This window comes from Saccopteryx leptura, chromosome 9, assembly GCF_036850995.1.
Source record: "Saccopteryx leptura isolate mSacLep1 chromosome 9, mSacLep1_pri_phased_curated, whole genome shotgun sequence".
Taxonomy (NCBI): domain Eukaryota; kingdom Metazoa; phylum Chordata; class Mammalia; order Chiroptera; family Emballonuridae; genus Saccopteryx; species Saccopteryx leptura.
Genome location: NC_089511.1, coordinates 47,654,494 through 47,776,389, shown reverse-complemented (window position 1 = coordinate 47,776,389; position 121,896 = coordinate 47,654,494). Strand labels below are relative to the sequence as shown.

At 44.0% G+C, this 121,896-nt stretch overlaps 2 protein-coding genes and 4 pseudogenes across 6 annotated transcripts; all 6 read right to left on the bottom strand.

Moving 5' to 3' along the window:
• Positions 1-541: 541 nt before the first annotated feature.
• On the bottom strand, positions 542-26,222 carry LOC136381352 (DNA damage-induced apoptosis suppressor protein-like). 5 transcript variants are annotated; one of them, XM_066349971.1, is made up of 7 exons: positions 25,951-26,222; positions 25,144-25,383; positions 24,909-25,007; positions 17,442-17,567; positions 6,639-6,800; positions 5,637-5,754; positions 542-3,321 (listed from the first exon to the last, which is right to left on the bottom strand). In XM_066349971.1, exons 3-7 carry the CDS (start codon positions 24,926-24,928, stop codon positions 730-732), a joined length of 3,018 nt encoding a protein of 1,005 aa, XP_066206068.1. In that variant the 5' UTR covers positions 24,929-25,007; positions 25,144-25,383; positions 25,951-26,222; the 3' UTR covers positions 542-729. The 5 variants fall into 5 exon arrangements, with proteins under 5 accessions (XP_066206068.1, XP_066206066.1, XP_066206069.1 ...); XM_066349969.1 differs by having other exon boundaries at positions 25,144-25,379; XM_066349972.1 differs by lacking the exon at positions 24,909-25,007 and having other exon boundaries at positions 25,144-25,379.
• Positions 26,223-38,830: 12,608 nt separating this feature from the next.
• Positions 38,831-39,767, bottom strand: LOC136380660 (U2 small nuclear ribonucleoprotein B'' pseudogene; annotated as a pseudogene).
• A 26,010-nt stretch (positions 39,768-65,777) lies between these two features.
• On the bottom strand, positions 65,778-66,112 carry LOC136381497 (adapter SH3BGRL pseudogene; annotated as a pseudogene).
• Positions 66,113-84,434: 18,322 nt separating this feature from the next.
• Positions 84,435-85,470, bottom strand: LOC136381496 (AN1-type zinc finger protein 3 pseudogene; annotated as a pseudogene).
• A 20,552-nt stretch (positions 85,471-106,022) lies between these two features.
• On the bottom strand, positions 106,023-108,816 carry LOC136381255 (U3 small nucleolar RNA-associated protein 15 homolog; annotated as a pseudogene).
• A 974-nt stretch (positions 108,817-109,790) lies between these two features.
• Positions 109,791-116,872, bottom strand: LOC136380773 (carcinoembryonic antigen-related cell adhesion molecule 21-like). The gene is made up of 3 exons (XM_066348895.1): positions 116,675-116,872; positions 115,436-115,789; positions 109,791-110,198 (listed from the first exon to the last, which is right to left on the bottom strand). The coding sequence occupies exons 1-3, from the start codon at positions 116,736-116,738 to the stop codon at positions 109,918-109,920; spliced, it is 699 nt and encodes a 232-aa protein (XP_066204992.1). The 5' UTR covers positions 116,739-116,872; the 3' UTR covers positions 109,791-109,917.
• Positions 116,873-121,896: the final 5,024 nt, after the last annotated feature.

The window sequence follows — 121,896 nt, the reverse complement described above, 5'->3', positions numbered from 1 at the left end:
AATCCCATAACATACGTGTGTGCAGTACCCACTGAAAACCTCTTTCACTGCACTTGCTGCATTGAAGTGAAATGTCGGTCTCACCCAGTAGAACAAAATCTTTTGAGATCAGTGACTGGTATCACAAATTCAACAGAGTGGTTGGCCTAAAACACTACAGGCTTTTTCTGAGCTGAGCTGAACAATGATTTTAGGTTTTGCTTTGCAAGGGCTTTACTTTTAATGTACATGTGAGTTTAATAAAGTTTTTTTTTAATTTTTTAAAACTTTATTCATTTTTAGAGAGGAGAGAGGGGGGGGAGAGAGAGGAGAGAGAGACAGAGAGAGAGAGAGAAGGGGGGAGGAGCTGGAAGCATCAACTCCCATATGTGCTTTGACCAAGCAAGCCCAGGGTTTTGAACCGGCGACCTCAGCATTTCCAGGTCGACGCTTTATCCACTGCGCCACCACAGGTCAGGCTGAGTTTAATAAAGTTTTAACAAGCAAAAATAACAATATTACTAAAAAACAATTAATATCGTAATATACTGTGCCAATTTGAGTATTCTGAATAAAACACAGAAAAACCAATTGCTCTACAAACATTTATAAAGGCACACCACCACCTCTTTCCTATTTGTATCTCTTCGAAGTGTTCAAAATGTCAAGAATGCTTTCCATGCCAGTGGAAGCAGAAGTTTCCAAACAGACTTACTTGTATAAGTTCAGACACTGGGTTTAGGTGAATATTCATGAAAACAATTCAGGAGACCAAGCGCTTTTACTTTCAGGCACTGGCGGTGGCCAGCTTTCTGAAAATGAAAGGCAGCCTGTGACTTCCGAACGAGAACTGAGTCCCCAAACTGACTCTTTGGAAATCCAGCTTGAGTGTGTACTGTTATAATGAGGAGTTTCTCGGTTTGTAACTACTGCTGTAAGTGTATTCTTTAAATTTAAGTCTTTCTTAGTTAAATGTTCATTGGTTCTTTTTCTTTGTTTGACCTGTTTCAGTTTCTTTCTTGGTAACATGTTTTGATCAGGAGAATTACAGGCAGTAGGGCATTTTCTTAGACCCATGGCTTGGAATCCAAGCATATCTGAAAAAAATGCTTTCTTGGTGGTAGGAGGGACGCATTCATCAATGTCAGATTCAAGGCACTCAGCAATAGGACTGTTGTTGAAAACCTCTAGTTGTGTAATATCAGATACAACAGGGCTTCTGGATTTCTGGCTGGGTGTTTTTATATTTTTTGGATAGCTGGGAGTGGCTTGCTGTACCTCCTTTTCAGAAGAAATTGTTTTCCTATAGTTAGCACCAAGATCTGAATGAAAGGCAGGTAATTTCTTGAAAGCCCCCTTCACCCCACGGATTCTTACTTGGTGGAATCCTGCAACAGGAGTTGACTGTGAACATGGAACAAAATCTTGGCTGTCTTCAAACTCACTTTCTGAATCTGATGGGAAATGTGGTGAACAGTGTGTTTTGGGATACATGAAGGCAGACATGTTTAGTAAGGATAATTTCTGTGAAGGCTGCCTGGAGTTTTCAGAAGGTGATCTCAGTGAAAAATCAGATTCTATATGATGACTTTCTGCCAAAGACTTTCTCCACTGTAACAAAACATCCTGTGATTTCTTGGTCATTTCTGTTGTGATGTCCATTTCTTTAGCACTATCATCAAAGAGATCAGCAGAAGCATTGTAGTTACATTCAGGGCCAGTGAAATCATTTTGTGTTGAATTATTATCAATATGTCCATAAGGCATTCCTTTCAATGTATTTGTACTTCTCTTTGGACTACCGCACAGAGCTTCTAAGGGATATGTAAGTTTCCTGCAAATTGTAAGACTGTCACCTTGGTTCTTTGGCCACCTACTATATTGTTTATTTTCTGAGTTGCAAAGGTCAGAAACAGCATTATCCCTCCTGGAACACAAAGCTGTCAAGTTTTCACTCATTTCCAAAGGTGATTTTTCTCCCCATTCATTAAAATATTTGATACTAAGACAATGGTCACTCTCTGAAGCACTGTGCTTAAGTGAAATTGTAGTTCTATGTGGTGAAATTCTGGTAGACTTCCCAAGAGTAGAGGTTATTCCTAAACCTTCTGAAGATGGAAACAGAGCTGAGAGATAAGCGTTCAGTAGACAATGTTCAGAAATATCTCTGTCATTTCTACTTACATAGACAGCCTCTGATGCGTTCTGTGGTTGTGACTCTTCTTGAACACTAGCATTTGGATATGCTTCACAGTTGGAAAGGGAGTTATCTTTGCAAGAGTTTGCTGTGACTGCTGTTTGTGATGATCTTAAACCTACGGGTGTTGTGCGCAGGGCTCCAGTGGTTCTCTGGGGAGTCACAGAGAAACTGCCGTGGTCTGCATGCAATTTATCAATGCCATTATCCAGATGATGCTTCCCACTGCTGGTATCTCTCTGGGTTATAGAAATCTCATTTTCTATAACTTCTAGAAATTTGTTTAAGCTTTCAGAGAATGGAAGATCGTCCCATATCTTGGGGTCATAATCCTGGGAACCACCAGCTATCTCTTCAAGTCTGAATGACCAAGGTGGACAATACATAGTTATTTCCTGAAGGCTCGGGGGGGTACTGACATCATGATGCTGGTGACATGTTACCAGCCTATTTTTAATTTCCACTGCACTGTGGAAGGATTTTGTATTACTTGGCTTATGGTGCTCTGGCATTTTCAAAGGCAGTACATTCGAACCAGTAACTCCAGGATCACGAGGACTGCTGTGGACTGCACTTGGCTGCTTAGCCTGTAAGGCAAGTTCTTCACCCAACCTCTGTGCTGTCCTCTCTCGGTCCATACATGAAACAAAACTCCATGGACACTGAGCGGCCCCATGGTGACTGCTGAAACCAATGGCCTCCACCAAGGAAATGTTCTGTCTGTTTGGTGGAAGAGCATCAGTGGCCTGGCTTTGTTCTGAAGCTGGGAAATGATCATCATCTGTCAGTTGTGAAACAATGGAAGCGAGTTCAAGTGATGGCTGCCAGAATATTAAAACATCGTCCCTGCTGCCGGACTCAGAGGAAGAACTGCTGTCCAGGCAGCACAGGCTGCTGAGATCACCACCTGAGTGCTCTAAAGCAAGTGAGTGGCTATCAGGTGTCTGGGAGCCACCATGGCACTTCCTGAAATCAGAAAGACGCAAAAGCTGCCGGAAATAGTCAATGACAGTGAAACCAGCAACACCCGGGTCTGGGAGGACCACCTGGCACGCCACTAGCGCCTTAACTCCTCTCTTGCCACCAAGGCACTGCTCTAAGAAGTTACAGGGACCTGAACCTAGTCCACGTTGCTTTTCAAAATTCTGTAAAAAAAAAATTTGAATGAGAATTGTCTTCCTTGACTACAATGTAAAACAGACACTTAAAATAATTTCAATTTCTCTAGTACAGTGGTTCTCAACCTTTCTAATGCAATGACCTCGCAGTACAGTTCCTCATGTTGCGATGACCCCAAACCAAAAAATAATTTTGCTACAGTTATGATTCGGAATGTAAATACCTGATATGCATTATGTATTTTCCGATAGCTTTAGGCGACCCCACTGGGGTCGCAACCCACAGGTTGAGAACCGCTGCTCTAGTACTACAGGCACAGAAGCATAAGAGAAGTAAACCTTGAAGGAGACTTATACTCAAATCCTAGTCCTAACATTTACTAGTGTTGTAACTTTGAACAATTTATTTAACCTTTCTGAGCCTGAGTATTCTCATTTATAAAATAATGACTTAAAATGAAAAAGTATTGTATTTGCAATAACATATGGAAGCATACAGTGGCAAGCAAATAGTAGTTGCTCAATAAATGGCAACTATTATATTTCTCATTAGCTCCCATAAACTTTGAACACTTATGGGAAATGTTCTCACCTGTTTAAAAAAAAAAAAAAAGATACCCTGGCTGATTGGCTAGTGGATAGAGCGTCAGCCCAGTATTTGATGTCCCAAGTTCAATTCCTGCTCAGGACACACAGGAGAAACGACCATCTGCTTCTCTCCCCCTTGTCTCTCTCTTCCCCTCTTGCAATTGGTCCAAGCGCCAACCTCAGGCACTGAGGGGTAGCTCGGTTGATTTAAGCAGCGGCCCCAGGAGGGGGTTGCCAGGTGGAACCCAGTCAAGGCACATGTGGGGGAGTCTTTCTATCTCCCCTCCTCTTACTTTAAAAAAAATAAAGATAAGATTTTAACAAAGAAAATCTCTGTAGCTCCTGACTTCACCTCCCCTTTGGGCCTTTCTCACCATTCAGTTAGAGTGCTCTCTTCCTGTTTTTAAAACCCTGATTCCAATATGGATAAAATGTCCATGTGTTCCCTTTAGCATAGATGAAGACAGAAAATGCTTACTCCTTCAGAGTCACTATATTCTTTTTAATTTCCTTTTCTTTTAAAATTTAATTTATTGATTTTTTTAGAAAGAGGAGAAAGAGAAAGAAAGAGGGAGGAGAAGCGGGAAGCATCAACTCATATTAGTTGCTTCCTGTATGTGCCTTGACAAGGCAAGCCCAGGGTTTTGAACAGGAAACCTCAGCGTTCCAGGTCAATGCTCTATCCACTGCGCCACCACAGGTCAAGCTTTTTAATTTTTCTATAGTCACTTTTATACTTGTTTAAGGCGATCCTTCCTAGTCTATGCTTAGAGTTACCAATGCAAAAGGACCTCGGGATATGCACAGTTCTGTTCCTACAACAGTGACATTACCTGAATTTTGGTGGAAGTCAAAACACACCCTAGCCTAAGTCACTTACCTATCCTAACACAGTTGTAAAATCATAATCTAGTACATAAAAGTACAACCAAGCCAGAGAAAAAGGGACATAAATACACAGTACTGTAACAGAAAAAAATGACAAAAGACCCTAATGGCATAAGCCAAAACACTCACATCTCAACTTTTTCAAGTTTTATTTTACTTTTTTATTTTAGTATATTTCTTAAGTGAGAAGCAGAGAGGGAAAGGGATAGACTCCCGCATGCGCCCAAGTGGGATCTACCTGGCAAGCCCATTAGGGGGCAATGCTCTGTCTAGCTGGGCCATTGCAACCAGAGCCATTCTAGCACCTGAGGCAGAAGCCATGGAGCCATCCTCAGCACCTGGGTCAATGTGCTCCAATGGAGCCTTGGCTGTGGGAGTGGAAGAGAGAGATAGAAGGGATAGGGGAAGGATGGAGAAGCAGGTGGTTGCTTCTCCTGTGTGCCCTGACCGATAATCGAACCCAGGACATATGCACACCAGGCTGACTACCACTGAGCCAACCAACCAAGGCCTCAATTTTTTCAAGTTTTTATGGGAGAGTCGTAAACTTGAAACATTGTATGTTGAGATTGTCGTAACCTGAGGACCCCCTGTACGCAGATAAACAAATACCTTACACTTCTGAACTTATATAAAGTTAGAGTTTTAAAGTTCTGAAGGCATTTAAACTAGGCTCTTCTAACTTTTGAAAAAGGAAGTTGTCACACATGGTGTTTTAACAAATCACCTAAAGCCCACTTTTATACAGTCAGAAGTGCTTCTACAGGTTCTCACATTTATGACTCCTAAACACTAAAGACTTGAAATTATTTCATTACAATGGAAATGTTAACAGAATACAGAAAAAGAAAATTATTCTCAATTACCTTCACTCCAAAAATAAAGGTCTGTCCAACAAAGCAAGTTTCCACTGCTTTGGTTAATAGGTTCAGAGTGGCATCACTATCCAGTGTTCTTGGAATTTCATTAGAATCCTGAATGTATCTTGATTGGAAAGAAAATTTTAAATGTGAAGAGATAACCTTTGAAAATTTTACTTGCCATAAATTCAGAAGACACAAACAGTTTGAAAATGCATCATGAATCTTTTGAGTTACATAGAAAGAAAAATGACTTTAAGAGCTAGGCATTTTGTTCCCTCTAGTTTCCCACAACCAGGAAGACAAAAACAATGGATCAGTTGTGAATCAAGTAGATGCCTGCCTAGTCATCGGGCCCAGCAGTTTTTCTATAAGCAGCAGTGGAAGCAGCGGTGGGATCTCTAGCCCTTCCCCTCAGAGCAGAGGGCAGGCTTTCCTCGGCCCTGGCAATGCTGGCTGTGCGCCCTCCGCTGGTTCTTTCTTCAAATGAGTTTCTTCTGTCAAGTGGTTAGGGGAGGAGGGTAGAAGACTGAGGAGGAAAAGCTTCAGGTACTTATATATGTCCTGTATTCTCAGGACAATGTCATAATAGGTCATACTTATGCAGGTGAAGTTGAAATGCAAGTGAGAGAAATGACAAGCTTTCATTTCTGTTATGCAAACATTCCCATAAATAGCTTCTTCTGCCTCAAGAAACTTGAGATCCTTGAGTATTAATCTCAATTTGGATAATTCTTCAATTTAAAACAATTTTATTTTATGTTCTCTAATTTGCATTAGTTTTGCAATTTAACATTCTAATTACAGTTTAGCTGGTTTAAATAAAAGGATCCTGGTTTAACATTATCATAATATGTATTTAGGAAATAAAAATCTATTTCTTGATGATCTGTTAAAGGCACTGACGATTTGGAGTTGAGTGGTCTTTTTACCTAATGCCTCTTCTTCAAACTCTACTAATATACCAAGGGAGCAGCTAGGAAAAAGAATGCTTTAAATAATTAATACCTGTGCAAATCAGTCGCTGTAAGACCAAAGAATGCATCTAAGCAGCTTCCAAAAACAGTAATGCTAAATAATTTGTTTGATTCTTCAACTTTTATGGAAAGTTTGTATCTGTAACTGGCACTTTCGGCTTCACCAGTAGAACCACATTTTGGACAATGAAACCTGGAAAAATGGAAGAAAAAAGTATAGAAATGTTCAGGGACTTTTTCATATGATGAAAAATTAATCTGGAAAAGTAAAATTAAAATAGTATTTTGTGTACAAATGTTTCTAGAAAACATATCTTCTTAAACCATATATTTCAGATCAATCTCTTGAATTTCTGTATAATAGCTGCTTTCACTAGTTTAAACTGAGTAGCACCACGCTGACAGAAAAGGGAAGGAAAAGGCTGTGGGGGGATATGGTGGGGAGAGGGAGATGTACTTATGTTCTTACTGGGTAGCTAAATCATGAGGCATATTAGTTAAGTCTGGGGTTGGGTAGGGGTGCCAACTAAATGGAATGAAGTAAACACACCAACAGAAGACCTAACGTCTATCTTCTACTAAAACAATAAAGAGGCCCTGGCTTGGTGGCTCAGTGGATAAAGCATCTACCCGGTGCACCAAATTTCATGGGTTTCACCCCCAATCAGGGCACATATGAGAAGCAATAAGGGCAAACCTACATGGAACTAAGTGGAAAAAGTTGATGCTTCTCTCTCTCTCTCTCCTCCCTACTTCCCTTCCCTCTCTCAAATCAATGGAATTTTTTTTTTTTTTACAGGGGCAGAGTCAGAGGGATAGATAGGGACAGACAGACAGGAACGGAGAGAGATGAGAAGCATCAATCATCAGTTTCTCATTGCGACACCTTAATTGTTTATTGATTGCTTTCTCATATGTGCCTTGACTGCGGGCCTTCAGCAGACCGAGAGTCCCCTTGCTTGAGCCAACGACCTTGGGTGCAAGCTGGTGAGCTTTTTTTTTTTGCTCAAGCCAGATGAGCCCGCGCTCAAGCTGGCGACCTCGGGGTCTCGAACCTGGGTCCTCAGCATCCCAGTTCGATGTTCTATCCACTGCGCCACCGCCTGGTCAGGCAAATCAATGGAATTTTTATTTTTAAATAATGAGTAATCCTGAAACAGTTAATACTGGTAAGTATTTATATAGAGTGGGGGTTGAGAACCTATGGCTTGTGAGCCAAATGTAGCTCTTTTGATGGCTCATTTGGCTTGCAGACAAATCTTTAAATAAAAAAAATAATAATGTTAAAAATATAAAACATTCTCATGTATTACAATCCATTCATTTCCTACCGCTCATGTTCATGGTTGTGGGTGGCTAGAGCCAATCACAGCTGTCCTCCGGGACAACACCAAATTTTTATTGGATAATGAGTAACGTACACGGGTCATTGTATGGCTTTCACAAAATTATATTTTAAAACGTGGTGTTCATGGCTCTCTCAGCCAAAAAGATTCCCGACCCCTGATATAGAGTAACCCAGTCATTTTTCTCACCATTATAATTTTACTTTCTTTAATTCATTGGAATATGCTAAGAATTTATCAAATTACAAAAAGTTAAGTACAAAACATCTTACTTGTTTTAAAGGCAATGTGTAATTATAGCCCATATCTCTCTGGTCAAAAACTATGTATCAAGTGTAACTCTACTGTACTAAATGTAATCTTGGGATAGTTCTATACCCCTTTACCTTGATTTCTTCATCAGTAAAATTCAGGGTTGAAGGATAAAAGGAGACAAAGTAAAAGAAAAGATCTTTTGCAGGTCTTGCCAATTAATAAATGTTAGTCTGCTTCTCTCTCAATTATATTAAATATTATGATTACTATGTACTGTTTCCCTTCTTTCTAGTAGTTTGCCATAATGTCTTATAATTTATTCTTAATTTAATAAACTAATTACAACATCTTACTGTACTGGTTAATCTTAGGACTTTTTTTTCTTTGTGATGCTCATAATCTAGTTCAGCAATATACAAACAATTCCATCTCCTGGCATACATAAACTAAATATCAAAATTCTGTGGCACACCAGAAAATCGATTTTTTTGCTGATCTGACAAAAAATAAGTGTAATTTTGATTCATTCACATGGGACGGCTATTGCACTGTCTTTTATCATTTATTTGACACTCTAAGAAAAAAGAGGTCAGTGCCCTTGACTAAATAGTCAGGTATTAACATATTTTACAAGTTCCTGCAGCACACCAATTGAAAATCGCTGATCTAGCTTTAAAAAGTGGCAAATGCAAACAGATAATAGTAATTGTGAAAATTGATTGCTGCCAGCTAGCCACTAGGGGGAGCCTAAACTTGAGCTACCAACTTGACTATTTTGAACAAAGGTTAACCCTTCATATAAGAAGGTACTGATTCATCATTAGATCTGTGCTATTTACTATTATTATCTTTTGCAACACTGAGGATGAATCTGTGCTAATCCATCTATATAACCTTACCCAAATCTGCTCGAATTCGTGCTGTAGTTTGGCCATGAATATAGCTCCTCTAGAAGCTGTATATTAATAATATATTTAAGTCTCATGTAAAATTTCTTAGCAAGCCTTAGAATAGTTAATAGGTATCATCAACATTTTGCAATTTATAGATATTTGCAACATACCTTATTTCATTCTGAGAAGTAAACAAGGCCATTTTACATATGGGGCAATTAGGGTGAATTCTTAAATGTTTATTTTATTGACTTTATAGAGAGTGGGAGAGAACAGGAGAGAGACAGGAACATCTTTTCCTATATGTGCCTTGACTGGGGATGGAACCAGCAACCACTGTGCTTCGGGACAACACTTGAACCAAATGAGCTATCTGGCCAGGACAATTGGGGTAAATTTTTACTAAAGGTAATAAAGTTGGTGAATTTCAAATTGACTTAAGGAAATGAGACAAACTTTTGGGTGATGGGAAAGGGGGGGAAGGGATAGAACAGAAGACAGATAGTCTCTGAGCTCTGCTTCACATTTTAAGACAGGAAAAAAAGTTCTAAGCAGCAGAGACAGATTTCTAGACTAAGGAAACTATGAGTCCCATTAAGTAATCTAGAAGGGCAAGTCCACTGCTTGGGCTGGGTGGGAAGCTTATCTGGATAAATCAATCCCCTCTGATAGGGCTGTAGGCGGGGGCCATGACCCCCTCCTCCTTTAAGTAGACGAAGGGACATTAAAAAACTAGACATTCCAGATCACCTCTTCGCAGACATCCGGACTGACTCACCCTGGTGTGGAAGGTCCCCTAGCTTACTTATGGTTAACCCTTTTTACCCCCACGTAACGACTACCAGCCCCCACCCTCAAATCCCCTCTTTATTTTTTTTTTTTTTTTTTTTTTTTTTTTTTTTGTATATAGTTTTATTTTTTTAATGGGGTGACATCAATAAATCAGGATACATATATTCAAAGATAACAAGTCCAGGTTATCTTGTCGTTCAATTATGTTGCATACCCACCACCCAAAGTCAGATTGTCCTCTGTCACCTTCTATCTTGTTTTCTTTGTGCCCCTCCCCTCCCCCTATCCCTCTCCCATTCCCCCCTCCCCCCCCGTAACCACCACACTCTTATAAATGTCTCTTAGTTTCACTATTATGTCCCACCTACGTATGGAATAATACCGTTCCTGGTTTTTTCTGATTTACTTATTTCGCTTCGTATCATGTTATCAAGATCCCACCATTTTGCTGTAAATGTTCCGATGTCATCATTTCTTATGGCTGAGTAGTATTCCATAGTGTATATGTGCCACATCTTCTTTATCCAGTCATCTATTGATGGGCTTTTTGGTTGTTTCCATGTCCTGGCCACTGTGAACAATGCTGCAATAAACATGGGGCTGCATGTGTCTTTACGTATCAATGTTTCTGAGTTTTTGGGATATATACCCAGTAGAGGGATTGCTGGGTCATAAGGTAGTTCTATTTTCAGTTTTTTGAGGAACCACCATACTTTCTTCCATAATGGTTGTACTACTTTACATTCCCACCAACAGTGTATGAGGGTTCCTTTTTCTCCACAGCCTCTCCAACATTTGCTGTTACCTGACTTGCTAATAACAGCTAATCGAACAGGTGTGAGGTGGTATCTCATTGCCGTTTTGATTTGCATTTCTCTAATAACTAAAGAAGATGAGCATCTTTTCATATATCTGTTGGCCATTTGTATTTCTTCCTGGGAGAAGTGTCTATTCATATCCTCTTCCCATTTTTTTATTGGATTGTTTGTTTGTTTGTTGTTGAGTTTTATGAGTTCTTTGTATATTTTGGATATTAGGCCCTTATCTGAGCTGTCGTTTGAAAAAATCATTTCCCATTTAGTTGGCTTTCTGTTTATTTTGTTATCAGTTTCTCTTGCTGAGCAAAAACTTCTTAGTCTGATGTAGTCCCATTCATTAATTTTTGCCTTCACTTCTCTTGCCTGTGGAGTCAAATTCATAAAATGCTCTTTAAAACCCAGGTCCCTGAGTTGAGTACCTATGTCTTCTTCTATGTACTTAATTGTTTCAGGTCTTATGTTTAGATCTTTGATCCATTTTGAGTTAATTTTTGTACAGGGGGAGAGACTGTAGTCCAGTTTCATTCTTTTGCATGTGGCTTTCCAGTTCTCCCAGCACCATTTATTGAAGAGGCTTTCTTTTCTCCATTGTGTGTTGTTGGCCCCTTTATCAAAAATTATTTGACTATATATATGTGGTTTTATTTCTGGACTTTCTATTCTGTTCCATTGGTCTGAGTGTCTATTTTTCTGCCAATACCATGCTGTTTTGATTGTCGTGGCCCTATAATAGAGTTTGAAGTCAGGTATTGAAATGCCCCCAGCTTCATTCTTTTTCTTTAGGATTGCTTTGGCTATTCGGGGTTTTTTATAGTTCCATATAAATCTGATGATTTTTTGCTCTATTTCTTTAAAAAATGTCATTGGAAGTTTGATGGGAATTGCATTAAATTTGTATATTGCTTTGGGTAATATAGCCATCTTGATTATATTTATTCTTCCTAGCCAAGAACAAGGTATATTCTTCCATCTCATTATATCTTTTTCGATTTCCCTTAACAATGGTTTATAGTTTTCACTATATAAGTCCTTTACATTCTTTGTTATGTTTATTCCTAAGTATTTTATTTTTTTTGTTGCAATCGTGAAGGGGATTGTTCTTTTGAGTTCCTTCTCAGTTGTTTCATTGTTGGCATATAGAAAGGCTATTGACTTCTGTATGTTAATTTTGTATCCTGCGACCTTACTGTATTGGCTTATTGTTTCTAGTAGTCTTTTTGTGGATTCTTTGGGGTTTTCGATGTATAGTATCATATCATCTGCAAAAAGTGATACCTTTACTTCTTCTTTTCCGATATGGATGCCTTTTATTTCTTTGTCTTGTCTGATTGCTCTGGCTAGAACCTCTAGTACCACATTAAATAACAGTGGAGAGAGTGGACAACCCTGTCTTGTTCCTGATTTAAGGGGGAAAGCCTTCAGTTTAGTGCCATTTAATATGATGTTAGCTGATGGTTTATCATATATGGCCTTTATCATGTTAAGATATTTTCCTTCTATACCCATTTTGTTGAGAGTCTTAAACATAAAATTGTGTTGTATTTTATCGAAAGCCTTTTCTGCGTCTATTGATAAGATCATGTGGTTTTTGTTCTTTGTTTTGTTGATATGGTGTATTACATTAACCGTTTTACGTATGTTGAACCATCCTTGAGATTCTGGGATGAATCCCACTTGATCATGATGTATTATTTTTTTAATATGTTGTTGTATTCGATTTGCTAGTATTTTGTTTAGTATTTTAGCATCTGTATTCATTAGAGATATTGGTCTGTAGTTTTCTTTTTTTGTGCCATCCTTGCCTGGTTTTGGTATGAGGGTTATGTTGGCTTCGTAAAATGTGTTTGGAAGTATTGCTTCTTCTTCAATTTTTTGGAAGACTTTGAGTAGAATAGGAACCAAGTCTTCTTTGAATGTTTGATAAAATTCGCTGGTATAGCCGTCAGGGCCTGGACTTTTATTTTTGGGGAGGTTTTTAATGGTTTTTTCTATTTCTTCTCTACTGATAGGTCTGTTTAGGCTTTCTGCTTCTTCTTGACTCAGTCTAGGAAGGTTGTATTGTTCTAGGAATTTATCCATTTCTTCTAGGTTGTTGAATTTAGTAGCATAAAGTTTTTCATAGTATTCTACAATAATTCTTTGTATATCTACAGTGTCCGTGGTGATTTCTCCTCTTTCATTTTGGATTTTGTTTATATGAGTTCTTTCTCTTTTTTCCTTGGTAAGTCTTGCCAAGGGTTTGTCAATTTTGTTGATCTTTTCAAAGAACCAGCTCCTTGTTCTATTAATTTTTTCTATAGTTTTTCTGTTCTCTAATTCATTTATTTCTGCTCTGATTTTTATTATCTCCTTTCTTCGGCTGGTTTTGGGTTGTCTTTGTTCTTCTTTTTCTAGTTCCTTAAGGTGGGAAGTCAAGTGGTTCACTTGGGCTCTCTCTTGTTTGTTCATATATGCCTGAAGTGATATGAACTTCCCTCTTATCACTGCTTTTGCTGCATCCCATAGATTCTGATATGTCGTATTGTCATTTTCATTAGTCTGTATATATCTTTTGATCTCTGCACTTATTTCTTCTTTGACCCATTCATTTTTTAAAAGTATGTTGTTTAGTTTCCACATTTTTGTGGGATTTTTTTCCTCTTTTTTGCAGTTGAATTCTAGTTTCAAGGCTTTATGATCAGAAAATATGCTTGGTACAACTTCAATTTTTCTGAATTTGCTGATGTTGTTTTTGTGGCCCAACATATGGTCAATTCTTGAGAATGATCCATGTACACTGGAGAAAAATGTATACTCAGTCACTTTGGGATGAAATGTCCTGTAGATGTCTATCATATCCAGGTGCTCTAGTGTTTTGTTTAAGGCCACTATGTCTTTGTTGATTCTCTGTTTGGATGACCGATCTAGAGCCGTCAGCGGTGTATTGAGGTCTCCAAGTATGATTGTGTTTTTGTCAGTTTTTGTTTTAAGATCAATAAGTAGCTGTCTTATATATTTTGGTGCTCCTTGGTTTGGTGCATATATATTAAGAATTGTTATGTCTTCTTGATTCAGTGTCCCCTTAGCCATTATGAAATGGCCATTTTTGTCTCTGAGTACTTTTCCTGTCTTGTAGTCAGCATTATCCGATATGAGTATTGCTACACCTGCTTTTTTTTGGATGTTATTTGCTTGGAGTATTGTTTTCCAGCCTTTCACTTTGAATTTGTTTTTATCCTTGTTACTTAGATGAGTTTCCTGTAGGCAGCATACAGTTGGATTTTCTTTTTTAATCCATTCTGCTACTCTGTGCCTTTTTATTGGTGAGTTTAATCCGTTTACATTTAGTGTAATTATTGATACTTGTGGGTTCCCTATTGCCATTTTATATCTTGCTTTCTGTTAGTTTTGTGTCTTGTTTGATCCTTCTCTTTTGTTTTTCTATCTTTTGTTTTTATTTGGTTGTATTCCATACATCTTTCCACTGTTGCTATCTTTTTTATCTCATGTGCTTCTGTGGTGGTTTTTTCAATGGTGGTTACCTTTGAATAATGAAAAGGGTCCCTACCCTGTTCATTGTAGCGAACTATTTTGTGAGTACTTTTGCACTCCATCGTCCTTTGCTACTGTTAATCTCCATCTTCTCCCCCTCTTTCTTTTTGTTGTTGTCACAGTTTAAATTTGGTTTTATTGTGTTCTTCTTGGAGCTTTTACTTGTGGCTCTGTTTTTTTTTGTTCTTTGTATCTGATTGGAGAACCCCCTTTAGTAATTCCTGGAGTGGGGGTTTTCTGATGATAAATTCCCTCATCTTTTCTGTATCTGTGAATGTTTTTATTTCTCCTTCATATTTGAAGGATAGCTTTGATGGGTATAGTATTCGTGGCTGAAAGTTCCTCTCTTTCAGGACTTTAAATATTGGGGTCCACTCTCTTCTAGCTTGTAGAGTTTCTGCTGAGAAATCTGATGATAATCTAATGGGCCTTCCTTTATATGTTGTATTCTTCTTTTCCCTGGCTGCCTTGAGAATTTTTTCTTTGCTGTTGGTTTGTGTCAATTTCATTATGATATGCCTTGGAGTAGGTTTGTTGGGGTTAAGAAAACTTGGAGTTCTGTTTGCTTCTTGAACTTGAGGCTTTAGTTCTTTCCACAGGCTTGGGAAGTTCTCATCTATTATTTGTTTGAGTATGTTCTCCATTCCATTTTCTCTCTCTTCTCCCTCTGATATACCTATTATTCTTATGTTATTCTTTTTGATGGAGTCAGATAATTCTTGTAGGGCTATCTCATTTTTTTTAATTTTTGAGTCTCTTTCTTCTTCTCTCTGTTGTGCCTCAAGTTGCTTGTCTTCTATTTCACTAATCCTCTCTTCTATCTGACCTGTTCTATTAGCTAAGCTTGTTACTTCGTTTTTCAGCTCGTGAATTGAGTTTTTCATCTCTGTTTGATTTGTTTTTATAGTTTCAATTTCCTTGGACATATATTCTTTGTGTTCATTGAGTTGTTTTCTGAGCTCCCTAAATTGCCTTTCTGTGTTTTCTTGTATATCTCGGAGGATTTTTAGGATTTCTATCTTGAATTCTCTGTCATTTAGCTCCAAGGTTTCCAATATATTAAATTTTTTCTCCATAGATTTTTCCTCATCTAGCTGTGTTACCTCTCTTTCTTTTGTATCCATGATATTCGATTTTCTCTTCCTTAATGGCATCTGAAGGTGGTTTTGTTGATAGTATTAATGAGATTTAATAAAGAATAAAAAGTTTAAAATAATAATAAAAAATAAATCGAAAAAAGTTGTTTTTTTTTTAAAAAATTAATAATGTAATAAAGAAAAATAAAATAAAATAAAAATTTAAAAAAAAAAAAAAAAAAAAAAAAAAGGAAATTATTCCCCCCCTCCTTTTTTCCTCTCCTCTCCTCTCCCCTCTTTCTTGATAAAATCTTGTGGTGGACTGTGAATTATAACAAACAATGCCTGTGATGGAGGGCCTGAATTGGAAATCCCCTCTTTAACTCTACCTGTTAGAGAACTGGTTGCTCACCCCTGCCTTAGGAGTCAGCCGGCAGATGACGCCTTAAACTTTTCTTGCCTGAACTCGGGTGTCCTCCTTCGGCCAACCTTACACCCTCCCTTGCTCATAATTTTTGGAAGAGTAGACACACACACACATAAAAGCTAATTTGGTCCTCCTTATGAAAATAATTACCATGTTCACAGATATAAGTATATACACACGTATGTGAATATGATAATTACATGAACAATCAAAAACTTTCTAAACTGCTTTTTATATTTTTATGTCTGTGTGCCTACATCTTTACATACATCATGGAACCTTTTCAAATGAAGTCTTGGAACACTAACACAGGGATGAGAATGGGTGTGGAAAACAGGCTGCAAGCGGAGAGTCCATGCAGTTTAGACGTGTGGGGGACAGAGGTGTGGGGACTGGCAGTAAGCTGACAGGGTCCTTGCTGCCCATCCCCCCACCTCACTTGATTAAGTTGCTACAGGTAATTTGCATGCTCTTCTTCTCATCCTTTGTGTTGGGAAGTTGCTGGTTAAAATGTTATGCACGGTGGAGGGTTTTTTGGGCTCCTGGAAGAATTCTTGGTTTGCCTCGGAAACGTGACTTTGTATCTGAGTTCTCTTTGCTTTGCAAAATAGCTTTGCACCTGACCAGGCGATGGGACTGAGGATAGAGCATCAGACTGGGATGCGGAGGACCGAGGTTCAGAACCCTGAGGTCACCAGCTTGAGCGTGAGATCCTCTGGTTTCAGCAAAGCTCACCAGCTTGAGCCCAAGGTCACTGGCTTGAGCAAGAGGTCCCTTGGTCTGCTGTAGATCCCTGGTTAAGGCACACATGAGAAAGCAATCAATGAGTAACTAAAATGTCGCAACAAAGAATTGATGCTTCTCATCTCTCTCCCTTCCTGTCTGTCTGTTCCCTCACTCTGACTTTCTTTGTGTCTCTCTCCAAAAAAGAAAAAAAAAAAAGCTTTGCTCTCTGTACTATGAAATACAGCTTTTTTGGAGGTGCTTTCGCTCTTGTAGGATCAGCCTACAGAAATCTCCCGATCCCGTTCTTTTTCTCTGTGTTTATTTCCTAATCTTGCACCGTTCCCACTCAAGACCTGCACAATTATGATAGTGCTGGTTCATGGCAAATGGGGCTCTTGTTGAAACTCACATGAGGGCCGGAGCCCATCCTCCCAGTCAGCCCTCTCCATTCTTCCTTCCCTAACCCCTTCTCCCTCTAGGCATGATGGAGTCTTAAAGCTCTGCATACTGTCATTTGAAAACCACCACTGCTCTAAAATTTGTTCTGTGGACTTTTTTTTTTTTTATTTATTCATTTTTAGAGAGGAGAGAGAGACAGAGAGAGAGAAGGGGGGAGGAGCTGGAAGTATCAACTCCCATATGTGCCTTGACCAGGTAAGCCCACGGTTTTGAACCAGCGACCTCAGCATTTCCAGGTCAACACTTTATCCACTGCACCACCACAGGTCAGGCTAAAATTTGAAGGCTGAAAAATACAAAGTTAACCCCATAAAATAGGAAAGAGCTCTCATGTTTGTTATCACTAAGGTGTCTCTGAAATCTGTTGCCAAGGCAAGTGCGGACTTCCTCTGTCGTAAACTTGCTATGCTGTGGCAGAGGGGGACAGAGGGGGAAGAGGCATTTCTGTGTCCTGCACTGGTTTGCAACTGACTTGTACCTCCTCTCTCGGGCTCACAAGCTTTCCTTGTACCTTGTGGAGGCTAGGATTATCCGGGAGAAGCACTTCTGACAGGAAGGATATATAAAACTCGAATTTTGGAGAGCAAGAACCGAGGCAAGAAGAAATTTTCTTCTATTCATGTGTTCACGCTGTGGCCTGCAAAACAAAATAGTCAACAGGGGTGAATGGCAATCTTCCACTGTAGGCGCGAAATTCACTTCTGAGGAAGACCTCAACCTCTGAGGCAAAGCCAACAGGTGTCTTTTCTAGTAAATGTGTATGCACTGAAAAACTAATTGACTGTCATGCTTAATTAAAAGCATTAATAGAAAGAAAAGAAGATTGAAAACAAAACAGTTCAAACAAACATTCTGTTTCTAACTACTCTGTCTCAGTAATTCAGGAAAAAATTCATTGGTGTTAAGCCTAATTCGGAGGGACCCAAAACATTGAAGACAGGAACAAGGTCCTTCGGTTACACACCAAAGCTTTATTGTCTAGCTTGGCCAAGTGGCGGCAAACTCCGACAGAATTCTGAAGGAAAGCGCGCACCGGCCCTTTGTTCTACTTAGTTTTTATAGTTTTGTAAGTGGGAAGTACAGAAGCAAAAATTGCAATTAGGAGCCCCTTATCACTATTGGTTATAGTCATATGTCCTTTAACATGATAGGACCACGTTCAATTTGCAAGCCATACATTATTTTGGGGAAAACAAAGTTTACAAGCCAACACAATGGCAGAAAGATGTCTCATTACATATTAAAAGGCATTCCTATATTATCTAGTGTTCATCTGCTATCTCTCTGTCCTGAGTCACACCTGTTAACCACATGCATTTACATAGGAGAGGTAGTTTCCGTGGGGACAAATGCCCACAAATGGCTCATTGCTATGAGAAAAGGTTTATTTTGGCTTTTCTCTCTCTGTACCTGGCTAGCCATTCACCCTTTTCCCCACAGGCGTGGTGGAATGCCTGGGGATCCATGTTTTCCTCCCTTTTGCATTTACAATACAATGCCAAGGACCATCCTGACTATGCCAATCACACAGTACAGAGACTATTCTCACAATTTCTCTGCACATCTTTTTTTTTTTTTTTTTTTTTTTTTTGTATTTTTTTCTGAAGCTGGAAACAGGGAGAGACAGACAGACTCCCGCATGCGCCCCAGGGGGCGATGCTCTGCCCCTCCGGGGCATCGCTCTGCCGAGACCAGAGCCACTCTAGCGCCTGGGGCAGAGAGGCCAAGGAGCCATCCCCAGCGCCCGGGCCATCTTTGCTCCAATGGAGCCTTGGCTGCGGGAGGGGAAGAAAGAGACAGAGAGGAAGGGGCGGGGGGGGGGGGTGGAGAAGCAAATGGGCGCTTCTCCAATGTGCCCTGGCCAGGAATTGAACCTGGGTCCCCCGCACGCCAGGCCGACACTCTACCGCTGAGCCAACCGGCCAGGGCCTCTCTACACATCTTAACCCAAATCAACAAAATGTTTCTCAAACCTCCCAAAATATTAATATTAATTCTGTAGCTTTTGGTACTTTACAACACCTGCGGGTGAAGTGGCTCAGTGGCTCCTCAATTGGGCGGGCTTCTTTCACCGTTTTCAGAAGAAAAGCTACACAGAACTTGCTTTTAGCATAAATAAATAGGAAGGAACTTAGATGAATTTAGAGTACTTTTTTTAAGACCCTAAATTGTTGGGAAATGGTCCCTCTTAGCTCAAGAAAATGACTTTATTGGATCTCAGTGGGCACATTTTTACAGAGCTTAAAGAGAAAAAAAATTCATATTCTGCAAATAGGAAAGGCAAAATGTTATGTGATAAGAGTTCAAAGTGCTTTAATCATTGTATAAAACATATCAGAGAAGTGAAACAGTAAAACAGCAATGTTTTATTCTTTTATACTTTAAAAAATTTCAGACGTTGGTTTACCAACATTTAAAGCTGACTAGCGTCAGAGAAATGGCAGCATGAGAGACACTCTCAATCTCTCCCCTTGAAATTTCAAGAAATTCAACAACCATACGCAGAGAAGGAACCCCAGATGTACCTGAGATATCCACACGCCACATAGACAAAGGTCTGACTGTGTGAGAATGCTGGCCTTCACTGTTTTGCCATCCCACAAACCCCTTCTCGTCTGGCAACCATCAAAGTGTTCCATGTATCTATGAGTCTTTCTACTCTGCTTGTTCATTTATTTTGTTTTTTAGATTAAATTGTTGATAGACATATGTTTATTGCCATTTTGTTGTTTATATTTGTTATCTTTTTTTTCTTCTCAGAGAAGAGGCTTTAACATTTTATGAAATAGTGGTTTGGTGGTGATTAACTCCTTATATATCCTTCGAGTCTACAAGATAACTTTGCTGGGCAGAGTAATTTGGTTTTACATCCTTGCTAACAGCTAAAATATTTTTTTAAGTGACAGGAGGGGAGACAGAGAGGGAGACTCCCACATGTGACCCAACCGAGATCCACCTGGCAAAGCCATCAGGGGCGGATGCTCAAATCAACCAAGCTATCCTCAGTGTCCGGGACAGAAGCTCAAATCAACCAAGCCACTGGGTCCTGACTTGAGATCAAATCCAGGATTTCCGTAAACCGGGCTGACCTCCATTAACTGTGCTAACTAGTCAGGGCAAACAACTAAATTTTAAAAATAAACTTGAATAGTCCCATCTTTAGAAAAGAAATACAAATGGTAAACAAGCACAGTTCAACGTCATTAGTCATAATGTAAATGCAAATTAAAATCACAAAACAATACCCCCTTCACAGACACCAAAATGGCTGTAATTGAGAAAACTCAAAATAATAAATGCTGATAATGCTATAGAGAAATTGGGCCCCTTAAACATTGCTTGTGCATATGTAAATAGTGCAGCCATCAGCATTTCCTCCAAAAATTACCATAGGGTTCAGCAATCCCACTTCTAAATATGTATATACCCTGAGAAATTGAAAATTTGTGTTCAAATAAACTTATTCATGCATATTCACAGTAGCATTGTTCACTTAAAGGTAGATATTATTCATCAACAGGTAAATGAATAAACAAAAAGTGCTCAGTCCATAAACAGAATTACTATACTGTCATAGAAAGAAATAAAGTAAAATTGTGCAGCTGCTGTGGAAAACAGTATGGAGGTTACTTAAAAAATAAAAACAATGAACAACTAGGGTTCGCAATAAAAAACTGATTGATGCTTCTCAACTCTCTCCGTTCCTTTCTGTCTGTCCATATCTATCCCTCTCTCTGACTCTCTCTCTGACTCTGAATTTAAATAAATAAATAGGTTTCACGTATAATCCAGGAATTCCACTTCAGGGAACAAACCCAAAACATTTCAAAGCAGAATAAAAAGGTGTCTGTACACGCATATTCATAGTAGCATGATTCAGAATAACCAAAAGAAACCCAAGTGTCCACTGATGAGTGTATGAAAAAAAGGTAATATATACACAGTTGAATATTATTCAGTCTTAAGAATTGAGGATATCTGCCAGGCTACAACATGGATAAACCTTGGTGTCATTATGCTAAGAGAAATATATGATTCCACTTATATGAGCCATCTATAGAAATCAAAAGCAGACAGGACGTTGTATGTGGTTGCCAGGGGACGGGGAGTTTGTGTTTAATGAACAGTTTCCCTTGAAGGAAATAAAGTTCTGAAGCTGCATGGTGTTGGCCTTATTTACACAACAATGTAATTGCTGATAATGACACAGAATTGTATACTTCAAATGGTCTGAGTGGTAAATGTTATGTTGCCCGTGATTAATCACAAAGAAATACGCAAAAGTACTGATACATGTTACAACATGGATAAGTATTGAAAACCTTGTAAGTGAATGAAAGAAGCTGGGCAAAAAGCCACCCAGAGTGGAGTCATTTGTGCACTTTAAAACCATCACAGTTGTGAAAATGAGGGCAAGTCTCAAACACAGTAGTCTAGAGACATAAAATAAGATCTGAAAGGAAAAGACATTTCACATGGTTGGTACAGGTGCTGAAAGCTGACCTGGGACTGTGGACCGGATCATAATGTGGAAACTGTAATGATTTCCACACTGGTGTGTTACCTGGTGATTCCCTGGGACAATGCACCTGTTTGGGACAAAACACACCAGTTCTATATGTCAAATGCAGTCAGGCGATGACAGCTGCGGATTCTGAATACAGAAAACAGTATCTGTACTGCCATGAAAAGTTTTCTGGACTTTTGAAATTACTGTCAAGTAAATCACTATTGAAACAACCATGCCAACACCAGGTGGAAGAGCAGGGAAGACACCCAGAATCATTACAGAGACCAAGCCCTGTGCCTAGTTCACCAAACGTGGTGAAGCAGTCCACTGGTCATTGAATGCCAGGTGGCAAGACTATGTTAACAGCCACTATGCCTTGGGAGTAGAGACATCGTGGGATTCTTTCATTCCAATTTTCCACATCATAATAACCGTATCACTAAAAAACTATCATGATCAAAAGAAGCTTGTACTGGCATAAAAATAGACACAGATCAAGGGAGCAGAATGGAGAACCCAAAAGTGAACCCGCATAAATGACACAGATAACGCTGGACCGGCACAGGCAGATGACACTAAAAACAAACTGAAAACCCAACAATTATTCATGCAGACCCTTCCTGAGCTGGGTCCCTGGAGGACTGATAGCCCCTGGCCCCAGCCCTCCACAGTCCTTGTACACAGGAAGCTTCTGCTCCCCTTTATCCCTGAGGCAGTGTCTTAGAAGGTGGGGGTAACACGAGGGAAACAGCACAGATACGGATCCACGTCTGCCCCAAAGCTACAGCAGACACTCAGGGGAACCAAGTTTCCTCAGAACAGATGTGACCACAAGTCCTGAAGCAGCGTGACAGTTGTCACTCACTGCACTAATTCTTACATAAACTGGGATGGGAACTAATACACTCCTGAACCCAGTCCGAAGCATTGAAGCATGCGTTCACAAAGAGTGGTTGCACAGGAAGTGCTCATTTAAACTGGCCAAACCTGACCAGGCGGTGGTGCACTGGATAGAGCGTCAGACTGGGATGTGGAGGACCCAGGTTCGAGACCCCGAGGTCGCCAGCTTGAGCGCGGGCTCATCTGGTCTGAGCAAAAGCTCACCAGCTTGGACCCAAGATCGCTGGCTCGAGCAAGGGGTTACTCAGTCTGCTCAAGGCCCGCAGTCAAGGCACATATGAGAAAGCAATAAATGAACAGCTAAGGTGCCGCAATGAAGAAATGATGCTTCTCATCTCTCCCTTCCTGTCTGTCCATCCCTCTCTGTCCCTCTCTCTGTCTCTGTCACAAAAATAAATAAATAAGCCAAAAATAACTCTGGGCGAACCTGTCTGGGTGAAGTGCTCGTGACAATTGCTACACCAGAACTGCTCACTTAAATTGGGCAACGAGGACATGGGCCCCCGGTCTAGAAGGAACGCTCAGGCGAACGTGCCTGGACGAAGGGTCACAGCACACCAGCTGGCTGAACTGCACCTCTTACCCCAGAGACCTCTCTGCTCATCAAACAATGGCTAACACTGGAATAGAGCCTTTGCATGCACGTCTCCCCACAACCCTCAGCCAAGGACCAGCCAGTGGTGCAAAACCAAGGGCCAGGTCACGGAATTCAGATCAAGGTCCCTCCCGGCCAGTGACCCCAAGACCTGCTCTGTTCTTTATACCCACGGTGGAGCCAGGAGAAGTCACCTCCAGGTTTCTCCTTGCCTATTTACCCCCCACACCCTCTGCCTCTTACAAGCTGTATTGGAAGGGAATGAACAATGATTTCCAGGTCTCTCCTGGCCACTTGCCCCCTGAAGACCCCCTTTGCCCCTCACACACTGGCTGAAGCAGAAATGGAGAATTCACCGCCAGCTATCTCCTCCCACCTTACGCAAAGCCCAGCTCTGCCCCTCACACCCCGGACTTTTGCCCCCAGGACTCTGATGCCTTGTTCTGCAGGCATCCCCTCTGCTCCTCAACAGCTGGCTGGAGCTGGGGTAGAAAATCCACCTCCAGGTCTCCTCTAAGCCCTTCCCCCAGGACACCCTGTCAACTCACATGCCAAACAGCTGTCCTGGGAAAAAAAGATACCTAAAGGAGGGCTCCTGGTGGATAACTGGGCTTAAATTTTTACAAAAAGACCCTAACCCTCAATTCTACACAGAAACTTCTCATACAAACCTCACTGCAGGGAGAAGTTGGCACTGACCAGCAAACTTCCTCCTGCACTGAACGGACTGATGAAGATGTCTAGACCAGGGGCCCCCAAACTACGGCCCACGGGCCACATGCAGCCCCCTGAGGCCATTTATCTGGCCCCCACCGCACTTCTGGAAGGGGCACCTCTTTCATTGGTGGTCAGAAGAGCATAGTTCCCATTGAAATACTGGTCAGTTTGTTGATTTAAATTTACTTGTTTGTTATTTTAAATATTCTATTTCTTCCTGTTTTGTTTTTTTTACTTTAAAATAAGATATGTGCAGTGTGCATAGGGATTTGTTCATAGTTTTTTTTTATAGTCCGGCCCTCCAACGGTCTGAGGGACGGTGAACTGGCCCCCTGTGTAAAAAGTTTGGGGACCCCTGGTCTAGACAAAAACCAGAGCAAAGAAGAAATGACAAAACCAGACCAGAACTCGGGGGTGAAACACAGCAAAGTACAGCTGAGCTGTGTGCCTGGGAGAGAATCCGTCCTAGCACTGCCCAGCCCAGGTCTCCCAGTCCTGATGCTTCATAACTGACAAGTGGCACTATTGAGCTGTTCATGCCGTGCTGCTTCATAATTCACCTGGAACAATGCTGAGCTTCTCAGCAGCGTAGCTGTTCTCACAGCCGTGCGGTGAAATAACTGATCTATTTGCTCTGCATAAAGTTTCCTACCTTCCCCGCACCCTAATCCGGGGAATCCTATAGGCAGTGAATTAGAGGCAATAACCATTGATTGACAGACACCAGAGGCCAGAGCCAGACTCAGGATCCCAGACACAGACTCAGAACCAAAAGGTATATCCCAGACCTCGGTCCCCAAACACAAAACTGTTTCCTAAACCAAAAGCCAGACCTGGACCAAGACGCCATAAACAAACCCTGGAACCAGAGCTGCACATGGGCCCCCCACACAAAACAGGACACAAAGCCATACCACCAAAAGTGACCCTAGACCGCAGACACAGAGCTGAATACAGATTTGACCCCAGACACGAAACCCAGATCTAATAACTAAGATAGCTTAAGCAGACAACATCAGAGCTGGACACCAGAGCACAACTGCCCGACGCAGAAGCTGAACCAGACCCTTACAATGTTAGCAGACCCACGACTCAATAAAAACCTATGACTCTCTAAGTCCAAGGAGCTAGCTTCACAGATATTGTCTCATGACAATGTAATGTAGAAGACAGGAAAATAACTCACAGCACTTCTAAATTCCACCAAACTGAAACTGACCAGGAAGGCTGACAGAGTGAACAATAATAATGCTCACCTTTCCCCGCAGATGTTCATGATCTCTCAGCTGCAGCAGTTTCCGTTAGCCATTTCCCACCAGTTAATTTCACATGGCAGCTGATCAATACCATGGGGGCTAATAATCAAATTAACAGAAGATATTGCAAGTGTAATACATAAAAAGGAGAATTCACATACATATGAATAGCAAAGACAATGAGTTAATATTCGGTACAGGGAACATTTTGGGTATTGGGGGAACAAGGTCTTACACTTTGAAGGTGAAATGGATGATAGGCAGGTAAATCCCAGTCTGACCAGGCGGTGGCGCAGTGGATAGAGCGTTGACCTTGGATGCTGAGGACCCAGGTTAGAAAGTCCAAGTTCCAGGCTTGAGCAATGGGTCACTGACTCCGCTGGTAGGTGCTGCCCCCACCGTCGATGCACATATGAGGAAGCAACTATGAGTTGATGCTTCCCATCTCGTTCCTTCCTCTCTACCCTGTCTCTGTCTCAAAAAAAAACAAAAATCAAAACTGCATACCCAGCAAATTACTTTTTGTTAGGCAGCCCCAAAATCAACAGGACATGTGGGATAAGGTAAAGGGGTCTACAAACTCCTTGGAGTCTGAATTTCTAAAGCTAAGGTAAAAATGCTAAAGTTCTCTCCCTAATCCAGGTTTATCCAATTAAAGATCTTAAGAAGAAAATCATAGATCCTTTCTAAGTCGTTTCTTCAAAACATGTCAAGCACAAAACTTTGGCTTTCTTCATTCCCACCTTTAAAATTTTAAGTTTTACATCCACAAGCTAAATTAGTAGATTGTTCCATATTTTGTTGATATAATTATTCAGTCCTGAGAATAAGTTAATTTAGTTAAGTTGTGAAATTTTTCTCCAGGAAATAATGCCATTGATGTACTCCCATAATTTACCTCCTATTAAATATGATTACTTGCTTACATGGAAAAAAAAAAAAGAAATCTTACCTCTAACCTTAAGGGTCTATTGCCTAAAATATATTTGAGGCAAATTAACAACAAAAAGTAACCAAATTTTAGACACACATATGGCCTTACCTGTGATGGCACAGAGGATAAAGCGTCCACCTGGAATGCTGAGGTCGCGGGTTGGAAACCCTGAGTCAAGGCACATACCTGCTCCTCCCCCTACCTCTCTCCACTCTCTAAAATTAATAAATGTATATTTTAAAATAAGTAAAAAAAAATGATTGACCTTTTCGTTCCCAGCCCTCACTATGATCGCCCATATAGAAAAGGCTAACTGCTGCAAAAATAACATAGCATGTTCCGACACACCTCGCGCCACCAGCGCACCCGGCCCTGCCCGGGCAACGCTCAGTAACGGCAGGGAAGAGGGCGCAGACAGAATCCAACGTCCTCCAATCGAATCTCCCGCGTCCCCTTCCGCCGGAAGTGACGCATGGGTGTGTTTCCCCAAAAGCCAATCAGAAGAAGGCGCCCGAGGGTGGAGCTTAAGCAGGATGTACAGTTTAGCTTGGGGGTCCACCGTTTTCGTCAAATACGTAGTGTGTAGAGAGATGTTCGGGGCAAGTTTCCCCCCGACATGTTGAGCAGGACAGTCTGTAAAGTTGGTTTTGGGGCAGCGCGGAGCTAGAAGGGCGTCGGGGTGCCCGGGGAGGGGTGGGAGCGCCCCTCCGACTCGAGTTCGGCGGGGTGACAGGAGGGAGGATGAAAGCTGGTGACGGGGCCGGCGGAGCGGTGAAGACGAAAGAAGGTTCAGCTCTCGGACATGCCACCGCCCGGGACAGAAAGGGAGTGGCAGCAGGAGGCGGAGCGAGACCGAGCCTGAAGCGTCTGCGAGAAAAAGAGGGGCGGAACTGTGAAAAGTGGCCAGGACCGAGCGGGATTGGGGTCCCTGTGAGCCTCGGGCGACCTCTTGGTATGGGTTGTGTGGGCGACACGGAGGCTTGGGTCCACCCGCGGACAGAGTAGCAGAGGAGGCGGTTAGACTTACATGATGGAGGAGGACCCAGGAGCCAGACTGAGCAGTCTGAGAAGCCGTGCTCCTCTTGAGTGACCCAGTGCAAGCGCCCGCACCTGTCCGAACCTCAGTTTCCTTTTGTGTAAATGAGAATAACAATCATACACCCGCACGACATTTCTGTGATGGTTGACTTAGATGAGATGGTGATGTGTGCGCCCAGTGATATAGTGACATATAATGAACAATCAATTTTTCACAGTAGCTATTCTTACTATCATTATATGGAATTTGCGAAGAGCAAGCGGTGTGGCAATGGAAGTAAGGCGGACAGGGTAGGGTTTGGTAGTGAAAAAAGACGAGAATACAGGGTGATCAGGTGGAAAGTGTTGCAATATAGTTAATGTGATTCTCGGTCAGTAGCAGGCGCCCTGGAATGATGAGGGCAGGATTTTTGACTGTGACCAAAATAAAGGTGGGACTCTTAAGTGGGGATGGTACCAGCCGTAAATGAAATGTGGCGGCTCTGGAACGGGGGTTGGGGGCGGTGTGCATTGAGTGACCTGGGTTTAGGCAACGTTGCTAAGGGGCCAGGTGTCTGGGTTTACACACACACACGCGCGCGAGCGCGCGAGCGAAGGAGCCTGTCTGAGGCAAGCGGAGCTCTGTAGTGGTAGAGTACTCCATTCATGTGAAGGACAATCTAAACTGACAAAGTCATTGCAGCCCTCCCCCACATTCCTTGCTTGATTGGATTGCTAAAGGCAAATCTATATTCCCTTCCTCTTACCCTTTGTTGGAGGAACTGCTAGATGAAGGGAGAAGAATGCAGGAACTTCCTGGCTTGCAAGGACAGCTGGGCCATCTAATCATAGTTTAACTATAGTTCTCTAGAAGGACTGAGGCCACTACTTGCTAGACAACAAGGAAGATAAAACTTATCTGGAAACTCCCTCTTCCCCTTCCTTATTTAATTAAGATATGTAAACATTGTCTCCTAAAGAATCTTAAGGAAGGAGATAATGTTTACATATCTTAATTAAAAATTCCTCCACTGATTCCAACTATTCATCCCTTCCTGGAGTCCTGAGAGTGACGTTTACCTGTAGACCAGGGGTTGTCAACCTTTTTATACCTACTGCCCACTTTTGTATCTCTGTTAGTGGTAAAATTTTCTAACCGCCCACCGGTTCCACAGTAATGGTGATTTATAAAGTAGGGAAGTAACTTTATAAAATTTATAAAGCAGAATTACAGCAAGTTAGAGCATATAATAATAATTACTTACCAAGTACTTTATGTCAGATTTCGCTAAGTTTGGCAAATAAATCTTTATAAAACAACTTACTATAATTAAATCTATCTTTTTATTTATATTAATACTTTGGTTGCTCTGCTACCGCCCACCATGAAAGCTGGAACCATGGAACCAGGTTGACTGTGATCGGAAGACTAATCCCCTTGCTTGAAAAATCTGCATATTTTATATGCTTGCTTTTTTTTTTTTTTTTTTTTTTACAGAGACAGAGAGAGAGAGTCAGAGAGAGGGATAGACATCAATCAGTTTTTTGTTGCGCATTGCAACACCTTAGTTGTTCATTGGTTGCTTTCTCATATGTGCCTTCAGCAGACTGAGTGTAAAGCCAGAAGCCAGGGCCACCATCACAGCAGCCCGGCCCATGCAGGTTCGCATTGGATTCAAACAATGGTAAAGAAACAACGGAGCCGGCCCTGGCTGGTTGGCTCAGCGGTAGAGCGTCGGCCTGGCGTGCGGGGGACCCTGGTTCGATTCCCGGCCAGGGCACATAGGAGAAGCGCCCATTTGCTTTTCCACCCCCCCTCCTTCCTCTCTGTCTCTCTCTTCCCCTCCTGCAGCCAAGGCTCCATTGGAGCAAAGATGGCCCGGGCGCTGGGGATGGCTCCTTGGCCTCTGCCCCAGGCGCTAGAGTGGCTCTGGTCTCGGCAGAGCGATGCTCGGAGGGGCAGAGCATCGCCCCCTGGTGGGCAGAGCGTCGCCCTGGTGGGCGTGCCGGGTGGATCCCGGTCGGGCACATGCGGGAGTCTGTCTGACTGTCTCTCCCCGTTTCCAGCTTCAGAAAAATACAAAAAAAAAAAGAAAAAGAAAAAAAAGAAACAACGGAGCCAAAAACTGATGGCCCATAGTCTTTAATCCTAGCTTGCACCTGGCGGGCAAGCAAAAAACACGCACTGGACTCCAAAACCCACTCACATTCAGTGCTTACAGAGCTACTGACTTATCCGAGTTTCCTAGAATCAAAGGTTTCTAGCTCACCAGACTTATTCACCTCTGTTCCCCATCTCCTTCCTTCTCCCTTCACAAACTCTGCACTAACTGGCTTCTCACTCAACACTCCGCCATCTTGGCTGCCTCTCCTGGCCTCCTCCACGTGGCCTTTCTCTGCTCTCCTCTCTGCTCTCTCCTCTAATCTCAGGAACCAAGAGAGCAAGATCTCATTCTGCCCCCATTTTATAATGTAGAAATCCAGACCTTTAATCTAATATATAAAATAGGGAAGTCTCTAATACAGTTGTTGACTGAGGACGCACCAACAGAATTCTAGACTCAGAGTAAAACAAAGAAAAGTTTATTACACTCACGAGCGGGCCCAAGGCAAGGAAATGGCCAAGAGCCCCGAGCCACTTCAGCAGGCAAGTTTTATACCTATTTTCAGGGAGAGGAGTTGTAACAGTTCTCAGGATAATTGATGGGCAAACATCTGCTTAATTTCAAGGAGGGGAGTTGTAACAGTTCTCAGGGTGATTGATGTGACATAATCTATTCCCGGTCCTTGAGGTAAGGAAGGTGTTAGACTCCCAGGATGGCTAGGAATAGATGAGTCCTTGAGATAGGAAAGTCGTAAAACTCCCGGGATAATTAGTGCAACCCAATCCTGGAGGATAGATAGGGACTTTTCCAGCTGGGGGCTTTCAACTGTATGACTGGTTACTAAGTGTAAAGCCAGTAGCCGTGGCCAGGGCCACCATCAAAGCAGCCCGGCCCATGCAGGTTCGCATTGGATTCGGACAGTCGGTAAAGAAACAGCGGAGCCAAAAACTGGTGGGCCATAGCCTTTAATCCTACCTTGCACCCGGCGGGCAAGTAAAAATACACACTGGGCTCCAAAACCCAGTCACACTCAGTGCTCACAAAGCCACTGACTTATCCGAGTTTCCTAGAATCAAAGGTTTCTAGCTCACCAGCCTTCTTCTCCTCAGTTCCCCATCTCCTTCCTTATCCCAGATACAAACTCTACACAAACTGGCATCTCACTCAGCACTCCGCCATCTTGGCTGCTTCTCCTGGCCTCCTCCACGTGGCCTCCTTTAGCTGCTGGCTCTACTCTCTCCGCTCTCTCATGCTAACCTCAGGAACCAAGAGCCGAGTCCCGTTCTGCCTCCCTTTTATAGTGTAGAAATCCAAACCCTTAATCCAATATACATAATAGGGAAGTCTCTTAATACAAAGTCACTTCTCTGAGGCATGATAGGATTGTACCACCCTACACCAAAAAGGGTAGGAAAGGCTTAATCCCAAAACCAAGCCCCAGGCTACAATGATCCTGCCTGCCCCCAACACACATTAATATCACCTGGGCGATGGCATCTTTAACAAAGTGAGCATAATACATTTTATCCGCCCAACAATCCACCCCTATGCTCACTTTACTACCCACAATCTATACCACCGGCATCCCTGTGTAAGGAGATTAGAACATTACACAAATTACAACAGCACAAATCATACAGTTTCAACAATCACAAAGGTACACTTCACCAGTCTCTGAGCACTTTGCCCAAAGCGCAAAATGTCCTCGGTCTTCTTCCTAGCCATGGGAAAAGCTTCCCAGGGCAGGGGAGTGCTTCCAGCAAAGCCACCCCCCACCCCCATCAGGGTATTTCACATTGTCCAAAATCCGTAATCCGTAAATCCATCCAACAAAGGAGCCAATGCCCACTCCGGTCATAGTCCAGGAAATCAGTCCACGAATATGGGGCATCAGCCACCCCCCTCATTCCTGCCGTCCTGGCAGGTCTTACACTGTCTCAAAGAGGAGCACATGGCAATGGCAGGCAGCATTTCCATCTCTGCTCCGGCAAGCTTGTCCAGCCCTATGTCCCAAAATCGCAGACCTACCAGGGCTGCAGTAGGTGCTCCTTCCAGCTGGGCTCCCATCTTATGGAGACTGCGGATTGCAACTCCAGCTCGACTCTTCTCATCTTCCAAAGAGGAACTGAAAACACCAGCTCGCACTGCCGGGCTCGAGCCTTCGTCCGCTGCTGCCTTCTGCTCCGCAGACCTTGCAGCTCCGGACCCGGCCTCAGCTTCAGCCTCAGCCCTGGCCTCCCGCCGCTGCTGGCTCTCCGCAACATCCAGGGCAAGCTGCAACTCATGAACTTGTGAATCCTCCTCCAGCGTTTGCTCCATTTCCAGGCGAATCTCGAACACCTGGTTGGCCTCCTCCTCCAGCATTTCCTCCAGCTCCAGGGTCAGCATCGGTTTCTCCTGCGTTTGCTCCATCTCCTTCCACTGCTTGGTAGGCAGGTCCTGGGCAGCCTCTTCCACAGAGCTCTCAGTTTCCTCATGCATGGCTGTAAAAGTCAGCCAGCCTACGATCCCCAAAAGGACAGCCATGGGGAACCCTAACACTAGCCAGTCCTCTACTCCACTGCTCAAAGGCTCCTTGCCGATCTGTATCGAATCCTGCCACAGACTACGCCAAATGTAAAGCCAGTAGCCGTGGCCAGGGCCACCATCAGAGCAGCCCGGCCCATGCAGGTTCGCATTGGATTCGGACAGTCGGTAAAGAAACAGCGGAGCCAAAAACTGGTGGGCCATAGCCTTTAATCCTACCTTGCACCCGGCGGGCAAGTAAAAATACACACTGGGCTCCAAAACCCAGTCACACTCAGTGCTCACAAAGCCACTGACTTATCCGAGTTTCCTAGAATCAACGGTTTCTAGCTCACCAGCCTTCTTCTCCTCAGTTCCCCATCTCCTTCCTTATCCCAGATACAAACTCTACACAAACTGGCATCTCACTCAGCACTCCGCCATCTTGGCTGCTTCTCCTGGCCTCCTCCACGTGGCCTCCTTTAGCTGCTGGCTCTACTCTCTCCGCTCTCTCATGCTAACCTCAGGAACCAAGAGCCGAGTCCCGTTCTGCCTCCCTTTTTTTTTTTTTTTTTTTTTTTTTTTTTTTTCATTTTTCTGAAGCTGGAAACGGGGAGAGACAGTCAGACAGACTCCCGCATGCGCCCGACCGGGATCCACCCGGCACGCCCACCATGGGGCGACGCTCTGCCCACCAGGGGGCAATGCTCTGCCCATCCTGGGCGTCGCCATATTGCGACCAGAGCCACTCTAGCGCCTGGGGCAGAGGCCACAGAGCCATCCCCAGCGCCCGGGCCATCTTTGCTCCCATGGAGCCTTGGCTGCGGGAGGGGAAGAGAGAGACAGAGAGGAAAGTGCGGCGGAGGGGTGGAGAAGCAAATGAGCGCTTCTCCTGTGTGCCCTGGCCGGGAATCGAACCCGGGTCCTCCGCACGCTAGGCCGACGCTCTACCGCTGAGCCAACCGGCCAGGGCTCTGCCTCCCTTTTATAGTGTAGAAATCCAAACCCTTAATCCAATATACATAATAGGGAAGTCTCTTAATACAAAGTCACTTCTCTGAGGCATGATAGGATTGTACCACCCTACACCAAAAAGGGTAGGAAAGGCTTAATCCCAAAACCAAGCCCCAGGCTACAATAATCCTGCCTGCCCCCAACACACATTAATATCACCTGGGCGATGGCATCTTTAACAAAGTGAGCATAATACATTTTATCCGCCCAACACTAAGGCACATCTGACTAAAATTTAATTTGGGGGAGCCAAGTGCTAAACACAAAATTCACTTCTGTATGAACCGCTTGCTTGCTACGCTATAAAAACCCCTAAATTGTAGGTGCTCGGTGTGACTGGTGACCGTCACCTGAGCTCACTTTTTTATAAAACTTTGTTTAAACTCTCTAAACGTCTCCAGCGTCTATTTTACCCGGCGAATGCAACAATTGATTGCCTCAGATGCTTGCGGCCTTGCCTTTCCGATAAGCCCCTAATCAAACACCGGATGCCTGCGGCTTCTTCAAGGAGCCTGGGCAAACATCTAGGGGCCGGGTGGGCCAGTTATTGTTTTACAAGCCAAGATGAGTTAAGCAAAAATCAGACGAAAAAGATCAGACGGAATCCACTGTTACACAGTCACTTTCTGAGGCATGATGGGATTGTACCACCCCACATCAAAAGGGGTGTAAAAGGCTTAATCCCAAAACCAAGCCTCAGGCTACAAGGATCCTGCCTGCCCACAGCCCACCCCCAACACACATTAATATCACCTGGGCAACGGCTTCCATGTGGGCAGCACCATTTTTAACAAAATGAGCATAATACATTTTATCCGCCCAACACTGAGTAACCACTTGCTCGAGCCAGCGACCTTGGGTCCAAGCTGGTGAGCTTTTGCTCAAACCATATGAGCCCTCGCTCAAGCTGGCGACCTCGGGGTCTCGAACCTGGGTCCTCGGCATCCCAGTCCGACTCTCTATCCACTGCGTCACCGCCTGGTCAGGCTTATATGCTTTCTAATAATCAGCTTATTAGGTTTCCTAATAAGCTGGCCCCAATACTTTTAGCAAAGGTATTTCCATTTAGCCTCTCTCCTTATCCTAAGATAACCATTTCGCTGTGGCAACAGGGATGGGTAGACACTAGAAGATTTGAGAATGTCTTTGCTGGCATGTAAAACAATTGTCACTACTGTTATCTCGTGGTGTAGTAATGCTTTTTCCCTTTGTTGGGCAGATAAAATGTATTATGCTCACTTTGTTAAAGATAACACGAGGAAGCCATCGCCCAGGTGATATTAATGTGTGTTGGGGTGGGCTAAAGGCAGGCGGAATCCTTGTAGCCTGGGGCTTGGTTTTGGGATTAAGCCTTTCCTACCCTTTTTGATGTGGGGTGGTGCAATCCAATCATGCCTCAGAAGGTGACTTTGGGTTGGAGACTTCCCTACTTTGTATATTGGATTAAAGGTTGTGAAGCTACACTATAAAATGGGGGCAAAACGGGACTTGGCTCTTGGTTCCTGAGGTTAGCATGAGAGAGTGGAGAGAGTAGAGCCAGCAGCTAAAGGAGGCCACGTGGAGGAGGCCAGGAGAAGCAGCCAAGATGGCGGAGTGCTGAGTGAGATGGGGAACTGAGGAGAATAAGGCTGGTGAGCTAGAAACCTTTGATTCTAGGAAACTCGGATAAGTCAGTGGCTTTGTGAGCACTGAGTGTGACTGGGTTTTGGAGCCCAGTGTGTATTTTTACTTGCCCGCCGGGTGCAAGCTAGATTAAAGGCTATGGCCCACCAGTTTTTGGCTCCATGGTTTCTTTACCGACTGTCCGAATCCAATGCGAACCTGCAAGGGCCGGGCTGCTGTGATAGTGGCTCTGGCCGTGACTTCTGGCTTTACACCCTTTTAATAGATCCTATAGATAGATGTTGTAAGCTTGTTAGTAATTGACTATTATACCATGCTCCCTCCTTACCCACCCAACCAGTACTTGATTTTGTATAAAAGAAGGTCTAAAACGGTAGGAGGGCCTACATGATTTGGGACTGTGCCCCATGTAGCTAGCCGGCTAATTAATAAACTCCTCAAATTTCTTCTGTAACCTGCCTGGTGTCTCTATGTAACCCATGGATTGCAGTACTTTATAACATTTCCACCCGGTCACCCTGTATTCTCATTTTTATCTTCATCTCCAAACCCTACCCTGTCCACCTTACTTCTGTTGCCACACCCCTTCCCCTCTGCAAATCCCACATAATGGTAAAAATAGCTACCATGACGATTTATTGATTGTTCATTATATGTCACTGTATCACTGGGCACACACATCATCTTGTGGTAAAGTGCCAGAGAACTGTAAAACTTAGTATTGGCAACACCATTTTAAAAGGAAAAGTCAGGCTTTCTGTCCCATCCTTTCTTTGGAAAATGGAAAGAGAAGGATTTGGAAATTTCCTGATTTACAAGGGCGACTGGGTCATTTAGTTTTAGTTCTCTGAAAGGATTAAGGTTAGCTGAAGAACTTCCTTTCCCTTTCAATAAGAGACAGAATTTACATACCACCCTACCCTGATTTTAGCTCTCCCTCCCTTCCTGGAATCTGAGATTAACGTGAACCTCTAGGCAAAGGAGGAGAGATAGACACTAAAAGGTTTATGAATGTATTTTAATATGTAAAATGACATCACCATTGTATTACCTTGAAAGTTTTAACTTTGAGTCAGAGAGAGGGATAGATAGGGACAGACAGACAGGAACGGAGAGAGATGATGTTGGGCAGATAAAATATATTATGCTCACTTTGTTAAAGATGGCGCTGCCCCATATGGAAGCCCGTCGCCCAGGTGATATTAATGTGTGTTGGAGGTGGGCTGTGGGCAGGCAAGATGCTTGTAGCCTGGGGCTTGGTTTTAGGACTAAGCCTTTTCCACCCTTTTTGATGTGGGGTGGTGCAATTCCATTATGCCCCAGATAAGTGACTTTGTATTAGAGACTTTCCTATTTTGTATATTGGATTAAATGTTTTGATTTCTACACTATAAAATGGGGGCAGAACAGGAGCTTGCTCTCTCAGTTCCTGAGATTAGCATTAGAGGGCAGAGCAGAGAAAGGCCACGTGGAAGAGGCCAGATGTAGCCAAGATGGTGGAGTGCTGATGGAGAAGCCAGTTTGTGCAGGGAGAAGGAAGGAGATAGGGAACAGAGGTGAATAAGTCTGGTGAGCTAGAAACTTTTGATTCTAGGAAACTCAGATAAGTCAGTAGCTCTGTGAGCACTGAATGAGTGGGTTTTGGAGCCCAGTGTGTGTTTTTGCTTGCCCACTGGGTGCAAGCTAGGATTAAAGATGATGGCCCATCAGCTTTTGGCTCCATTGTTTCTTTACCATTGTTTGAATCCAATGCGAACCTGCATGGGCCAGGCTGCTGTGATGGTGGCCGTGCCTACTGGCTTCACAGATGAGAAGCATCAATTCTTCATTGTGGCATCTTAGTTGATCATTGATTGCTTTCTCGTATGTGCCTTGACCGGGGGACTACAGCAGACCAACTGACCCCTTGTTCAAGCCAGTGACCTTGGTCTCAAGCTGGTGAGCCTTGCTCAAACCAGCTGAGCCCGCACTCAAGCTGGTGACCTCGGGGTCTTGAACCTGGGTCCTCCGCGTCCCAGTTCAGTGCTCTATCCACTGCGTCACCGCCTGGTCAAGCTTGATGAAGAAAGATTTTATAATATCTTTGATATGTATGTTCAAGCTGTGAGCAGTTAGAAGATAGTCCAAGTTTAGACAGCTCAACACTGATTGTTTTTGTTTACTGTACCTTCGATTTTGCAGTCTGACACCTGGAGGAGTGGGAAGAAACTGAGTCCGCATTGGAATATAGAACAATGTGTTGTTTTTCGAACTTCGACCCTCAGGGCTGAGTCACAAATACAATAATCCTACATTACCCTGAGTTTCAAAAATTGAAATAGCTAATGCAGATGCAAACACGAGTTAACTTGTGAGTGGTCAACAATGTGTAAGAGAGATAGTGGCTGAGCAGCCATTTTATCTATCAGTTTTGTCTCTTGGTTTTCTGTTTAATTTTCTTTCTCCTGCTTGCCTTTCTCTTCCCTTTCTAGAATTTTCACTTAAGGTTAGTAAATCACTTCCCAGGGACTTGTTATACCTGCCTGTAGAAAAATTAGATAAAGTATGTGCTTTTGAAGGAAACCATTTGATAACAACTTAATTCCTATTTGTATTCCATAGTTTAGGTATTTATTCTATAAGACATTTTTATGTAATTTCTCTCCTCTGATCACCTTTGAAAACAGTTGTAAATCATTACTTGTAAAGTTATCAGACCTTTTACTCTCTTAGGTTTGACGCTACCCCACTATCACAGGGCCCAGAGCTGATGTGAGTGGACCCCCCTGCTCTCTCAGGGAAAGAACCCTTCCCATACACATACGAACCAAGGTGATGTGATATAACCCCCAAATCTCTTAGCAATAAACCTTGCCTCATACTCACAGTACACTCGACTTTTACTAGGCGAGACCCCTCGCAACACTTAGAAGACCAGGAGCTGTAGTGACTAGACAGTCGCTCTCTTAGGTATAATCCTCTCCATACTCACAGGACTCAAGGCTGACATCACAGTACCCCTCCTTTTTCAGGTTGGTCTCCTCCCCACACTCCCAGGATCCAGAGATGGCGTCAAAGTATCCATACTCTTTCTGGTGGGTCCACATTCCACACTAAAGAAATCCAAAGATGATATGAAAGGACCCCCAATTCTCTCATGAGGGAACTCCCCCCACGGTCAGAGGACAGAGCTGACATAACAGGACCTTCTACACTCAGAGAGAATCCAGAGCTGATGTGACAGGGCCCTCTACGCTCTGAGTGGAAGACTTCCACACACTGCTGCACACAGCCAGGAAATGCTCTTTTCTGCTGCCATCTAGTGTACTTCTTGGGAATAGCACCTATTTACTAAGGACTCGCTCTTACCATTTTGCAAGGATCCTATGAATCCCTATCTCAGGATGTCTTATGTATGTATAGTGATAGGACCCACTACTGTCTTAGGTGGGATATTTCTCCAAACAGGACTAGACATGCAGGAACATTTCCCCACAGTGAGAAAACCCAGAGCCTATTGTCTATGGTCCCACCATCAAGGACATGCAGCCAATGTGACAGAACCTCCTATTGTCAGATGAGAACTTCACCCAGGCTCACAGGACCCAGAGCTGAAGTCTTGTGACCCCTTACTATCAAGTTGGACTCCTCCCACAGTCACAGGACCCAGAAGTAATATATCAGGATACCCTAATTTTACAGACAGAGACACCTTTTAACACTGACAGGACCCAGCGCTGTAGTGACAGGACACCCCAGTCTCTCATCTCTGGTCCTCTCCACACTCACAGTACCCAGACCTGATGTCACAGGACCTGTCCCCTTGCTCAGAAGACCCAAATCTGACATGACACAACCCCCTTCTCTCTCTGATGAGACCCTAAGACTTATGTTGCAGGACTCCATAAACTCTCAGGTAATCCAAGTACCCAGACCTGATGTGAGTTGACCCTCTCTCAGAGTGGGACCCCTTTCAACACTCTGATACACACTGCTATGTAACAGAACAACACCTGAGGCCACCAGGAAATGCTTTTTTGCTGCCATGTAGTGTATATATTGGGAATAGCAACTTTTTCCTAAGCATCTGCTCTTATCATTTTGTCAGGACACTTAGAAGACACCTTATGTCATCCCTAGCTCAGAGCATCTTATATATCCATCTTGTGTTTCTATCTCTGATTCTCTTCTGCATGTGGGGTGTCTGGCTCATGTATGTGAGATTCCCATACATGTGTATGTCTTTTAATTTTTTTTTAAAGATTTTATTTATTGAGTGAGGAGAAAGAGAGAGAGAAGGGGTGTGTTGGTGTGTGCGGGAGGGGGGACAGAAAGCATCAACTCATAGTAGTTGCTCCTCATATGTGCCTTGTTCAGGCAAGCCCAGGGTTTTATTTATTTATTTATTTTTTAAATTTATTTTATTTTTTTAATTTATTCATTTTTAGAGAGGAGAGAGAGGGGGAGAGAGAGAGACAGAGAGGGAGAGAGGAGAGAGAGACAGAGAAAGAGAAGGGGGGAGGAGCTGGTAGCATCAACTCCCATATGTGCCTTGACCAGGCAATCCCAGGGTTTCGAACAGGCGACCTCAGCATTCCAGGTCGACGCTTTATCCACTGCGGCACCACAGGTCAGGCAAGCCCAGGGCTTTAAAGCAGCGATCTCAGCATTCCAGCTCAACATTTCAACATTTTATTCTCTATGCCACTATAGGTCAGGCCATAGGTATGTCTTTTTTTTTAGAATACAAATAAAAGTTTATTGTACAAAATTAAGGCCTTCACATTTCATAGTTCACTAAGGCTAAAGAAAGACAAGGAAATTTTTAAAAACCTAAACAAAAATTTCACTTTCACTTCCTCCTACCCCAACTATTAAAATCACCTGACCAAATTTTATCAAAACAAATGTTATAAATAACACCGAGTCCTTTAGAGACAACTATGCCAGACGTTATTTCTTGGCGTAGGTGATCTTCATGGCATGGGACGGTGTGATCTTAAATCCCTGTAAAGCATCCCTGGTGGCTCCAGCCTGCCCGTCATTTTCAAATTCAACAAACACAATGTCATGCCTTCCAGGTACCAAACGTACTTCCTTGAAACCAGAGAACTGATTAAACAGCATAGATAACATCATCTCATTAGTCTCTTCTGGTAAATTATTAAAGAATAAAATATAGTTTGGAGGGTAATCAGGGACCTGAGGATTTGGTGTTGCATTTCCTTGGGTATTAGCTGAATTTGGTACTCCCTGACCAGGCTTTTTATTAGCAGTCATTGCTGCCTGTTCCACAGTTTTAGCTTTTTTCTTTTCTTATTTCTTTTCTTTGTCAGCAAAGGTGCACGCATTTTAGATATTATATCAGAATCTGTTTTTGCATACTGGATTCGCATTGGTTTACCATAAAATGGAAATCCTTGTAACTATCTCAAGGCATTTGTGGACGAGTCCAGTTCTTTAAATATAACAAAGGCTTGTCCCCTCATCTTCATGGTCTTTAAAGCCACAATATCTACCACATGGCCAAACTGAGAGAACAGGGCATACAGGGATCTCTTCAATTCTTCTTTTTTAATTTTGTCATTCATATTGTTGATATAAATTGTATGGTTTGGTCTGATATCCATCTTTTGGGTTAAACTGTTCAAATAGCCTGAACTCGGCGCGGTGTCCTGTAAGAACCAACGGTATGTCTTAAATTTGGTTATTTTCTCTGTCTAATCTGCCTCATATATATTTGTTTATTAGACCAGGCAATAGAATCTTGAGGTTAGAGGGAAGTCTGGTTTTTTCCATGTAAGCAGGTAATCATATTTCAATTTTTTTTTACATTTTTTAAAATTTATTCATTATTTTAGAGAGAGGAGACACAGAGAGAGAAAGAGACAGAGAGAGTAAAGAGATAGAAAGACCAGGGGAAGGAGCAGGAAACATCAACTCCCATATGTGCCTTGACCAGGCAAGCCTGGGGTTTTGAACTGGCAACCTCAGCGTTCCAGGTCAACACTTTTACCCACTGCGCCACCACAGGTCAGGCAGGTAATCATATTTAATATGAGGTAAATTATTGGAGTACATCAACATCATGGGGTTTCCTGAAAAAAAATTTTTTTTTTACAATTTAATTTGTTCTCAGGACTGAATAATTACATCAACAAAATATGAAACAATCTACTAATTTAGCTTGTGGATGTAAAACTTGTATTTAAAGTTTCAAAGGTGGGAATAAAGAGGACCAAGATTTTGTGTTTGACATGTTGTTTTTAAGCTGGTTCTTAAGAAAAAAGACCAAGAAAGAACCTATGATTCATTCTCACCTCATTTCTTCCTAAGATATTCAGTTGGGAAAACCTGGTTTAGGAAGAGAATTTTAGCATTATTACCTTAGTTTTAGAAATTCAGACTCCAAGCAGGAGTTGTAGACCCCTTCACCTTACCTCACATGTCCTGTTGATTTGAGGCTGCCTAACAAAAAGTAACCTGCCACGTATGCTGCACTTTTTAAAATTTACCTGCATATCATCCGTTTCACCTCTGAAGTATAAGACCCTGTTCCCCCATTGCCCAAAATGTCCTCTACCCATTATTACCTCATTGTCTTTGCTATTCATTCATATGTGAGTTTCCCTTCCCATGTATTAAACTTGAATATCTTCTGTAATTCTGATTATGTTAATTTGATTATTAGCCCCCATGGTATTAATCAGCTGCCATGTGAAATTACTGGGTGGGAAACTGTTAACTAATGGAAATTGCTGCAGCTGAGAGATCATGAACATCTGTGGGGAAAGGTGAGCATTATTATTGTTCACTCTGTCAGCCTTCCTGGTCAGTTTCAGTTTGGTGGAATTTAGAAGTGCTGTGAGTTATTTTCCCGTCTTCTACATTTACATTGTCATGAGACAATATCCGTGAAGCTAGCTCCTTGGACTTAGAGAGTCATGCGTTTTCTTTATTGAGTCGTGGGTCTGTTAACATTGTAAGGGTCTGGTTCAGCTTCTGCGTCTGGCAGCTGTGCTCCGGTGTCCAGCTCCGACGTCATCTGGCTAAGAAGTCTTAGTTATAGATCTGGGTTTCATCTCTGGGGTCAAATCTCTACTCCACTGTGTGTCCGGGTCTCTTTCTGTGGTGTGGCTTTGTTTTGTGTGTGGGATCCACGTGCAGCTCCGTGTCCAGGGTCTGGTGTATGGAAGTTAGTGTCTGAGTCAGTGTCAGTGCCTGGTGCCTGGCATTCTGGGTCAAGGTCTGGCTTTTGGATCCAGGAACAGTTTTGCGTTTGGAGACCGAGGTCTGGGGTACAGCTTTTGGTTCTGAGTCTGTGTCTGGGATCCTGAGTCTGGCTCTGGCCTCTGGTGTCTGTCAATCAATGGTTATTGCCTCTAATTCACTGCCTATAGGAGTCGCCAGGTTAGGGTGCGGGGAAGGTAGGAAACTTTATGCCGAGCAAATAGATCAGTTATTTCACCGCACGGCTGTGAGAACAGCAACGCTGCTGAGAAGCTCAGCATTGTTCCAGGTGAATTATGAAGCAGCACGGCATGGACAGCTCAATAGTGCCACTTGTCAGTTATGAAGCATCATGACTGGGAGGCCTGGGCTGGGCAGTGCTAGGACGGATTCTCTCCCAGGCACACAGCTCAGCTGTACTTTGCTGTGTTTCACCCCCGAGTTCTGGTCTGGTTTTGCCATTTTTTCTTTGCTGTGTTTTGTCTAGACATCTTCATCAGTCCGTTCAGTGCAGGAGGAAGTTTGTTGGTCAGTGCCTCCCTGCAGTGAGGTTTGTATGAGAAGTTTCTGTGTAGAATTGGCTGTTAGGGTCTTTTTGTAAAAAATTAAGTCCAGTTATATACCAGGATCCTTTTTTTTTATTTAAGATTTTATTTATTCATTCTAGAGAGGGAAGAGAGAGAGAGAGAGAGAGAGAGAAGGGGGGAGGAGCAGGAAGCATCAACTCCCATATGTGCCTTGACCAGGCAAGCCCAGGGTTTCAAACCAGCAACCTCAGCATTCCAGGCTAACACTCTATCCACTGCGCCACCACAGGTCAGGCCAGGAGCCCTTCTTCAGGTAATTTTTTCTCAGGACAGCTGTTGTCTGGTATGTGAGTTGCACAGGGCATCCTGGGTTAGGCACTGGAGGAGACCTGAGGTGGGTCCGCTGCGGCTTGGGGCAAACATGGATCCGCATCTGTGCTGTTTCCCTCGTGTTACCCCCACCCTAAGGCGCTGCGAAGGGGTAAAGGGGAGCAGAAGCTTCCTGTGTACAAGGACTGTGGAGGGCTGGGGCCAGGGGCTGTTGGTCCTCTGGGGACCCAGCTCAGGAAGGGTCTGCGTGAATAATTGTTGGGTTTTCAGTTTGTTTTTAGTGTCATCTGCCTGTGCCGGTCCAGCATTATCTGTGTCATTTATACGGTTCACTTTTGGGTTCTCCATTCTGCTCCCTTGATCTGTGTCTTTTTTTATGCCAGTACCAGCCTATTTTAATCATGATAGTTTTTTAGTGATACGGTTATTATGATGTGGAAAATTGGAATGAAAGAATCCCACGATGTCTCTACTCCAAGGCATAGTGGCTGTTAACATAGTCTTGCCACCCGGCATTTAATGACCAGTGGACTGCTTCACCACGTTTGGTGAACTAGGCACAGGGCTTGGTCTCTGTAATGATTCTGGGTGTCTTCCCTGCTCTTCCACCTGGTGTTGGCATGGTTGTTTCAATAGTGATTTACTTGACAGTAATTTCAAAACTCCAGAAAACTTTTCGTGGCAATACAGATACTGTTTTTCTGTATTCAGAATCCGCAGCTGTCATCGCCTGACTGCATTTGACATGTAGAACTCGTGTGTTTTGTCCCAAACAGGTGCACTGTCCCAGGGAATCACCAGTGTGGAAATCATTACGGTTTCCACATTATGATCTGGTCCACAGTCCCAGGTCAGCTTTCAGCACCTGTACCAACCATGTGAAATGTCTTTTCCTTTCAGATCGTACTTTATGTCTCTAGACTACTGTGTTTGAGACTTGCCCTCATTTTCACAACTGTGATGGTTTTAAAGTGCACAAATGACTTCACTCTGTGTGGCCTTTTGCCCGGCTTCTTTCATGCATTACAAGGTTTTCAATGCTTATCCATGTTGTAACATGCATCAACACTTCATTTGCTTATTTCTTTGTGATTAAATCTCAGGCAACATAACATTTACCACTCAGACCATTTGAAGTATACAGTTCTGTGGCATTAACTGCATTTACATTGTTGTGTAAATATCTTCAACACCATGCAGCTTCAGAACTCTATTTCCTTCAAGGGAAACTATTCATTAAACACAAACTCCCCATCCCCTGGCAACCGCATTCAACTTCCTGTCTCTAATTTTGATTTCTATAGATGGCTCATATAAGTGAACTCATATAATATTTGTCTTTTGCAAACTTACACTGCTCACAAAAATTTGGGAATATTTTATTGCTTCATATTCATTTTGAAATATCCCCGAATTTTTGTGAGCAGCATATTTTACTTAGCATAATGACTTCAAGATTTATCCATTTTGTAGCCTGTCAGATTTCCTCAGTTTTTAAGGCTAATATTCAACTGTGCATATATTATGTTTTGTTTATCCACTCATCAGTGGACATTTGGGTTTCTTTTGGTTATAGTGAATCATGCTACGATGAATAAGGGTGTGCAGATAACTGTTCAGGTTTTGCTTTGAAATGTTTTGGGTGTGTACCCTCAATTGGAATCGCTGGATTGTACGTGAAATCTTTGTTTTGTCAGTACCTCCATGCTGTTTTCTGCTGTGGCTGCGCCTTTTTACTTTCTTCCTTTCTATGGCAGAATTGTAGTTCATTTTATGGACTGACCACTCTTTGTTTATCCATTCACCTGTTTACAGACATTGGAATACTTTCTACCTTTGAGTGAACAATGCTCCTGTGAATATTCATGGATAATTTTATCTGAACACAAGTTTTCAATTTCTTTTTTTTTATTTTTTTTATTTTTATTTATTCTTTTTTTTTTTTTTTTTTTTTTTTTTTTTTTTTTTTTAGAGAGGAGAGAGAGACAGAGAGGGAGAGAGAGGAGAAAGAGACAGAGAGAGAGAAGCGGGGAGGAGCTGGAAGCATCAACTCCCATATGTGCCTTGACCTAAGCAAGCCCAGGGTTTCGAACTGGCGACCTCTGATTTTCCAGGTCGACGCTTTATCCACTGCACCACCACAGGTCAGGCTTTTTTTTTTTTTTTCAGGAGTTAAGATGTTACTTTATTGGCCAGTTTAACCTGCGCAGGGGCGAACTCCCGAGATGTCCGGAGACACCTTGCCCACAAGGAGCTGCAAATGGGAGCTGCCTCAATTTCTTAAAGTATGTACATATTTGGAAGTAGGATTGCTGAACCGTATGGTAATTTTTAGAGGAAATGCCGAAGGCTGCACCATTTTACATTTGCACAAGCAATGTTTAAGGGTTCCAATGTCTCTATAGCATTGTCTACATTGGTTATTTGAGTTTTCTCAATTACAGTCATTTTGATATCTGTGAAGGGGGTATTATTTTTTTATTTTAATTTGCATTTACATCATGACTAATAACATTGGAACTGCCTGCTTACCATTTGTATTTCTTCTCTGGAATTAGTAAAAAAAAGAGGGGTTAAAAAATTTAAAAATGACAAAAAAGTTATCTTTTTATATAGAGAGATACATTCTTAGTAAGACTTAGTAAATTCAGCAGGTCCTGGCGCAAATGTGTTGTTTTTTCATTCTTGTGTTTATGAGAAACATGATCCTGAAATGTCCTAGCGATTTCTTCAAGTGTTTAGGCATATATTTGAAAGGGAAACTCTCATTTCCTCGTCAATACATTGAAGAATTCCTCTCTTTTTACTCTTGTGTTGAGGGTAGAAAATCCTAATTCACATAAATAGGATGTTGAAAATTGTAGTAAAATATTCAAAGCTTTTTTTTAGATATTGCCACATATTCTTCCTTTATAGAAATCCAAAAGGAAAAAAAAAAAAAAAAGAAATCCAAAAGGCTTCAAGAGACAATTCCTTATGTTTAATCATCAATCCAAAACCCCCACCATACATATCATCTTAACTTTACACCAAACAAAGGATAGAAGAAACTTGCCTCCAGTCTTTCTGGGGAACATGGAGGGTAGTGTAAACAATCCAGCACCACAGTTTAACAGCCTTTTGCAACCTAATCAGGCAAGTGAGGTGGGGGGTTGGGCAGACTGTCAGCTTATAGCCAATTCCCCACACTTCTGTCCCCCAAAAATCTAAACTCCAAAAACCCTATTGGTCTTTTGGTCCCCAACAGGCACATATATCTCTAGAATACCAGAGGGCGCACCTGGAAATCTTCTAGCATGCACACTTTGAGAACCGCTGAACTAGGGAATTAAAGAAAATCCACATGGAGATCGAAAGCAGGGGCAGAGACACAGAGAGGGCTTGTCCCACACCCAAGTGTAGTGGATAAAACTCCGGAGGGATATGAAGGTGCTTTTCCGTTCACAGGGCCTTGCTGTTTGCTTGTATTGGGGTTTATAATTAATCAGTTGGAAGATGGAAAGAGAATAGTTGGAAATACACTAATTAATATAACAATAGGGAGTCCTATTATTTTAAGGGTAATGAGAGAGGTGAATAAATTTTCATTCATTTTGTTTCTCAAGGAGCTTGGTGTTTTAGTGATTTGGTGATCATAGGTTCGGGAGCTGAGTAATAATAGTGTTTAGAGACTTTTAGTTGTATAATAATAAATAATGTAAGAATCATTGATAAAATTGTAATAAATCATGTTGATGTATCTAACTGGGGCATATCATTAAGAAGAGATTTAGACTCTCAGTCTTTAACTTAAAAGATTAATGCTCGTTAGACTCTTAATGAGGTTATGGTATGGATGAAGATCATTTGTCAAGTGTTTTATTTATTTTATTTTTTAATTTACAGAGACAGAGAAAGAGTCAGAGAGAGGGAAAGAGTCAGAGATAGGGACAGACAGACAGGAACAGAGAGAGACAAGAAGCATCAATCATTAGTTTTTCGTTGCAACACCTTAGTTGTTCATTGATTGCTTTCTCATATGTGCCTTGACCATGGGGTCACAGCAGACCGAGCAACCCCCTGCTCAAGCCAGCGACTTTGGGTCCAAGCTAGTGAGCTCTGCTCAAACCAGATGAGCCTGCGCTCAAGCTGGTGACCTCGGGGTCTTGAACCTGGGTCCTCCGCATCCCAGTCTGATGCTGTATCCACTGCGCTACCGCCTGGTCAGGCATTGTCAAGTGTTTTAATGGAGTCATTTCAAGGACAATTGGCATAAAGCTGTGATTAGATCCACAGATCTCAGGACATCATTTACAACAGCTGAAAGGAAGAAATAGCCCAAAAGTTCATACATGGATGAATGATAATCAAAATATAATGTATACATATATACAAGGGGATATTATTCAACCCTAAAAAAAAGGATTGAAATTCTGATATATGCTACAAATGGATGAATCTTGAAGTCTTTATGATAAGTGAAATAGCCAGACACAAAAAGAAAAATAGCATATGATTCCACTTATATAAGATACTTAGGAATAGTCAAATTATAGAGACAGAGGCCCTGGCTGGTTGGCTCAGCGGTAGAGCGTTGGCCTAGCGTGCAGAGGACCGGGGTTCAATTCCCGGCCAGGGCACATAGGAGAAGCGCCCATTTGCTTCTCCACCCCTCCCTGTCTCCTTCTTCTCTGTCTCTCTCTTCCCCTCCTGCAGCCAAGGCTCCATTGGAGTAAAGATGGCCCGGGCGCTGGGGATGGCTCCTTGGCCTCTGCCCCAGGCGCTAGAGTGGCTCTGGTCGCAACATGGCGACGCCCAGAATGGGCAGAGCATCCCCCCTGGTGGGCAGAGCGTCGCCCCATGGTGGGCGTGCCGGGTGGATCCCGGTCGAGCGCATGCGGGAGTCTGTCTGACTGTCTCTCCCTGTTTCCAGCTTCAGAAAAATGCAAAAAAAAAATTATAGAGACAGAAAGTAAAATAGTGGTACCAGGGTTTGGAGCCAGGGAAGAGACATTATTGCTTGGTGGATACCGAGTTTTAGTATGGTAAGATGAAAAAGTTTTGAAAGTGGATAGTGGTTATTGTTGTACAACCATTAATATAAATGTACTAATGTCACTGAACTGTATAAAATAGTTAAAATGGTAAATTTTATGTATATCACATTAAAAATGATAACAAAAGCCTGACCTGTGATGGCGCAGTGGATAAAGCGTCAACCTGGAAATGCTGAGGTTGCCGGTTCAAAACCCTGGGCTTGCCTGGTCAAGGCACATATGGGAGTTGATGCTTCCTGCTCCTCCCCCCCTTCTCTATAATAAATAAATAAAATCTTTTTAAAAAAATGATAACAAAAGAACCCTTGTGCAAGGTCACATGAATGCCAGACCCAGGATCAGAAACTAAATATACGTAATTCAGAGACTGAACTCCTAACTACTTTGCCTTTCTGTTTACTGTAATGCTCTCCTGATTGACATTCTGCCCCCTCTGACTTCTGTCCATTTCGCACAACACTGGTAAGAGCAATCTTCCCAGGAAGGTGTGGATGGAGCAAGGGGTCACTTACATTGCACACCCAGCCCGAGAGGCCACTTTTGCTGAAACGGATGGGGTTGGAGACCTCACACCGATAACCCCCAGCGTCCTCCCCTCTGACGGGGTCAGTGATGAGGGTGCTGCTGTCCCAGGACAGCGTCATTGTCTCTGTTAACAGGAGACTCTGGTTATTGAAGAACCACCAGGTGGAGATTCCACTGTCATTTGTGAGACAGGCCAGGATCACGGCAACCTTGTGTTCTGTGACTATGACTTTGCTGGCTCTGGTAGAGGGTTTTCCCGATGGGTCTGTGGAGACACAGAGGAGGTGGCTGACTGAGACTGGGCTCCTTCCTCAGAGACCTCAGCCACTCACAGGTCCACAGGGAACTCTGGAATTGTCACCAGAAAAGGGCCCTGACCTCTGCAGAGTGACAAGTGTCTTTGTTCAGGTAACAGTCTCTAAGGAGAGGGTTGAATGCCCCAACCTCATATCACCCCAGGATGACCCCGGACCTGCCTCCCTGGATCTCGGTGGTATCAGCACCAGGAACCCCTTCTCAGCCCGTGTGTCCAGCATCTTCATCATCAGGTGGGATTTTCACCCACTGACTTTTTTTTTTTTTACAGAGAGAGGAACAGACAGGAAGACAGGAAGGGAGAGGGATGAGAAGCAACAATTTTTCATTGCAGCACTTTAGTTGTTCATTGATTGCTGTCTCATATGTGCCTTGATCCGGGGGCTACAACAGAGCGAGTGACCCTTTGCTCAAACCAGATGAACCCATGGCTCAAGCTGGCGACCTCAAGGTTTAGAACCTGGGTCCTCCATGTCCCAGTCCAACACTCTATCCACTGTGCCACCACCTGGTCAATCCCCACTGACTTTTGTGTGACTATTTCCTATAGTTTTCTGTGATTTCTTAAAAAATATCAGACCTCCTTTCTAGTAAGGTGGCTTTACATAAAGAAGGGAAGTAGTTTCCTTTTTGTTAAATAATTTATTAAAGAATGAGTATAGCCCAGCCAGTCTTCATGACATTAAGAGCTCACAAAATTCCAATCTAAAAGATTCTCAATCAGAATAGAACTTTCACTTCCTGGCTTTTGGACTGAATATCACAGAGAAGAAAGGCAATCTCTAGAGAGAAATACATAGTCACAGTTTTAACAAAAGGTTGGCACTCTTGGCCTTCTCTGTAATTATAAACTTTGTGGCACTGCTCCTTCTGTCACATGAAGGGACTTCATGGGTGAATCTACTTATTTGTCAAGCGTGTACCATTGCTCACTGCCGTCCTTTGGAATATCATATATACGTCGGTGTCACACAGTGTTGTGCAGCTGGTGGCTTCAGAGCCAGGACACAGCTCAGAGGATTTATCCTGTGGTTTGCTCTCTTCCCATTTCCTGGTCTGAGAGAGGCTCTTGTGTCAGTGGTGTCCAGATTAAGGACAGACCACCCATGCAGCTTCTCTATGGGCCACTGTCCCAGCACAGATGGCAGCAGAGCAGAGTCAGTCACCGGGTGAGCCTGGAGGAGAGCAGAGAGCAGCGTCTGTCTGTCCTGCTCACCCCACCTCAGAGGTGCTTTCATCCTTTTGTTTGGGGAAAAAAGAGGTGAGTTTGATTCAAAGCCACGTATGTTCCTGTATCATGTGGAGTAGGTAACAGAAAAGAAAGAGGTGGCAGAAGATACGTGTTAGAGACAGAAGAAGCAACTTGACCTTGAGGACTCTTTCTTCCCCTCTGAGAAGCCCCCTCTGCCATACAGGGCTAAGGTTAGAGAAATCTTTTTTCACTTTCTAAGTCTGGAGCCCAGCATTGCCATGAGAAACCAGATGAGTAAGGAAAGGAAAGAGTCTACAGAGATGCGGGAGAGGCTTCAGGGCGAGAATCTGTGAATGGCTGGTGTCCGTGGCCACAGGACGGGAGGTGACATCCAGGCTCTTTTCTGACTTCCAGACAGACTGTTACCATAGACAGTCCAGGAGCCCCAGGGAGCCTCCCCTCACCGACCAACATGGCTGCAGGGAGAGGTTCTTACACTGAGCACGCCTAAAGCTACAGACATGAGTAAATAAGGCCAGACCATGGCAGAAGCTAGCCAGACAACTGGGTAGAAAAAAATTCTTTCCCTTCCTTAACTCTATAAGAACTGTGGGCTTGAGCAGGAAGGGGAGATGATTTTTGAGATGCGAGTCCACCCTTCTCTCAGGTGTCAGCACCTGAATAAACCTCTTTCTTTTTGCACCAGCACCTGCCTCACGATTTTGATTTTTGTTGCATCAGGCAGTTGAAAGCATTTGCCTTTTTAGGTTACAAGACCCCCACCCAGAGCTTGGTGCTGATGGTCCAGGAGGCATTTACCAGAAACTGTGATTTTTTGTTGTTGTTGTTGTGATGATAAGTTTATTTATTTGTTTTTTAAATCATTTTTTATTTTTGAATTACTATTGACATACAATATCATATTAGGTTCAGGAGTACACCCCAGTAATTAGACTTCATAACTTAAGTGATCATCTTGTACCCATGTGTTCCCATATGTAGTTATTAGAATATTATTAACGACATTCCCTACGCTGTACTTTACACTCCCATGACTATTCTGTAACATCCAATTTGTACTTTTTAACCCCATCACCTTTTCCACCCATCCTCCTACCCCTCTCCCATCTGGCAACTGTCTAAATGTTCTCTGTATCTATGAGTCTGTTTATGTTCTGCTTGCTAGTTTATTTTGTTTTTTAAGAACAGTGACCTTAGCCAACACTTTTGTCTGGCAGAAAGCTGTCCTTAGCTCTTCTCTTAATGCCAGACAATTCAGTTCTTTCCCATAGGTCCCTGATTTTTCTTTCTTTCTTTCTTTTTTTTTTTTTTTTTTTGTATTTTTCTGAAGTTGGAAACGGGGAGGCAGTCAGACAGACTCCCGCATGAGCCCGACCGAGATCCACCTGGCATGCTCACCAGGGGGCAATGCTCTGCCCATCTGAGGCACCGCTCTGTTGCAACCAGGGCCATTCTGGTGCCTGGGGCAGAGGCCATAGAGCCGCCCTCAGCGCCCGGGCCAACCTTGTTCCAATGGAGCCTTGGCTGCGGGAGGGGAAGAGAGAGACAGAGAGGAAGGAGAGGGGGAGGGGTGGAGAAGCAGATGGGCGCTTCTCCTGTGTGCCCTGGCCGGGAATCGAACCCGGGACTCCTGCACGCCAGGCCGACACTCTACCACTGAGCCAACCAGCCAGGGCCAGGTCCCTGATTTTTTTTAAGTTCCTGCCCAGCACTGGAGCTCAGAGGGAGTGAGTTTGAGTAAGTCTGTGTGTGGGCCCTTTATAGGCACTGCCTGGGACTCCAGCAGCCTTCCATCTCACTCAGCCACAATCCACACTAGTTTTAGTAGTCAGAAGTTATGAGGGCTTCTCTTCCTGGCACTAGAATCCTGGTCTGGAGGGCTTGGTATGGGGCTGGGACCCCTTGCTCTTCAGGGGGGACCTCCACAGCTAGAGCTAGCCCTTCTGATTTTTATCCACCACAGGTGGGTATGGGACCAGCCCATTCTGCATCTCTGCTCCTCCTACTAGAGACTAATATTCTTGTCTGTGGTCCTATTCAGGCCAGTGACAGAGTTATAAGGCAAGACCAGTATAGGATCCACTACCATTTGCCGTAATGTTGAGGAGAAAGAGTTCCTGTGTGGTTTGCTGGGACCTCTTAGTAATAAACCAAGAATACTGTGTGGGCCGGTTAAAGGCCATACAGCAAGAGAGGCTAAAGTATGCCCCTGGTAGGTAATGGAAGTTTGGCTGGGAATGGTGGGTGTGTCCGGGCCATCTAGGACAAAGAGAACACACCCACACATGATATAATCAGAGGCAGGTAGAGATTTCTTGTCTGAGTAAGAGCCACAGTGTTTTTCTGAGCTAAGTCACAACCTTATTTTTAAAAGTCCCAAATATAAAACCCACATGTTCCCTGAGCCTGAGTCTGAGACATTAAAACCTGTGTGTCCCATGTCAGATTGTTAACCCTGTGCCTCTCTAGACAGAAGCCTCTCGTCCCCTTCTAGTCTTGACTCAAGACCAGGCCTGCCCAGATTTGCCTGGGACAAGAAGTCACGACCATCATGGGTTTTGGAGTGAGGGTCTGTGTATTCAGGTCTGAGAGAGATGTAGTCTGGTCTCTGGCCGTGTGGGTTTGGGCAGACGCCTGAGCCAGGTAGGGACAGAAGTTATTCACAGAGAACATGCAGGGTAAATGGCCAGCACTCACTGGGTACCAGGTTTCACACTCATAGGGTCCCGTGTCATTCCTTATGACATGAAGTAAAGTGACAGTCCTGGCTCTGTCTGGAAGACTCTGACTGTTGTTGATCAAGCACAGTATGAGGTTTACATGTTAACAGGACAGGGCCCATGTGCTCCTCGGGGTTGGAGTTGTTGCTTGTGATGTTGGGTGTGGGTAACTTCACTGTGAAGATAACAGAGAAAACATTGCTCTGTGTTGTACCTTGGATTCCTTCAAAGACATCTTCACCCAGAGTTTGTGTCTCTATCACAAGACAACAAACGCATGAGGGTCTGAACATCAGCGACCTTAAGCCCTCCGGCTCTATGTCTGGGGGAAAGCACAGATTTTCCTGATGTTGATTAAATATCAGGATTTCACCATGAAAAGACATAGGACTGAGGTCAGAGCCCACTCGGTACCTGTCCTGGCTCTTCACTGACCAGCTGAGTGACCTTGGGGTCTCACCTGGAATGCACGGTGCTGAGTCCCTTTGCAACACGAACCTGTACTGCCGAATCGGGATGTGTTTTCACCGAGGCCTCACATTCTAGGGTCATCCTAGAGATGAGCAATGATGGGCCATCCCAGAGTCCTCACACCCCGAGGAGACCGGGCAGTGCGGCCTGGAACTGGTTGAGCAAAACAATACATGGGGAGACCAGAAGCAAGTCTGATGGTCCGTCAGTTTTCAGGCTGCAGGGCCACGAGTTGGCGCAGTCTTCCCAGGAGCTCACTGGTGACTGACCTGAGACAGTGACCCCAGAAAGGCTAGAGCAGAGTTCAGGAGTGATTCAGAAAAGAGTGAGGGATCGTGGGAGCTGGCTGGCTTCGGCATCAGGACCCTGCTCTCTGCCCTTGATCTTTAATATGCTGTCTCCCACCACAGAGGGCAGGGGTCCTTGTCAAATACTCAGATACAGAAGGGTTGTCATGTGGCCCTCATGGACCATTTGTGTTTGGCAGTTATTAAGTAGAAATTTGAGTTAGGTTGTGGAAGAATAAGTGAAAATCATTATTCATACCACAGAGATCTAAGACCAGTTTTTAGAAGGATCTCTGTTTAGAGAACCCCGAAGGGCATAGACCAGGTTCTGAAGTCCAACCAGGGTCACGCTGTGACTGAAGGAAGATGCTACTGCAGGTGTGAAATAGTGACTCCTGGGGGTAGAGGATGTCAGTCCTGCTAAGAGAAGGAAGAGACCACAGGGCAAGTATAGGTGTGTCTGTCGTATAAGGGAGGGAGGATACCAGACTGGTCAAAGGGATGTGTTATGTTAGTGAATTTAGGAAGATGGTTCCTGTCACCAGTTTCTATGGTCAGGCAGGCAAATGGGGAGGAGCCCCCACACAGGCATGTGGCATGTGTTCTTCCTTTTCCTTCCAACGCAGGAAACAGAGCTGGAGTGTGATCAAATGCATTGGGCAAATAATTGAGCAGCCAGTCAGAGAAAGACAGAGGCTGGTAGAGCTCACCGTCTGACAGGTTCCCTCCCTATGGTAAAAGTGTCATCATGAGGACACTCGTATGTTAAACGGACAGTAAACCAGTCAGATGGTGCAGGGTCACCAGCCCCATCTTGGGAAAGTTTGGGAGCTACTGGGAGGAATGGGAGCCTCACACCAGGATGAGGATGTGACTCATGAGTCAGGGGTGAAGAGAGCCTGTGAGCTTTTGGAGACTGAAGGGCTGTCCTGCCTTGGACTCCCTGGTTGAGTCATAGAGAGAAGATCAGTGGTTCACCCGTCCTGGTCATGTGCCCTGTTCCTCTTGTTGGTATCAGGGAGGGAAGGCGCTCTAGATGGTGGCATAGTGGAAGCTCTTTCTTCTGGTGATCTGGAAAACTGGCCAATATATGGAGCCATGGGCTGCTGCTGCAACTGATTAGTGTCCTTTTTTTATTTCCCTTGAGGATTGGTCTGGACACAGGTATTAGCGGGAGATCTGAGGAGACTGCAGGGTGGAGTAAGCAGAGCAGAGCGGGGCAGCATGGCTGAAGATGAGGGACTTGGAAGGAGTAGAGAGAGAGCCAGAAATGTCCTTGGTGGTGAGCAGTGGAGGTTACAGGTGACTTCAAAGATCCCAGGAACCAAGAGCCTATGGCTGCCCCAGGGCAGGACCAGTGCAACCCGGAAAGTCCTCCCTTGGCCAAATAGCCCCACAGTCACCCTGAGACTTGGCTACTGGAGGGGCTTTAGGGGCAGGTGGTCAGAGGGATAGAACGTGGGCCTCAGCCCTTGGAGTAACAGGGAACAGGTGTGCCCTAAACCTCCGAGCACCCTGCATCCAGGTTCCAGTCTCTGTACAGGTTATGAATCATTCATTCACTATTCACTTCTTCTCTCTTACATGAAAGAGCACTTGTGTGTTGGTCCGTGCGCTGGTTGCAGGTGGAGAGCAGGGAGTGAGAAGCAACATTTTTTCCCTTATGTCAAGTGGGAGTGACACCCACAGGTCAGGAAACAAAGAAGTGATTCAAGTCCAGGACAGGGAGATGTGAAACAGCCCCCTGAGGGGGGTGCCTGAGCATTCCCAGCCTTGATTCTGATTGTTACTGCCGGTAATTTAGAGTGTGTGTGTGTGTGTGTGTGTGTGTGTGTGTGTGTGTGTGTGTGTGAGAGAGAGAGAGAGAGAGAGAGAGAGAGAGACAGAGACAGATAGGGACAGACAGACAGGAAGGGAGAGAGATGAGAAGCCTCAATTCTGTGTTGCAGCTCCTTAGTTGTTCATTGATTGCTTTCTCATATGTGCCCTGACTGAGGCACTACAGCTTGCTGAGTGACCCCCTGTTCAAACCAGCAACCTTGGGCTCAAGCTGGTGAGCCTTCTCAAACCAGATGAGCCTACACTCAAGCTGGCGACCTCAGGGTCTCGAACCTGGGTTCTCCATGTCCCAGTCTGACATTCTATCCACTGTTCTATCCACCGCCTGGTCAGGTGTAATTTGGTTCTTGAGGTAAAACATTAATCTCCATTTGCTTTCACTCCCCAGACCAGAAAATCCACCTTGAGCTGGGGATGCCTAAGTGGAAAGAACCTGGACCAACTTTTGGTCTTGGGGTCCACAGACGTAAGACCCCGGGATAAAGAAGAGGATGGAACTGTGGCTATGTCTGATCTATTGCTCATGGTCTGTGTGACCCTGGTTGATGATTCACACTGTGACTCAGTTTCCCCTGAATAAAAATCAAATAAATGGACTCTGGGTTGCCATGTCTGTGAATTAACCTTAAAACATCCCTGAAATACGTGACCTGAAGCTCAGTATGGAGAGGCTGCCCAGATAAATGGTAACTATCATATCTGTCTGTGACAGAGAATCCCCTGGGCTGATCGCTGGTGGACAGGAGCTGCCAGGAGCATCGTCTCTCCTCTGTTTCTTCTGTGGAGCTCACTGTTCCCTGGAGTCCCCTAAGTCCCCTAGGGCAGGCAGCTAATGGCCTGGGGACCTTGTCCATCTATTGTCTCCACACACAACACTGTGAGGTGAAGGACCAGGCCCCACCCCAGTCCTGACACAGTTCTTGGGGCTGAGTCCTAGCTGGTGACCAGCTCAGGAAACTTGGGACTCGGGGACCTGGAGTTGAGAGTCCAGAGTTTGTGCCAGGTCAGGTCTCTGTGAGAAGAGAAAGCCCACAGGCTGCTGTCCAGCACCCTCAGGACAGGAGATGTCACTCTCAAGGTGGGGAGGGGTGTCTGTTTTCTGGGAGTGAAGGGAGATCTGTCCAGCACCCTCACTGTTAGGAAACCCTGTCCTCTCTCCTGAGTGTACGAGGCATCAAGACTCATCCCTGGGACAGCCGCCAGCACTCGCTCGCCTCTTCCATGCTGACACCAGGCCCTGGTCTACAGGGAACAGATCTGACCCCAGGAATCACAAGGGATAGGATTGTTGTGTGGTTTCTCTCATCTATTTAACGCCTGTTTATCAAGCATCTGTGAGGGTGCAGACAGGTGGAACTGGATATCCCGCCTGGATTCTGTCTCATCCTCACAGGCACTATCGCTGGCGAAACGCTTCTGTTCAGAGTCCCTGCCTGGACACAAGGACTGGACCTCCCATCTGTCATTGATTTCACACTCCTGGGCCCTGGCTCCGCCTTCTGCTCTCACTGTAGATTCCTGGTCAACCTCCTACTGCGTCCTTGCCCTGCCCAGGTCTCCGCACAGCCTCTCTGGCACAGGGTCCCGGCACTCAAGGTGCCAAGTGACCAAGCCGCGCGCCTCACATAACCCTCCTGGCGTCGGAGGGAAAAGCCCTGTGATGGAATCAGGGTCACCTGTTGGGAAAGGGCTTCCAGGTCTCAGTAGGTCCAGTCCAAGGGCATCACGGTGGGTGCTCGCGGTGTCCGGGTGCACCCAGGAGCTGCTGTGAGAACTGAGTGTGGTGTCAGTGCTTTCCTATAGGGACTCGGTTTCCATAGCTTCCCCCTGTCTGTGGACTGAGCTGATGGTCGGGACTGAGCCACAAAGAGCGCGCTTCCAGCCGCCTACCTACCCTCCAGTCAACGCAGCGCAAACCCGGCCATTGGGCGCGGGGACAACACGCCCCGCCCCGAGACCAGGGGAGCTTGGGACTCAGCTGGTCCTGCCGCTGGTGGGAGGCGGGGGTGGGGGTGGGGGTGGGGGTGGGGATCTGGATCAGGGCCCGAAGCCACCTTCAGCTTTGTATTTACAATTTAAGGGGGGATAGGGGAATAATTTTTACCACGTAGCCAATTGTCAAAAGGGAACTCTATCATTGTACAATGAAAGATTCTTTTAAGGAAAAAATCCTTAAAATAATGCACTAGAATGTTCTTTTAAGGAAAGCAACCATTTTAAATTTATCAGCTACTGTGATGCATGTTTTATTTTTCTAGTTCATCGGTAATGAGGAGCCACTGAGCCACTTCACCCGCAGGTGTTGCAAAGTACCAAAAACTACAGAATTAATATTAATATTTTAAGAGGCTTGGAGAACATTTTATTAATTTGGGTTAAGATGTGCAGAGAAATTGAGAATAGTCTCTGTACTGTGTGGTTGGCATAACCAGGATGGCCCTTGGCATTGTATTGTAAATGCAAAGGGGAGGAAAACATGGATCCCCAGACATTCCACCACACCTGTGGGGAAAGGGGTGAATGGCTAGCCAGGTGCAGGGAGAGAGAAGCCAAAATAAACCTTTTCTTATAACTATGAGCCATTTGTGGGCATTTGTCCCCACAGAAACTACCTCTCCTATGTAAATGTATGTAGTTAACACGTGTGACTCTGGACAGAGAGATGGCGGATGAACACTAGATAATATGGGGATGCCTTTTAATATGTAAAGAGACATCTTTCTACCATTGTGTTGACTTGTAAATTTTGTTTTCTCCAAAATAATGTATGGCTTGCAAATTGAACGTGGTCCTATCATGTTAAAGGACATATGACTGTAACCAATAGTGGTAAGGGGCTCCTAATTACAATTTTTGCTTCTGTACTTCCCACTTACAAAACTATAAAAACTAGGTAGAACAAAGGGCCGGCGCGCTCTCCTTCAGATTTCTGTCGGAGTTGCTGCCACTTGGCCAAGCTAGACAATAAAGCTTTGATGTGTAATGGACGGACTTTGTTCGTGTCTTCAATGTTCTGGGTCCCTCTGGATTAGGATTAACAGGTAATATCACTCTTTTGTAGTTTTAGATATTAGGAAATGGTGAACGCCACCCATGACCTGTGTTTTAGCTCAGGGATGTAGATTTTAGGTGGACACTCCTACGATTTTAAGCTTCTATGTATATCATCGTCTCTCTGTCCTCTCGGTTACCCATCACAACACACAGGGTCGCGTTCCCCAGAGCTGGAGAGCAAGTGACCACCATGAAAACAAAGGTGTCCTGAGGCTGCTGGGCACTGCCAGCGGCACTCGTGGTGGTCTGCTCAGGTGGGAAAGGGGGTTCTCCCAGGGCCTGAGCGAGCAGGTGGTGTCCTGGCTTCATCATTAACTCCACGTCAGGACCCAGGACATGGGGGTGTGAGGTCCTGCCTGACCCCCTCTCAGGACACCATTGCTGGGTTGTCTGTGGGGAACTCAGTCTCCTCGGTCCCTCCCTACAGTGCAGGAAAGGAACCCAGAGCCCGTTCGTGTAGAGTTGGACCATAAATGAGCACAGGTGAGGCAAGGCAGGTGGACATGTGGAGAGACCCTTATTCCTGGAGGACGGAGCTGTGAGATGATGGGCGGCAGGGGGCGCACAGCCGCTTTTAAGCTGCTGCAGCTGAGTCAGAGGCCAGAGCGTTTCTTCTGGAGAATCTGGCCTCCCCTCATCCCCACCACAAACATTCTAGAACTTCCCACTTCAGTACTTCCAACGGAGGCCCCTCAGTCCTGCTCCCCGACTCAGTTCCACATCACCTATTTGTGCTCCTCACACTTGGGCACCTCTGACTACCCAATGGCCCAGCACCCCCAGGTCTGCAGAATGGTCCTTGCTGCCCCTGCCCCACCAGTCTGGAGGCCCAGGCCTGCCTTCCCGTCAGCTGTGGGAGCAGGCTCTCAGGCTCCCTGTGCTGCATGCCAATCATCTGCTAGGAGGCAGCGGCAGCTGAACAAAGGAGAGATGCAGGGACAGTTGTTAGCTCCTGTGTCTGCAAGTGGACCTGGGAGAAGAACCCGGGGAACGACTGAACTCCCTGCTGACTAGATGTCTGTAGTGTGCTAGTGTCTGTAGTGTGCTAGTTATGCCTTGGGAATTTAATAGAGAATAACTGGATAGTTTCTTACTTTGGACAATAGGCTTTTGAGTTTGGAATGACAGGTTTTCCTTGGTTGTCACCCTCAACTTCAATCCCATGCACTTGGGTCACAGACTGTAAATTCTGCACCCCGGTGCAGGGCTGGCACTGGGGCAAGGCACTAGCAGCCCGGCCCGGGGCCCCTCTGTATTTGTAGATCTGCAGAGACGAGTTTTGTGCTGGAAACAGTGCTCCTTCCTGGACAGACCCCTGGTGCTCTCCCCACTCCTGCAGGCCCTGCCCCTCCGCCAGCCCCAGCTCAGCAGATTCTGAGCTGACTTGTCCCAGGGGCAGCCTGTGGGTCATTCACTCTCTATGCTCTGCTGCTGTTGCCTGCCTGGCTGTCCATTACCATGGAGGTTCTGTGTGTGTGTGTGTGTGTGTGTGTGTGTGTGTGTGTGTGTGTGTGAAGGACTCTGCACATATATGAATCTCAAGGTAAGGAAATTTGAGAGACATTTAACAAATATTTACATAAATGCAAGGATTCATGGTTAGGTCTTCTACATCAAGTTAACAAAGTTTGATGTTGTAGATGAATCACTCTTCTTAACCCCCCTACCCTCCTGACATAAGGATGACACACCCACCCCTCTGCTGGCCTACAGCTCCCCCCACGAGCAGGCAGCGCATCCCCACCCCAGCCCGTTAACCTCAGGCTTGGCCATAAGACCATGGGGTCCAGGGGTCTCCATATCAAGAATCAGCTCAGGTAATTCTCAGGAACAATGAGAATTTGAGAAGGATTTCCCTAAATAGTATAATTTACAAGTTCTACCAGTAGGACAGATGTTGCCACATTTGGGGCAAGAATCAATTGCAACTTCCATGATTTGTGCTTGATGGGAAGACCTTTAATGGAATGAGATGTACGCAGAGGAGCCTGTGTGGAGACCAGAGATAAACTTTAAAACTGTGCAGTGAAGATGATGAAGAGTAAACAGTGTAGCTGGGTAAACACAATCCCAGCTTAGATGAGAAGCCAGAGAAGAGAGGTGGGTACAGCCCAACCAGAGTGACGTGGCTCTTACATGTTGACCTGAGCCTTGAGGTCTTCAGACATACAGGATGGGATGAATTTGATGGGCACTGGGACAGCGAACAGAACTCAGCCAGCACCTTTCTGGGCTGCAGCCCATAGTGCTGTTTTGTGGGTGCCCTGCTGGTGGCAGCACTGTCCTGTATGTCACACCATTTAACGAGTCGCTGGGCAGGTGATTACTAACTAGTTGCATCCCCCATCTTCCTTATCTTCTGTGTTACTTTGTAATCAGTTGTATGTATGGACTTTACTGACCAAAGTGGATTAAAAATAATTCAAACTGCATTTTTTCCCGAGTAGCCTTTGTTTCTTTTTCTCATGCAACTTGACTATACACAGAATCACAGATACACACACACACACACACACACACACACACACACACACAATTCTACTGTCACTAATGTGCAGGCAGAAGCAAACACCGCTTTACTCAAAAGACATATTCTCCCTTCGCCCTCAGACACTATTTCTTCCCACACAGTCATGAAAAGGAATAACACGGAAGGTTAATATATGTACTGGGGTCAGGCCAAGCAGCAGTGCTAGAGTGAAAGGACTAGTTATAACTGGGGCTCATCAGCTCTCAACTGAACCGCTCTTTTAAAAACAAGATACATTTTAAAAATATGTACTGAGGTGTTTCTTGAATGCCTAAGACTCCATAACTCACATCATGCACGCTCATGGAGCTGACAGCCGTCTCTCCTTGAAGCCCCATGACCAATCGTGTCCTAGGGACCCTCAGTCTCAATGTGAAGGTCCTGTGCTGACCTAAAGGGAAAAAAATGACAGGGATGTCAGTTTTGTTAGGGTTGCCATGGCCTAAAGAACATTCTCTAATTTTCTAGTGACCAACATCCCAGAAAAACTTGTTGGATTAGATTACTGACTGATGGGGTGCCTACCCAACTTTGTCACTATTTGAGATCACAAGTTTAAAAAGTCCTTCCAGGTACATATAATTTACTATAGGTTTCCGATGGCATCATTGGCTTGTATAATCACATGCTTTTAGCAGAGATTTTTAAAAGTCTAGAAATATCAGCTGGACAAGAGGCATTTTGGTCATGGAAACCGGTCTTTCTTATTTCCTTATTTGTAAATCTCTCAGTTTGTCGGTATGAAGTGAACTTTGGGGGGGGGGGGGTAGTGAACACACAATATGGTGTACAGAGATGTGTTGTAGAATTGGGCACCTGAAACCTACATAATTATGTTAACCAGTGCCACTTCAATAAATTTAAATTTTAAAAAAAAGAACAAAAAAGAAAAAATGTTTTGATTTTCTTATCAATTAAATACCAACTACTTGGTGTTTAACATCATACAAGTTTATTAAGTATCCTATTTCTAAGTAACACCACTGGGAAATATGAGTAAAATTCACTGTACTTTTGCATCCAAAACTCTCACTTTTTATTAAAATAATTGTTTCTCCTATGCACCTAATATAGGAGCACCTAAATATATAAAGCAGACGTTGATGGATATAAAGGGCGAGATCAACAGCAATACTATAATAGTAGGGGATTTCAACACCCCACTAACATCACTAGATAGATTCTCAAGAAAGAAAACTAACAAAGAAACAGCAGACTTAAAGGACATACTAGATCAACTAGATTTAATAGATATCTTCAGAACCTTTCACCCTAAAGCAGCAGAATATACATTCTTTTCAAGTGCTCATGGTACATTCTCTAGGATAGACCACATATTAGGGCAAAAAAGGGGTCTCAACAAATTTAAGAAGATTGAAATCATATCAAGCATTTCCTCTGATCACAATGGCATGAAACTAGAAATCAACCACAACAGAAAAGCTCAAAAATTCTCAAACACATGGAAACTAAATAGCAGGTTGTTAAATAACGAATGGATTAACAATGAGATCAAAGAAGAAATTTAAAAAATTCCTAGAAATGAATGATAATGAGCATACAACAACTCAAAATTTATGGGACACAGCAAAAGCAATACTGAGAGGGAAGTTCATAGCACTACAGGCATACGTTAAGAAGCTAGAAAAAGCTCAAATAAACAACTTGACTCTGCATCTAAAAGAACTAGGAAAAAAACAGCAAGTAAAGCGCAGAGGTAGTAGAAGGAAGGAAATAATAAAGAGCAGAGCGGAAATAAATGACATAGAGGCTAAAGAAACAATACAGAGGATCAATGAAACCAGGAGGTGGTTCTTTGAAAAGGTAAACAAGATAGATGAACCATTAACTAGACTCACCAAGAAAAAAAAAGAGAGGACTCAAATAAATAAAATTAGAAATGAGAGTGGAGAAATAACAACTGGCACAACAGAAATACAAAATACTGTAAGAAAATACTATAAAGAACTGTATGCCAAAAAACTAGACAACCTAGATAAAATGGACAAATTCCTTGAATCATACAATCTTCCAAAAATCAATTTGGAAGAATCAGAAAACCAAAACAGACCAATTACAGCAAAAGAGATCAAAACAATTATCAAAAACTCCCAACAAAAAAAGTCCTGGGCCTGATGGCTTCACAAGTGAATTCTACCAAATATTCAAAGAACTAGCTCCTATCCTCCTCAAGCTATTTCAAAAAATTCAAGAGGAAGGAAGACTTCCAAGATTCTTTTATGAGGCGAGCATAATTATGATTCCAAAACTAGGCAAAGACAACACAAAGAAAGAAAATTATAGGCCAATATCCCTGATGCTAAAATCCTCAACAAAATATTAGCAAACTGGATCCAGCAATATATGAAAAAAATCATACACCATGATCAAGTGGGATTTATTCTGGGGAGGCAAGGCTGGTACAATATTCTCAAATTAACCAATGTGAGTCATCACATAAACAAAAGGAAGGAGAAAAACCACATGATAATTTCAATACATGCAGAAAAAGCATTTGATAAAATCCAGCACCCATTCGTGATCAAAACTCTCAACATAGTGGGAATACAGGGAACATACCTCAACATGATAAAGGCCTTCTATGATAAACCCACAGCCAACATCATACTCAATGGGCAAAAATTAAAAGCAATGCCCTTAAGATCAGGAAAAGGCCCTGGCCGGTTGACTCAGTGGTAGAGCGTCGGCCTGGCGTGCAGGAGTCCCGGGTTTGATTCCTGGCCAGGGCACACAGGAGAAGCGCCCATCTTCTTCTCTACCCCTCCCCCTTTCCTCTCTGTCTCTCCCTTCCCCTCCCGCAGCCAAGGCTCCATTGGAGCAAAGTTGTCCCGGGCGCTGAAGATGGCTCCATGGCCTCTGCCTCAGGCGCTAGAATGGCTCTGGTTGCAACAGAGCAATGCCCCAGATGAGCAGAGCATCACCCTCTGGTGGGCATGCCGGGTGGATCCCGGTCCGGCGCATGTGGGAGTCTGTCTGACTGCCTCCCCATTTCCAGCTTTAGAAAAATACAAAAAAAAAAAAAGATCAGGAACAAGGCAGGGGTGCCCCCTTTCACTACTCTTATTTAACATAGTCCTGGAAGTCCTAACCACAGCAATCAGACAAGAAGAAGAAATAAAAGGCATCCAAATTGGAAAAGAAGAAGTAAAACTATCATTATTTGCAGATAATATAATATTGTATATAGAAAACCCTAAAGTCTCAGTCAAAAAACTACTGGAACTGATAAATGAATTCAGCAAGGTGGCAGGATATAAAATTAATACTCAAAAATCAGAGGCATTTTTATACACCAACAATGAACAGTCAGAAAGAGAAATTAAGGAAACAATCCCCTTCACTATTGCAACCAAAAAAATAAAATACCTAGGAATAAATTTAACCAAGGAGATTAAAGACTTGTACTTTGAAAATTATAAAACATTGATAAAAGAAATCAAATAAGATACAAACAAGTGGAAGCATATGCCATGCTCATGGTTAGGAAGAATAAACTTCATTAAAATGTCTATATTACCCAAAGCAATTTATAAATTCAATGCAATACCAATTAAAGTACCAATGACATACTTCAAAGATATAGAACACATATTCTAAAAATTTATATGGAACCAAAAAAGAACACAAATAGCCTCAGCAATCTTGAAAAGGAAGAATAAAGCGTGAGGTATCACACTTCCCGATATCAAGTTATACTACAAGGCCATTGTACTCAAAACAGCCTGATACTGGAATAAGAACAGGCACATAGATCAATGGAACAGAATGGAGAACCCAGAAATAAACCCACAGCTCTATGGACAACTGATATTTGACAAAGGAGGTAAGAGCATACAATGGAGTAAAGACAGCCTCTTTAGTAAATGGTGTTGGGAAAATTGGACAGCTACCTGCAAAACAATGAAACTAGACCACCAACTTACACCATTCACAAAAACAAACTCAAAATGGATAAAAGACTTAAATGTAGGCCATGAAACCATAAGCATCTTAGAAGAAAACATGGGCAGTAAGCTCTCTGACATCTCTCGCAGCAATATATAAAATATTTGCTGATTTATCTCCATGGGCAAGTGAAATAAAAGACAGGATAAACAAATGGGACTATATCAAACTAAAAAGCTTTTGCACAGCTAAAGACAATAAGAACAGAATAAAAGGACAAACTGCACAATGAGAGAACATATTCGACAATAGATCTGATAAGAGGTTAATAACCAAAATTTATAAAGAACTTGTAAAACTCAACACCAGGAAGACAAGCAATCCAATCAAAAATGGGCAAAAGAAATGAATAGACACTTCTCCAAAGAGGACATACAGATGGCCAATAGGCATATGAAAAATACTCAACATCATTAATCATTAGAGATATGCAAATTAAAACCACAATGAGATATCACCTCATACCAGTCAGAATGGCGCTTATCAACAAAACAACACAGAATAAGTGCTGGCGAGGATGTGGAGAAAAGGGAACCCTTCTGCACTGTTGGTGGGAATGCAGACTGGTGCAGCCACTATGGAAAACAGTATGGAGATTCCTCAAAAAATTAAAATCGAACTGCCTTTTGACCCAGCTATCCCACTTTTAGGAATATACCCTAAGAACACCATAGAACTGTTCCAAAAGGAGAAATGCACCCCCATGTTTATGGCAGCATTGTTCACAATAGTGAAGATCTGGAAACAACCCAAGTGTCCGTCAGTGGATGAGTGGATTAAAAAGCTCTGGTACATATATACTATGGAATGCTACTCAGCCATAAGAAATGATGACATCAGATCATTTACAATAACATGGACGGACCTTGATAACATTATACTGAGTGAAATAAATCAGAAAAAATTAAGAACTATATGATTCCATACATAGATGGAACATAAAAATGAGACTCAGAGACATGGACAAAAATGTGATGGTAACTGGGGGGGGGGGTAGAAAGGAGAAGGAGAGGGTTAGGGGAAGGGTGGAGCACAAAGAAAACCAGATAGAAGGTGACAGAAGACAATTTGACTTTGGATGAGGGGTATGCAACATAATCAAATGTCAAAATAATCTGGAGATGTTTTCTCTGAACATATGTACCCTGATTTATCAATGTCACCTCATTAAAATTAATTTAAAAAGAATTAAATGATATAATTCACCAAAAAAATTTAATACCAATAAAGGAATATTTTTTTTTAAAAGTACATGTTTTTGTTCACTAAAATTAATGAGTTAATTTGGGAACAAAAGAAAGATTCTCTTTTTTAAATTCCTCCATGTAGAACTATAGATCAACTTAAGCTGCAATAATAATACCAACAAAGCACAGAAGTGTTGGCTTTGTACAATCCCTGAAGCACATAAAATGCCTCAGTAGATAACAGAACTATTTCATGACATCTAGATAAAACTTCACATTCCTCTCCCAGTCTCCTCATCCCAACATTCACATTTAATTATGTATTCATTTTGATTGTTTGCATGGGTAAACACAAACTAATCTATTATTTCAACGCTAAGCCTATTTCTTTTGAAGCCAAGATAATTTTGCTATTTTATAAAAACAATGGAGACCTTTTCCAGGAAGCTTGAGGCAGAATGTTTAAAGTTTATGCTTCTGCTGTGCCTGAGCTTCTGCTCCCTTTGAACCAAGTAGGCTGTCAAAACTAAAAATGCACACACTGCATATGTTCTCTGGTTTCAAAGAAAGCATCATAGTACCACGGAACTGGTTTTCATAAAAAAAATCAGAGGTGGTAGGGGGCACCCTGTGGCTGGACGACTGTTTTCAAGTGCATTTTCTCTCATCCATTTTCTTCATTGGCAGCAATAGTTTTTTCTTCAAATTCTATTTTGTTAGCTCTTAAAAACCAATCATATATCCTGCTGTTCTTTCTTAATTGTCATAGAGCCAGAGGAAGATGCAATATACACGAGTCACCATCGTGGGAACAGTGGCTGTGGTCGTTTGGGTCCTGCAAACAGCTATAGTACAGCTGCAATAAAGGTTCAGCTTTAATCCATTTTGAGTTTATTCTTTTGTGTTGTGTAAGAAGGTGGTCTAGTTTCATTTTTTCCAAGTATTTGTCCAATATTCCCAACACCATTTATTGAATAGACTGTCTTTACCTCCATTATTTATTCTTGTCTTTTTTCTCATATATTAATTGACCATATGGATGTGGGTTTGTTTCTGGGCTCTCTATCCTGTTCTATTGATCTATGTGCCTATTTTTATGCCATAACTATGCTGTCTTGATTACTATAGCCTTGTATAGTATTTTCCCATATTATTTTTTAAATTGGATATAGTAGGGTGATACTAGTTAACATGGTTATACAGGTTTCAGGTGCCCAATGCTACAACACATCTCTGTACACTGTATTACGTGTTCACCCCCACCAAGTCAAGTCTCTGCCCATTACCATTTATATACCCGTATCCTCTCTCCTTCACCTACCCCTCCCAGCAATCACCACACTGTAGTCCATGTTCATGAGATTCTTTTGTCTTTTATTGCTCTATCTCTACCTCCCTTGCCCAACCTCCTCACTTCCCTGCCCCCCCCCCATAGCTGTCAGCCTCCTCTATGTATGAGTCTGTCTCTATTTTGCTTGCTTGTTCATTTTGTTCATTAGATTCCACATATGAGTGAAATCATGGTACTTGCCTTACTCTGACTAGCTTATTTCACTTAGAAAAATAGGGCCTGACCTGTGGTGGTGCAGTGGATCAAGCATCGACCTGGAAATGCTGAGGTCGCCGGTTCGAAACCCTGGGCTTGCCTGGTCAAGGCACATATGGGAGCTGATGCTTCCAGCTCCTCCCCCCTTCTCTCTCTCTGTCTCTCCCCCCCACCCTCTCTCCCTCCCTCTCCTCTCTAAAATGAATAAATAAAAAATTTAAAAAATTAAAAAAAAAAGAAAACTAATCTGCAATTCCATCCATGCTGCTACAATAGGTAAAATTTCCTTTTTATGATTGCATAGTATTCCATTGTGTAAATGTATCACAGCTTTTTTTATCCACTCACCTACTGGTGGGCACGTGAGCTGCTTCCAGATCTTGGTTTTTGTAAATAAAGCTGGAATGAACATAGAGGGGCATATATTCTTTTGAATTAGTGTTTCAAGTTTCTTAGGATATATTTCTAGAAGGGGGATTTGCTGGGTCAAAAGGCAGTTCTGTTTTTAGTTTTTTGAGATAACTCCATAGTACTTTCACCTTGTAATATAGTTTGATATCAGGTGGCACAATACTTCTAAAATTGTTCTTTTTTTCTCAACAATGCTATGGCTATTTGGAGTCTTTTGTGGTTCCATGTAAATTTTTGAATTATTTATTCTAGTTCTTTGATAAATGCCATTGGTATTTTGATAAGAATTACATTTCTTTCTTTAGTATCTTATAGTTTATTTTTTTGTTTTTCTTTTTGTTTTTTACAAAGTCAGAGAGAGGGATAGATAGGAACAGACAGACAGGAACGGAAAGAGATAAGAAGCATCAATCATCAGTTTTTCGTTGCAACACCTTAGTTGTTCGTTGATTGCTTTCTCATATGTGCCTTGACCGTGGGGCCACAACAGACCGAGTAACCCCTTGCTCAAGCCAGTGACCTTGGGTCCAAGCTGATAAGCTTTTGCTCAAGCCAGATCAGCCCGCGCTCAAGCTGGCGACCTCAGGGTCTCGAACCTGGGTCCTCCGCATCCCAGTTCGACACTATCCACTGCGCCACTGCCTGGTCATGCTCTTATAGTTTTTTGAATACAGTTCTTTTATTTCTTTGGTTAAATTGATTCCTAGATATTTTATTTTATTCAATGCAATTGTAAATAGGAATTTTGCTTCATTTCCCTTTCTGACAGTTCATTACTGGTATATAAAAACACAACTGATTTCTGAATATTTATTTTTGTATATTGATACTTTACTGAGTTTATCAGTTTTAGTAGTTTTCTGGTGAAATCTTCAGTGTTCTCTACATACAGTATCATGTCGTCAGCAAATAAAGACGGTTTTAGTTATTCTTTTCCAATTTGGATGCCTTTTATTCCTTCTTCATGTCTGATTACTGTGGCTAGAACTTCCAATACTATGTTAAATAAGAGTAAACATCTCTGTCTCACTACTGATCTTCGGGAAACCCTTTTAGTTTTGTCCCGTTGAGTATGATGTTAGCTGTGGGTTTGTTATATATGGCCTTTATTATGTTCAGGCATGTTTCCTCCATCCTACTTTGCTGAGAATTTTTATTAACGAGTACTGGATTTTCTCAAACATTTTTAAATGTATCTATTGATATGGTCACATGATTTTTGTCCTTCATTTTTTTATGTTATATCATGTTTATTGATTTGTGGATATTATACCAACCTAGCAACCCAGGAATAAATTTCATTTGATCCTGGTGTATGATCTTTTTAATGTATTGCTGAATTCATTTTGCTAATATTTTGAGGATTTTTGCACTATGTTCATCAGGGATATTGACCTATAATTTTCTTTCTTTGTGTGTTTTTATCTGGTTTTGAGATTAGGATGATGCTGACCTCATAAAAGGAGCTTGTGTGTCTTTCCTCCAGTTGAATTTTTTAGAATGGTTTGAAGATGAGTGTTAGTTCTTCTTTAAATGTTTGGTAAAATTCGGCCCTGGCCGGTTGGTTCAGCGGTAGAGCGTTGGCCTGGCGTGCAGGAGTCCCGGGTTCGATTCCCGGCCAGGGCACACAGGAGAGGCGCCCATTTGCTTCTCCACCCCTCCCCATCTCCTTCCTCTCTGTCTCTCTCTTCCCCTCCCGCAGCGAGGCTCCATTGGAGCAAAGATGGCCTGGGCGCTGGGGATGGCTCCTTGGCCTCTGCCCCAGGCGCTAGAGTGGCTCTGGTCGCAACAAAGCGATGCCCTCTGGAGGGCGTGCCAGGTGGATCCCGGTGGGGCGCATGTGGGAGTCTGTCTGACTGCCTTCCCGTTTCCAGCTTCGGAAAAATGTAAAAAAAAATGTTTAGTAAAATTCACCTGTGCAGCCATCGGCTCAGGACTTTTGTTTGTTGGGAGCTTCTGATTACTGCTTTGATTTCGTTGGTTGTAATTGGTCTGGTCATATTACCTGTTTCTTCTTGATTTAATCTTAGAAAATTATATATTTCTAAGAATTTATTTCTTCCAGATTGTTCAAATTTGTTGTCATATAGTGGTTAATAATATTTTCTTATAATTATTTATATTTCTAAGGTAGCTGTTATTACTTCTCTTCTTTCATTTCTTATTTTATTTATTTGGGTTTTGTCTCATTTTTCCTGATGAGTCTGGTTAAAGGATTTTCAATTTTGTTTATTTATTTTTCATCAAACTAGCTCTTGGTTTTATTAATCATTTTTATTTTTTTAGACTCTACTTTGTTTATTACTTCTTTAATCTTAATTATTTCCTTCCTTCTGCCCACTTTAGGTTTTGTTTGTTGTTCTTTTTCTAGTTCCTATAGGTGTGAGGTAAAATTGTTTATTTGAGATTTTTCTTGGTTCTTGAGGTAGGCCTGTATTGCTCTGAATTTCCCTCTTAGAACTGCTTTTGTAATATTTCATAAATTTGAGATTGTTGTGTTTTCATTTTCATTTGTCTCAAGGTATATTTTGATTTATTTTTAAAAAATATTTTCCAGGCCCTGGCCGGTTGGCTCAGCGGGTAGAGCGTCAGCCTGGCGTGCAGGGGACCCGGGTTTGATTCCCGGCCAGGGCACATAGGAGAAGCGTCCATTTGCTTCTCCACCCCCACCCCCTCCTTCCTCTCTGTCTCTCTCTTCCCCTCCCGCAGCCAAGGCTCCATTGGAGCAAAGATGGCCCGGGCGCTGGGGATGGCTCATTGGCCTCTGCCCCAGGCGCTAGAGTGGCTCTGGTCGCGGCAGAGCGACGCCCCGGAGGGGCAGAGCATCGCCCCCTGGTGGGCAGAGCATCGCCCCTGGTGGGCGTGCCGGGTGGATCCCGGTCGGGCGCATGCGGGAGTCTGTCTGACTGTCTCTCCCCGCTTCCAGCTTCAGAAAAAAACAGAAAAAAAAATATTTTCCATTGCTTTGAGAGAGAGGTTGAAAGAGAGAGAGAGAGAAGCATCAACTCATTGCTCCACTTAGTTGTTCCATTGATTGCTCTTCCTATGTACCTTGACTGGGAATAGAACCCACAACCTCAGTTGCTGGAAAGATGTTTTATCCAGTGAGCCACCCAGCTAGGACTATCTTTTGATTTCTTTATCGATCTCCCTGTTAACCCATTCACTGTTTAGTAACATGTGATTTAGCTTCTATGTCCTTGTGTGTTTTTCATTTTTCTTCTTGTAATTGATTTCTAGCTTTATTCTATTGTGGTCAGAGAAGATGCTGATATTATTTATTCCAAGCTTCTTAAATTTATTGAGACTTGTTTTTTATCCTAGCATGCATTCTATCCTGGAAAATGTTACATGTGCACTTGAAAAAAATGTATATTCTGCTGCTTTGAGGCTCTGAAAATGCCATTAAATCCATCTGTTTCAGTGTGCCATTTAAGGCTGCTGTTTCCTTGTTGATATTCTGCCAGAAACCTGACCTTTAACAGTGTCAACAAGGGCAGCCTGCACTTTGTAGTCAGGTGGATGTGTACTCACATTCTGTCACCAGTGCTTCTAACCTTCCTGGAAGCAGACAAGCTGTAAGCCTTCATGATCCTTTATTTTCTAATGCCTTTCTTAGGGCTCTGTAACTGGAAGTAGCTGTGTGCAGAAGAGGCAGGAAACCCGTGTCAAGCTGATTGGTTTCCCTTTTGTTCCTTTAAGCTGAAGCTTTCTAACAGTGGAATTAGATTGCTGTCCATTAGTTTTCCTTAGCTCCTCACCTCTACTACCTACAAGGTCCCTTTCCCCAATGACTATCGCATAGAACTCACATGTCCTCTACTGAGTGTGCAGAGCACTCTCCGGGGTCCCCCCAGTGAATTCAAACGTGCCATCTGCCAGCCCCAAGCAACATCACTGCTCCATCCAGGTGGGATTCTGCTCTGCCCACTTGACTCCAACTCTACGGACCACACCAAATTCAATCCAGGCATTACCTCGCGCTGCTCTCATTACCGGAAATGTTCTCATTTCTCTTGGAGGGTTCAAATTCTAAATGTCCACCAGCTGAAGCTCATTACCATAACCGGTTACCACGTGCTTAGGATTCAAGCCCAAGTAACACTCAGTCTCTGCCCTCCAGGGATTTAGAATCTAGTCAAGAAAAACAGACACATTGTAAATATATAAATAACTTATAGAACTGTGGGTTTTATGGACTCACACTAGAACACAATTACCTTTGAATCTCTACTGTCTCCCTCATTTGCTGTGGGCCCTTCATCAAATTAGCTCCCACCCTAAGAATGGCTAAGAATGGAAATAGCAGTAGTATAACTTCATAGGGTTGTGGTAAGAACAGAATAAGATCATGTGTAGAGGGAGTTTAGCACAGTGCCTGCAACTCATGAAGAAAAGTGAGTACTCAAAAAATGGTAGCAGCAACGTGTAGCGCCCACTTTACTCATACTCTCACCAACAGAACGTGGCCAACTCTGGCTGAGACCTTAGAAACTCTGAGAGATCAGAGGTATGTGACTGACAAGTGGGAAGAGCCCAGGAAGGAGAATGCACCAAGATTGTCCCAAACTGTAGGTCAGACAATGGCGCTCTCCTCACGGCTCCCACTGCTCTGTGAACAAGACCAGAGCTCATTCATGAGACAAGAATGGGAATTTGAGGGTCCATGTTTGAGCTCATCATAGGAAAACAAGGGGCCATCGCGGTCTTCTCTAAGTCATATGGGGACGGGGATTCCCTTGCAGTAGTAAGCCGTTTCCTCCCACATAGAGGGGTGGATTAGCTTCTAACCGTTGTGGATTGCCAGGAGCATAGAACACAGGTGAAGTTCAACACCATTACACATGTACTTGTTTCTCATAACAATTAGCCCCATCTGCAATTAAATATTTGTGTGGTTATTGCCTGTTTTCTGCAGCACTCACTAAACTGCAAGTGCCTTGGATGGGGGGGGGGGGGGATATGTTTTGGCTGCCTATCCTACGCTTGACCTCTAGTGCTGAATCATGTCCTGAATTGTCCCTGAGTTGTGATGGATATGGGAACATTCTTCATCATGAGCCTAGTTAGAGATATCACTATCTCACTGACTACCTGGACCAGCTCTGTGCAATCAAAATGAGGCAAGCCACATATTCCATTTTAAATTTCTAGTAGTAATATTATTGGTGGAAATGTGTCCCTCGCTACACAAATTCCTGCACTGAAGTCCCAACTCCAGTACCTCACAATATGACCTTATTTGGAAACAGAATCATTGCCGATGTGATTAGTTAAGATGACCTCAATAGGATGGGCTCGGGCCCAATATGACTGGTGTCCTTATGAAAAAAGGAAATTTGGACACAGAGGCAGAGACCCAGGTAGGAGCTGTGTTGAAGATGGAAACTATGCTGCCACAAAGCAAGGAACACCAGAGAAGCTGGGAGAGAAGCATGGGACGGGTGTTTCGCTACAGGCCTCAGAAGGAACCAACCCTGATAACGCTTTGATCTTGGACTTGTGGCCTTCAGGACTGTAAGATAATACATTTCTTTTGTTCTAAGCCATTCAGTGAGACTTTGTAATGGCAGCCCCAGGAAACTAGTACATTACAAGTAAAAAATAAACAGGTTAATTTCATTATGTTTTATTGAATTCAGAATATAATTCAACATGTAATCAATATAAAATTATTATTATAATTTTTTTTTTTTTTTGTATTTTTTCAAAGCTAGAAACAGGGAGGCAGTCAGACAGACTCCCACATGCGCCCGGCCGGGATCCACCCGGCACGCCCACCAGGGGGCGATGCTCTGCCCATCCGGGGCATCGCTCTGTTGTGACCACAGCCATTCCAGCGCCCGAGGCAGAGGCCACAGAGCCATCCCCAGCGCCCGGGCCATCTTTTGCTCCAATGGAGCCTCGGCTGCGGGAGGGGAAGAGAGAGACAGAGAGGAAGGAGAGGGGGAGGGGTGGAGAAGCAGATGGACACTTCTCCTGTGTGCCCTGGCCGGGAATCAAACCCAGGACTTCCGCACACCAGGCCGATGCTCTACCACTGAGCCAACCGGCCAGGGCCCAATATAAAATTATTAATGAGATTTTTTCATTCTGTCTTTGAGATCCAGTACATGTTTTATACTCACAGCACATGTGCATTTGGACTCATCTTGTTTCCAGGGCTCAGGAACCAAACGCGAGAAGGGACTCCTACCCTGGACAGTGCTGACCTGAGCGTCACCTGCCAGAACTCTCATCCAAAGCTTCCCACCTAGTCATGCCTCTAGGGAGGGTTCTTGCTCCATCATGCAAAGCTGTTCTTCTGGGTCCAGTTAGGATAAAACATCTATTTTAAAGAGTTGATTCCCTGAGAAGGAGGGAAGCCATAAGGGCCTGGAGAAATGTGCAGGAGACAGATGACCCTGAAGTCAGCATTAGCCACACATGATCGCTGCCGTCTCTCACAGACAGGAAAGACAAGGCTTCAGAAGCAACTCAGTGGAACCACCTCTTCACAACTTTACAAAGAAAAGTCTTTTACCCAAGTGGGAAAAAGAATGTCTCTTCTCTATTAGTTAGGGGTTCAGACACACTGGTCCCTGAATTTTAGACCCAAAGTTTATGAGCTCGGGACTGTATGAACTTTATGAACACTTCAAGCACCCCAGAGCCCCTGAGGAGATAAAGACCTCACCACAAGGGGCTGTGTGAGAATGTGGAATGTCACCCTTACCTGCTCAGAGAAGGTGCCTGTAGTTCTCCTGAGTCATGTCTCTATCTAGACCTCTCTGAGAAGAGTCCTGGAGCCAAATCCAGAGTCACGTCCTTGAAGGACACTGGTCCTTAAAATTTCAAGCGCGTGGCTCAGCCACCCATCATCAACCCAGTGTTTATAGGATGAGGTGCGTGCAGACTGAGAATAGAGGAGCAACGAAAACAAAAATGGACCTGTGGTGGCGCAGTGGATAAAGCGTCGACCTGGAAATGCTGAGGTCGCCGGTTCGAAACCCTGGGCTTGCCTGGTCAAGGGACATATGGGAGTTGATGCTTCCAGCTCCTCCCCCGTCTCTCTCTCCTCTCTCTCTCTCTCTGTCTCCCTCTCTCTCCTCTCTAAAATGAATAAATAAAAAAATTTAAAAAAAAAAAAAAGAAAACAAAAATGATGCAGAGTTTGGAGTGTTCAGTCGAGATTTGCTGCATCTTCTTCTCTGCTTCATACTGTCAACTGTCACTCATTTTTTTAAAAACTGGGGACTACCACCTGCCTCACTGTCAGGAGATATGGTGAGATTGTTGGAGACATATTTGGACCACATCATCTTCAAGCCCACTTACTAGCCATACTTCCAATTCTGTGAGCTAACACAGCTCTCTTTGCAGCTAAAGCCTTCTTGTGCTGGGTTTGTTATTTGTAAATAAATGTAGGTGTTAACTGACCCAGAAATTTGTCATCAGGATGGAATCCTAAAATGTGCAACAGCTTAAGTTTGGGGTTAGCAGTGACACCTTCATCAGAGGTTAGGGACCAGGACACCTTGTTATACAGCAGCGAATGCTCAACTGCTATTTGCTGTATCTGGGACTCAATTTGCTGTATCTGGCACTTCAATGACTATTCATATGGGGCTGCAATAAACACTGTGGATACTGAACATACTTACTTGTGTATTTCTGTGAGGTGATGACTAGAAATGTATCTGCCCACTCATAGGATATGCACACCGTATAATTAAGTGCTATTGAACTGCCCCCAAATACCCTTGATCAGTTTGGCCTTAACAGCACTGCCTGTTCCCAACTCCCCACCAAGCCTGGGTACAGTTTTTCTCAATATTTTCCAAATTATTGAAACTCGACAAACCCTACTGTAAGGCCAGTGGCCGTGAGCATGCAGGTTCACATTGGATTCAGGTAGATGGTAAAGGAACTGTGGAGCTGGAGGATGGTGGGCCATTCTGTTTATTAGTCTCCGAATGGCAGACTAGCAAGCAGGCAGGGCAAACTGCTTCTCTCTCTCTCTCTCTCTCTCCTAATAAGCAAGCAGGGGGGGGGGCTTCTTCTGCAAACAATAGCAAAAATGGCCCCTCCCAATGACAGCAGGCAAGCTGCAATCCACATTCTACCACCCTGAGGGCAAGCACCTGCAGCCTACATAGACTATACACAGAGGTACTGCCTCCTGCTCATGCACCCATCAGGCAACGTACAAGTGAACAATCCTAACACACTTGTTTGTCAAACACCTACCATGCAATTAATTGATTCCTCCATAAACTGAGATCCCCCTTTATGGACTTTCCTATAATACTCATCATTTGTTTATATGTGTTAAAGAAAAAATTATTCTGACACTTATGAAAGATGGCAAGGCACGCATTTTTTTTTGTGACAGAGACAGAGAGAGGGACAGATAGGGACAGACAAACAGGAAGGGAGAGAGATAAGAAGCATCAATTCAGCCCTGGCTGGTTGGCTCAGCTGTAGAGCGTCGGCCTGGCATGCGGGGGACCCGGGTTTGATTCCCGGCCAGGGCACATAGGAGAAGCGCCCATTTTCTTCTCCACCCCCACCCCCTCCTTCCTCTCTGTCTCTCTCTTCCCCTCCCACAGCCAAGGCTCCATTGGAGCAAAGATGGCCTGGGCGCTGGGGATGGCTTCTTGGCCTCTGCCCCAGGCGCTAGGGTGGCTCTGGTCGTGGCAGAGCGACCCCCCGGAGGAGGGGCAGAGCATCGCCCCCTGGTGGGCAGGGCCTCGCCCCTGGTGGGCGTGCCAGGTGGATCCCAGTCGGGCGCATGCAGGAGTCTGTCTGACTGTCTCTCCCCGTTTCCAGCCTCAGAAAAATACAAAAAAAAAAAAAAAAAAAGAAGCATCAATTCTTCGTTGCAGTACCTTAGTTGTTCATTGATTGCTTTCTCATATGTGCCTTGACTGGGAGGGAGGGGGCAACAGCAGATCTAGTGACCCCTTGCTCAAGCCAGCAACTTTGGGCTCAAGCTGGTGAGCCTTGCTCAAACCAGATGAGCCAGCGCTCAAGCCAGCAACCTCGGGTTTTTGAACCTGGGTCCTCTGCATCCCAGTCCGACGCTCGATCCACTGCGCCACTGCCTGGTCAAGTGGCAAGGCATGCTTTATCCAGAGGAGTACTACACTGGCATTTGTAGCAGGGGACAGAGATTTTGCTCAACGTTGATTAACAAAGAAAAGTGGGATTTATAGCCAAGGAACAGGAGGATGGGCTGTCACTGGATGAAAAACTACCAAGAGGGTGGAGTAATTCTTGCTAAATGGACCTAACCAGATTCTTACTGGAGACAGACCAGCATGATCAGAAATTAACTGGAACAGTGAGGGGCAAAGAATTTGGTCACATATGAAGACTGAGCAGATATCATGGGTAGGAGATTCTAGTTAAACTGTCTTAGCAGGAATCTTGCTAAATCTGGACTCTACAGAGACAGAGATGGAAGCCCAAAGCCAGGCCTACCTGAACAGACAGCTCAGAGGACCCTGAATAAAGTCTGATCAAGGAAAGGATCTCTGTTACATGTTCCCCTCCATCCTGTACCATTCACCTCCATTCACCTCCAAACCATTGTGTTGATAGAGAAAGGGATAAATTGTTATAGCGATATAAATTTAAAGAGACATGTCAAGGAGATACAATAGAGATTTTATAATTTATCAGAGACAACAGTGAAAATATTGCTATGCCAATTTTTTTTTAACTTAGATTAAATGGTCAGTTATGTAGATAAATGTCAATCATAAAACTGACTTGGGAAAGAAATGGATAATAAGAATAGAACATTAACCATTAAAAAAATGAAAGTAAGAGCCAGTATTATCCCTCTGCCAGTGCAATAATGCCAGAAGTAATGTCTTCATGGGTGAGTTCTAACAAATCTTCAACTTAAAGAACATCCTCAACAAACTCTGAGAATTCAAAGATTTAAAAAGAGAATATTTCCTAACTCATTTCATGAGGCTAGTATAACTGATAAAAAACCAGAGAAGAAAATTATGGACCAAATACTTACAAAATCAAGTTAAATGTTACTGATTTAAATTCAGAATTAATAACAAACAAACAAACAAACAAAAGGTTATCGTGACCAAGTAGGGTTAATATCAGAAAGGCAAGTATAATATCAATATGTAATTCTTCATGTAATATCAACATGTAATTCTTCATGTAGAAAAATATTGATCTCAATAAATTTTATAAAATTATTTTATCAAATTCAACTTTAATTCATGAACAAAAATCTTATGGATCAATCATCTAATAACTGGAAGGGGTCACACACACTTCCTCGTAGAGCTGTTGAGACTAGATGAGTTCATAGAAGTAACGCATCAGAACAGGGCTGGCATCCACTGAAGTCTAAACAAATGTGCACCACCCTGGTCAATTGGTTTAGCGGTAGAACATCTATCTGGCGTATGGAAATCCCGGGTTTAATTCCTGGTCAGGACACACAGGGGAAGCAACTATCTGCTCCACCCCTCCTCTTCTACTCTCTCTTTCTCTTCTCCTCCCATAGCCATGGTTCAAATGATTTGAGCAAGTTTTCCCTGGGCACTGAGGATGACTCTATGACTTCATCTCAGGTGCTAAAACAGCTTGGTTGCCAAGCAACAGAGCAGTGGCCCCAGATGGGCAGAGCACAGCCCAGTAAGGGGCTTTCCAGGTGGATCCCTGTTGGGGCACATGTGGAAGTCTGTCTCTGCCTCCCTGCCTCTAGCTTAATAAAAAATAAATAAATAAATAAATAAATGTACGCCTATTCTGACACCACTTCTCTCTCACGTCCTCTGTCTTTCCTCATGTTGTGATTGGTTTCCTCAGTTGTATCTTCTAGAGCAGTGGTAGTCAACCTGGTCCCCACCGCCCCCTAGTGGGCGTTCCAGCTTTCATGGTGGGAGGTAGCGGAGCAACCAAAGTATAAATAAAAAGATAGATTTAACTATAGTAAGTTGTTTTATAAAGATTTATTCTGCCAAACAGCGAAAATCCGGCATAAAGTACTTTGGTAAGTAATTATTATTATATGCTTTAACTTGCTGTAACTCTGCTTTATAAATTTTATAAAGTAAAGTTACTTCCCTACTTTATAAATCACCATTACTGTGGAACAGGTGGGTGGTTAGAAAATTTTACTACTAACAGAGATACAAAAGTGGGCGGTAGGTATAAAAAGGTTGACTACCCCTGCTCTAGATCATTCAGTTGGTCTTTCAGCAATTACTTTCCAGTTATCAAGAAATTACACTGAAATTTTCTGTGTACATTTTTAATTTCTAGGAACTCTTTCCCGATCTGACTGCACCTTTTCATAAGAGTTCATCTAGCAATCTTCCTGAATTTCTAGAGTCATAAGGATATTTAAACATTTTCTTCTGAACTTTTCAATGAAGTTTCCCCCAGTCATGGGTTTATTTGTTTATCATCTATTAGCTCCACACCCTGCCAACACTCAGTGTGTCCTCACAATGTGTGTTTCTATTTTTCTTTTCTTTTTTACATTCTAAAGTACTTTGCTTTATTTATTTTTAATTTAAATTCTTTTTCAATCATTGCCCCATTTTATTATTCTGTTACAAATTGTTCTCAAATGTGTAATGATACTTGGTTGTAAAGTCTATGTTTATTAAGGACTCAGTTGATTAGCAAAAGCATATGATAAGAGTCTGTTTTGTGCTTGTGTAAGTCCTGACTGTAACCTTTTCTTCTTTTCTTACATGATTGATTTAATTTTTTTCAGCAAAAGAAAAAAGAATAAAGTTACAAGATTCTTTTACTATTTTCACAATAGTAAAAGTAAATCAGAGCTCTAGCCTATGTGTGTAAGTACATGTAGAATACAAAAGGGTTAAATAAGATTTTCTCTTTTAAAGATACAAGAATTTAAGCTTTACTTACATTTAGCAAACTTCACAGAACAGCTATTGCAGGGGAACAAATCCTGCCCCTGTTGCTAGTGAAAATGGGTCCTTTTGCAGTGTCAAGAGAAAGGTATTTCAAAGGCACATGTGTAGAGAAGTTTAAACATAGTGTTAAGCCTGACCTGTGGTGGCGCAGTGGGATAAAGCGTTGACCTGGAACGCTGAGGTTGCCGGTTCGAAACCTTGGGCTTGCCCGGTCAAGGCACATATGGGAGTTGATGCTTCGTGCTCTTCCTCCTCTCTCTCTCTCTCTCTCTCTCTCTCCCCCCCCCCTCTAAAAATCAATAAATATAAATAAATAAAACTGGTTCCTACTTAATCTTTAAAAAAAAACAAAAAACAAAAAACATAGTGTTAAGATTTTATTGAGGTGAAGGGAATTAATATACCGTACCTCCAGGGACGTAGAGGGCAGGCAGGCTCTAGCAGCAACTGTCCTGAGATTCCAGATAATCACCCATATATTTTCTTGGTTCTTGGTAATGAGCAAGCTGTCATTCAAACCATCCAACCCACTCGCTGATCTTCTGGGGTTGAGTTGGACCCTTCCCCTAACCAATCTCTTTCCTGAACCTTTTGCGGCTTTGCACCTCCGATCCAATCTGATTCTTTACCCAGAATTTCCCAGGCTATATTCTGCCCTTTTGTGTCATCATTTGGACTTTTGTTGTACATGCCTCAAAGTGGAAGCACCCCCCCTGCCCCGTGCTATCTTTACTTCTGTTGTGTATGAGCAAAAGTTCTATTGCATCTCCTGGTTTCTACTTCCGGCCTCCAGGATTAAAAGTCCTAAAGGCAGTGGTCTCCTGGAGTGTGTGAATGAACCTGTAAATGCTATATCTTCCTAGCAAATCAAGCTTAGTGGAATGCTATAACTTCCTACCTAAGCAGGCCTAATATGTGATTACGCTTTCTAGTTTTATTAGACTAATGGTCTGATTCCATCTGCTCCCTTTCTTTAGCAATAACTAGCTAACTATCTCTGCTAACACTCCAGCTCTACGCTCGGGAAGCGAACGTGGGCAGTGAGCCCTGTGTGTCAGGCAGCTGACTGCCCATCGCTGACTCCAAGCAGCTGCCGGTGGGGCCTGAAGAAGGCTGAAGGGCTCATGGGGAGTCTCTTTGGGATCAGAGCCTGGTGGGCGCGCCTCGGCAGGCTCCTCGCTGAGAAGGGCGAGGGACTGGCCAGAGGGTCACAGTGTGACAACTGTGGTAGATGTGGGCAGACTTCACTCCTCTGCCCGAGGCTGACCTAGAACAAGACACTGCCCTTGGTCCTGAAGCAAGAACTAAAACTGGAGATTTTGTATCAGATTCCACTCCAGTTGGGACGGGGTGGGAGGAGGAGGTTGGGAAGAGCATTACTTTCTACTTCAGCATTTTAGATAAAAATATTAATTCAATACAGAGTTTAGCTGCTTGTTGTGGTATAAAAGGGCAAGTTGGCAGGTTAAACTGTTCCAGTAGCCAGTGGGTGAACAGATCCAAACTGCCTCTCCAGGAGCCTTCCAGTCTCACCTCTCACAGGCCTGGATCACGAGGCTCTGGGCCCCTCACCCCTGCTCAGTTTAGCCTGTCTACCCATCCCACCCCCTTCCTGCTGGTAATGATTTCCTAATGTGGGCAAACAGACCCGTCTCCCTACCTGGCCTTTCACCCCTGCTCTCCTCTCTGCCCACATGGACAAGCACAGGATGAGAAAAGTACCACTCCCCCCACCACCAGCCTGAGCAGATGGCTCTCTCAGAGCTGCACCATGACCACTAACCATTGTTCTAGACAGAGCAGATCTGCTGTCCCCGCGACATAGGCTGCCTCCTCTTACTACAGCTGCTGTGTGGTAGACGTGGCGGGTGGACCACAGCAGAGACAAGGCCATCCTCCTCTTGGCCCCTGGGGGTGGAGCAGCATCCTGCTGGAAGGGGCAGAGTCTGTGGGCAGCAGCTTCCCAGGGGCTCCCCAGCACTGCTGCTGATCTCTGCTGGCTATGAAAGTTCTTGTCATAAAAGCTCCCAATGCAGAAATCCAGCTGCGGAGGCCAGTCTGTGGCCGGGCCACAGCTGCCGTGCTGTGATTAGCCTAATGGGATCCATGGCCAGACCCTGTACTTGGCAAGTGGCAAACCAGAGCCAGTGGGGTCACGCTGTGCCCCTGGCTGCTTCTCCTGACCATGAGGTCCTGTGTAAAGATGTGGCTCTCAGCGTGCACTAGTCTTGGGTGAAGCTAATTTTCAAAGTGAGGTTATTGTTTCTCTTCTCGTGTGATAAGTTTTCTCCTAGCAAGTTAGGCAAAAAATTTCATTTAAGATTTTCATAAGCCTGACCAGGCAGTGGCGCAGTGGATAGAGTGTCACACTGGGATGCGGAGGACCCAGATTCATAACCCTGAGGTCGTCGGCTTGAGTGTGGGCTCACCACCTTGAGCGTGGGGTCGCCGTCTTGAGCGTGAGATCATAGACATGACCCCATGGTCACTGGCTTGAGCCCAAGGTCGCTGGCTTGAGCAAGAGGTCACTCACTCTGCTGTAGGCCCCCCAGTCAAGGCACATAGAAGAAAGCAGTCAATGAACAACTAAGGTGCCACAATGAAAAACTGCTGTTTCTCATCTCTCTCTCTTCCTGCCTGTCTGTCCCTATCTGTCCCTTTGTCTCTGTCACAGCAACAACAACAACAACAAAAATATTTTCATGAGAACTGTATTTCCCCACCCCCACTTCCAGCTCTATGGGAGAGCAAGGCCACCCCCTGACAGAGCCTTGCCAATCTCAGCAGCCTGCTGTGGGCCATGGAGTAACACTAAGAACATTACTAAGATGTGAATGAGACAAAAATTTTCCTTTCTACTTAACATAGTACTAGAGGTTTGGCCAGAACAATTAGGCAAGAAGATGAAATAAGAGGTATCCAAATTGAAAAAGTAGAAGAAAAATGATCTCTTTTAACACACAACATAATCTTATATACAGAAAAGTCAAAGATTTACCTCCTGTAGCACAAAAACTATTAGAACTAATAAATTCAATGAAGTTGCAAGAGATAAAATCAACACTCAGCTACATTTCCATTTTTTTTTTTTTTTTGCAACAACAATGTACAATCCCATAACAGAATTAAGAAAATAGAATCAGGAAAAATAGCATATTAGAAATAAACTTAACTGAGGAGGTGGAAGATACATACACTAAAACCTGCCAAATGTTTCTGGAAGAAAGTAAAGAAGAAACAAGTAGATGAAAAGACATCTATGTTCGTGGATTGGAAGACCCTCAACTATCTACATATTTGATACAATCCCTATCAAAATTCCAATGAATTTTTTTGCAGAAATAAAAAAAAATCCATCCTAGAATTCATAAGGAATTTCAGTGGACCTAAAAGATTGCAATGATCTTAAAAAAAGAATGAAATTGTAAGTCTCAAACTTTCTAATTTCAAATCTTACTACAGAGCTGAAGTAACTAAAATAGTGTGACACTGGAATAAAAACTTCTGTTCATCAAAAAACACAATCAGATAGTCTGACAAAGGAACCAAGACTACTCAGTGAGAAAGCAGTCTTTTCAACAAATGATGTTGAACGCAATATCCACATGCAAACAAATGAAGTGGACCTTAAATGGAAAGTGTTCTAAACAGAGACTCTGAGAGGAGCGGGAGCTGAGGTGACATTTTCCACGCACATGCTCTTCCGGAAATTCTGGCTAATGTCTGGCCTTTCACCCCTTCAGTGATCTTGAGTCACAGTAGCCAGGATACTTGATGGCCGCTGTGCCCTGGCCACAGCAGGCTGCTGAGATTGGCAAGGCTCTGTCAGGGGGTGGCCTCGCTCTCCCATAGAGCTGGAAGTGGGGGTGGGGAAATACAGTCCTCATGAAAATATTTTTGTTGTTGTTGTGACAGAGACAAAGGGACAGATAGGGACAGACAGGCAGGAAGAGAGAGAGATGAGAAACAGCAGTTTTTCATTGTGGCACCTTAGTTGTTCATTGACTGCTTTCTTCTATGTGCCTTGACTGGGGGGGCCTACAGCAGAGTGAGTGACCTCTTGCTCAAGCCAGAGACCTTGGGCTCAAGCCAGTGACCATGGGGTCATGTCTATGATCTCACGCTCAAGGTGGTGAGCCCACACTCAAGCCGACGACCTCAGGGTTATGAATCTGGGTCCTCCGCATCCCAGTGTCCACTGCGCCACTGCCTGGTCAGGCTTATGAAAATCTTAAATAAATTTTTTTGCCTAACTTGCTAGGAGAAAACTTATCACACGAGAAGAGAAACAATAACCTCACTTTGAAAATTAGCTTCACCCAAGACTAGTGCACGCTGAGAGCCACATCTTTACACAGGACCTCATGGTCAGGAGAAGCAGCCAGGGGCACAGCCTGACCCCACTGGCTCTGGTTTGCCACTTGCCAAGTACAGGGTCTGGCCATGGATCCCATTAGGCTAATCACGGCACGGCAGCTGTGGCCCGGTCACAGACTGGCCTCCGCAGCTGGATTTCTGCATTGGGAGCTTTTTTGACAAGAACTTTCATAGCCAGCAGAGATCAGCAGCAGTGCTGGGGAGCCCCTGGGAAGCTGCTGCCCACAGACTCTGCTCCTTCCAGCAGGATGCTGCTCCACCCCCAGGGGCCAAGAGGAGGATGGCCTTGTCTCTGCTGTGGTCCACCCGCCACGTCCACCACATAGCAGCTGTAGTAAGAGGAGGCAGCCTATGTCGCGGGGACAGCAGATCTGATCTGTCTAGAACAATGGTTAGTGGTCATGGCGCAGCTCTGAGAGAGCCATCTGCTCAGGCTGGTGGTGGGGGGAGTGGTACTTTTCTCATCCTGTGCTTGTCCATGTGGGCAGAGAGGAGAGCAGGGGTGAAAGGCCAGACATTAGCCAGAATTTCCAGAAGAGCATGTGTGTGGAAAATGTCACATCAGCTCCCGCTCCTCTCAGAGTCTCTGTCTGGAACACTTTCCATTTAAGGCTTTTATAAGTTTGACTCCAGCAATGACAGGTGTCTATTGTTTTAAATCCACTAGCCATGCTCAATAAAAATATTCTTCATGTTTTCATTTTATACAGTGGCTAGTAGGAACCTTAGTAACCAGCCAGACATCAACTTCAACCACCATCAACCCCTAAACTACAGTGCCTGAATGGCTAGCTAAAGAAAGGAAACAGAGTGGCTGTGGTCTCCCAGCACGAGGCGTCTGTCTGGCCGGCTCGGTCCTAAATAAGGCTCCCATTAGTGAACTAAGAGCAGCGTCATGTAGCAGCCAAGCTGGCCTTCAGGAGCACTCCCTCCCAAGCGCCTCGCTTCCTGATCCACTTCCACGATTTTCACGATGGCTTCCTTCCGGCTATAGCCCTAGGTGGTCAAAAGTATAGGCGTGCTGCTCAGAGAGGCGATGTAACATTCAGAACACATACCCAGAGTGCAATCCCAATGCCTGCTGCACCAGCTCCAGTTTGGCTTGGCACTGGAAGCACCCCCATTCACTCTTCTGTTTAGCTTGGCTGGTTTCCTCTCGTTCGGTATTCTCCAGCAGTCGCGGCCTTTCACTGGCAAAGCCTCCTTCTCAGACTGAACCTGTACCACAGGGTCTCTCGGTTGGTGTGAGGAGCAGACACATGAGCTGTGTCTGTGCCTGGCCCGCACTCCTCTCACTTGGTGAAGTTACATTCCGTTCCGGGGGAAGCAGCTGCTGGCTGGGACGAAGTCTTGGCTCCGTTATCCAGGTATTGTTGTTGTCACTGGTGGTCTCTTCGGAAAACAAATCTGATTGGCTGTTACTTGTTCTTGGATTTGAATCATCATCTGGTTGTTTCTTTTGAAAATGAGCAAAGCATTTGGAACAGAGGTTCATAGTTTTGCTGGATGCCTGGAAGCAGCAGGGACAGCGAGGTGGCAGGCAGGGCGCTTTCCTGGGCTCACTCCCAGTGTCTTTCTTGGTGCTGGCTGAAGAGACCCAGGGAGTTGGGGGAGGATAGGAGGGTCTAGGGAACATGGGAGAAGCAAGAGGGGGGTGCAGCGAGGCCCTGGCTTGGACCCGAGCTGGGATTTCAGCAGGGTGGCTAGCTGGAGATGCCCTCACCACTAGGCCTGTGTCTGAAGAAGTGGGAACAGACTTCTTCAGTCTTGGAGGGAGGGACACATTGCCCCCCTCAAATTTGAATGATATGGGTTTTTTTTTAAAAAGGACTGAGACACAAAAAAAATTAAACATTTTTTCATATTTTATATTTCATGGTCAGTTTTTTTATTACTCACTTTTCTTCATGTGTTACAGACACTGTGCTAAGCTCTGTCTATACATGATCTTTTTTTTTAATGTTTATTTTATTGATTTTAGAGAGAGAAAGGGAGAAAACAGGACAGAGACAGGAACATCTGCTCCTGTATGTGCCCTGACCGGGGATCGAACCGGCAACCTCTGTGCTTTGGGATGACGCTCTAACCAACTGAGCTATCAGACTAGGCCAGGGCTTACTTAGTTTTTACAACAACCCTATGAATTTATACTACTGCTATTTCCATTTTCAGGATGGTGGCTAATTTGATGAACGGCCCACCACAAGTGAGGGGACAACAGAGACTCAAGGTAGCTGTGATCCAGTCTGATTCCATAAAACCCACAGTTCTCCAAGTTATTTATTTACAGTGTGTCTCTTTTCCTGGATAGACCCTAAGTCCCTGGGGGGCAGAGACTGAGTGTTATTTGGTTTGAATCCCACGCATATGAATCCCAGCGATATAACATAGGAGCGCTTCAGCCTGGTGGGCATTTGAGATCTGAACCTTGTGAAAGAATTGAGAACATTTCTGGTTATGGGAGCAGCATGAGCTGAGGCCAAGTGTTGGAATCAAACACGATTCCTGAGGTTGGGGAGGTAGACAGTGCAAAGGGACTCCGAGGTGTAGAGCAGTGGATGCTCGTTGGGGCTTGCAGATGACTCTCTTGAATGCCCTGGGGTACCCCAGGGATCGCTCTGCACACCCAGGGCAGGACATGTGAGTTTTATGTGGTAACCACCGGGGAGAGGGGCAGTGGAAGTGAGACATTAAGAAAATAAACTAGTGGACAACAAAACAGCCACAGGGATGCAAAGTACAGCATAGGGAATGTAGTCAATAATATTATAATAAGTGTGTATGGTGCCAGGTGGGTTAGGACTTATTGGGGGGATCTCTTCGTAAATTATACCAATGTCTAACCACTGTGCTGCACACCTGAAACTAATAAAATATCAAATGTTAAGTGGAATTCTAAAATTTTTTTTGAAGCTTTAGCCTAAGGGAATAAAAAGTAAACCAACTTTAAGTTGGCATCTATTTAGTACCAAGCGTCACACTGGGTCCCCTCTGGACTAGACCTGAGAGACATGTTAATTGAAAAGGTTCAGGTAGCTTTTGTAGCATGTCTGATTTCACAGAGGCTGAAGCACTGATGTGCATTAGAGCTGCAACATGCTGCCTTCACTGGTGCAGGTAAAGGCCGTGAAGAGGCTGATGTGGCAAAAAAGGGAAGTGTCTTTTCTTTTCTTTTTTTTAAATAAAAAAAGCCTATTATAGGCCCTGGCCAGTTTGTTCAGTGGATAGAACCTCGGCCTAGTGTATGGACATCTTTGATTTGATTCCCGGTCAGGGCACACAGGAGAAGTGACCACCTGCTTCTCTTCCCTTCCCTCTCCCCCTTTTCTCTTTCTTCCTCTCCCATAGCCAGTGGCTCAGTTGGTCCACGCATTGGCCCTGGGCACTGAGTTAGGCCCCTGGCACTGAGGATAGCTCTTGATTTGAGCATCAGCGCCAGATGGGAGTTGCCAGGTAAATCCCAGTCAGGGTGCATGCAGGAGTCTGTTTCACTAACTCCCTTCTTCTCACATTAAAAACAAAACAAAACAAACAATAAAAAAAACACTATTACAGAAAAATAAATTACTAGTAGGCCAAGTGCTCAACTAGCTGTGACAGGTTGAGAGAAGCCTAGTGAGCACATCATTGATTCTAATATACCGTATGTCCCCATGCATAAGATGCACCTTTTATCGAAAAATTTGGGGTTTAAAAACTGGGCGCATCTTATACAGTGGTTGTAGATTTTTTTTTACTTATATTTCCTGCTTTTCACACTTGTTTTTGCACTCATTATTGAAGACAATGATTCATCATCAGACACAGACGAGGACAACCTAATGGATGGGAGTTTTGACAGTGATGAGTTGTATGAATTTTATGATTAATAAAACTTGAGTTCAATAACTTTATGTAATACATACATTTTTTTCAAATTTCAGGCCCCAAAATTAAGGTGTGTCTTATACACGGGGCATCTTATACATGGGGAAATACGGTAAGCACTGAACACAGCACAACAAGATCAAACAAGCTCAGGAATCAACAGTTCTGGCCCTGACTGGGTAGCTCAGTTAGTGGGAGCATTTTCCTGAAAGCCAAGATGGTCAGTTTGATCCCCAGTCAGGGTACACGTATGAGGCAAACAAGAAATGCATAAATAAGTGGGACAATAAATTGACCTCTCTCTCTTTCTCTTCCCCTTCCTCTCTCTCTAAAAATCAAAGGATTTAAAAAACAGAATCAACATTCCTTCCTTTGTGTAATGGGGGCAGGGTGCTGAATTATTTATTCCTATAGCTATAAAAGCTGGCCCTCTAGGCCTGCAGTCATTGTCCTGAGAGGAACCCAGGCTGACATTGTCACTGTGTTCTCTAAGGATTCAGTCATGGCCCTTATGCTGTGGGATTAATGGTGGAGTCATGATTTACTTTGTTGTGGGGAGGGCAAGGGTTTATGTCCCCAGAACAGTTCACAAGATCTCTGGAGGACCACTGGCTCTCCATGTGGTGTTTCAAAAATATGTGCAAGTTTCTGTTGAAGAACACCCTTATTTTCATTCTGGGTTGTCTTGCTCCAGTTGCACACAATCTGACTGTGGATGAATCTTCAGTAAATATCTTGTATGGTTTTTGAAAGAAGAAGTTTCTTAAACAGATATGGTTGTAGTTTTATTACCCTTCATACTGTCTGTATTTTGACACCAAAAGGAAATTCAACAAAAGTAAAAATAAACAAATGAGGCCACACCAAAATAAAAAGCTCCTGCACAGCAAAGGAAACAATAATATATACATGGAGTCACTTTAAATGGAGGCAGAGCTGCCATCCGAGAGAAACTGCCTTGCATATCTTATGCCACAAAATTTTTAAGTATTAAAACAGGTCAGCCTAACTAGGCAGTGGCACAGGGGATAGAGCGTCGGACTGGGACGAGCAGGACCCAGGTTCGAGACCCCGAGGTCGCCAGCTTGAGCGCAGGCTCATCTGGTTTGAGCAAAAGCTCACCAGCTTGAGCCCAAGGTCGCTGGCCCAAGCAAGGGGTCACTCGGTCTGCTGTAGCCCCCCTGTCAAGGCACATATGAGAAAACAATCAATGAACAACTAAGGTGTCACAACGCAGTATTGATGCTTCTCATCTCTCTCCCTTCCTGTCTGTCTTTCCCTATCTGTCCCTCTGTCTGACTCTGTCACAAAAAAAAACAAAAACCCATAAAAAACAGGTCAAAGTAACCTTTGAACTGGAACTAAGCAAAATTGTGACAACTATTTTATGAAGCTAATAAAAAAGCAGATATTATGACTACCATATTGAAAATTAAAAACATTCTTATAATAAGCGTCATTATGTTTGCTTGTCTGCATCAGTAGAAATGCCTTCCTTCTAGTGATATCAGTGTTCCCCTTTCCTTTCTTATAAATAAACACTATTTGGGCTTCTGCCTGAATTAGAGCTTCTTTTTCTTTTCTTTTCTTTTCTTTCTTTCTCTCTCTCTCTTCTTTCTTTTCCTTCCTTCCTTCCTTCCTTCCTTCCTTCCTTCCTTCCTTCCTTCCTTCCTTCCTTCCTTCCCTCCCTCCCTCCCTCCCTCCCTCCCTCCCTCCTTTCTTTCTTTCTTTCTTTCTTTCTTTCTTTCTTTCTTTCTTTCTTTCTTTCTTTCTTTCTTTCTTTCTTTCTTTCTTTCTTTCATTTGGTGAGAGGAGGAGAGATAGACTCTTGCATGCGCCCTGACCTCCCTGACCAGGATCCATCCAGCAACCCCCATCTGGGGCCAATGCTCAGACCAACTGAGCTATCCTCATTGCTCAGGACCGATGCTTGGAGCCACTGGCTACAAGAGGAGAAGAGAAAGAGAGTGAGGAGAAGGAGGGGAAGAGAAGCAGATGGTCGCTTCTATGTGCCTGACTGAGTATCAAATCCGGGACGTCCATACACCGGGTCAACCTTCTATCCACTGAACAAACCTACCAGAGCCAAATCAGTACTTCTTGAATAGGTATTATTCTCTTGTTTGACTTCAAATAAATGCTTGTTGCTGTTAGATTCAGGGAGTATTGGGGCTGCCAAAGAGTGTAACTACTGAAGGAACAGTAAGTGCTGATATGGCTCCTGTGAGGCTGGGAACAAAGAAGGTCAGAGACCCTTATCAGAAGTTTAGGTTTGAAATTCGCCACTAAGCTAAAACTGGCCCCTGTTGCTATGCCGGCCCCTGTTGCTATGCTGCGTGTAACCTCCCTAGCCAATAGCTAAACTGCCACATTTGCTTCTGTACTATACTTGCTCACTTAGGATATATAAGGGCCTGCTGTAAGCTCCAGGCACGGCTCCCATTTGCAGCTCCTTGTGGGCACAGTGTCTCCGGACATCTCGGGAGTTTGCCCCTGCGCAGGTTAAACTGGCCAATAAAGTAACATCTTAACTCCTGAAAGTCTCCGACGTTTGTTCTCATACCCGGTGGATGCTACAGTTGCCTCTCACTTTGACCTTTTATTTTTAGGTTAACATAGCTGGTTCAGAAATCAGGATCTAAAGTAGCCTTAACTGTCACAGACCAGCATCCCCTGGAATTGGGTGTGCTACCTACAGAGCCTCTTCTGTGCTCACTGCTTCCAGGGGCTCCTGTCTCTGACTGTGTCCCTACTAGGTGAGGACCTCCCTTCTTTTTTGGTTGAGGTCAAGTGTCTTTGAGATTGAGAGGGGTATTTCCTCAAGGGGGAGATGCTGCAGGTGCTGGCCTGCGGTGGATGCTGCAGGAGCTCGTAACACATGGAAAAGGATCTTATCTTTCTCAGGAGAAACTTGTCACGGTTCTTGCACTTTTAAAAAGTGCCCAGTAGCAGCTTGCAGGGGTTTTCCTGATGCATGAATATTTATTTTTTTGTGTGTTATTTCATTTCCTTTTCTTGTCTGTGCCTGTTATTTGTCAGAAAAAAAAAGAGGTTTCATAAGGAGAAGAACCCAAACTGCTCCTGAGCAATGGAATACATTTGTTGGTTGATAAGCAGAAACTTCTAAAAAACAAAATACTTTATCTAAAAGAAACTTTGGCCATCTGAGCCTGACAATTTCGTACTCTTTGTCCTACGTGAAACCTGAGAAGATATTTCAAAGAATTTAATAATAAGTCTATGATTGTGATCAGAACTTTGACAAAATTAAAAGTCTAGTAAGATTTTTAAAAGCAAAATTACAGAGGTCCGTTATGTGACAAGAAATAAAGCCACTCAAATAGCTATGAATCCTGGAAAGGACCCTGCCCCATGTTTACTGCAGGCGTCTAATGTCCTGGGTCCTCAACTTCCACTCACCCCTTTCTTCATTCTCTTGGACTCAGCAAGCTCCTCCTAGGACACCCTGTCGCTATCCCATTCCATCAGGCACGCCGACACCCACCACTAGGCTACTCTCCAGCCTCCACTGGGTGCCTGCTTCCTGTGCACTTACTCACAGTTGCAGCCACCTTGTGGTTCTGAGGAAGTGACATATTGCATTTCTACGGAACAGGTTTCTATGGCGCCAAGTTTCTTTGGCGAAGCTGAAACGGGGACCCAGAGCCGCCCTCGGGAAAAGCAGCGCGAGTCTGGCGCTGGTTGGAGCCCACACTGCAAACCCTGGCCCTCAACCTGGAAACCGTGCTCCCTGGACTCTGGCCCGCGCGACCCCGCAGCACAAGCCCGACAGCCTTTCCCACCCTTCCCCCCAGGCTGGAGTTTCGTAATCCTCTTCAGATCTGACCCCTACACACACACTCCCCGCCCGACTGCCTCCCTCCTTGAAATAGCCTCCCGCCTCCTCTCCACTCTTCATCCTGCCTGTACGCTCCCCACACCCTCCCACCCCGCCTCGCTCCCTGGATTCCATTCCCCCAGTGGCCGCTAGTCTCCCTCTCACCTCTCCCAGGGTCTCCGCCCCTTGCTCTGGGGTCAGCAAGTTCTAAACCAGGGGTCCCCAAACTACGGCCCCGCAGGCCACATGCGGCCCCCTGAGGCCATTTATCCGGCCCCCGCGGCACTTCTGGAAGGGTACCTCTTTCATTGGTGGTCAGTGAGAGGAGCATAGTTCCCATTGAAATATTGGTCAGTTTGTTGATTTAAATTTACTTGTTCTTTATTTTAAATATTGTATTTGTTCCCATTTTGTTTTTTTTACTTTAAAATAAGATACGTGCAGTGTGCATAGGAATTTGTTCATAGTTTTTTTTATAGTCCGGCCCTCCAACAGTCTGAGAGACAGTGAACTGGGCCCCTGTGTAAAAAGTTTGGGGACCCCTGTTCTAAACTGAGCTGTCCTGGGCATCAGTGACTACAGCCTGCATGTTTCTCTGGCTACCTTTGTTTAGGGACGTATTATCTGCCCTCACTCCCCACCCCTTCTTCTCTGGCTTCTTTCTTCCTTTCCCTTCCTCCCTCCCTCCCTCAAAGGCTATTTGGAGGTATTTTCAATGCATTTTGGAAGTTGTTGGGGAATGGGACTTAAGGGCACTTGATTCTATAGGGACTTTTGTCACCTACACAGACTGCTAGCTTGTCCCCACACCCTATCCAGTTACCCTTACCTCCTCAGGAAAAGTCTCCTGATATCTGGAACTAGTTCCAAAATATAGAGAAATGTGTCTATCTGGTCCTTCTCCTTTAAAATTTCAAAAATTTTCTCATTGTATTGCTGCATTGGTTTAAATAATAAAAAGGTTTCCTAATCTTAATTTTTTTCTGGTGCATTTAAAACATTTTCCGACAAGAAACTGGTGTCTTCTTGTTGATGTAAAATATAGGAAAATGTTTTGATCATTTTCTTATGAATAAAGATTTTGGAGATAATTATATTTTCCGGGTGTTTTTGGATGAAAAGAGAGGTTTATGTGTTGCTTTAAAATCCCTGGGGTAAAATATTCTAATTGTGGTCTGTTGGATTAAAGTAATGGTTTGACTGTTCTGATATGGCCCTTAAGTTTTAAATTTTCTGGTGTGCATTTTGTAGTAACAGGGACATTCTCTTACAAACACTGAGAAATCCATCAACAACAGACAGGAAATCAACATTGAAACAATATTACAGTCTAATACAAATAGTGTCTGTATAGCAAAAAAATAAGATAAAAAATATACCACCCCTCAAAGAAGTAGGGGGGGGGAGAGAGAGAGAGAGAGAGAGAGAGAGAGAGAGAAAGAGAGAGAGAGAAGAGCTATTCCCTTCTCCTCTTCCCTCATTGTCCTGGGACCCAGTTCAGGAGGATGTGCTGCCATTAGGTGCCAGCTCTCAGGAGCTCAGTCTGGTTTTTTGTTTGGTTGTTTTTTTTCATGATACTGACATTTAACAAGAGTTACCAGCTGAGATTCTGTTGAAGGTGTTTTGGTTTGGTACAGATGATGTATTATAGAATTGTACGGGCCCTGGCCAGTTGGGTCAGCAGTAAAGCACCAGCCCAGCATGTGGAAATCCTGGGTTTGATTCCTGATCAGGGCACACAGAAGAAGTGACCTTCTGCTTCTCTACCCCTCCCCCTCCCCTTCTCTCTCTCTCTCTCTCTCTCTCTCTCTCTCTCTATTTCTCTCTTTCTTCCCCTCCTGCAGCATGGCTCAAATGGTTTGAGCAAAGTTGGAGTCAGGCACTGAGGATGGCTTCAGGGCCTTGCCTTAAGTGCTACAATAGCTCGGTTTAGGCCCCAGCTTGGCAGAGCACCGTCTGGTAGGGGCTGGCTGGGTAGATCCCAGTTGGAGCATATGCAAGAGTCTGTCGCAGCTTTCCCGCCTCTCACTTCATAATAATTTTTAAAAAAGAGAGAGAGAGAAAAGAATTGCACACCTGAAAAGTATATGATTTTTCTCCCAATGTCACCCTAACAAATTCAATAAAAAAATAAAAGTTAAAAAAGATGCTAGCTGTAAAGCCAGTAGCCAGGGCTACCAGCACAGCACCCTGGCCCATGCAGGTTCGCATTGGATTCGGACAGTCGGTAAAGAAACAACAGAGCCAAAAACTGATGGGCCATCTTCTTTAATCCTAGCTTGCACCCGGCGGGCAAGTAAAAACCCATACTGGGCTCCAAAACCCACTCTCATTCAGTGCTCACAAAGCTACTGACTTATCCAAGTTTCCTAGAATCAAAGGTTTCTAGCTCACCAGACTTATTCACCTCTGTTCCCCATCTCCTTCCTTCTCCCTGCACAAACTCTGCACTAACTGGCTTCTCACTCAACACTCCGCCATCTTGGCTGCTTCTCCTGGCCTACTCCACGTGGCCTCCTTCTGCTCTCTGCTCTGCTCTCTCCTCTAATGATAATCTCAGGAACCAAGAGAGCAAGCTCCCACTCTGCCCCTATTTTATAGTGTAGAAATCCAAACCTTCAATCCAATATACAAAATAGGGACATCTCTAACACAAAGTCACTTATCCGGGGGCATGATGGGATTGTACCACCCCACATCAAAAAGGGTGGGAAAGGCTTAGTCCTAAAACCAAGCCCCAGGCTACAAGGATTCTGCCTGCCCACAGCCAGCCCCCAACACACATTAATATCACCTGGGCGACAGCTTTCACGTGGGCAGCGCCATCTTTAACAAAGTGAGCATAATATATTTTATCTGCCCAACACTAGCCCTGGCCAGGTAGCTCAGTTGATTGGAGCCTTGTCCCCATGGGCCAAGGTTGTGATTTTAATCTATCAGGGCACAAGAGGAAACCAATGAAAGTGTGGATAGAGTGATGAACAGATGTTCTTTTCTCTTTCCTTTCCTCTCTCCGAAATCAATCAATAAAAAAATTTTAAATGATGCTTTGGTTTGGGGTTGCTATTGTTTCCTCGTGAATAATAACATTTATGTATTTGGGGCAGAAGTGTCACAGAAATGGCACTGTTTTCTCTATCATATAAAGACAGACATAACATGCTCATCTGGTTTTGATGATGTTGCCTGACCAGGCGGTGGCGCAGTGGATAGAGTGTCGGACTGGGATGCAGAAGGACCCAAGTTCGAGACCCTGAGGTTGCCAGCTCTAGTGCGGGTTCATCTGGTTTGAGCAAAAGCTCACCAGCTTGGACCCAAGGTTGCTGGCTCAAGCACGGGGTTACTAGGTCTGCTGAAGGCCCACGGTCAAGGCACATATGAAAAAGCAATCAATGAACAACTAAGGTATCGCAACAAAAAACTGATGATTGATGCTTCTCATCTCTCTCGATTCCTGTCTGTCTATCCCTATCTATCCCTCTCTCTGACTCTCTCTCTGTCTCTGTAAAAAAAAAAAAAAAAAAAAGGTGGTTTTGATGATGTCTACCAAGTGTCTGCACTGTAAGTGTAATTGACAAGTATTTTGTACCTATCACTAAGAAGAATGAGGCACTGACATGTGTTTTGTGGGTAGTGGCGGGGAGCAGAGACTATGCCCTGTGAGTGTTATGGTCCTCAGACTTTGAGCCACTGGAATAACACCCAGGGATGATTTTATCTCATTCAGTTCTTACTGTGATGGTTGTCTGGCGGAGCTTCTCTAATTATATTATTTCTTCTATATTTACCAGTAATCATTCACTGCAGAATTTCACTTTCTCTTTAATTGGTTTGTGTACCTGTGTCTGTAAAGGCTTGTTGATTGACAAAGCAGGAACCTGTCTTGTTGTATTGCAGATATAAAAAGCACTTTGTTTTTCGAGGTCTTAACATTTTTTAAACTGTGTCAAATGGCCCTGCAGGATAAAAAAGGGGCAACAGGCACCCACCTCACCCTGTTTGATCAAATTTATTAAGAGTTATGCCAACTAACTTCCTCTTACCTTAAACCACTTTGGGAAACATTCATGTGGCACCTGGCTAAAATTCACATTCTTTTACAGATAGATAAACCCAATGTTATGTTTCCAGCTTTAGTGAAATACAACTACCTCCTTATCTAACTCTCACACACCAAGCCACAATTTCCCTGACCCTAAATCTTCCCTGTACCAAGTCCCAGGCGTCTAGGGACCAGCCCTACAGCTCCATACTTACCATGGTTTTTCCAATTACACAGCACTAAGCCAGTCCTCTTTCCAGCCCTGGCCCCTTTCCCCAGAAATCACTGGAGAACCACTCTGACTTAGCCCCTCCATTTTTTCATGTGTCTCTCCACAACCTCCCCCAAATCTGGCACTCCTCCTGGTCCCTGCATGGTGCACACCGTCTTCTTTCCAGGGGAACTGCTAGTTCTAGAAACTTTGTTTTTTTAACTGGCATTGACCTCTTTGTATTGCTACTCAGTCACCTATGTAAATTAAGACCCATGCTCAGCAAACTGTTACTGTTTCTGAACTCGGCCCAGTCTAAGGTTAACAGATATTCATGATGTTTTCCAAGGATCTGATCATTTTATTTATAAAAGCCGTTACCATGCACCTTCTAATGCCTATCCTGCATCTTATGCATCTTATGCATAAGATGATGCTATTTTTGCCAGAGGAATTTATAATGTATCTAAAGGACAATTTGATAACACATAAAAAGTGTATGTGGCCCTGGCCGGTTGGCTCAGCGGTAGAACATTGGCCTGGCGTGTGGAAGTCCCAGGTTCGATTCCCAGTCAAGGCACACAGGAGAAGTGGCCATTTGCTTCTCCACCCTTCCCCCTCTCCTTCCTCTCTATCTCTCTCTTCCCCTCCCGCAGCCAAGGCTCCATTGGCGCAAAGTTGGCCCAGGTGCTGAGGACAGCTCCATGGCCTCAGCTTCAGGCGCTAGAATGGCTCTAGTTGCCATGGACCAATGCCCCAGATGGGCAGAGCATTTGCCCCCTAGTGGGCATGCCGGGTGGATCCCGATCGGATGTATGCAGAAGCCTGTCTCTCTGCCTCTCTGCTTCTCACTTAAGAAAAATACAAAAAAAAAATTTATCTCTAAGGACCCTTAGGTCTTACTCTGAAGAACTGATATAAGATCAGTCAAGGAGGCAGCAGGAAGATCAGCTGGGAGACTGTTACTGTAACCCCATATGGGAGGGATGGTGACTTGGACCTGAGTGTTTGGGTTCGATCTATATTTTGTAGACTAACTGAAGGTGTGCTGATGGATTAGAGATTACTGCAAGAGCAACAGAGGTATCAAAGCTAATACAAAGACTTTCTATATGATCACCTGATTGAGTTGCCCTTGATTGAGAAGAGGAAGAATCTGGGAGGCTCAGGTTGGGAGGTGGGGAGAACAGAGATCTTGGTTGCACTCATGTTACATTAGAGGTACCTCGATGATGTCTAGGATAGATTTCCCCAGATAGGCTTAGCTCATTCTCTTTTAACCCCCTTGGAAAACACAGAAAACTGAGATGAAGACAGTAATTTCTGGAACTCTGACAACGGATTCCACATGTGGATTCTGCAAGAGGGAATGGTTTTGTGAGATGTGGGTTGTGCCTCTCTTGGCACTCAGGGCCATGGAGCTTGTGGGTCCTAGACTGTTGGTACAGAGGCTGCTGTGGCCTGAGACCACTGTAGTGTGTCCATTTCCCAGTTCATTTCATCCGGGAAGTAGCAGCAGCTTCCTTAGCGTGGCACATCTCCAGCCCTGCCCTTGGAGACTATGCTGGAGCCGCAACGTTTAAATACATGAGTAAAGATAATAAAAATTAAGTTAAATAAGTTATACTTTTCTTAAAAATGGAGGCAGACCATTTATGTACTGGTTCATGAACCAAGAATTATAATTTTTAAATTCCATGCTCCTGATACCAAAAACAAGACAAAACAAACACAGAAAGCATGCCAATCTCCATCATATGTCATTCAGACAAAGAGCCAAGAAGTTTAAGCTCTCAGACAAATCTTAATTAGTGTGTAAGGCCCAGAGGGGGCCTACTGTTTTGACGTCATTATCTACAACTCCATGGAGATTTTAACTCCCACTGTGGTTGGGACATGAAAGTATTATTCCCTGTCTGATACTCCCACTGTGAGCAAAGCCAGTTCTGACTTCCTCCTGTTGGATGTTCTTTCTTGTGTTTGTGACAATACTGGATGTTGTCATGATAAGCCCTGTGTCTCTGTGTGTTCTGTTAAAAGTGATCACAGTAAGTTCTGACTTCTCTGTCTGGGTTAAGCTGAGGACATATACCCCAAACAGTGACTAAAGTCATCTCAGAATAATATGCTTTGAGGCTAACTACTGGCTTTTTACATGTAAGCTTTATATAACACTGGGGAACAAAATTTTTGTTGCATCCACAAAAACACTTGTTCTTATGTAATTCGAGTGTGCTGATCTCAAATCTGACATTAGTTTTTCTCTGTAAGCTACAGGTTTTTTGCAACTCAAGATTTTAGGTTTTCACCTTATTGTAAAATTTTCAACATTTAGTTTAACATAATGAAGTAGAATGTCTTCTTGGGCATCATCTTTGTGAAAATATAATAATTTATATAATGCATTAAATACACTAATACACTAAAATATATGATTACATCAGAATTTGTCTACAATTTCAAAATAGAACATGTTAAAACACTTATTTTAATCATAAAATATGCGCAAAACTTATTTAAATTCTATTCAGGCAAAAATTTGCATTTGTAGCTCTTGTGTTTGTGTACTTGTTGAGGACAATCTTGTTTGATGCTCCAGCAGTAGTCTGCTCATCACTAACAGCTCCAAGATTTTTGGGAAACTTATCAAGACGACTGTTCAGAAAGTGAATCTTAACGCTCATGTTACATCCAATGTCACGGAAAGCCAACAGCATCCTTTGAACCAGAAGTTCATAGCTTTCTGCTCTTTTGTTGCCAAGGAAGTTCTTTGTAACTGCCACAAAAGACTGCCATGCTGCTTTCTCCTCCTTATTTATCTTCCTGGCAAATTCTTCGTCACGTATAAGGGTTCGAATTTGAGGTCCATCAAATACACCTGCTTTTATCTTCTCGAAAGACAGGCAGGAAAAAGCAGAAATAATATGTTGAAAGCATCCACTTTCTCTATTCAAAGCCTGAACAAACTGCTTCATTAAGCCAAGTTTGATGTGAAATGGGGGGGAAATGATCCTGTCTCGATTAACTACAGGTTCATTCACAATATTTTGCATCCCTACTTCCACAGCTTCACATTTTGGCCACTCCTTCTGTGTCCAGTGTTTCTCCCAAGCTCGGCTGTCCCACAAACACAGAAAGCAAGATACTTCGTGAACCCTCTCTGTTGTCCTAGCAGGAAATTTACCATTTTAAGATCCACACAAATGATCCAGTTATGTTCCTCATACTTCAGAAAGTCAAGGACAATTTTTATGTCATTATAATCTTCTCATAGATGAGTTGAATAACCAGTTGGAACTGCTGCATAAACATTACCATTGTGTAGGAGAACACATTTCAGACTCCATTTGGAGCTGTCAAGAAATAGCTGCCATTCTGTTGGACTGTAAGTGGTAACACCTAGCTGGCTGAGAAGACTACTGATATCATGATAGTAAACAAAGTATTTGTCTTCGGGAAAAAAAGTCCACAGAAATTTGTTCACGCTTCCTGAAATGGGATACTTTAGCTGACCGGTGAAGTACATTCTTTTCTTGAAGCCTGGAGGCTAATAACTCAGCTGCTTTCTTTGATAGGCCCAAATCTCTTATTAAGTCATTCAATTCAGGTTGGCTAAACTGCTGAGGGGTTAATGGTTGCTTGGCATCAGAAGAAGACCCTTCAGTCCTGGCAGGTTGGCTCAGTGGTAGAGCGTCGGCCTGGCGTGTGGAAGTCCTGGGTTCGATTCCCGGCCAGGGCACACAGGAGAGGTGCCCATCTGCTTCTCCACCCCTCCCCCTCTCTTGCCTCTCTGTCTCTCTCTTCTCCTCCTGCAGCCGAGGCTCCATTGGAGCAAAAGATGGCCCAGGCGCTGGGGATGGCTCCTTGGCCTCTGCCCCAGGCGCTAGAGTGGCTCTGGTTGCGACAGAGCGACACCCCGGATGGGCAAAGCATCGCCCCCTGGTGGGTGTGCCGGGTGGATCCCAGTCGGGCGCATGCGGGCGTCTGTCTGACTGCTTCCCCGTTTCCAGCTTCAGAAAAATACAAAAAAAAAAAAAAAAGAAGACCCTTTAGATTCTACAACCATTTCCTCATGCATCTTATCAAAATATACTTGATCACCATGTTCACTTTCTTTGTCCATAGAAGAAAACCATTTAAAACTGGCACCAGGAGTGTCTCAGAGTGTGGGATAGGTCGTATTGCTGAAGGAATATTAGGATATGTGATCATATGCTGCTTTTTCTTGCCGATGTCCTTTGTATGGATCAGACAGAAATAACAGTCACTGCTGTGGTCCTTAGGTTCACACCAAACCATGGGAATACCAAAAAGCATTCCTTTGTGTTTTCCTTTTGTCCAGTCACAAAGCATTTCCTCACAATTATGACACACAATATGAGGACCCAAATTCTTGTCTTGATCGTCAAGGGGAACTTGAAAATAGGCAATATATGCATGTGTCACAAATGATGAAATATTGCGCCTTTGACATTGAAGTATGTCACAACCACATATATAACAGAAGGTGTGAGGACTATGCTTACATTTATGTCTACTCTAAGAAGCCATGATTCAATCTTAAAACAAAATAAGAGGGTGTTTTTGTCAGATAATAATTTTTTACATTTAAAAACAACTACTATTGCCTGACCAGGTGGTGGCGCAGTGGATAGAGCATCGGACTGGAATGCGGAGGACCCAGGTTCGAGACCTCAAGGTTGCCAGCTTGAGCGCAGGCTCATCTGGCTTGAGCAAAAAGCTCACCAGCTTGGACCCAAGGTCGCTGGCTCAAGCAAGGGGTCACTTGGTCTGCTGAAGGCCCGTGGTCAAGGCACATATGAGAAAGCAATCAATGAACAACTAAGGTGTCGCAACGAGAAACTGATGATTGATGCTTCTCATCTCTCTTTATTCCTGTCTGTCTGTCCCTATCTATCCCCTCTCTGACTCTCTCTCTTTCTGTCCCTGTTAAAAAACAAACAAACAAAAAAAACCCCAACTACTATTATGTAAAAGTGATGTTTGTAAAACATTAATTGCCTTGTGGTTATGTTCAATCCAAGAGTTGTTGCCCTTTAACTCCAATTTAAAAACCAATGCATGCTATTAACTGTAACAAAAAGAAATTAAAATTGCATAAAAACTAGAGCATGCATCAAAAAACGGATTTCAGATTTGGAATCAGCGATGCAGACATATTTAGAAACAGTGCTAAAACCTCATGCAATTGAGAATGAAAAAAAAGTTGTTCCCCAGTGTAATCCAAAGCCTCCCCTCTTGGAAGATGAGAACTCAGCTGTTTTCTTTTCCATCATCATCACATGTGCGTGCGTGCACACACACACACACACACACACACACACACACATACACACACGTGCGCATGCGCACACACGTTCTTCCCATCCTGTCTCTCCAGTATTTTTCTAAAGACTAATATTTAATGTAGACTTTATTGCGTCTGTTTAATGTTATTCACATTTGAACCAAATAACTGTGATTTCTTTAAATTTGAATCTTTAAAGTACATGAAAGATGGAAAAAATTCTTTCTGTGAGTTACAGAGATGAAGGAGGGGTAGTCTGCTTATCAGACACTTATAATGACACAAACAGAATAGAAAAAGCCAAAACTCCGCATTCCTTCACAGCCCCTCCAGGTTACCCTGTGGTGGTGCCTCTGGTGGTCACATTACAAATTGCACCTCCCAAAAGGGTCCAACCATTTTTTCTAACCCAGGATCACTGCTAGGGACAGAACCAGGAAAAGTCAGTATCAAATGAAATGCAAGTCTCTTTGTTTAAAAGTTATTAGGAATTTCAGGACAACTAAAGCAGAGTATGAGCCTACTGCAGGCCCTTCTGAGTGACTGCACAAATTGTGAACCCATGAGGTCCGCTCTCCCTAGTGACACAAATGTGTGTTCGTCCTTCAAATCAGTTCCACATTCAAGTCATAAAAGAAACCTATAGACCTACAACTAATGCCATTCTGAATGGTAAGAATACAGGGTTTTCCATTAAAGATGAACAAAATGGCAAGTTTTCTAAATGGTTTAGAAAGACACACATGCTCCAAAGGGTGGAAGGTGATGTCTGCTAATATGCTGCTCTAAGACAATGACATCAATAATGACGGTGACACCAGTGACAAGATCAGCTCTAGTGATCAACAATTTAAATAAAACATGGTCTATAGAGACATCTGCATCCATGTCCTTTCAAAGATTGACCACATTTATGAAGCTTTTATGGCTCCAATAGTCTGAGCCATGCTAGACTTACCATCCAGAGTAAAGGACCAGTTCCCGCAGTTGTACCACCATCTACTTGATGTTAGAATAATGAAAGGTATTTTGTGGAGCCTCTGGTGAGACCTAATAAGAGAATTCTATGCAGACATCTAGTTTGGAGCAAAGTCATACCTTCTACAGCTCCTGACCAGCTTTTAGGCCTCAGGGGAGCTGGAGACACTGAATGTGGGCTTTAATATGACCAGGTGACTGGGACTTTTCTCATCATTATCACACTCACCAACATAAAAGCAGGTGAGGAGAGCAGCATCCATCACAGATGGAAGCAATACATCCTGGATTAGACAAGGACAGGTAGCCCAGACCACTGGCACCTATCACTCCAACACTGGGACCTGTCACAGAACTCTCCCATTTCACTCACTCCACGTGTATCCTATCCCTTAATTTCCCGTCCTTCACAAACACACCACCAGCCACTCCCTTGTCTGTGGCAGGTTCCCATCCTTCACACACACACCACCAGCCACTCCCTTGTCTGTGGCAGGTTCCCATCCTTCACAAACACACCACCAGCCACTCCCTTGTCTGTGGCAGGTTCCCAGACAGCCTTACTCACTGACACACAAATTCCCAGGGGCACGGCTAACTTGTTCATTCAGCTGAGGCATGTGTTGGGGTACAGGGGTGAGGTGTGACTTTTATAACTCTCCCAAGACGTGTGGAAACTGCTGCGTCCAGACCATGCTTTGAGAGCCAGCAGCACACGCCTCTACTGGGTCAGATCTGGAGACTGGACACCTCTGGCCTTCGGCTGGTTTTTTACCCCAAGCCTGCCCTGCATTCCCTGCCTTCCCCAGGCTCCATCCAAACCCTTCTTCTAGCCTGACTACCCCACAGTCCAATGACCCTCCTGATTCAAATCCCTAAACTCACTCAGCTCAACTTCTGCGTTCACGGTATCCCCAGTCCTCCAATCCCTCATCACTCTTCACTCCCGATCTCCCACTGGCTGCTCATCTCCTTCTCTCCCTTGTCCTTCGTTCCGTGTCCTCAGCCAGCCTGTACGTCTAGTGCTCCCTCTTGTCCCAATGTCAGGGACAAGAAGACTAATCTGAGTATTTCAGACCTTATCATTTCCCCCAACCTTGTGTCTCTCCTCTGACTCCCACACAATTCTGGGAGAATGGCACCCCGACTTCATTGCCTCAGCTCCTGTGGCTCTTCCCTCAACAGCTAGATTGGTCCCTCACTCATACCTCTCAGCCCTTTCCTGAGACCCCCCAAAAGCCCTCCTGCATGGCAGTCTTAGGTCCCCTTGAACGTATATAATACTTAATGCCCCCAAACTTAGGCTTTACAATTTCTTATTCTGACTCTGAGCAGACCCCATCCTGCCATGATTCCCTTCTATGCCCACTCTGCTTACCCACAATCCCCCTCTGTCCAGGTCTCCAAGGATTTCAGCCAAATACCCCAGAGGCCACAAGGAGCAGGAAAGGAAAGAAAACAAGAAGAGAGATTTATTTCCCATTTTCCAGATTCTGGTTGTGGACCCTCTAAGAACCAGAATGGGAAATTTGTAAAAAGAAAAAAGAAAACCAAGAGTGAGGACATTGATGTCTGGTCTGAACTCCAGGTCATGAGGGCCTGAAACAGGGTCGTCCTGTGCATGTTTATGTTTATGGGTGGCTGACGCCACAGGGACCCAGTTCTTTACTAGAGTTGTTGAGTTTCATGACGGAATATCTTTTTAAGTCTCTGTGATCTTATTCCTTGAAGGTGTGGTGAAAATGGAAGTGGAATGAGGACCCTGTTGATGGTTCGGCTGCTGGGAGACGTGCTCTTTCACGCCTGCTCATCTTCTCAGCTCTGGGACAGAGGCCGCGCTGAGGCAGCCAGGGTCCCCAGGAGGATCTGGGCAGTCAGGTTACTCCTGCCGCGGACGCCACGTCCCCAGGGAGGCAGGAAAATTGGGAATGTTTATTTGGAGGATTATAACCAGATAAGGAAAAAAATGAAAGACACTGAGAAAGATGACAGGATCAGCTAATTACAAGGTCGGTGTTGTCATAGTAAAACATGCCTTGGGCAAATTTAAAGAGGCAGGAAAGACTTTATTCAAGACAAGCAATGAGACAGTGAGATAGCTCAACATCCCTGCAACAAAAGTCTGGGGGATTTTAAGAATAAGGGAAGGACTCATAGGCATTCGTGTTTGCTAATTGTCTTTACACAAAAGAAAAGTAAAACTTCTTATGAAATCATGTTGGGAGGTCGTTTTATAGCTTACTGAAAATGTCTCCACCCATGTAAGGTTTCTACCCTCCCTCAGAGACTGGCACAGAGACAGGAGGATGAAGTTTCAAAGGGACAGTCCCAGGCCCTCAAGACCGATATTCTCTGGGTCATAACACGGCAAGAAGCTTTAAAGAGACTTATGTATATTTCAAAAGGGCACAGAAAGAATCCGCAATTTCAAATTGCAATTACATTTCTAAAAGAAATGCTCTAAAAAATGGAGGTCAAAGGCCTGTAGCCCCTAAAGAACCTGTCTAAGGATCAATGACTCCGAGGGAACAGAAAGTCCTCTAGGTCATAGCAATACTGCTTTCTGCACAGTGGAGGGAAACACAACTAAGTCTCAGCCAAGACCCAGTTCACATCCGCATTAATTCCTGCAATTTATAAAGAGGTGCACATTTTCAGCCATTTATAAACAGGTGCAAAATAGCTGAGAGTCCCTGAACAAGGCCGGGATCTGATCTCCCAGAAAGCTGTGTTCTGGAGTTTTCCATGGAGACATTACATTTCTCTCTACAGTTACTTTCTCTTTGATCAAACATCATTTCCAAGGAAGAAGAGCATTAATATATATATATATGTTTATTTAAAAATGTGATTTATACTTAACTTTAAAAAATTACAGGCCCTGGTCGATTGGCTCAGCGGTAGAGCGTCTGCCGGCATGTGGAAGTCCCGGATTCAATTCCCAGCCAGGGCACACAGGAGCACCCATTTGCTTCTCCACTCTTTCCCCCTCTCCTTTCTCTCTGTCTCTCTCTTCCCCTCCAGCAGCCAAGGCTCCATTGGAGCAAAGTTGGCCCAGGTGCTGAGGATGGCTCCATGGCCTCCACCTCAGGCTCTAGAATGGCTCTGGCCACAACAGAGTGATGCCCCAGATGGGCACAGCATCACCCCCTGGTGGGCATGCCGGGTAGATCCCCATCGAGTGCATGCGGGAGTCTGTCTGGCTGCCTCCCTGCTTCTAACTTCAGAAAAATAAAAAAATAAAAAATTACAGCTATTTTCCAAAGGAAGCTACTCTGGCTTGGGGTTCTGAAACACAAGTTCATTGTGTAAAGAAAATATGTAAATACAAAACAGAGAAGTAGGTTTCCAAAGAGGTAGGTGCTACAAGATAAGTTCTAAACATGTATAAAAGGCTGAAAGGCTATTGATTACAAGAGAAATGTCAAATTTTATTATTCCTCAGGCCTGAAGCAAGTTGAAAACTTGGTAAATAGGATGCTTATTAGGGGGAAGAGAAAAAACATGGCCCAATACATCTATGTGTAGACATAGTTCTGATAAGGGTTATCAAGATTTAAAAAAAAGAAAAGAAAGAAAACCTGGGTTGAAGAGCACAGTTTTTAGATATCAAACTACCTCTTCACTCTGTCTGAATACGTACCTAGCCAGTGTCAATTATTCAGAGCTGGCCATTGATTTGCCACACTTGGAACAGCTACAGTCCTATTTTACCAGCTGAATCAGAACAGGTGACCTAGGATAGTGACGATGTCAAAGACAGGGGTGGCAAACTCAGCTGGATGTTGGAAATCCCAAGGGCACTTCAAAGAAAGAATTATTTGTTTTGCCAGTTGTTCTGTTGTTTTTTGCCAAGAGAGGATTCAAAAATGAAGGCCTATTCCTTTGACAGAATTCCCAATTGAAATCTTATCTATAGTTCTGAATACCTACCCACATGTTGATATAGACTTGGCTGTATTGACACTAATATCAACTTACCCCGGGTGGACATGCACTGTGATCGAAACAATTGAGCCAAAGATGCTACAAAATGATTCAAACTATTGCATGAAAAATCATGTCATAAAACAGGTACTTATTTCCAATCATAGTTATTCCAGTCTCTTTCATAAAATGGCTTCTGTAAATACTTTTTAATGTGTCAAAGAAATTATCTTTCCAATAGTAATAGAATCAAATCTATCCCATTAGTTCTGTGTCTTATTAAGCAAGCATTATGATAGTATCTTCTTGTTCTTTAGAAATTTACCATATGTGTGTTGCAACATAGAAGCGCTTTTTTTTTTTTTTTTTTTTTTTTTTTTACAGAGACAGAGAAAGTCAGAGAGAGGGATAGATAGGGACAGACAGACAGGAATGAAGAAAGATGAGAAGCATCAATCATCAGTTTTTTTTGTTGCGACACCTTAGTTGTTCATTGGTTGCTTTCTCATATGTGCCTTGACCGTAGACCTTCAGCAGACCGGGTAACCCCTTGCTCGAGCCAGTGACCTTGGGTCCAAGCTGGTGAGCTTTGCTTAAACCAGATGAGCCCGCACTCAAGCTGGCGACCTCAGGGTCTTGAACCTGGGTCCTCTGCATCCCAGTCCAATGCTCTATCCACTGCGTCACCACCTGGTCAGGCTAGAAGGGCTTTTTATGGTAGCAAAAAGCATATCCATCACCCTCAATGTTTTCAGTGGTTCTCTTTGATAATCTCTTTCTACAAGTCTTTGGAGTAACAAAAACTTTTATCAACCAGAGTAACTGACCAATCACAGACAGATATATATTATTATTTCAGCAGTATTGATCAAAGCAGAAGCAAATCTTGGCTAAGACATTCCTTATCAAAAAATTAAGAACACAACTGATTTCCTTTTCATTCTGACCTTCAAGGGCATTTGCAAGGACTCCTCCTAGATTAAGCTCCTTTTATGATGGAAACTGTAATCTCAGGTGTCTTTATTGTACAGCTGGGCTCAAGGACCCTGTCAAGTGCTTTGGAGATCTGGAAATTTTTCAGCTGTCTGTCATACAGGTCTATCTGTTTTATGTATTTATTTTTTTACAGCCTATTGGCTAAAATGTCATCCCATTACTTCATGGAAGTGTTTCCTTTAATAAAAGTTTGAAGCCTGACCTGTGGTGGTGCAGTGGATAAAGCATCGACCTGGAAATGCTGAGGTTGCCAGTTTGAAACCTGGGCTTGCCTGGTCAAGGCACATATGGGAGTTGATGCTTCCAGATTCTCCCCCCTTCTCTCTCTCTCTCTCTCCTCTCTCTCTCTCTCTCTCTCTCTCTCTCTCTCTCTCTGTCTCTCCCTGTCCTCTCTAAAATGAATAAATAAAAAAATTTTTAAAAAGTTTGATATGCAGGCCTTCTTCTTCTGGGAAGAGAATACTTCTTTGCTTCAGATTTCTGATGTTTGACAGTCAATATTCCATTGGTCATTCCTAAAACTATTGTCTCATCTTCATGTGCAAGTGCAAGACTCAAAATTGAAACTGCATAAACAAAACTGTGGATTACTGTGTAGGAAGCTGTGCTCTATGCTTTCAACTTCCTCTCCGGCGAACCAGAGAGCAGCCTCTCTGTCCAGAGCTGCTCAGACATAAACACATCCCAGTTTTATGATCATTTTTCAAAGACACTAGCAACTGTCTTTCTTTTAACATGTCCCAAACTTTTTTTTTATTTGTTCATTTTAGACAGGAGAGGGAGAGACAGAGAGAGAGAGAGACAGAGAGAGAGAGGAGAGACAGAGAGAGAGAAGGGGGGAGGAGCTGGAAGCATCAACTCCCATATGTGCCTTGACCAGGCAAGCCCAGGGTTTCAAACCGGCGACCTCAGCATTTCCAGGTCGACGCTTTATCCACTGCGTCACCACAGGTCAGGCTGTCCCAAACTTTAACATTACAACTCCCTGCTGATACCAGAAGACCTCAAGAGAGAAAAAGCAGGACACTCTCCACTGGCTGTCCATGCTCAACAGATATAATATTCTTGTTTGTTACTGTATCAAACAAACATCTTCACCTCATGATTATATGACCCTCTTAGAAAGAGATCTGGGCTTAGTTTGCTAGCACATGCACACCTCACATAATGAGAATGTTCTTTAAATGTCAGAATTTCTTTAGATTCTGGAATATTCCATAATCTAACTATATAATCATCACCCCAGGGACAACATGATATTCATCTGCTGCAAAATTTACTGTATGAACGGTTTTCACATAGCCTTCAAACTGCCTGTGTGGAGCCCTCCCAGTTATATAAAAAAGCTGAACTTCCCTATCTTCGTTGGCTGCCACAAACAACCTATCACCCTGTCAAAAATTAGCACAGTACACTGTGTCTTTAAATCAGAACATAGTTTTTATTTTTATGTTTTTCAAGTACAACTTTATTTATTTATTTTTGGGGGGGTATTTTTCTGAAGTTGGAAATGGGGAGGCAGTCAGACAGACTCCCGCATGTGCCCGACCGGGATCCACCCGGCATGCCCACCAGGGGGTGATGCTCTGCCCATCTGGGGCGTTGCTCTGTTGAGACCAGAGCCATTCTAGCGCCTGAGGCAGAGGCCATAGACCCATCCTCAGCGCCCGGGCCAACTTTGCTCCAATGGAGCCTTGGCTGCGGGAGGGGAAGAGAGAGACAGAGAGGAAGGAGAGGGGGAGGGGTGGAGAAGCAGATGGACCGTCTCCTGTGTGCCCTGGCCGGGAATCAAACCCATGACTCCTGCACGCCAAGCCTACACTCTACCACTGAGCCAACCGGCCAGGGCCCAGAACACAGTTTTTAATCAGTTCTTGGGAGAATCAGCCATCAATGTGAATCCCTGAAGAAGCTGTGACAGCATGATATATGGAGCCTGCAGAGAAAAGCCTGCTTTTGACACTGTACCAAACTCATTGATCTGAACAAGGGTCCTATAGCTGTTCCAGTACAGTGTATCTTGGGTGATTTTTCACCAAGTATGGGATATGTCTGAATAGCTACTTATAGAGGCTTATAACCAGCCATAGTTTTATATAATTGAAATGTTATACAAAAGTAAGTAATCTGAAACTAATATTAGAAATAATTATAGTGAGTCTGCCTTAGCTCTCCAATGGGCCCTGAAGGTCCGCTGCGACACTGGGCTATGAGGAGAAATTCTTCGACTCTTCCAGACCCCTCCCCAGGCTTTCCAAAATCACTTGAAGGTCACATGGACCCTCCAAGAAGAGATTTCTGATCTTACAACATGGCTGGTGTCACTCAGTTTGGCCTGATTAGTAACTTAAGTGCAGAAGAACTGACATTCACCACATAGATTGCTCTGAGGCAGGGTTTTTTTTGTTGTTGTTGTTGTTGTTTTAATGAGAACTCAGATGGGAGCTTTCACAGCCTCTTGAGGTTAGGGAGCCTCAACCTCTCACTTCACCTGCAGTCTCCCTAGCTTTGGGTTATGCCTCCTTCTCCAAGAGACACCAAAATATTCATCATAAGGTCTGACTCTGCTTCATAGGGGGTGCGGTCACTTCTAATTCTGTGGATATCAGGCTGAACAAGGACACTTGAGCCAAACCCTTGGTTTTATTACCAACATTTCCAATTATATTCTATTAACAGAAAAGACAGAGTCACACTAAACTTAAACAAATAAGACCACTGCCGTGAAATTAAGAATACTCAAGGAGATATTAGAAATTTTTTTCAGAGAAATCAAACAGGGAGATCAAACAGGAAGATCTGTGTTGCTACCTACATGGTTGTCTTCCTGTCTACTGTCCACAGCAGTGTCCGGGCGCCCTCCCTGCATCCCCCTAGAGGAGAGACAGGGCTCAGATTCCTGCGAGCTCACCACGTGCCCCCAGTGGTCATCACAGGACTGCATCCCGTCCTCTGAGGGACCCGGGGTCACCTCCACTGCGGAGATGGTGCAACTGAGACCAGCCGGAAGTCGGATCTGGAGTGGAACGTGATCTTAAGTTAACAATAATGACAAAGTCAGCTCACACTTTTGAATATTTATTGACTCAGTGCAAGTCTTCTAATTAATTTCTACCTTCACAACAAATCTATTAAAAAGATGCAAAGAAATTTATTCAGAATTTAATAACATGGAGAAGGGGAAGAGGATCATTCATATTTCACATCGAGCTCTAGGGGCGCACTTTCCCGGGAACTGACAGGGTTGGAGACTTCACACTGGTAACTGCCAGCATCCCCTCTCCTGACAGGGTCTATAGTGAGAGTTCGATTGCGCCAGGACAGCTTCATCCTCTCCGTGAGCCGCAGACTCATACCATTGAAGAACCACTGGGTGGAAATCCCGTTTGTGTAGCAGGTCAGGACCACGGCATCTTTGTTCTCTGTGACTGTGGTGTTGCTGGCTAGGAGGGTGGGCACTCTCACAGGCTCTGTGGAGAAACAAAGGATGCGACTGACAGAGTGAGCTTGCAACCTGGGGCCATGCTGCTTCCCCAGAGATCTCAGCCATTCACCATCCACAGCGAGCTCTGCAAAGGTTACCAGAGGGTGGGCCTGACCTGTGCAAAAGGATGATTGTCTTTGTTCAGGTGACAATTTGTTAAAAAAAAAAAAAAAAAGCTACACCTTTCCTCTGACCCCAGACCACCCCAGGGTGATTCCTGACCTGTTCCCACTGACATCTCTGCAGTATAAGCACAGGAAACCCCTTCTCGGCCTACATGTCCTATATCCTCATCACCAGGTGGAATTTTCCTCTCATGATTTTTATCGATCCTTTCTTAGAACTTTCTTTGATTTCAAAAAAGAGCAGGTCCTGCTCCTCATGTAAACTTTCATGTATGTTGGGGAAGGTGGGCTTACCTCCTCTGTCCATCTCTGGGCTTAAGGAAAGTTTACAGTAAATGGGAAGGCATTTGCCTCTTATTAAATCATTCATTAGGTTATAAAGGTGGCCCCACCCAGTCTTCATGACTTTAGACTTGGGGGAGTTCTCTCTAAAGGATTTCTCAGTCGGAAGAGGACTTTGTTTCCTGGACTAGGGGTTGAATATCATGGTGAAATAAATCTCTAGAGAGAAGTCAAGGACCGTAGGAATAAAAAGAAACTAATCAATATGGTGAAGGCTATATATGAAGGCCACAGCTAGCACAATGCACCATGGAGTAACACTAAGAACATTACTAAGATGTGAATGAGACAAAAATGTTTCTTTCTGCTTAACATAGTACTAGAGGTTTGGCCAGAACAATTAGGCAAGAAGATGAAATAAGAGGTATCCAAATTGAAAAAGTAGAAGAAAAATGATCTCTTTTAACACACAACATAATCTTATATGCAGAAAAGTGAAAGATCCACCTCCTGTAACACAAAAACTATTAGAACTAATAAATTCAATGAAGTTGCAAGAGATAAAATCAACACTCAGCTACATTTCCATTTTTTTTTTTTTTGCAACAACAATGTACAATCCCATAACAGAATTAAGAAAATAGAATCAGGAAAAATAGCATATTAGAAATAAATTTAACTGAGGAGGTGGGAGATATATATATATATATATATATATATATATATATATATATATATATATATATATATATATATATACTAAAACCTGCCAAATGTTTCTGGAAGAAAGTAAAGAAGAAACAAGTAAATGAAAAGACATCTATGTTCGTGGATTGGAAGACCCCCAACTATCTACATATTTGATACAATCCCTATCAAAATTCCAATGAATTTTTTTGCAGAAATAAAAAAATCCATCCTAGAATTCATAAGGAATTTCAGTGGACCTAAAAGATTACAGTGATCTTAAAATAAGAATGAAATTGTAAGTCTCAAACTTCCTAATTTCAAATCTTACTATAGAGCTAAAGTAACCAAAATAGTGTGACACTGGAATAAAAACTTCTATTCACCACAAAACACAATCAGATAGTTCTGACAAAGGAGCCAAGACTGCTCAATGGAGAAAGCACAGTCTTTTCAACAAATGGTGTTGAACAGCAATATCCACATGCAAACAAATGAAGTGGACCATTGCCTTATACCAAGTACAAAAATTAAGCCAGCCCTAGCCAGTTGGCTCAGCGGTAGAGCGCCCGTCCAACATGTGCAAGTCTCTGATTCATTTTCCAGTCAGGGCACACAAGAGAAGTGCCCATCTGCTTCTCCACCTGTCCCCCTCTTCTCTCTCTCTCTCTCTTCCCCTCCCACAGCCAAGGCTCCATTGGAGCAAAGTTGGCCCGGGTGCTGAGGAGGGCTCTGCGGCCTCCACCTCAGGTGCTAGCATGGCTCCAGTTGCAACAGAGCAACATTCAGGATGGGCAAAGCATTGCCCCCTAGTGGGCATGTCAGGTGGATCCCAGTCAGGTGCATGCAGGAGTCTGTCTCTCTGCCTCCCCACTTCTTGCTTCAGAAAAATACAAAAAAAAAAAAAAAAAAAGGACAAAATGGAATCCTAAATGTAGGGCCTAAAATTATAAAATTACAAAATTCTTAGAATAAAATATAGAGGGAAGCGGGAAGCATTATGACATTGGATTTGGCAATGATTTCTTGAATATGACATTAGGAACAGACTAAAAAATAGATAATTTGGCTTTTGTCAAAATGAAAAACTGTTCATCAAAGGGCACAATCAACAAACAGAAAGGCGACCTATGGACAAAGAGAAAATATTTTGTAAATCATATATAGGATGAGGGCTTAATAACCAGAATATGCAAAGAACTCCTACAACTCAATAACAAAACCAAAACCAAAGAATCTGATTTTAAAATGGGCAAAGCACTTAAATAGACATTTATTTAAAGGAAATGCACAAACAGACAATAAACACATGAGAAGATGCTCAACATCACCGTCAGGAAAATGCTAATCAAAATTCTCAAGGTCGGCCCTGGCCGGTTGGCTCAGCAGTAGAGCGTCGGCCTGGCGTGCGGGGGACCCGGGTTCGATTCCCGGCCAGGGCACATAGGAGAAGCGCCCATTTGCTTCTCCACCCCCCCTCCTTCCTCTCTGTCTCTCTCTTCCCCTCCCACAGCCGAGGCTCCATTGGAGCAAGGATGGCCCGGGCGCTGGGGATGGCTCCTTGGCCTCTGCCCCAGGCGCTGGAGTGGCTCTGGTCGCGGCAGAGCGATGCCCCAGAGGGGCAGAGCGTCACCCCCTGGTGGGCAAAGTGTCGCCCCTGGTGGGCGTGCCGGGTGGATCATGCTCGGGTGCATGCGGGAGTCTGTCTGACTGTCTCTCCCCGTTTCCAGCTTCAGAAAAATAAAAAAAAAATAAAAACAAAAAAAACCTCTCAAGGTCAAAGTTGTTGCTTGTGATGTTGGGTGTAGGTAACGAGGTTATACAGATAACAGAGAGGACATTGCTCTGTGTGGTGCCTTTGGTTCTTCCAAAGGCTTCTTCACCTCTCACCTCAGCCAACCTTGAGTCCTTAAAGGAATAAGGAGGCCTGCATATCACAAGACAAATGCATGGGGATCTGAATGCTCAGAGAACGTAAGGCCTCCAGGTCTATGTCTGGCAGAAAGCTCAGACTTTCTCAGCTGTCAGTTAAGTATCAGGGTTTGGTCATGGAAAGACACAGGACTGGGAGTCAGAGTCCACTTCTCCTGGCTCTTCACTAACCACTGACCGCCTGGCTGGTCAGGAGCCATCCTTTCCAGCTGCACAACCTCCATCACCCACTCCAGCGGTATATCTATGAGGCACCATTTCCCACAACACCCTCGAGACTGAGGTTCAAGTAGAAATAACACATGGGGACCAGGAGCAAGCCAGTTGTCAGTTGCTTACTCAAGTCCCTGGGTCAAGCGGTGGGTCAGGTCCTCCCTGGTGAGTGTGACTGACATGAGCCAGTGGGCCAATAAGTGACAGAGCAGAGTCCAAGCAATGAGCTAGAAAAGAGCAGGGGACAGGAGGAGCTGACTGTGGCAGCAGCACGTGTGGGCATTAAAGTCGTTCTCCCTCTGCTGAGAGCAGGTGAGGACTTGTGCAAATGCAGATGGGGGGATGGATGGCAAGAGGAGAGAGGGACAGGCTGAAATTCTGGCCCCTGTGGACCCTTTGTGTTTGGTGGTTATGAGATAGAAATTTGGAAAGTTAAAATGCTTGCATATGTGAAAATTATTATTAATACTCAGAGCCTAAGACTAATTGTGTGAAAGACTATTTCTCTAGAGAGCAGCAAGGGTCTGAGGCACGGGTCTCAGTGCCTGGAGCGATAGGGAGCCTGTCCCATGTGGCCAGAATTCCAAGGACCCTGCATCCAGGTTCTGGTCTCTGAAAAGATTTTGGATTATTGATTCAGTCAATCACCATTTATTTCTTCCTGATTCATCAAAAGCAACTGAGCGTCTGTTATATGTTAGTCTCTGAGCTGCAGGTGGAAAGTGAAGAGTGGGAAGCAAAGTCCTTTCCTGTACGTCCAGTCCAGTGGTAGTGACACCCATACATCAGGAAACAGGGCAGGGAGGTGGGGATCAGCCACCTGAGCGGGGGGCCTGGGCATTTCCAGCCCTGACTCGGAATGTTAGTACAGGTCATTTGGCTCTAGGTTAAAAAGCGATTAAGTCTCCATTTGCTGTCTCTCCCCAGACGAGAATCTATCCCTCTGTGCTGAGGACACCTAAAAAGACAGGATCTGAACCAGTGGTTGGTCGAGGGATCCACAGACACTTAATAAGGCGCCAGGGTGGACGAGGGGACAGGGCTATGGCTGCAGGCAGACCTCAAGTGACTGATCAGCTGCTCATGGTCTGTGGGACTCTGCTTTAGTGACTATATCTCCCTGTGCCTCATTTTCCTCTCACTGAAAGAGGATGACTATTTGGCTGCCAGGTTGTCAGTGTATTATTTGTGAAATATTCACAGTATCTGACAATAGAAGGTTGACTCCAAGAGAAAATCTCCTGGATTGAATCTTGGTGGACAAATTGCTGCCAGGAGCATCTTTTGTTCCTCCCTGGGGACCCTGACCTTTCTCTGTACTCTCCGAAGTCCCCTGGAAGAGTCGACTAAGAATCCAGGGACCTTGTCCATCTGTGCTCTCCACACAGAGCCTCAGGTGAAGGGCCAGGCTCCACCCTGCCCAGATGTGGCTCTTGAGGCTAAATCCTGGCTGGTGACCAGCTCAGGAGCCGTGTGACTTGGGAACTCAGAAAACCACTGCTGGCCCAGCCCTTCCCAGGAGGCCAAACCAAACCTGACACCTGCTCCCCAGAGTCCCCAGAGTCATGAGCCCTAGACCAGCAGTCTGGGAGGGGCTGCCCAAGCCGAGCTCCTCTCTAAGGATTCCCAGGGGGCTCCTCAGGCCATGTCCTGACCGAGCTCTGCAGGCTCTTTCTCAGGGTCATCGTGATGTGGAGGGCCCCAGGGTCTGGACTGAGACTCGTCTCCCTCTGCTCAGACTGGCCCTTCTCCCATCAGACTGGCCCTTCTCTCTGCGGGGAATGTCTGCAGGGGTGGAATCCGGGAAGGGAACTCTGATCTTAGCAAGGGTGTCTCCACTGTGTGTGTCCTGCACTAAATGCTGAAACCCATCCTGGGACGAGATGCAGAGCGGGGTGGAGACAGAGCCCAGGGCTATCAGTCTTGTGTGTGAAGTAGAATTCACCCCCACCGGACACCCAGAGATCAAAGAGCAATTACTCACGGTATACAGTGAGCCGTCCAAATCCTATTTCTTTTTTTGAATCGTCAAGGTAGGCTACCACAGTGTAGTACCCAGCGTCCTTCATGGTGACCTTCTTTACCAGCAGGGATCCGTCATAGTTTATTTTCTCTCGACCGCTGTATGCAGGCCCTGTTGCATATACTCTTAGGTCCATGGCAGTAGATCCGATATTACGTTTGGAGTGCGTCCCTTCCCCCCTGTACCACATATAGCCTATAACATCGGAAGGCTTATTGCGGATACGTAGAAGCACATCCTTCCCTTCGGCAGCAATCGTGGACACAATAGTGAATTGGGCGGCGGTGGGCGGGTTCCAGAAAATTAGGAGTGAGACTAGGAGGGAAAAGAGAAATGGATCAATACTTGATCTATGTGTTGAGATGGGGAGAGGTGGCCCTGGGTCCTGAAAAGGTCTCTTATCACTCAACCTTGGGGGGGGTGTGTGTGTGTGTGTGTCCTATGGTCAAGGTTAGCCACCATTACTTTAGCACTTCTGAACCTGTTTTCTCCGTTTTAAAAACTCTCCCAGGTGTCCCCCCGGCTCACCCCCTCAGTGCCCTCAGACTCCAGCTGACTCTCAAGGGCATCCTGGGGGGACACAACACTGACCACCATCTCTAAGGACCCTCCGTTTTCACTTTCTGACCTGTCCTTGCTCTGTAGTCTCTCTGATACCTATGGGCACCTGACATCACATCTAGATCTTTCTTTCCCTAACTCCTCCAATAGAACGTGAGCTTCATGTGGGCAGGGGCTTATCAGATCTTGCTGTCTCCCAGTGCCTGCAACAGGCTGCAAATACTTGTGGGTGAATGAAATGAGTGACTGTTCCCAGGGCCTTGCATCTCTTGGTTGGGATTTGCCCATTTCTGGGGTTGGTGGTAAAGACAATGTTTAGTGCCCCTGGTTAAAGTTATTTCTGGTGTCACCCTGAGATAAATTGTTATTAGTATCATCAGTTTTCAAAATTTAGTACTCAGTGATGAATAACTTAGGAAATGAACAACAATCAAAATTGTCCTGCCCCTTACCACTTCCAGATCATGAGACTTTGCTGTAGCGGAGCCCTTCCCCCATCCCACTCTGCTCCCCTGTCCTCCCCCTCAGGTTCAAACAGAAGCCCTCTGTTCCCTCTAGAGCGCTGTCTTTCCCAGGAGACCCCAGCCAATCTCTGTCCCCCATCTTCCATCCACCCACCAGGGACTGTTCCCTCCTTACCGGCCAGCAGGAGCCTTTGCCAGGGGACAAGTGGTTTGCTGGCAGGAACGGAGGGGGACTCCATGGTGTCTGCTGCCTGCTTTATCCTTCCCTCTGCGAGAAGATTGAGGTCCAGTGAGGCTCACAGGCACTTCTGTCCAGGCTGGTAGGGTCTGCTGTCCCTCCTCCCTGTGCACTGAGCTTCCTCCTGGGGCAAGATCAGTTCCCTGGTCACGTGGGCTGGGGGAGGGGTCTGTGCTCGGGACCCTTTCACTCCCTCATTCCTGCATCCCCTTTCCCGTCCGTCCAGTTAACGGTCCCTCTATATTTCAGTTCCCAGGGAAATGCTGAGGCATTTGCATGTGCAAGCACACACGCGCACACACAGAAAGGCACTCACTCACATACACGCATAAACACACACATTTACACGCTTAGTTTGGGAAACACAAGCCTAAGTCATTCAGGTCTTAGCATTCCTCACAGATCCCTGTCAGGTGCATGGTGGCCTCCCCCCCATCCCTCTTTCACATTTGACTTTTCCCTTCAGAGCAGGAGTTCTGGAATCACCTCAGGAAAACTTGTCACCGGGATGTTACTGCCACTGTACATCAAATCACCTAGGAAACTTTGTAAACACTGCAATGCCTGGGCGACACCTTAGAAACACTGCTTCAGCAGCTGTCCAGCTATCATGGCTGCCGGTCCGAATGAGACCCTGAGATGTGGGGATGGGGCAGTCCCTCCCATTCCCTTGCCTTCCCCTGGGCACAGGGAGGACCTGCAGATCCTGTTATATGCAGATTCTGACCCAGCAGGTGTGCGGTGGACCCAAGACTCTGCCTCTTACTGGCCTGTGGAGCACACTGGCAATAGCAGTGCTGATGGGATCACATGTTCCCTGATAGGACACTCGCATCCCAGCCTTGGTCTCTGCTGTGGCTTTGTCTTGGCTCTGTCAGCACCACAGATGTCCTGTGTGTCCTGACTGAGGTAAAAGGTCAGGTGGCTGTGGGCTACCTGGGCTCAGGTGGATGGTTTCAGGGAGACCCTCCCCCTCATTGTCTATGGATTGAGCCTGTCCTTGTGATCACCGACCACTGCGGAAGCCTTTGCCCTCTGCCTGGGGACGTCCCTGTGGTCACTGCGCCTTGCCCCATTGGTAGGCATGCGGTGCGGAGCAGCGAGGGTCCCCTGAGAAAGCAAATGCTCCTAGGCCCTGTCAGAGTAAAACCATCCAAACCTGTGGAAAATGTATGAGTTTATTTAAGCCAAGCTGATGTCAAATGTCTGAGAGCAGGATCTCAAATCCTGCAAAGAACAGCAGTTGTGTTGCTTATTTTATACATTCTAATCAAAGGATAAATTGAAAAGAAGTTGTGTAAAATCCATTAGGAGGTGAGAGAAAGCACAATGGTGAAATCTCTACAATTGGACAAAAGTCAAAATGGAGAAACAGACACTTGTTTGCATTGGTGGGTACAGGATAATTAACATGCACAACAATAGAGATGGTATGCAGGGAACCAGATACCACGACGAGGGGCTCTGTGGTCTCAGACTCTGGTGCCGGAGGCTGATCCCTGGAATGGTCCAGCAAAGAAAATTACTCTGACATGTTATCCAGGTAGCATAAAAACAGGGCACGGGGGCCAGTTAAGGTAAAGACTGACCTTTGCTCAAGAAGGTGTGAGTCTGGGACGTAACTACCTGCCATCACCTCCCAACTGGGAATTTCTGATCAGACCATCCTGTGTGGGTGTTTTTGGTCACTGAGCTTGTCAGACCAGCCATGTGGCCCCTGAGCTTGTCAAGTTTGTAGCACAGCCCCTTTCTTGTTAACAGTCCCTAGAAGGAGCAGGTGGGACAGAGCAAGCACAAGGAAAGACCCCAGAATGGCCTGTTGGAGGAGAGGATGGACATCAGGCTTCCTCTCCACCTCCTTAGCCAAAACCAAGTGAATGAACTTCCTGTGATTTTTCAGCGTGCCTCAATGTTGGCCCCTAGAGGTCAGAAGAAGAACTGCAGCCAATGTCAGGGCCGGCATCAAGAATGCTGAGCAGCCTCCAGAGAGTGAAAGCTGACCTTAAACCCTGGACAGAGGTGGGCTCTGACCTCCAGGCTGAGAGATTGATCAGCCTGTGCCCTTTCACTGTGAGTTCCAAGCCTACAGACTCCCTCCCTAAAAAAAGTATACCATGTAATTTCATTTATGTAAAATTCTAGAAAATACAAATTAATCTTGAGACAGACAGAAGATGAGTGAGTGCCTGAGGACTGGGCAGCTGGGTTGGGGTGCAGAGGAAGGGATTACAAAGGCACATGGGAAACTATTGGGTGGAATGGATACACAGGGAGAGTGTGTGCGTGCCAACACTCATCAGATTACACACTTTACATTTGTGTGGTTTATCGTCTGTCATTTATACCTCAGTTAAGTTGTAGTCAAAGCTTGATGTCATGAATTGCTGTGTAGTCAGTGTTGGTCAAATAAGTTTGTAAATATGATATATATGTTTGCTCACTTATAGTTTGTATTGTGTGTGGGGGACAGGCTGTAAGCAGGCCGGGTCATTATAGCCTAAGGCTTAGTTTTAAGACTAAGCTTTTCCCCACACCCTTGACTGTTGCATGATGTGCGGTGGTGCACTTTAATGAGGAATCCCATTATACCTCAGATAAGTGACTTTGTATCAAAGACTTCCTTGTTTGTATATTGGATTAAAGGTTTTGATTTCTACACTATAAAGTAGGGCAGACCGGGAGCTTGCTCTCTTGGTTCCTGAGATTAGCATTAAAGAGGAGAGCAGAGAAGGCCACGTGGAGGAGGCCAGGAGAAGCAGCCAAGATGGTGGAGTGCTGAGGGAGAAGCCAGTTTGTGCAGAGTTTGTGTAGAGAGAAGGAGATGGGGAACAGAGGTGAATAAGGCTGATGAGGTAGAAACCTTTGATTCTAGGAAACTCGGATAAGTCAGTGGTTTTGGGAGCCCTGACTAAGTGGGTTTTGGAGTCCAGTGTGTGTTTTTACTTGCCCACTGAGTGCAAGCTAGGATTAAAGCTAATGGCCCACTAGTTCTTGGCTCCGTTGTTTCATTACCAACTGTCCAAATCAAATGCGAACCTGCATGGGCCAGGCAGCTGTGATGGTGGCTGTGGCTACTGGCTTTACAGTCAGGAAGAGAGAATACTGTTCCTCTATTACTGCTGTTCCCATGGGGGCAGACCCTGGAGGTGTGCTCACAGGAATGCAGTAATGACAACAGCTGGTTTTTATTTAGCTCTCAGTGTGTACTGGGCACTTCCGGTGTATTAGGTCATATAATGACCCAAATGAGCCAGTTGAATTCATTTACTGCCCTCAACTTTCCCACCTCCTTCCTTGGAACATGCTGTGTCCTCTGCCTGGACCTTTTGTCCTTGTTTCCTCGTGAGCTCTAGGTTAGCCTGGGCTGACTCCCTTTTCAAAACCCCTCTTCAGGAAAGTTTTCCCTGGTCCTTCAGTCTAGATTAGAATCCCAGTTACATGAGGTCATAATGTTCAATATTTCACACTGTCAATCATTATCACATGTGTAATTCCTTTACTCATTTAAGAACTTAAGAGAAATCACAACCAAGATCTCACCGTCTACTTGACTGTAAAGCCAGCAGCCGCAGGCCACCATCACAGCCTCCTGGCCCATGCAGGTTCGCATTAGATTCAGACAGACAGTAATAAAACAATGGAGCCAAGAACTGATGGGCCATTAGCTTTAATCCTAGCTTGCACCCGGCAGGCAAGTAAAAACACACACTGGGCTCCAAAACTCACTCATTCAGTGCTCACAAAGCTACTGACTTATCCGAGTTTTTCTAGGATCAAAGGTTTCTACCTCACCAGACTCATTCACCTCTGTTCCCCATCTCCTTCCTTCTCCCTGCACAAACTCTGCACAAACTGGCTTCTCCCTCAGCACTCCACCATCTTGGCTGCTTCTCCTGGCCTCCTCCACGTGGCCTTCTCTGCTCTCCTCTCTAATGCTAATCTCAGGAACTGAGAGACAGCAAGCTCCCTGTCTGCCCCTCTTTATAGTGTAGATCAGTGGTAGTCAACCTGGTCCCTATCGCCACTAGTGGGCGTTCCAGCTTTCATGGTGGGCAGTAGTGGAGCAACCAAAGTATAAATAAAAAGATAGATTTAACTATAGTAAGTTGTTTTATAAAGATTTATTGTGCCAAACTTAGTGAAAATCTGACATAAAGTACTGTCCATCTCTGGGGCCAAGGGAACTTTATACAAAGTGAAAAAGCACTTATATCTTGTTAAATAACTCATTAGGCAATAAAGATGGCCCAACCCAGTCTTTGGACCTATAGATTTGAAGAGGTCTTATCTAAAGTACTTCTCAGTCTTAACTTTATTTCCTGGCTTTTGGATTGATTGTCACTGTGAAAAAAATCTCTAGAGAGAAGTGGTTATGGTTTTCACAAATTTCAGGGACTGTAGGAATAGAAGGAAACTACCAGATATAGTAAAGCCATACATGAAAGCCCACAGTTAACACCACACTCCATGTAGAAACACCAACAATGTTACTAAAATCGTGAAAAGACAAAGATGCTGGTTTCCTCGCTTATTCAGCATACTACTGAAAGTCCTGGCTGGAATAATTAGGCAAAAAGATAAAATAAGAGTTAGCCAAATTGAAAATAAATAAAAAAAATTATTGCTCTTAAAAGGCAACATAGCCTGACCAGGTGGTGGCGCAGCGGATAGAGCATCGGACTGGAATGCAGAGGACCCAAGTTTGAGACCCCGAGGTCGCTAGCTTGAGTGTGGGCTCATCTGGCTTGAGCAAAAAGCTCACCAGCTTGGACCCAAGGTCACTGGCTCAAGCAAGGGGTTACTCAGTCTGCTGAAGGACCGCAGTCAAGGCACATATGAGAAAGCAATCAATGAACAACTAAGGTGCTGCAACGAAAAACTGATGATTGATGCTTCTCATCTCTGTCTGTTCCTATCTGTCCCTATCTATCCCTCTCTCTGATTCTCTCTCTGTTCCTGTAATAAATAAATAAATAAATAAATAAATAAATAAATACAACATAATCTTATATGTACAAAAACCTAAAGATTCCACTGCAAACACACACACACACACACACACTTTTGGAACTAATAAATAAACCAGAGTTGCAGGAAACAAAATCAACACTCAGCATCATTTCCATCTTTGCAACCACAATGACCAAACTCAAAATGGG

Bases quoted from the DNA above. Each gene is read 5' to 3' on its own strand.
- LOC136381352 (XM_066349971.1), bottom strand. From the start codon at position 24,928: ATGAACATCTGCGGGGAAAG. The intron at 17,568-24,908 runs GTGAGCATTATT...TTTGTTTTGCAG, and splicing joins ATGAACATCTGCGGGGAAAG to GCCACAGCGTGAACACATGA. The intron at 5,755-6,638 runs GTATTAATTATT...TTTCCAATCAAG, and splicing joins ACAGCGACTGATTTGCACAG to ATACATTCAGGATTCTAATG.
- LOC136380773 (XM_066348895.1), bottom strand. From the start codon at position 116,738: ATGGAGTCCCCCTCCGTTCCTGCCAGCAAACCACTTGTCCCCTGGCAA. The intron at 115,790-116,674 runs GTAAGGAGGGAA...TTTCCCTCCTAG, and splicing joins GCAAAGGCTCCTGCTGGCCG to TCTCACTCCTAATTTTCTGG. The intron at 110,199-115,435 runs GTGAGTAATTGC...GTTTCTCCACAG, and splicing joins TGGACGGCTCACTGTATACC to AGCCTGTGAGAGTGCCCACC.